Source organism: Manacus vitellinus, unplaced genomic scaffold, assembly GCF_001715985.3.
Source record: "Manacus vitellinus isolate BGI_N305 unplaced genomic scaffold, ASM171598v3 scaffold_4_pilon, whole genome shotgun sequence".
Lineage (NCBI taxonomy): Eukaryota > Metazoa > Chordata > Aves > Passeriformes > Pipridae > Manacus > Manacus vitellinus.
In genome coordinates this window covers 21,497,732-21,641,910 of record NW_021940604.1, presented here as the reverse complement: position 1 = coordinate 21,641,910, position 144,179 = coordinate 21,497,732, and the positions used below count along the sequence as shown (strand labels likewise).

Below are 144,179 nucleotides of genomic sequence, written 5' to 3'. Positions count from 1 at the left end.
GATAAGTAAAGAGGAGTCTTGTAGAAGTTGGACTGCTTGGAAGCTTTGTAACTGGCTGGTCTCCAGGCTATATGAGAGCATCTGTTCTCTCTGACTCCTGCTTACAAATTGTAGTTGGTATAATGTTGTCTTGTACCATCAGTAACCACATAGGCTGTAAAATGGGGCAGATCTTCAAGTTGTCTCCTGCAGCACCCAAGGTGCATTGGAGCCTTCCTTAGCGGCAGAGGAAGAGAAAGTACAGACCTTTCATAAATTCAGTCTTTGCCTTTCAGTCGCTGTCACAGGCCTTGTTCCTCTGAGTCCTTTGTGCTCTCCCTTCATACTGCTTGAGTGTTTGATGCAGAAGGGCAAGGCTGACAGGGGTATTATATATGGGTTAGTCCTACCCAGGAAACACAGAAAATGCCCATGAAAGTACCTCACTCTTCAGACTGTGCCTTAAAACACATTTATCACATGCTCAAGAAACATGCCCAATAACACCACCCTCCCACCCCAAACAGTTATGTCATGGTTCACTGAGATCACTGTTTGCCCTAAAATAAAGGTTTTGTTTCTTGTACTAATTTCTTGTTTTCTCTAGACATCTGTTCTCTTGTCTTTCATTTACATTGTAAATTCTTGGAAGAAACAATTTTTTTGTTTGCTGGTTTGTTTTTCTGTCTTTAGTGCCTTGCACAGTGGGGTCTTCATCAATGTGTCCAGCTCACTGGCACTTTAACAACACATCTTCTAAGCCTTGGTATTGGTAGATATACTTGCAAATATTCTTCGTCAGGTCTTGGGTTATATATGTTTTTCCAGATAGTTTTATTTGCCCTTATAATTGAATCACAATTGTTTATCCGACTGTGTCTTTAGGAAAGATATTGTAAAAAAAATCCCAGTTACACAGATTTATATCAATTCCAGGTTGAAAGAGGTCTTATGTTTTCTGTACCGTTAAAAAAGAAGCTAAAGTGTTTTTTTTTTCCCCAATGTATCTTGCATCAGCAGATTTTTCTACTTTTTGTTAGACCATTTTTTCCCCAAAATAGATGGGGATATTTGCAATACATGGTAACACATATGCCAGATATATTGGTTGTAACTATTGCCCTATGGCAGTCTGATTGACCTTTATGTCCTGGGAGAACTATTAAGTGTAAGGTCAGTAATGCCTGTTTCAAAGATTGTTAGATTATAAGTGGGAAGTTATGTGGTCCTGAACACCCATATGAAGTAAAGCAGAAAACTGACTTTTAATTGAAAATTAAACAAATTATGTTCTACCTAAGCTATTTGAAGACATTCTACCTAAGCTATTTGAAGTAAAAAGCACTGGTAGCTGAAACTATAGTGGACTCATCTGAATTGAATCTTAATGATTTAAAGACTCATTTATAACCAAGTACAGTTTTAATGAGGTCTGTAAAGCTGGAGAAGTATCAGATGTGGTGACGTTGTTCCTTCATATATGGAAATGGTTTTACTACACTGGTTTCTTTAGTATAAAGTAAAATCAAATTCCTAATGTGTATATTACAGTATAAAAGTCTGTTGTTGTTTACTCGTTATTGATGTTCAATATGATCTAGAACGAGTAATTAATTTAAAAATTATTTTTTTCAGCAAACCTACCTATTTAAAGTCAATAAAGTCTAAAATTAAGTCAAGTGAATTGAAGTCAGAATGGATATGAAGCCTCAAAGGTATTTTTAATGACTTAGTCATCAGACTGAATATTAGGTTATTTACTAGAGGAATGTTTCTGTGTATTAAAAAAAAAGTTAGAAGTAATAGCTACAAAAAAGTTAAATGCATTCTTTGAGCTGATAAAATCTAAATTAGTTGATTATGTAAATTGTTAGGCTTTTTTTACCATGTTAAGTAAATATATTTAAAAATGCATTTAAATGGTTTTAAAATAGTTACCTAGTTGGTACCCTGCTTTAGTTGAGCAACATAAAATCTCAGATGAAAATAAATACTAGTTGAAAGCTGAAATCTCTTGGTCTTCTAAAATTTTTTTTTGTTTCTTTGTTTCTTTTTTAATTTTGCAGCATGGGTGAACTCTCTTTCTATGGGGATGGTCTTCTTCTGTTCTCCAATAGTCAGCATATTCACAGACCTATTTGGTTGTCGAAAAGTTGCTGTTGTTGGAGCTGCAGCAGGGCTTACTGGACTCCTTGCAAGTTCTTTTGTAAGGTAAAAAAATTAAATTCTTAACTTTCAAAGTATTTTATCAGTTTTACAGGGTAGAGGTAATGCTGATTCTAGCAACAGAATATGAAGGAGTAAACATAAAGTGCTACTTTATATTATCTGTTAAAGTAGAAAACTTGTTTTGTTTTTTGTTTTGTCTTTCAAACTGTGACTTGTGAATGTTCAACTTCAAAAGTAATTTAAAAAATACAATAGAATGTCATAACAGCACTTACTATTTAACAGGAACCGCTATGTATAAATGTATCACCAACAAGACTATTGCTATAAGATAATAGCATTGTCCTGAATAAACTTGTTATGTGTTTGCTTAATGTATGTTGTGTTTCAGCAGGTACATAAGCATTGCTGCTGTCTTCCCTGCCTGCCCTGTCCCCTCAATTTGCTTTTAAAACAGTTTTAATGTTGATAAATACACAGTAGGGCCTCCAGGAAAGTGTTCATGTTCTAATAAAATTTGTTGTTTTCATCTGTTTTTAGTGATTCAATTGCCAAACATGGAGATAGCAAAAACCTTAGTGTAATGATATATACTTAGGCCTTATTTTCTTTCTTAAGAAAAATCTCTGGGTTTTTTATGTTACTGAAAAAAACTTTGAGTGGGGTTTTTTCTCCAGTTTACAATTTTCGTATGTTTCTATTACTTCCGTAGAATAAATCCTAAGAAATTCAAGAGTGACAGATTTGTTGGACGTGCCAAGTAGAAGATGAGGAAACAGGAAGTTTACTTATTCTAGTTATCAACAGAAATTGGTTAGTGAAGATAGGCTAAGAAGCAGCAGGAAAATAAGCCAGTTATCTCTAGTTCTCAGACTGCTGTTTTTTCCCCCCACCCTTGTCAGAATAAGTAGAGGAACAATCAAGAACTACATTTGGAAGAATTTCCTACATAGATGAAAATATATTTGTACAGATAAGCTCGTGAAAATGTCTCTTCTGTGCTTGTCCTCTGAGCCAGATAGATGTGAGCTGGCTGTGATGTGGATGGATGACTGTCCATGCTATGTGGCACTGTGCCTGATCTATTATTACATCTAGCTTGGACATATATCCCCTAATGTGAAAACATGTCCACAAATTGACAGGAAGAGAAGGCAAATATTTCTGTCTTAGGTACTGAGACTAATGTTTATATTTGTTCTTGGATTAACCTGTATTTGTAGGAAAAATACAGTTTCTTTTCTTGTTACTTGAGCTAGTTTCCAGTTTTTATTTTATTTTTTGGTTAATCGAAGTGCAAATATTTTGCTTAATTCATTTTATTAAAGCAAACAAACAAACCCCCCACTTCCTGATATGTTTTAAGAAGCTGCTTACTAAAGGTGAGGTAAAAAGTAAAAGATTCATCTTGGAAAAGTCTTTCTTCTTCCTTGCTTCCTAGTAGTATGTTAAGTGTTGTCTGATATCCAGTGGAACAAAGGCAAAGAAGAGGCATGTGAGAGGAATTTGTTTTGTAAAGGCTTTAAAAATATTTTAGCTTAATTGAATTTAGTTTTGAAGAGCCTTTTGAGAGTGAATTCTTCTAAGAGTACATGCCAGGTCGCTGTGCATACTTGGTGTTTCATTATGTTACTTAGACTAAAATGATTTATGACTATGATGTTATCAGTTAATTGAAGGAGTATAGTTCAGATATGGAAGTCTGTGTTCTAAAAGTAAAATATTGTAAAGTAGATAAATGGAAATATGATTTACTGCTTTTTCTAATTTCTTAATATAAATTTTATCTCTCAGGAAGTTGAGATGTAAGAGTGTTTATAAAGGAGGACAATATTTTAATATGTATGTTGTGCTGCAGACTCTTTGAATGAATCTTCAGATTGAAGCACAAGTTCTTTGCCCTTACTGTATTATATTCCTCCTCTCATTTTATAATGTCTGTTTTTATTCTTCCTGGTTATTTTTGGTTGATAACGGTAAAAAATAAGTCTTTCTTCCATATGTTGTTTCCGCTGGCTTATGCTGTGTATAGGCAGTTTCAGAAATTGATAGTTTAATATAGAAAGTGACAATATTATATTATACAAATATTTTTCTCTGTAATACGCTAAACCAGAGTTCCTGGTGTCAGACCTTTATTAGTCAAATACTATTTTCTAAGAATTTTTTCAAATGTATGGGAAGCTTGTGGAGTGTATTTTTCCATAGAGGGGTGCTGCAGAAGTGCTTTCCTGTGATAGAAAGCACTACATAAAGCATTCGTACTCCCCTGAAAAAATTAATATATGGTCTAACAGATTAAATTTTTTATAACGGTTTGTTAGAACCACTTTAAAAGTGGGTGTTAGCTGATAAAAAAAGAAATGATAGTTCATTGAAAACATAATATTAAAAATAATTATATAAACCATCATGTGCTGCCTCAGAAATCTTGTATAAAAATTTCTCCTCCATCATCTAAATGTAAATAAATGTTTCCTTTGACTTTATTAATACTACAAAACTAATTTAATTAGTTATACTGATACTGTTGCTTCATACCTTTAACATTTCTTGCACAAATACCTTTTAATAGCACATAATTGCCTGTGATCACTTAAAACAGCTCTGCTTCATTTCAGTTGTATAGTAGATGGTAATGGTGGAGAACCTTATGATGAAGATCCACCTTACTATGAGTTGAAATATTTCATGATTAACATTTTTCAATTTCTTTCTTAGCATATTCAATATATGGATTGCAACACTGAGTTTAAAATAATTAATCTAGAGGGAATTCGTTGTCTAAAAAATTTAATACCGAAAAAAAATTTATCATTTGCTAATAATGTGTTATATTACCAAAACTTGTCAGTATTTAAATGTTTTGTTTTTCATTAATAATGATGTTTACTACTTTGGTACTGTATTTTAATAAGAAATTGTTTGAATATTTGACTTTTCTGGGTTCATGACTGCTAGCACAGTGAAGAAATGTCTAAATTGAAACAGTATGCCGTTCTTTGGGAAACAAAAACCCAGCTATGGTTTAATTTATATTTGGCTAATTTACCCCGACAATGATTTTTAAAACTTTTTAGCCACAATATTTGTTGTAATTATAATTGAATATAATTTTTCTTTTTTACTTGTTCAGTGAATTCTGTCAAATTTTCAGCGGAATAAAATAGAATAATCATTGAATTAAGCTGACACAGCATTTCAACTATAAGTGTATGCAAACTCAACTCACTTCTGTAATTCTGTTTGTTGATTGAAAAACTGTCATGTATATAGTGGGTGAACATGAGCATCCACTATCTTACAAAACACTAATGATTTTTTTCTTTTTTTTTTTTTTTTCTTTTGTTACAGCACCATTGAACCTCTGTATTTCACCTACGGAATCTTGTTTGCCTGTGGCTGCTCCTTTGCGTACCAGCCGTCCTTGGTCATTCTTGGGCACTATTTCAAGAAGCGCCTGGGACTAGTGAATGGCATCGTCACTGCAGGCAGCAGCTTGTTCACAGTGTCACTGCCCTTCCTCTTGAGAGTTTTGCTCGATTCTGTCAACCTGTTCAACACCTTGCGGGTCCTGTGCGTCCTTATGTTTATTCTGTTCCTGGCTGGATTTACTTATAAACCCCTTGTTGCCGACACCAAAGACAAGGAGGGAGGAAAGAAGGGGAAGTTCAAATTTCCCCCTGGAAAAAAGATTTGCAATTTCTCCGTTTTCAAAGTTCTCAGTTACCGAATCTGGGCTTTTGGGATCCCAGTTGCCCTTTTTGGATATTTTGTGCCTTATGTTCACTTGGTAAGTGCACATTTCTTCCAACATATGACATACTTGAAACTACAGCTATTTGCCTTTGTGTTATGGACTAAGAAAGCAATTGCTGGTAGGAAGCAAGACTTAAACTGCAAGTTGTGTTTGGGAGAAATGAAAAATTAACTTGGTTGTTGTCTGGTTGAAAGAGGGCTTTAATCAGGACTGTTAGTTAAGCCGGTTAAAATTTATGTTCTTTGTCCTCAGTCTAAAGTTTAAAATACTTCAACCATGAAAAGAGACATTTGAAAAATATTCTGTGCTGTTCCAAAGAGAATTCTTCATTTTAGTACTCAGTTGCATACATTGCCAATGACACTTGTGTGTTTTAGAGAAAGTGTGAAAGGAGTAGAAAACAGAAAATGGGTAAAAATTGTAATTTTTGTTCCTTTATATTGAGGTATGTTAAAGAATTGATTTTTTAGGATGCATTTTATTCACCATTTTCCAGCTTTATTAAAAGCAAAATACTTGTATTTTTCTGTCTCTCAAGCTTTAGCTTTGTGGTTTACTACTATAGCAGTAATATAACTGATCCTCTTACCTGGTCCCTACTAGCTGCTAGTTGAGCTGTGTTTTAGTGCTGTCTACAGTGACTGACAGAGCTTTGGCTTCTGATGATGGAGAAGCTGTCAGTCAGCCATCGTTTCTTGTACATGTGCTAGAGTTAATTTTTTTCCCTAGCAGATTTTTTTCTGTAGTACACTGTTAAACTACGAAATTTAGGTGCAACTGGGAGATACACTGTATCTGACAGGCACTCATTACACTACTGAAATGGTGAATTATTTTTTAATGGTTTGCTGGTGGTGCTGTCTAAACTGAAGTGGTGTAAACCAAAAGGCTTAAAAGGGACAGATGGGGGGGGGGAAAGAGCCCACGACCTGCAGTGAGATGCTCTATTTAGACCATTACACACCCTTACATTCAAGAGTATTTGATTGGACTAGTAGAAGTAGTATGCACTGTGAAAACAGAAGAATCATTTTAATATTTGTTATTCACCCATGATAGAACATTAAGATTAATGATAATAAATACCTTTTAATTCTGTCAAAAAATTTTCAATGACTTAAAAGCCCAGGGGTTTTTATGCAATATAACAGATGGTGTCACATCTTTCTGGTAATACTTTGGTTAGATTACTGACTCTGCATCAGATACTTATTTTCAAAATTACCTTGTGTTGGGGGCTAGTTTGTTTTTGAGCAGCTGTAAACTGAATTTTATTAGTGGCTAGTTCTTGTTACTTAGTTTTCAGTCATTTAAATCTTACTCTTTAATACTTTGAACTGGGCTATTTCAAAGGACCGTACAATCTAAATGACTAAGCTGTTGTGACATCTTATGCTATTTCCTCATAAGCTTCATAGTGATGTTTTGAAATAAGTCTTCAGAGGAGTTGGTGGTGTAGAGAAAGCTATTGGTCAAATCCTAAATGATTGTTAACTCATGCAGAGAATTGAAGAGTAAGGCTATACAAGTAGTCAAATAGAACTTCTAAAGTACATTTATTGAACAAAAAGCTTGTAAGTTTTTACCAAGATGCTTGTACAAATGCTTGTAATTTATAGGCTGGACTAAAGGTGCTGGTTGACTTGTAGAGGACAAAGTTCTTTATCTTTTTTTATATTATAGTATACATTTTTTCTTTTTATAGGGTGCTTTCACTCCTGTTGAATGAGGATAATACTTTTAACGGAAAGAGGTGTTTATTTTTATGGAAACATGAATAAGTGAAGTGTCACTTATTGCTGGTGGGCAATGATGTATCCTGGGGGGACTAAAACCTTAGAAAGTCCATGTGGATCTGTATTTGAGACAGTGAATAAATCAGTGTTCACGAAGGAACAGTATGGATTCTGCCTTCAACAGATACTTCAACTCAAGTAGATAGCTCTGGACATTTTTTATCCTAGTTTTGTCTGCTTCTGATAACCCCCCACATTTTATGTGCTTCCAGAAGTACATAGAAGTATGCACTTACAAATAAATCAAGGGCTATAAGAAAAAATAAGGTGTTTTGCTGGTATGTCTACTAAACCACAGTGCTTACCTGATCTTTTGAACATTAAAGTTACTATTGTCTCATTGCTGCAACTTTAAAAATGCAGTAAACAATACTGGAAAAGGGATACGGTCCTTAGGTGAGTGACAGCTTTTGTTACGTTAAAATTCTTGAATTTTTCCCACTGTTTGGGTTGGCCAACAGCAGCCAGACTGCTAGAATGCTGGTTGCAAGCACCTTAAGAAATAAACACTTATACAAATGAACACTTATACAAATGAGAGCCTACAGCTCTCCTCTTAGACCTCAGAACTGGCTTCTCTACTTAACCAAGTCCCATTTTTCCCACCTGGAAGGACAGTTTCAGCCTGAATGGCTGCTCTTGACCATGTGATGGAGTGCAGGTGCCACAGGCCCTATGGATTGGGGTCCTTGTGTGTCACCCCCCAGGCCCATGGTGGCTGGAGGTCACAGATTTGGTGTGCTCGAGTCACTGCACATCAGCTGCTGAATGCCAGCTTGGCACAGCTGGGGAGCTCCTGAGGGTGCAGGCAGGGTCTCCATTTGCTTCAGGGCCAGCCCTGATTTCTGTTCATGTCTCTTGCATTTCCTGAAATATATTGGAAAGGGGAACACACACTGCGAAACTTGTAGTACGAAAGAAGTGAAAACTCATTTTGGGCTTTGGAATAATAGAATTGGCCAAGTATTTGCAATTTTAACTCTCTGCTCTGTATTTGCTTCATCAAGTAAAAACTGGAGAAATAACCTGCTTATGAAGTGGGCTCTAACTGAAACACATTGATTATATGGCAAGCTGGATAGTATTCATGTCAAGGAGCTGGCAAGAATTACCAGTCTCTGACTGGTAGATATCAGCTGCATGTGAAATAGGCATCATATTCCTTTTGGCTTTTGCAAGGGAGAACCAAAAGGGAAAGCTTTTCTTATCCCAGTTTAATTGGTGTCAAATTCCATTAATAGGTGTTCCGTTACATGTCACTTGGAAATTGGGTTGAGATAAACACTATAAATAAGTTTTGACTTAATTTTATTCTATACTTCCAACATTAATTCAGATTTTTGAAGAACAAACTGATAAGTCAGAAGATTACTAGATCAAATAGTTATTATTCCTCTCAATTTTAAAATCAGTCTAAACTGCAGTGATTGAGAGTGGGGTTTTTTTGATGACCCTCTAAAATAGGCAAATTTTTTGATGACCCTCTAAGATAGACAAAGAAAATCCTAGTTTAGTCCATTCAAGTTTAAATAGTGAGTTCACAACAGCAATCTGTCAGATCAGGTGAAAACACTTTCCAAGTGTTTTTAGTAAGGACTATCTTACAAGGAAATTATTAAGTACATTTGAAAGAAAGCGTACCTACTCTCTGTGTCACTTGTCCTGTGCTTGTTTTGATAATAAATAGAGAATTTCTGTTTTTCAGCAGTCAGTCTGATGTTGAAGGGTTTAGTGTTGTTCTTTTACCCTTAGAAAATATTTACTTAATCAGAATCATGCATCCTTAATTCTTATGAGCTTGTTAGGTCAATTCCATTAAACTTTGATACAAAGTCATGTGCCAGGTAGCTTAAAAGATATGTTGTTGCTTTTTGTACTTTATTTAGCCACGTTGAAAAGAAATACTGCTTAAAAAGAAATACTGTTGCTGCCTAGTCTTTTCTAAGCAGTGGCCAAGGTCACTACCGAGTTTCAATATGCGTTTAGGACAATATTAATTATGACACACTTTCAAAACAAGGGGCTGAGTATTGTGTTTTGTTTTTAATGCAGTGTTTCAGTCCTGTAGTAATTGTCTTGGGACAAATATAGTTTAATTTAGCAGTTACTTTTATTAAATGCCTCTTGCTAATGGTAGGCCCTGCCTTATTTATAGTGTCTTACACCTTGCAGGATGAAAAACTGAATTTAACAACTGAATAGTTGAACAAAATATTGCATATATTTCTTATGTGTTTTACTTTTTTTAAAAAAAAGCAGCTAGATTGTAGATAATGCAATAGAAATATGTATTGATAAAGTTTACCTTTCTGTGTTGAAATATTTTTTAGCAAAGGAAATGCTCTTAAAGAATTACTAGATTTATTTGAAAATTAGGCTTGCTGTTCAGATATGGCTACAGGCTTGTATACAAAGCTACTCATGAATTGATATGCAATGTGGAAGTTACCATGACGCTGACTGTACTTTTAAAACTTCAGAATAGTTCAAGAAAAAGATTTCAGTATTTTGCACCTTGCTTTGCTGCCCATTTCTTGATTTACTGAGTAAATCTGACTTCTCCTTTTGATGCTTATCCACGATCATATTCCATGATGGGTGCATCCTTGTATATGTAGAGATTTTTGGTAAGCAGTAGCTGTGTGGAGTGTATGTGTTCTGTGTCTGTTTGCTTCATGTTTAAGATATGAAAAAATGGTGTGTGTCTGGCCATTTTTTCCAACAACTTTCTTGGGAGAATCTGTCTTGGGAGGGAGATGAGTACTGGATTTAATGTCCTCTGTAGATTATACTGAAGATCCAGTGTCTCATTGCTTCACTGAAATCTGCGTTACCAGGAATAAGTTCAGCTGGAACTCCAAGGAACAGGGAAGTGAGACTGGACTGCAGACAGTGCTTGGAAAAAAAATATCACCACTGAGAAACAGAGCATCACCTTGGACTCTGCTCTAAGATTCTCATAAACTGTATTGGGAAAGAAAATGCACCTCAGAATGAAAAGTAAAGATGCTTCCAAGCATTTTTATTCATGGGAGAGGCATGAAGCTATTTGGAATCTCTGTAGAGTACATGTTAGTCATAAGAACTTCTTGATGTATATAAACAAACTCACTTTCTTGGCTGCATCGCAAAATCAGACAACTTGGATAAATATTAATCTGTCCCCTGGGTGGCTTAGCCTGTCTCCAGATCTTCTGTGTTTTTTACTTTGGAGTTGCTGAGTCTAGTGCTGTGCCCACATAGTCTGTCCTTGGACAAAAAGATAGTGCTGTGTACTGGTCTATGTTACTTATCTTTTGCTGGAAAATCCATTTTTTTCCCCACGTTCTTTAGATAAAAGTAGTCTTTTTCACTTCAGAAATATAAAAATTAACAGGAGGACTTGCTGATATGGATTACAGATGACACAGACTTCTGTTGCCAGATTTCATTCCCCCTCGATTCTGGTCTGTAGTGTAAGTTCTGTGCCTCTGTGTGATTTAACTGTTCTACAACTACTTTATCACCTTGGACTACCTTCTTAAATTGAACCAGGATGACTTGACCTTCAGCTCTGTTCTTCACGAGCCAGCTATTTTGACTTTTCCCAAATCTTCGTTCGCGAAGTCTAGCCATGAATTTTGACTTTTATCTGCCCATTTCTCACTCTGTATCAGTGATGTGTCTTGTTTTTGTTAATAAGAGATCAGATTCTACTGTGAAAATTCAGTGTTTGAACCTTTGCCCCTAAGAATATGTGCCAGTAAAAACTGTTGACTTGTGCAATCCACTTGGAGAAATGAACAGCTGAGTTCTTGAAAGATCCTCTGTAACCACAGTTTTCCTAGGAATTTAACTGAAATTCTTGCTATATAATTTGAAAATTGTATTCACTTCCATATACTCTGGAAATTTATGAGAGGCCTTACTTATTCAGGACAAAACATTCTCTCTATTCTGCCAATACACAAAAATTGACATTTTCCACTTGTGAATTGCACCCTCCCCAAGCAAAAGTATTGGGTCACTTGGAGGAATTACACAGGAAAGTATGAAGGGGGTATAGAAACCACCTAAGATTCTTGAACCACGTTTGAGCTCTGCTGTATCAGGATAAGCTGTGATAGTCAGGATGAATCTCACTGCAATAGTTCTGCCTGACAAGACCCTAGTCATCATCAATAACACTGCTTGCAAATATATTTGTAACTCTTCAAGCCTTCCCTACTGACATTGTGTTCCCTAAATATTGTCAGATGTGATATCTCTAAATTAGACTCTTCATTTGAGAAACCAGTGTTTCAGTTGCTGTCCTTGTAGGAGGGGTGTCATCTCTACAAAGACAGTGGCTCTGTGTCCTTTGCAGTGGGAGAATTGCTCAAGGAGCCATAGGAGAATGGAGTTCTATACCTTGCAATAAGTGAAACTGGTCAGGTTGTGCATTCTATGTGTACAGTCCTAGTCCTGCACCTCTCTTCTCCCTTTAATTCCTATGCCCCTGGATTCCACAGTGGAGACAAATAGAAGCACAGAGATAAATGCTGTCCTTTATGTCTGTGTGCAGAGCATGGTGAAAAGTCTGTATGGACTCTGTTAACCAAAAATCTCTAAACTTCACCGTGGATATGCAGATTTTATAAGTTAAAGTGCATACACATAACAGCTCTTAAAGAAATTCAGTTCTTGTAAGGTAAGTACTGTCTGTGTTTTGTGAACCACCTGTATTATGTCATAAATTTGCTACTTTTAGAATGTTATGTAAAGTAATGCTTAATATCTAATTGGTGTGTCTCAATATTTTTTCCTGAAACTGAAAAATTCAGTTTCCATCACTACATTCACTTGCTTTTATGGGCTGCTGTTCAAGAATTCTCATTTCTTCACATCTACATCAGTCATTTGTCTGAGGTCTACTACATCTTTTATTTCCCAGAATCTGCTGTTAGTCTGTTTTGTAGTGGTAGGACAGTATCTCTTAAATTATGTCCAGTACTAACAGATAACTGTGTGTCAAACAGATATTTCTCTGTACTGTAGGTATAGCTGTCAATTTTAGCACTATTACCTTTCTCATCCACTTTATCATATTTCTGTCTCCAATGGAAGACTAACAAGGCTCTGGTTTTGTAAAGGTCCAATGTAATTATTAAGCAGATACCTCTGAGACCCAAAGTCTTCAGTGGCTCCCCATGCTTTACTTGCTTTTCTAATCTTTGCATTTATCTCCCTTCAGATCTCAACATCTGCTGCAGTTTGACTGCCCAGGTTAGTGAAATTTTCCCCCTTTATCCACTTCTGTAATTATCCTGTGCACCCATTTCTTTTTCAGTATTCCTCAATGTTGACCTGGCAGTATTTATTCTTGGTTAGATTGCCCACTTTGGACAGTGGGGGTGGGGGTGGGAGAAAGAATTAAATTAATTCCTATTTTATCCTTGTGATTGTTATGACAGTGTATTTAAGCTATGCTTTTCAAATAAGTACTGGAGATGAATAAAAAGTATAGTTTCAGAAAGAATAGAAATGGAAAAGAATAAAACTGATATTTTCTGATTTTTTGAGAAGTAAACGTAAATGAAAGTTTAAAAAAATAGATTGCAGGTATACTCATGTAGAAATTAAAAGGATAAGAGGAAAGGAGTCTTCCTCAGGTCTGCAATGCTGGCGGATTGAAAGGTCTGAGTTACATTGTGATTTCCTTTGTATCAATCTCTAACCCGCATTAGTTATCGTACTACGACATCATACAAACCATTCTAATAGCAGATAGAGCATATGACTCAGAGTAAATTGTGTGGGGTTTTTTTTAAATGCTATTTTAATGGTAAACTCAGCATCTTAGTTTTGAGTGTTTGAAGCATTTTGACCTGAACTAAACTCTTCAAACTCCACAAGTGCCCAGAAGCCTGAGATCACAGCTGATGTTTTTTCCCTGCTACCCTCCTACAAAGTAACAAAAGCTAATTGCCAAATACCTTCAGTCATATACAGACCAGCTTTTCTGTCCAGTTTCTGCTCCAAGAAGAGCTCCATAGAAACCCTCTTTGCTTTTTAAATCCTATTCAGATCTGTGAATTTTTTACTACGTGTTTTGATTCTTCCTTTGAGGAAATCTCAGAACCTAGCTCCTTCTATTTGATTGCCAGTAATTGTCAGGCTGTGAGCTATTTTTCACATTCTTTTCTGATGGTTGAGTTAAAATTTGTCATTACTTCTGAGCAGAATATTTCGTAGGAAAAGAGAGAGGTGGTTTTGGATTAGTCCAGGTGGGAAAAAAACCCAGAGCATAAATATCTGTATCCTGATGATTGAGTTAAAATTAGTCATTACTTCTGAGCACAGTGTTTCCTAGGGAAAGGGAGAGGTGGTTTTGGATTGCTTCAGGCAGAAGAAAAAAGGGAAAAGAAATGTTTGTATCCTGAGTAAGGACTGTATCTCTGTATGAGGAGGAGAGGCTATCATAATCTTTTTGTTGTGTTTTAAATGAAAATTTGACTACTTGATTCAATTTCTCAGATCTTGGTCTGGTAGATACTTGCCAGTGTATTTGGGACTTGCAAGTGGAATTGAAACCCTTGTGAGAGCTTTCTTCTGTTTCCCAGTAGAATGAATAAGGTATTTCACTCAGGTCTGTGAAAGCTGAGGTGATTATGACGATGTACACAAGTAGATTTCTAATACTGAAGTGTCACGGATGCCCTGGTGGCCGAATAGAGGTTTGAGAATCAGTTTTGATCTTACTCACCTAACTTCTGTGTTTAAGGAGTCTAGTCCTGAGAGACATAATAAAAGCAGCACAAATTCTGTTGTAGAGTCAACCTCTCTTAGGACATGACAGTAGCGTTGTAGCATGTAGGCAGATAATGAATCCTTAGTTTACTAACCAGTTGGCTCTAAGTTGCTTACTGTGTTGTTCTTCAAGATAGGCAAGAAGTAAAATCTTTATATTTGTAATTTTTAAAGGGGCTACTCTAAGAAGCTGCCTTTTGACAATCTTGTCTGGTAATCTTATTGTTAATTCTACTGGTGAGCTGAAAAATTTACTTGAGGTAGCAGCCCTCTTTTGTAAAATGAAAACCTGTCCTTTTGTAAAAGCTGTTTGTTCCTGGCTAATTACTTTCACTGATGCAAATAAATACTTATTTTCATTCTGATCTTAGTCTAGCTTTCATTGTTTCTCTTTGCCATTGTCACCTTCCTGTCTGAGTAGTTACAGAAGAACTCTACTGGTAAATTTTTTAGTCTGGCAGATTCCAGAGATCTTGAATCAGTCTCATAGCTGTCTTTCAGAACATCTTTTAAGCTGAGGGATACTCTTCTCACTTGACTTGAGGATGTTTAGTTTGACTGACTAGTCCTTATGGTCCAAGAAGCTGCTCCACAGAGCAATTTGGAGCATTGGGATCAGGCTTCCAAATTACCTCTCAAAGAATTTTTTTTTTGTATCAGTTTGGAAAGCTAGCTGTCTAAGAAAAACATCTTAAGTTAAGAAGTGAGAAGACATCCTTTTTGTGAAATGTAAATGCTGTAGCTAACACAATATTGTAATAAAGGTCTTGCTTCTCGTATTGTAGTGGTGTGTTAGCAGTTCTCTTTTCCTACTTACTATATCATTTAGTTGGTCAATACACAGTCCCATTGTCTTCCCATATATTCACTTGTAAATTTACCTTCAGTGTTGCTGAACTGAACTGTCAGAAGCTAAATGTATACTTTCTGTAAAATCTATGTAATATTTCCAGTGATGTCTAATATAGGCAAAAATAAGGAAAGAAATTGGGTACTTAACTGAAGTAACTGTAACTACTAATAGATCTTGGTTTAAGAAAATCACTTTTGTTTTTCTTTCTGCACAAATAGTATATGCTGCTATATTCATCTTCTCAAGGTTTATTATTGTTATTTTTAAGCTGGCGTGTTGAAGTCTGACCATATTTGTTTGAAAGTCAAGGCCAAAGCATTATCATCCTTAAAGTGAATAGTACAATAGGAATTTTTTTTTTTTTAGAGTTGAGGAAGACTAAACTGGATGTGAAGCAGCAGACTTGTATTAAAATGTTACTGAAGTATGCTAAATAAAATTAATCCATACTATAAGCTTTTAATTTAATATTATAAAGGGGATGGAGTTGCTATGTTAGGTTTTAGTTGCTTTACTTTTATTAGCTACTTTGAGAATCTTAAATGTTTAAATGTTTAAAACAATTAGCCAAAAAGTGTGGTTTTGTTTTTTTTTTAACAAGTCCAGTACATACAATATTAATCATCAGTGGTTAATGAAATATATTCTTGTTTTTTTGGGTGTTTGTGTAGGATATCTTGATCCATAGTTTTGATATTCCATAATTTCATAATTGTAGAATGTCATATAATGTGCTTACTTTAAATTACATAAATTGTAAACTGATAACACTGTATCACATTAGTAAATACCACAATGATTTGAAAATAATTACTTAGCTCTTTAGAAGTGTAACGTAAGTAATGATGTCAGGAAATTGCTTCCTCCAGTCATAAGGTTACTTTTAATCAAAGATACAGCAGTGTTTTACCAAGCTAGAGCTAAACAAAGATTTTTTTAAGTTTTAACACTCAATAAATATGCATTTGTGACTATTCTAAGACATCCATCAAATCACTCCAGGAATCATAGAAAATAAGACTGGAGGTATGCCAGTACTTCATCCAATTAACTCAATTTTTTTTGAGTACAGACTTTGGTGTAGGACCTTTTTAATATTTCTTTTTAAAAATCTTTTTTCACAGGTCGTAGTTGTCAAATTTCTGCTTATTGCCAGGTCTTTTGTATTCTGTACACATGGTCCATGTCTTTAATAATGAGTAATGGACAAAACAGGACATAAAAACTCAGCTGAGCCCTTACTGGTACTGAGCAGTATGTGAAGGTCACATCATGTAATGAATTAATGTCTTTTATTACTTTTGTAATATGACATTATTGGAACATGCTGAAGTTTTAATCTGCTAAACCTTTAGTTTCCTTTCTAAAGAGCTGTTGCCAGAGCATTTTTTTGCCTCAGTGTTTTTTCAATATAGTTTAATTTCCATAAAAACATTATGAATTAATAACTAATTTCACATTATTGACTGAGATGCCAGTTTGCCAAGATCATTTTGAATTCCAGTCTTTTTCTTTACAGTGCCTGCCATATTCATAATTTGATGTAATTTGCAGATTTAAAAGTATATTATCTATTTCACTGTCCATATAATTAACAGAAACATTAAATAGCAATACATTGGGGAAGGTTTTGGTTGTGCCTTCTTTGGCATATTCAGTTTTGCAGTGAATCGCTATTTTGAAATAGCCTTTCCAAACATTTGAACATTCATCTTTGCAATTGTTTCATTTAAGACATGTATTCCAAACTGGCTCATAAGAATTATGTTTGAGAGAATTCCTAAATGCTGGCCAAAGTCAAGATTTGTTACATCTGCCCTTACCCCTGTAGGCAAAGTTTGCTACCTACCACGTAATAGAGAGAAATTAGGGTTGTGTGTTTTTTTTCCCCACAAATCTGTGTTGGTCCTTAGATTGTGATGTTGCCTGCTAGATGTTTACAAATAGTTCTGGTTTTGTTTCTTTTTCTGCTGTTATTCTGGAAATTCAAGTTAATGTGATTGACCTGTAACTCTCTAGGACTTGCTGATAGTAGCTAATTTTGGCCATAGTGGCTAGTTGAGTTTTGAGAGTAGAATAAGCCCTGAAGCACTGTTTTAGGCCACAAGAAACAGATAGAACTGAGACTCTAAATTATGGATTGTAATCACAAATGATAATTTTAAAAAATGCTTTAAAAGAGTAAGTTATCCAACAGTTTAACTCTCATCCCTTGTGTATGTTACAGTTCAGTTCTTGCAGATCCCTGGCTTTATTCCTTGTTCTTGTTCTCAGTCACTGTGAGCTTCCTCAGATATGTGTGTGCCTTATCTGTCTTGCTGCTGACACCCAAGCCACACCAATCCACCAGTGTGCTTGTGTCCATTTCTTTATACTGTCTCTTGTGGCTCCACCCTTACAAGAAAGGGAGCACCTAGAATTGATAGAAGCTCATGTTCAAAAGGAACAAAACAAGTGAGAGGGTCTGCAAAAGTTTACAAAGTTTTATTAGTAAATTACACACTTGGCATGAAAATTGGTATGTTAGTCTCTGATCTCCTAGATAAACACATGGCAGTGAGTTTTGGATAAAGTGAAAGAGAAGAGAGAAAGATGTATTAAAGAGTGTGAGAAAGGAAAGAAGGAAGAAAGAAACAAACCCCCAGTCAGTCCTGGATCCAGTGTCAATCAATCCAGGTGATAGGGATGTCCAGGGTTTTGGGGGCACTGCATGGACTTGATAGGGGTACGTCTCTCTGCCGTGGAGATTTCTCATTTTCTATGCAAATTAGTTGCTTATCATGTGCAGCCTGTTCTTTTAGACCTTTCTGGAAATGGGTCAGAGGGATTCTGATGTCCTTAGTCTTGCTTTTTCCCTACAGTCCATGCCTGCTTCTCAGCCTCATTCTAGTGTGCTGCACCGTTATGCTTATCTCTTAGAGCTGGAACAAGGACATTTGTCCTGGAAAAGTGCTGCCCTCCCTCCATATGGCCCCCTTCTCCAGCCACATCCTGTTCTTTCTCACAGTGTGTTATTACCAACAATCCTTGATTGGTTCCAGAGCTATGTGGCTATCGGTGTTTGAGACATACACATTAGCCCCCTTATCATCTAGGCCTCTACACCCTTTCAGCTCTTTCAGGCAACTTAATTTGGAGCAGTTAGGAATAGTATCTCCAATATATGAATGGTACCAGCAGTACCCCATAAGCATTTGCTTTTTTCCTTACACTTGTCTTGAATGAAAGTGTCAGACGTAAGGACTTGAATCAGTAACTGAGCGCATTAAACCCACTATTTTCTTCAGAGTTTTCTGGGTTATATGTTGCTGTTGAGCATCTCTTTCAGTGAGAAAGACTGTATTATATTTAGCCTACTAAGGCTGTGCTTCATTGGGAATCCTCAAAATGGAGTATACATGGGAAGAAAACAGTTGACAGAGAAAGAGTTGTTTCTTGCTAGCTCATAACCGCTTCTTCAGATTCAAGTTCTTTGTGTTTGGAAAAAAAAGAGCTACAGCTCTGCTCAGATTGCTGTCTTTGATTTACTGCATGAATATAGCTGAATTGTATGTGCAGTGAAGGGAAGGTCTTGGCAAAATCTGGTCTTAGTTGGATGGAGAGAGGTTAACCAAGACTATAAATCTGAAAGCATTCCAGCCATATGTAGTGGCTAATATTTCTTCTAGTCTCATTCTAACAGTAATGAGAATTTGGGCAATAAGATCTGTGCATGTTACCCTGATGACAGAGAGCACAGGTAGAATGCTGGTGCCAGGGGTGCATTCAGTTATGTTCTTCACTGTTTATGTGTTGATTTGGAAAACTGGATTGTATGAAGATAAATTCTAGCTTTAAAAACAAAGAAGCTGTGCTAGTCTGGGATGTAATTTTGCCTGAGCCAACTAGGTCTTTTCTACGTGTGGAAAAATCAGACCTGCCATTCAGCAATGAAGAGCCAGCCACATTACTGAGAAGCAGCAGAAGCCATAGGAAAATGCTTCGGAAATGCTTTGTATGCCTGGGTCCCCATTTGACTGCGGTATCTATACTGCCTGAAGTATCTGTACTGCCTAAAGAGTCATACAATTACAACTTGTATAATTCTGCAATGACAGGAACGTTAATACATGAAATGCTGCCTGAGAAGGTTCACAAGCAATTGCTCATCATGGGATTTTTGAGTAGTTCTAGCAGCTAAATCTGCAGAAATCTGAATCTTGTTTGAGCTACTTCATCATAAAGATATTTAACCTATAGTTAATAAGTGTCTCTAAGTCCTTAATGAGTTAGCACTTACAGTAGTGAATTAATCCTGAATCACTGTACTTCCAGACATTTAGTTAATACTGCTGTTGATTAAAGCTTACCTAGTGACTGCATCTCTGAAGGCTGAATATGCTGTTAAGAATCTGAGGATGAGACCAGGTTGCTCAGGGCTTTGTGCACTTGGACCTGAAAAACCTCCAAGGAAGGAGACTGAACAATCTCTATGGGCAGCCTGTGCCACTGCCCTCCTGGGGAAAAAGTTTCTCCTTACATCTAGTTAGAAGCTTTCTTTAAGGTTATGATGTACTTAAAAACAGTGAAAGCTGAAAAAAAAAGTGCTAATTCAGATATTTGAAGTTTGAGATGAGTAGTGGGTTTTTTCCTGATTAAGGAGTTGATTGAATCCAGTATTTTTCCCCATTGATCTAAGAGGACAGCATTTCACCCTGCGTGCTGCTTTGAGAAACCCAGTTACTGAGTTGCAGGTGCAGGGTTAAAAGTTATCTAGATGTGGAGCTTTATCTTACCTCTTGAAAATCTCTAGGGAGCGGATCAATCAGGCCTGCTGATTAAACAAGCTAGAGGCTGCAAACACATGGAAGTGGAACAGGTGACAAGAATAGCATAAAACACCTTGGCTTCTCTTGCCAGCTGGGCCAGCCTGCAGGTGTTGACAGGCACGTGAAGGTAGAGGTGGGAAAACTGTCAGCTTTTCTTCTTCTTACCTTTGACGGAAAGGGAATAAAAAGAACAGCTTATCTTTTATGTTTAAATATCATTCCAGATGAAAAATTTCATCAGATTCTGTTCCCAAGTGTGTCTCAAAAAGCAAAGAGAAAAATAATCTTAAAAAATAGAAAGAGCATGCATCTGTCTTCAATTTAACTTAGAGGGGAATTTTTAAAAACCAAACCAAACCCACTAACCCTTATTTTTTTTCCCTTTCTTACAAAATCAGTTATATGGGACAAATTAATATTGGATTTAATAGGCTTTCTGTGCCCAATAGATTTTATACTTAAGAAAATTACTATCACTAGCAAATCCTGTTTATGTTGGAAAAAAAAGGCACTGCTTGTGTATTAACATTCTTGCCAGAAAAGAATCTAGACTATTTTGCTTTAGAAGTGTTTACTAAAATGGCAATTTTAAATTTTATAGATAGGAAATTAAGGGTTCACTTGTTTGAAGTTTTATCACATACTCAGATTTAATAATAACTTGGTGTGCAGCTTTTACTATCTGCGTCTGTCAGCCTCTGGTTACCTTGTCTCTCAAATGTTTTTACTACATCTTTACTTAAAATCTGTTTCTTCTCTTTGCTCTTTCACACTTCTGAGTCTTTACTTTCTTGTTCAGAACTACTTATGAGCACAGAGTTTGCAGGGCTGTGCACATGACTTCTACATCTTCTAATGCCCCCTTTGGCATATTTGGTATTGGCAAATGTGTTTCAAAAGGCAATAGTGCAAAAAAATCTTCCCTGTGGGTAATTTCTGGTCTTTGGGGTTGATTTAAAAACCACAAACACACAAACAAACGTAATCCACTGTGGAACCAGGGAGACTGTAAAAAAATCCATCAAGCCATGGTAATGTTTTGTTTTTTTTTTTAACAACTTTAAAGTTGTAATGACTGATACAGGGGTCAGGACCACCGATCAGTTGCCTTAGTTCTTTAGGTTGAAGTGGCTGATAATTCATTCTTCCAGGTTGCCTTGTTTGTTGCTGCTGTAGCTGTACCCTCTTGAGGAAGTGCTTGCTGTAGGATTTGGTGTTGCAAGTGGTTCCTGCTCCTCTGCCTCCTTGCCCCTGAACATCGTAGTGGTTGTTGTGGATGTCAGGATGAGGCATTCTGGAGGGCCTCTTCTACTTGCCTTGTCTGGTTTCTTACTTGCATTGTCTGGTCTCCAGCTCTCTGCTTCTTGCTCCTGCCCTGAGCTGTGTTGCAAGTTTGGTAGCCTGTGTCTCTGTCTTACTGCACAGAGCGGTATTGCAGTGATTCCAATTAATCGCTCAGTACCTTCACACCTCTGAGTCTGCCCTGGCCAGGGAAGCAGCCAGTTTCAGTCAGCCCTTGTGGATTCTATGTTACATTATAAATATGACTAGTAAATTAAGAGTGGCTGGGGAGAACTGTTCTAAGATCTCTCTCTCTCTTTTTTTTATTTTTTTTTTTTTTTGGTATTAGACAGAGCCTACCTGTTCTAAAATCTGTAAAAGCAGAGTAATGTAGATGACCATTTGTAGCTGAATTTGTAAATCTGAGATTCACAGATTAACTTCTATTTAACTCAAGTTTTCCAAGGTCTATCTTTTAATTCTAAAGCAAATTTATTTTCTCAACCTTCTTTTTAAACAGATGAATCATGTAAAAGACAGATTTGGTGACAGTGTGCCAGAAGAAGTGCTTCTGCTGTGTCTGGGCATTACTTCAGGAGTTGGCAGGTTGATCTTTGGCAGAGTTGCTGATTATATTCCTGGTGCAAAAAAAATTTATTTACAGGTATGTTTTTATTATTTCTGTATTCCTTCAGAACTGTGTATTCTGAAGGCTTTGGTTTCAGGTACTGCTAATAAGTAAGCAGAACTAACTGATTGGAAATTCAAATTTGAAAACTTTCAAAATTCTGGGAAATTCAGTGTATGGTGTTTGATACTAGGAGTCTTTGGTGCAAAGTTTATGAATCTGACTTTTATTTTTAATGCTAAGAAAATGTCTATTTGCTGCTTGCTGTTTTCAGCTGGGAATGGAAGAAATTACTAATCATTAGCATATGAGTGAGAAGCTCTGGGGATTCTCCAGATTCTGCTTTCTCTGTTTTATCCCATGATTTCATAATGGTTGCAGAAAGGTTAATTTTTTTCCACGTGTTCCTCTATTAAGGATTTTGGATCTCTTTTCTTGATCTTTGATAGGTGCTGATTTAGTGTTAAGTATGTTCTGAGTATAGCACGCAGTGGTATGGCCGTGGGAACATAAGAGGTGCTTAATTGAGGAGATTTTGCAGAAGGAGTCACAGCTTCCAGAAATGCTGAAGCTTGGGGATGAAGGAGGATATACACTTCTTTCCCTCCACACTTATAAACGATATTTTTTTAAGGCAGAATGTGGGATTTTGGAAAAGCTTTAGTCCACTTGCCTGTTGGCAACTGCGAGGTGTTCTCCATTTGGTCTTTTAAAATGAATAACAAGGGAGGCATCTAGTGGATGTTGTCTGCACTGCATTATGGAAAACAAAAATTCTTAGGAAATAATTACCTTCCTGGAGTATTTATTATCATAGAAAAACTTAGATTTCCTGATGTGTTTGGGACATTGATTTCCTATGCTGACATATGGATGGTGCACAGGCAAAACTATTACCTTTTTTATTTTCTTTTTAATTCTGCTTTATTTTGCTGAAAGACAGTTTTATTCCTTTAGTCTAAAACAAATAAATAATCTAAGGTTATATTAGAAAATCTTTGTAAGTATCCATGACTACAGCAGTACACTTTTTTTGTGGTTTCACTTCTATTGAATATAAGCATCCTGAAGTAATCATTCACAATACTGATATTTTTACTTAAATTACAATAGGGAGGAGTCTAATTACAGTGTTTCAGCTATATTAAACTTTTGATATTTCTGTGAATTTCATTTGTGGAAAGAGCTGGGAACAACTTCTCAAAAAATTTTGGTGCATGAGAAATGACCTTACAGAGTCACTGCAGGATAGTTGATTAAAAATGCATTTTCAAAGCTTGCAAAATGGGTAGTGGAATTTCTTTGCCTGTCATGAGTTATGTGTTTGTTTTATCTTGGTATGTAACCTCTGATGGTGGTAATCCGTGTATGTATTTTAAAGCAAATACAGGCAGATAATTTAATTCACTACAAATGCAAGGAAGCTTGTCTGTCCCTAATGTGTGTGAATTTGGTGCAATGTGTTTTTATATCTCTTCCTTGGTCATGTTTAGGTGGCCTCATTCTTCTTTATTGGCTTGATGTCTATGATGATTCCACTGTGCCATGTCTTTGGAGCTCTCATAGCCGTGTGTCTCTTCATGGGCCTATTTGATGGATGCTTCATTTGCATTATGGCTCCTATTGCCTTTGAGCTTGTTGGGGCTCAGGATGTCTCCCAGGCTATAGGATTTCTACTAGGACTCATGTCAGTCCCTATGACAGTTGGACCACCCATTGCAGGTGAGTATAATGTTCTGTAGCTGTAAATATGTTTCTATGTTTGCATGACTTTTTGGCCATGTTTTCCATTCCTACATCATATGCAGTGCACTGACATTGTAGGTTTTCTTGGTACGTTCTTGAGAAGATGTGGTGAATTTAACTGCTGTGCATTAGTAGTTTACTGCACTCTTCAAAGTTTGATCGATCTTTTTCATTAACTATGCAGATGTAAAACATTTCTCAAAAGAAAGGTAAGTTTCCTGTTGGATTTAGGACCTGACATTTTCCATGCTATTGAAGTGACAGCCTATAGGTTGCCTGTATTAGAGTAGGACTCCAGATTAGAATCCGAAAATTACCTGGATTCCAAAATTAGCTTTATTCATTCTTTGATGAGAGACTGTTTGATGAAATAAAGGTTTTGAAGCTGAATACTAGAAGTTCTTTGGGAGGTATAAATAGCTAAAGCTGTGTTCCTTACCACTGATGATTTTCAGTGCTGATTTACTCTGAGATCTGGTGAGTGCTACTGAAAGGTACTTGATAAGTTGTAACTGAACTATGCAGCATTATAAAGGACAACATTTTAAAGCTAGAACACCATAGTCTAGGTACTTCCTAATCTGGATATACTGTCACAGCTATTAATACTTAAATAGAATTTGACTAATGGGAGGAATTTGGAGAGAGCAATTAGAGTGAATTATTGGCAAACACGCTTTTTAATAAGAGGCTACTAGGAATGCAATATATGCAGTATATCGAGAATAAGAGGAAGAGGCACATTTAATAGAGGCAACTGTAACTAAAAGAGGGAGAATTTCTCCAAGTCATGGCAAGATATAAGTGCTGGAGAAGCTCAAATGAGCAACTTTCAAATAGGAAAAATTGTACTTGTTTTTGATGGGTGATAGTTAAGCAGTCGAGGGGTGATATACTGAGCTCTTCATTACTACTTTCAAATCAACTCTGGAATACCTTTCTACCTATATGTACATGTATATTTGGTCATCAGGTTGTCAGTGGTTATAATCTGTGCCAGCTCTCAGGTTTCTGAATCCAAGACCTGTTTGTAGATTCCTGAGGCCCCATTATTTACGAGTGGTTATTTCCTGTCTTTCCAGGCTTGCTGCGTGATAAGCTGGGCACCTATGATGTAGCATTTTACCTGGCTGGAGTCCCTCCCCTCATTGGTGGAGCTATTTTATGTTGCATCCCCTGGGTCCATGAACAGCAGAAGTTAAAAGAAAGAGCAAAACCTGTTGATGGAGAAACTACTGAGAAAATGCTGGAAAATGAAAGCACTTTGGTGTCAAACACAACAGAAAAGCCAGTCAGAGAACTGGAATCTGGCATTTGATGTTTTCTTTTCCCTATACCATCCTGACCTCTACTGAAGTTTGATTTCTACTTTTTGGCTGAAGATATTATACTACACTGAAGAAGTCTTGAACTATTGCTCAAATTGCAAAACTGTTATAAGAATCTTTTATACCATTGAACTTTCTTGATGAGTCGTTGAATTTGATCTCAAGCCACATTTTCAAGGTATTTGAAGTTTTGTAGCTTTAGTGTGTATGTGTGTAGTGATTCTGAGTGTGAAGAGAATATTTTTCTAATCCATCAGAACCAATTTCTGGAAATGTGAGAGCTGGTTTTGGTTCACTGACCCAGGATTCTTCAATCACGTCTATGGCCCATCCAATGCAGGCACACCCATGGGTGTTTATACTGGATAATGTAGTAGCTCTTATGACTGATTTGTTTTTTGAAGTTTCTCATGCTGTTTACAGTCTTTTATAATTCTATATCATGAACATGAATATGCATATTTTTGATTCCCTAAACTCTTGATGAAATGATTTTTCATTAGAAAACTAAATTATTAAACATCTTTTTTATTTTCTCTAAATACCCCAGCCTGTTTAGTTTACCAAAACACTCACTTGTGTTTGCATTCACCTTTCACAGTAGCCCAAACAAAGAATGTTCAGGATGAAATTCTTGGGCTCAAGCTTTGAATATGTACAAACTAAGCTCTGAGCGCGAACATGTTCAGAAGTAAAGCTGCTGAATTATAGACTTTTTTTATTTACTGAAGGCAATACTATTAAGATGCATGTGTATAATTTTTTTCAGTGAAACCTCAGAGTAGTTGATAGTTTTGAAACTAATGACTAATTCTTTGGAGCAGTATTGTGAATTAGACTGAATTTCAGATTATTCTGTTGTACTTGTTGGTTTTTTTTTTTAATTCTTAAAAACAAGACAGCTTTAAAAGATACATTCTAAGTGCAATACCAAGTTGTTTTTAATGTGGAAGTATACATGAACTATTAAAACGAAGTTCATCAATTAAGGATTTTTGCACTAAGTGAACATGCAGATTGATTACAGGTCTATATAGGTGTGTTCAATTACCTGTAGAATATAGCTCCATATTTTATTCAGATATAAAGAAATGTCTTTGCATGTCCTATTTCTTGCTTAACATCCTAAACATATGGCTCCATTGCTTATGTATTCTTAAGTATTATACACTGTTTGTCAAGCAGGTATTTCTGAAAACCTCTTTTTCTGAAAAATATTTAAAAGCATAACACTTTGAGATGAAAACGCTGCTTTTCAGTTTATCATAAAACACTTCTAAGTGCAGTGCTTGTTTGTGGATATGGATCAGCAATCACTGAAATAATTAATAATTCTTTTTTTCAGGTCCATTCAATACCAATAATTTTTCTTTCCTTGTTTAGAACTGTCATAGTGAAGAGTAAATTAAATATGATCTGGACAAAGTGTATATTTAAGTGCATTTTCTTAATTAGTAACAGTATCTGTTCTTTACACAAACCGTGGAGGCATACTGGTTTTTTGAATTATAGCCTTTTTTGTCTTTGCTATTTTCATTATTTTTCCTTCTCCAGTGTTGTTGTAGTAAATTGCTCAGAAAACCCACATGGGTTTGTGATACAAAACAGCAATACTATTGCATTGAATGTTTACGTCTAGCAATTCTTTAAATATAATATACAGAGCATCCTAATACAGAGCAACCTCAGACCCTTTTTCTATTGCAGACTTTCAATCCCTACTTTACATGAGTGAGCTCTGAATAATTGAATCTTAAAATATTAGAGGTGTATAGGGAAGGACTTGGAGGTGGGGAAAAAAAACCCTAAACCAATCTGGAAAACAGAGGTCCCTTCAGGTTCATAGATGCATAGTACTGTTAATTAAAATTACCATGAAATGCTGCCTTCATTACAAAAGTGATGTTAACAGTTGATGTTGCTCTTGTCTGGAGTGTTTTTCTGTAGAACATGTTATTCAGTATTATTTTCCAGTTGGGCAACACAAAAAGTGTTGTTGAGTAAATGTGGTAAAAGCCTCTTATTTCCTAATGCTTTGTTATGAAAAATTAATGTTCATCACAGATCTTGCATTTGATGTGTTTTAGTGTTGAGTTTTAAACCAAAAACAAGGCTGCTCTTTATCACTGGTGCAATTTGAAATGATTGTGACCAGATATCTTGATATAATTGTGACATGGTCCTGACTTGCTGCTCTGTATCTCTATAAATTATCTAGCAGAGTATATAAAGTAATTGTTGTTAGGTTTTAGAAATGACACAGAAATGGTATAACAATAATATGGATTAATTATTGGCATGCCCTTTAAAAATAAAAATCCAAACACTCACATTTGAGTAACGAAAAGCATTATATTGCTCACAAATACGAAAAACAGCATTTATTAAAAAAAAACCCAAACCAAAAAACCCCAACAAACAAATGACTCCAGGAGGAGGTACAATGAGTGAATAACTGTTTAGGAGTCATTACTATGCCAAAACCAGCTAGTGAGTGGGGTATTAAATGAGAGGGAAGCAGAGTTAAGGATAAGGAAGCTATGCTGGTGTGGCGAGGTGATGTTGGAATAATGAACCTATTTCTAATGCCAGTGCTTGTTTTGCAAAAATGCTAAAATTGGAAAGGCTTCTCAGAGAAGATAAAGTAAATTAATGCAGAAGAATTCTGTTAGCATCTTTTCTGTTAGCTTGTATCTATGGGGGAAATGTCCAATAGAAAATACTCTTTTTTTGGACAAAAGCATAAGGAGTTTATGTTCTAAAGCTAGATAAGACATAGCTAAAAGTGGAAAAAAAAATTCAGATTTTTAGTGGTGAGGCCAACCAATCATTGAGAAACTTACTGAGAAATATACTGAATTCTGTATGCCCTGAGGTTTTAAAAATGAGGTTAGCTGTCTCCCTTTAAAAAACCCAAACAAATCCCAACCCAAACCAACACAGAAAACCCCCAAACAAATAGCTATTTATTACATTAATGAAAATGATTAAATATTGTTGAAATGGTTGCAGTTCTGAAAACTAGGAGAGAAAAGGACTGAATACTCAATTTTATTCTAACTGAATAAATGTAAATAAATTTTTGTAGCAATTTATTTTCAGGTGTGAAAACCTGTTCATGGGAAGCCTGCTGAACTTACATTTTGATGACCCAATTCATTCCAGACTTAATTTTGTTGGCTGGTAGATTCTAAAATTAAAATATTAGCTTAATTCAAGAAGACTCTTAAATTATTCTGATGTATCCCTCTCTTGAGAACGGTTCGTAAGAGTACTTTCCATAGACATTGCTCTCTCATCCTATAAACAGAGTAATCATTTTTTTTCCATTGAATGTTCTCAAGGTAAGCTTCAGAGGAAATTTGGTCAAGAGAAGTTCACTTAAAATGGTGATGTGAAATTTCCAGTCCTACTTAATGCTATAATTAATACACCAGAAATTAGTCTTGAAACCAAGACTAATTTTGAGCAAGGTTTTATTGTATTCATGTCTGGCTAACACATCTTTTCAGTACGTATGAGATCCTTGTAAATCTTAATATAGCTGTTCAGCAAAGAGTCAAATAATGAAAACCCTTCAGGTTATTATTACATCTATGCTATACAACAATATGAAATGATTAATTAATAAAGAAAGTATTGTTGGATTTGCTTTGGCTACAGTAGAAGACCCATACAAGTCTCAAACCAAGACTTCAAATTATAACATAATTAGAATTGCTTTCATCCAGATCTTCTTCTGTTCAGCATTAACATTTTAATTATTTTTCTAAATTTATTTTCAGTGACCATTTATTGCCCCTGAAAATTGTTCCCTCACCTCAAAGATGCATTAGGCGTTCTGTGGCCATTCCTCAGGGTATATTTGGTATCAGAGGTAGACAACGGACATTTTTCTCCTTTGGTCCTTCATGTCCAGTGTCTGGGCATATACATTCCCCCCTGCCCTTCAGAGACACTGGATTGTCAAACTGATGCACACCATATTGGATATGGATAGTACTTTTCAGCCTTCCTTGCATTAAATCTTGGAGTAGCCATAGCCTGGCAGACCAGCCAAGTTTTGGTGAAGTGAGAGGGGTGAGATTGGATCACCTCCCAGGAGCACTGAAGGCAGCTCTTGCACATGCCAGGTGAATGCTTTGATCACAGGCTTGTGATGTAAAAAAAATGGACACTGCCATTGTAAAGAAAAAATGCCCTGCTCGATTCTTTGCATCAGGTAGTACATGCCAAAGGGATGGGAGATGCTTCCTTGCAGCCCCAAAGGGAGTATGTCAGGATGGGAATCAGTGCTACTATTCTTACTATCATTTGTGTAGTTTAGCTTAAGCAGCCGGGCTCTCCCTGTGCTGGCATGGAGCAGCTCCCTGCCTCGGGAGCTCACATGGAGTGGCTCAGCTGTGCCCTCTGAGCAGGGAGCAGAGGTGGTGCCTTGTCTGGGGCCTGGATTGCCCTTCGGAGAGCTGGAAGTGTTACAGAAGCTGGCATCTGAAAGCTTGTGTCAGAAATGACCCTCTGCTATTAAGAGTGTCTGTGTATGTATATATCAATACAATGTATTTTGACCAGGGCATACACAAACTCTCTGCATTTAACTAGAGGAGGTGTAGCACTGGAATGTGAGAGATGGCTGAGGAAAAAGTAATTATTTTCATTGTGTGTCTCACTGTTGACAAGCACAGCACCATTACAGTTCCAGCCGGCCAGTGAGTTTCCAGCCATGTAAACTTTGGCATATGTTCGGTATGCCCTTTACAATATATATATATTTTATCAACAATCGTAATGTTTTGGAACTGCATATGCTAAGATTAGAGTGATTTTATACCAAAATGTTTGCTAATATTGATAACACTGACATGTTTAAGTATCTTTATAGACATCTTATTTTGTATGTTGTTTTTGATATTAAAGGATATATGTTTTGCTAGCCTTAACTACATTCTTTCAAGTTCTTTGTTAAGAGGGTAAGAAATGAATGTCTAATGTTTTTCATGGTGCTAAAATAACTGTGATCAGCCTCAAATTATTCAGAATAAAGATGGTAGTTCTTAAGTGCCCCCTTTGTTACTGCATGCATCATTTTTAGTCTTATTCTCCTGTAAAACTTGTAATTTTTAAAAGTAATTTTATGTTATATTATGATAATTATTGAACTTAGTGTGCAGACTTCTGTCTAAAAGATTTTACATCTTTTATTACCACTGTGGTCTGAGTGAAATGTCCCCATTTGATCCTAAGTTAATATATGGTGCTACCCATATAATTCTAATTGTACTGACAATCCATTTTAAGATTAGTTATTTATAAACCTTTACTTCTTTCTGAAAAAAATTATCTTCTCTTTCCATTCTGGGGTTTAATATCAAACTTACAGAAAGAGATACATTCACAAAAGGCAAAAGTAAAATTGAGGGGGGGAGAGAAATGGGTAGAATAAGCTTGAATGGTGTTTTAAAAGAATTCCAGTTTTTAATATTTTTTTTCTCATTTTTGCTTCATGAACTGCCAGTGTAGTTCAGTAGGGCCTTTGATCATTTACTGGCCTGCTACCAATTTCATTTTGATTTACCTTGGCGGCATGAAGCATGGAGTGTTTCCTCATTGACAACTTAGGTAAATCTCAGGAGTTCATTCACCTTTTCTTTGTAGTAGGGTCAAATATTTAATTTTCTTTAATAAACGTATCTGATGATGTGGAGGAAATATCGCCTTTTCACCTGGGGTTATTCTCTAAGCTGCTTGTAGTTCAATTTTAAATTTGAAAAAGGTGCCCAAAACCTTTATAAGAACCTGGGTGCTGTTTCCATTTGTACACTGTTGAGGTACAAAGCTTCTTTGTAAGTGTTTAAAACAACAGTGAGGACAAGCCTAGGGAATACATTTCAAATACTGCTGTATCTTTTCTGGGAAGCTGTTTTTATAAAAAGGCAAAATACTAAAACTTAAAAATGCAGTTTGACTTGTATATGACTTTCAGAAAATAAATGCTGATGTTTTATACTTGAAATTGTTTTATCTGGAATTGTCTCCGCTGCTGGACCTATGAACAGAAGCTCAGCAGTGTTCTGCAGATAGCTCAAAGTTCAGACTGCGCTCTTGCAAAAGTATTGACACGGCTGTGAACTATCCAGGTTTAAATGTTATCTCTCGTTGTTACTTGTAGCAGCTAAATTTTTTTAATGCATAAATTCCCCCAGGCTACCCGGAACAGGAGTGTACTTGCAACATGCTGGCCAGTGCCAGGAGAAACAGGAATTGGTTGCTACATTCCCCATGCACTGTTATATTCCAGTATATATTTGTTATGAACAACTTGCAAAACAAAACAAGCCAGTTTGGAATTATCTTTGAGTTGTTTGTGAGGCTTAAATATACCAAGTAGGCTGAAGATTAGAGCCTTTCTTACAAAAAATAGCACCTCTGTTCCAGATAATGAGAATGAAACAAAACATGTTGCACAGCCTGTGAGCTGCTCCAGGTGAGTGGTGGGAATTTATAGTTTTATAATACTTTTATGATACCACTAGAAATGTTTTAATACTTGTTCTGAGGAGACCCAGCAGCTCTTTGCGTCTTGAGAAGGTTTATCAACATAACGTGACAGTCACTGTAGGAGATAAAGACCTTTTATGATCAGTTGTCTGAAAGGTGGAGTTCTGTGATAACACAGATTAAATAAATAAATAAATAAGTGCTGGTTTATAGGGGCTTATTTAACTAATGAGCTCCTCCCGAGCGTGATAGCGGTGTGGTATAAGACAGCAGCGGAGTGTAAGGTGCAAAGTGGAGTGTGAACTGCCCTGAGAATGCCGGTCCTGGAGGCAGAGCAGCGTTCCGAGGAGAAGGCAGCGGCGATGGCAGAGGCGCCTCCATCCCCCTCCCCTGCCGAGTCCGGCGCTCCGGCAGCTCCTCCCGACGCCGTGCGCGGGGTGGAGCCGCGGCCGCGCTCCCCGGGCCCGGAGCGGCCCTCGGAGCCGGCGCAGGGAGCCATGGCCCGTGGGGAGCGGGAGATGTACGTCCGGTTCTCGGGCCCGGGGGAGCCGGCGGAGGAAGAGGAGGCGGCAGGGCCGGCGGCCGGCGGGCGCTGTGGCTGCGGCGGGGATGGAGCCGCCCTGCGCTGGTGCATCACCGGGGCGCTGTGCGCGGCGTTCCTGGGCTTGGTGAGTGAGTCCGTCCACGGGAATGGGAGAGCGGGGGCAGTGGCGGCCCCTTCCCGGCCCGGCCGGGGGAAGGGTCGGGCGAGGTGACCCCGCATCTGCCCTGCAGGGGATGAGCATCGCGGTGCTGGTCCCACCTTCCCCAACCTGGCCGCCAACGTCGGCAAGAACGTCAGCGACATCTACTACATCTTCGTGGGCCGGTCCCTAGGATACCTGGGCGGGTCGGTGATCGGCGGGGTGCTCTTCGACTGCATGAACGCCAGTCTCCTGCTTGGTGAGTGCTGCCCCGTCGGCCCCAAGGCCACCAGGAAAATCGGCCCGTCCCAAACTGTTCAGGGCAACTTGGCCTTCTCCTCAGCGTGCGCAGCCCGAGGGGGAGAGGTGTCGCCCTTACGTAGCGGTGCCGAGTCGTGGGAAGGGGCGCCCGTGTCACATGGTGCTGCAGCTCCCCGTAAATCCCCGTGGCACTTGGTGCTGCTCCCCGTAAATCCCGGCAGTTACGCTGCTGCTCGCTGTCGCCATATTCCACCCTGCTGGATTCCTGACACTACGTGTGCTCGGGCATTACAGCGTCACTGCCAACAGGCTGGGCCCGCTGGGCACATCTGCAGTGGTAGCTGGAATTGAACTGACAAGATCTGTCTGGACTGAAAAGTATGGTTGGATTTTTCTTAGTTTGTATTAAGTAATGTGCCTAGCGTAGATCCTCTTGGAACATACAGTGCCACTCCACGAAACACACAAGCAAAACAGGAAGCTGTGTTTTGGCTGTCATGCACACAGCAGAAACCCCCAGCAGTCATGCTGAGGCACGTTTCTGTGGGGAGAGTTTTCTAAAACCCTTCCCTTACTTAACACTCATCAGACATGATCATCTTCATGTGGACAGAAGTCTGGACATTTTGCCTGGAGTGCCTTAGCCAAATTAGAACTTATTTAAAATGGAAAACATTAAATGCCGTCTGTGATGGTGGAAACATTTAAACTGTAGGAACTGCAGCTGATGATCTTAACAGTTTTCTGGACATGTGGAAACTTGCCTTGGACTGGCCTTGTTCTGGCAGACCAGGGCTGCTCAGCCGTCAGGGTGCCAAGAGCCACACTCAGCACCTAGAAATGAGGGGCTCCTTTTAGAGTTGTGTTAGTGTCACATTCCAGTAGAGATTCTCAGAGCACACCTAAAACAGTGGAAGCTCTGCCTTTTTTTCTTTCAGGTCCAGTAGTGTCAGTGTGTGCCTTGATGCTGTAAGTTAGGGATTAAATCATACACCAGGGCTCACTCTTTTCTTCTTTATTCAGAGAAATTCAAAGAGAGTTGTGCTTTTCTTGAGGGCCGTATTGTAATCACAGGGTCGGTTAGAGAATATGAGAAGATCCCTTTTTCCATTGCTAAATGTTTGAACAAAGTCTCTTCGTATCCCCATGTGCCTGTCTCCTATAAGGAGCAGTCATATCATATAATGTCATTCTCCCCTCTCGTCTTCATTTTCATGGATCAGTTCTTATTTGCTCTTGTTCTAAGATGCCTATATTCAGTCTTCTCCCTGTCCTTTTCCTGTCTTCTCCAGAACACCTGCAAAGTGAGTTTCCTTTAGCCTCCTCCTTGTGCATCTGACAAGGTCAAAGTTGTCTGTGTCTCGCATTTAAGACTTTATCTTCCATAATGGAATCAGTACACCTGTGGAAGTGCATGTTAACTTGAAATAGTTTAGTATTTACTTCTTTTTCTGAGGTATCATGCAGGATAGCTTTCTGTCAACAATGCTTGGAAAATGATTGATATAATCCTTTCCAATCTGGTAGTGCTATGGCAAGACCACAGTTAGAACTACTGACCCTCCTCTCAATTTTTGTCATCTGAGGGCTGCCTGTAAGAGGTTTTGGCTTGTGTAGTTTTACCTCCTACCTTTCAACTGCTGGAACCCTGCTACTGTACTGAGAAAAAATTGAAGACATAATCTATCTTTGTCAGGGTTGCTTTTAAGTGCCAGTCTTCAGGTGTGAAGCTGAAATGGGCAAATGAGCACCTGCTAAGAAGTTAGTTTTCAGCTCTGAGTGGGGCACCTGAGAAGCTGTACTTGATACACCCCATCTCTAGCATTTTCTTCACGCAGCTCAGCATGCATGCCTTCAAAAATGTTTGGAGGCATATATTCCAAGTATCTTGATAGGACTTCAGGGTTCTGGGTATTTATTTTTTCCACTGTTGTTTTTGTTTGGAATTAACCTAAGTTCTTAATTATATCAGTCCCCATCAATCTTTTTAATATCTGCTGCATCTATGATCAGACATTGATTTGAAAAATAAGAGAGACATCTGAAATGATACAAGCCTTCTAAAAACATAATACTGTATATTCAAGATATTAATTGCAGATTATTTTATTATGCAGGTAATTATAAGCATAGAATTTAACTGCTGAATTTCCTCCCAAATGGTAATAAAAATAATTTTCATCTGCTAAAAAATATTTTTTTGGAAAGGCATGTTCGAAGTGTAGTCAGTAATGGCAAAACTAACACAGTTAGTGAATTACTGCTAAATTTATGACGAGAAATTTTGTAACCCTGTCTCTTAAAACTCCAGAAATCCCTTGGAATATATTCCTCATGTGGGAACAGAATATAAATGAAAGTCAGCATATACAGAGGTCTCTTGGTGACCAAGGTGCAATTACTTTAAAGGATTTTAAGAGTTTAGTGATTTGTGTTCTTTTAAAATGGAGCCAAATAAAATGCTGTGCAGTTCTCAGAGGGCAAACTTGATACTGGTTTTGTGGTGAAGTAACATTTCTAGATCACAAGTTTGCAGAAGACTTCTTAGTGTCCTAGCAGCAGCTGCTGTTCCCTTAGCTTTAGCAGGTTTGTCACACAGTGTTTATATCCTGATAAAATTCTTTTTTTTCCAAACGAAAAATGATCTGTTGAACCTTCTGTCTGTTACTGCTCAAACCACGGATTGGGTTGCATCACTTATTAGGGTTATCTGTAACTTTGATAACTATGAATGTATTTGTTTTTCTTGGTCTTCTGTGTAGTTTAAATGGAAACTGCAGTACGTGAAGGTTTTGTTTTATTTTTTAAACCTTTCCAGCATTATCCATGGTTGCAACAACGGTTGGTCTTTATGGGATACCCTGGTGTAAGGACTCCCTGCTGTTAACTGCCTTGATGTCAGTTATTGGAGGCTCCATGGGAATTCTGGACACAGGTAAGGTTCCTTCACCAAAATAATTGGAAACTTCAGGCATACCAAAATGATTGCTATTTTTTCTTGTGACACATCTTGAATTAAAAGAGGGGAGCTGTTTTACCTGACTGGGATTCTTGGATTAATCTAGTCCTGAGGCTTCCAGTGTTTGTGTGTCTGTGACAGGCCTTCCTTTAAGGGGCTTGGGGTGTGGGGTGACCAGTGTGCATTTCAGTGGAACATTACAGGTGTAAAGGAAGTGTCCTGTGCTCTTTAAGCAGTGTTTTCTTTAAATTACAGGAACCAGTCAGGATACGGTTCATTAACATTAGCTGGAGCTGAGTTAATCCTGAGCAAGCTCTCATGTTTGAGAGAGAGATTCTCACAGTTGTTGTATTGGAATGTTTCCCACCTAAAGCCAGCTAGGCAGAAGTTGGGAATTCACAGTAGGCATTTACTGCCATAGCTCACAGCACCATGGCACCTATCTCCCTGAATCAAGGAATATTTTCCACCCTTGGCCGGCTTAGCTTAGGTGGCTGGGAATACAAATTTGCTCTGTCCCCCAAATTGTAAGTCTGTGGCATGTGCATCCTGCAAATGACCTGGAAAGAAAACCAAAAAACAATGACACTTTTGCTAGAAAACTGTTCAAAACCAGTTTTTTAATACGCTCCTTATTGGAGGGAGATGATCTCAGAGATCTTTTCCAGCCTAAATGATTCTACGATTCTGAGATGTACCAGTGAAGTTGCAGAGCAAATGTCTACAGGTGTGGATAGAAAGGTCAGTCATACTGAAGGTACAAAAAATAAACTTCCACAAAAATAAGTTCATAAGTTCATGGGCACAGCTTAGAAAGGATGAGTTAGGGATGGCTGGCTTCAGCAGGTAGTTTTCATCAGGAGGTAAGAGACCTGACATGGCAAGAGACCTGAGCACACTTAGAGATGTCTGGGAAATGCCATCATACTTGCATGTGGAGATTAGGAAATGACTACAAATACATCAGCAGTGGAGTGTTCTGGCATTGCTGTAGAACGTGGTGGTGCAGCTGCAACAGGTGGCTGCTCACCCGGGACCTCTCCAGTGATGTCCCAGCAGCGTGCTGGGAGCCTGGGGATGCTTACTAGCCAGCAAGGTACTTCAGGATCCAGTTGACCAGCTTCAGGGAAGCCTTTATTTCTGAGAAAGAAAGAGCTGGCTCATGTATTAACCTAGCTGTCCAAACAGCTCTGGAAGCACCCCAACCAGGGCCTGGTTGTTGTGGCTCACCTGGTTGGCCACACAGAGGAATGATGGCTGCACATGTGAACCATCTGCCATAATTCTGTGGGGTTTGAGGGAGCTCTGGTAAGATTTAAAAGAGCATGATACAGGGATCCAGTAGTGAAAAGATGGTTTTCTGTGGCACAGGCCATGGTAAATAACCCAAGTGCCAAGGTGCATTTGCTGTCTCTGGTAGGATCATTATACACAGCACTTGGTTGAAAAATCCTTCAGATGGGAAAATCTTATTGGATAATGGTAAAAATACCTTCAGTGGGTGGATGTACTGCTTGGAAGTCAGATCTGAGAGGCAGGGAGACCTCTCAGCCTGATCAGGAGTAGCAGAAGAAAGTAAGAGCAAGGCAGTAAAGCGTAACTGAATTAATTTGGAAGAGTGTTCATGCTGAGTGATAAGGGCTGCTGTACTGCAGTAAAGGAATTTGATTACTGTTCTTGTTTTCCTGCATTTGTCTGAGGGACTACTTTAAAACATCTCTCTGGGATCATATTTTCTAGCATTACTGTTGATCTGAAGGTATTGTAGTTTGATCTTTGCAGTGGTATTGATGTGAACCTTTCTGCTTCTGGAAAGTCCTTTTAATGCAGTTGAGGTAGTTCCAGCCCATCAGAAGCAAGTGATTGATGTTGTTTCCTGGGATGTTGTTTAATGGGACATCTGATTCTTAGTGTTGTGCATTGTTGCTCTTAATACTTAAAGAAATGAGCAGCAGTTAAATTTGTTCTTTTAAAAAAGGCTGAAAAATGCTGTGTATTGTCAAGTAGAGTAATTAGATTGAAAAAGACCTTTAAGGTCATCAAGTCCAACTGTTAAGCCAGCACTGCTGAGTCTACCACTAAACCATATCCCTAATGCCACATCTTCCTGTCTTTTAAATACCTCCAGGGATGGTGACTCAACTACTTCCCTGGGCAGCTTGTTCCAATGCTTGACAACCCTTTCTGTGAAGAAATTTTTTCTAATATCCAACCTAAACTTCCCCTGGCACAATTGTGGCTGTCCGTTGTTGCTGGATTAAACCACTGCGTGGCTCTTAGTTTTGACTACTGTGAATACCCTCCTAAAGCTCAATTAATCACATGGATTTAAGGCAGAATTTCAGTTAACTACTGTTTTGCACATTGTATTTGCTAAATCTGGCATTGATGCACATTGAATTAGTAATATAGGTTATGGTTTGTTTTGTATTTTTTTTTTGTCTTTAAAACAGTATCTGGTCTCAGACTAAAACGACTGAATCCTCCTCTCTCCAATCTGCAGGTGGCAATGTACTGGCACTGAATACCTGGGGAGCAGAGGCTGGGCCACACATGCAGGCCTTACACTTCAGTTTCGCTGTCGGTGCATTTGTGGCTCCAATCCTGGCTAAAATGGCCTTGGGAGGTTCTGAATCTAAAGAACTTCCAGTGGTTGAAAAGACAAACCAATCTGTCCTGAAGTCTGTGCCAACAGCATCAGCTGCATCGGCTACACCAGCACTGCAAGACCATCTTGAGGAAGACTTTTTGTGGTCCTATGTTGTCATAGGGACCTATCTTCTCTTAGTTTCCCTCTTCCTTTTTGTTTTGTATTCAAAGGGCAGCTCAGCTCGAGACAAATCAAAGACTTCTCTGCAGAAGGACAAGCTTGCCAAATACCACTGTGCTCTAATTGGTCTCCTGTTCATATTCTTTCTTTTCTATGTGGGAGCAGAGGTCACTTATGGCTCTTATGTATTTACTTATGCAGTGGTCTTTGCTGAGATGAAAGAAAGTGAAGCAGCTGCTTTGAATTCTGTCTTCTGGGGTACGTTTGCTGCTTGCAGAGGACTGGCAATATTTGGTGCTGCTTTCTTGTACCCTGGCACCATGATCACACTCAGTCTTGCAGCATCTGCTGTCTCCTCTTCAGCCTTGGCCTTCTTTGCACATTACCGAGCCTCCCTGTGGGGGGGAACTGCCGTGTATGGAGCATCAATGGCTTCTGTCTTCCCCAGTGGCATTTCCTGGATAGAACAGTACACGGTCGTGGAAGGAAAATCGGCTTCTCTGTTTGTGGTTGGTGCTGCGCTGGGTGAGATGTGCATTCCTGCTGTGGTGGGGTATCTCCAAGGCAGGTTTCACCACATTCCTGTGGTTATGTACGCTGCCTTCGTGTCTTCTGTAATGACAGTTGTACTCTTCCCAGTGATGTACAAATTGGCCACCTCTCCCCGTGAGAATGACCTGAAAGAAGTGAGTGACATCGAGACCCAGAAAGCTTTGTTGTCAAACTCAAGGCTTACGGAGGATGAAGAGGATGAGGATGATGATGAGGATGTGAGAGAGTGGAACGAAGCAGACTTTGAGGTAATAGAAATGAATGACAAGCTCAAAAACTCTCTGATAGACACCTCCCAGAAGATATCAAGGGACTTTCCAGCCCAAGTCACTCTCCAGCCCCCTCTGGACAACGTATCAGGTGATTCTCCAGTGGTTGCTGGTGGCTCCCCTGGGAGACAAAATGGGAATGTTGACTGGGAGAAGAGTGATTAAAGTCAAAGCTGACTTTCTTTTTTTAAAATGGAAATTCGGCCTGCAGCGATGTGTCTCAGAGTGGGCAGGTCCTCAGTGATGTGAATGGGGTGCCATGATAAATGTGTAGGCTATGCCGAAACTGTTAAAATGTTGAGATGTTTTCTAAGTGTGAGGCATGCATCCAAGTATAATATGCTGTGATAACTGGGAAAGAAGGGGACTGCTCAGACTACTCAGTTTTTTGGGATTGGTGAACAGTGCAGGTCCAAGGTGCTTTGTCACAAAATGTTTTCACGAGAGAGGAGAGAGAACTGTTATCTGTTACGCTGAACTTTTTTACCTTGTGAAAGAGGAATATTTTTATTGCATTTGAAAGTTGTGTGTGATCAGGAAATCAGTTAAAATTTCAGGTGATGCCCACCGGCTGTAAATTGAATAACCTTTTGGCAAAATATATAGATTCCTGGTTCTATCACTAAGATGAGAAAAAACTGGAAATTATTTCTTGGGAGTGGAACCATGCCTTTGGGTCACTTCAAAGCAGTTTATGGGAAGAGGCACAAAATGGGTCATTGTTAATCTGCTCTAATGCACAACTCTGACTTATTGAACAGTGGTGACAAATCTAAATAATCTAAAATATTTGTGATTTTAATTACAGCACTACCACCGAAATCAACAAATATATGTAGAAGATGATAAAATTATCATAGAATCATAGAATGGTTTGTGTTGGAAGGGACCTTAAAGATCACTTAGTTCCAACCTTCCACTAGATCAGCTTGCTCAGAGCTCCATCTAGCCTGGCCTTGAACACTTCTCTGGGCAACCTGCTCCAGTGCCTCAACACCCTCACAACAAAGAATTTTTTTCCTAAAATCTAATCTAAACCTACTTTCTTTTAGTTTGAATCCATTGCCCCTTGTCCTGTCACTACATGCCCTTGTAAAAAGTCCCTCTCTGTCTTTCTTGTTGGCCCCCTTCAGCTAAAAGAGATTACTTAACATATGGTATTGGCATAGGGATGTGTTATTTTTAAGCCAGTTGTTTAAATTAAAGTTACAACAACTTCTCTGGTTTCCTGTGCCAAGACTTTCACGAAGTAATGTGTTAAAATGAAAATTTTAGAAGGAGAGGGAATTATCAATGAGACAAACCTTTCTGGTTGTACTGTATGACTACTTGCCCCTGGCCAGTTGGATTGGTGCCATTTGGGTTTCTGTGGGGGATGATATTAGCAGAGAAGCTGTGGCTTATATGTGTAGGTTCATTGCTGCTAAGCAGGAAGCCCTGGGCAGGAGCAGTCACACCAGTGAGCCCTTGTAAGAGGGGGAAAAAAAAAAGGAATAGTAGCCAATGGCAAAACCTGCCTCTCAACAAATTTGGAGTTTCAAGTTGATAGATACCAAGACTACTGTTAAGTGTTGTATTTTTTAAGGATGTGTGATCAGAATGTGCTCATGTTTCATTTTTTTAAACTATGCACTTTTACTAGTATTTTTCTTGCTAAGGGGTTTCATTTACTAACAGAAGAGCTCTAGGTGTAACATAGGTGCCCAGGTGGCCAAGAAGGCCAATGACATCCTGGGCTGGATCAGGAACAGTGTGGCCAGCAGGACCAGGGAAGTGATTCTTCCCCTGTACTCAGCGCTGGTGAGGCCACACCTGGAGTGCTGTGTCCAGTTCTGGGCCCCTCAGTTCAGGAAGGATATTGAGGTGCTGGAGCAGGTCCAGAGATGAGCAGTGAGGCTGGGGTAGAGAGTCGAGCACAGGCCCTTTGAGGAGAGGCTGAGGGAGCTGGGGTTGTTTAGCCTGGAGAAGAGGTGGCTCAGGGGAAACCTCATCACTCTCTACAACTGCCTGAAAGGAGGTTGCAGTGAGATGGGTGTCAGTCTCTTCTCCCAGGCAACCAGCAGTAGGACAAGAAGGCACAATCTTAAGCTGTGCCACAGGAGTTTTACATTGGATATTAGGAAGAAATTCTTTACAGAGAGGGTCATCAGACATTGGAATGGGCTGCCCAGGGAGGTGATGGATTCTCTGTCCCTGGAGGTTTTTAAGAAGAGACTGGATGTGGCACTTAGTGCTATGTGATCTAGTAACCACAGTGGTAGTGGATCCAGGGTTGGACTGGATGGTCTTTTCCAACTCAGCTGATTCTATGATTCCATGATAACACAGAACCTTAGATGTTCCCTGTATTTGAGGTCTGTTTTTGTTCCCTCTCTCATCCTCCAAATGTGCAACCTAGAATTGCATGGCTTTTTCCTTTCCTCTGAGAAGTTAGTGAGCAGCTGGAATCAATGTGCAGTGAAAATGCCTATTTTTTTTTTTTGTTTGCATCTTGCCATGTTGCAGGGTGTCTCCCTCCCTCTGCCATTGGTACTTAAATGCCATTGTGGTTTTGCCAGATTCCTTCTGTGGCAATTTTTCCAGTGCAATGCATAAACCTGCACTTAAAAATGAGGCATTGTTTCACTTGTGGCACAAGATTTCTCTCTTTGCTTACGACGATGGTAAACGCTTTTAAATATCAGGCCAAGTCCTGTCCTAGGTACAGGTGACAGGAGCAAGTCAGTGTGGCCTTGTGTGCTCAGTTGGTTTGCCCTGGTAACAAATGGCACGGTAGGCACACGTGAAATGAGTGCAGCTCCAACGTGCATTTCATCATTTTTTCTTTTCCTATTTTCCCTCCTGCACACGGCAGGAACTGCTGTGTGTGGAAAGTAGGTGGTGTTGGCTGACAGGGAGGACAGATCCCACTGGTGGATGGGGAGAAAGTGCAGGACACACAATGAAAGATATGGAAACTTTTCTGTGGCAGCTCCCCACTGCAGCAGCAATCCATGGGCTTCACCTGCAATGACATCAGTGTAACAAAGTTTCCCTATACCCGAGATCTTGTTGCCAGAAGAAAATTATTTAAAGAAATATACCAGACAACCAGGAAGATTTTAAATATCCTCAATTCGTACATTAATTTTTGACAAATTTCCATATTGGAATGTCCTGCATGTAAGTTTGTTCTCAGGGATAGTTTACATGTCTTGCATAATTGAGTACTAAAAATTACAGAAAATTAAATCAAAACTGCATTGGGAAATACCCTGTAACCTCTTTGAAGCTTACCTATTACATATTTACACACACTTATTTGTGTTTCTGACCAATGTCTTCCCAACAAATGTAGAAATATTGCGCAAAACAAAGATTTATTTTTTTAACTGCCTGTATTAATTCCTGTGTGAGTAACTTGAATTCATTCCCATTTCCCCCTTTTCCCAAAAATAGAGGATCCAAAAAATAGTGGCTGTAAGTTGAACTTGCAGAATTATCTTGAATGGTGCCATGTTAGAATCATGTCCTACTGATGCCTGGAGACCTTTGTCTGAATGACATCTAAATTTAGAGTCATCTTAGCCAGGACTTGGAGCATTCAAGGTCTTAATTCTGGTCTCAAACTTGAACTGGGATGTACTGACAGAAAGTGTTCTCCTTATCCCCTAACCAACCTGCTTTTAATTACAGGGACTGTCCTTGAATGAAAATTAAATGTTTGAAGCAATTTAAGTTTAAAACAAGTCCTAGGACATTTCCAATAATGAGTCCAGCTCACAACAATTCTAGGCACCCTTGATGTTCAAGGCTTAGCTTTCCCTGTTCTTGGATTTTGGTGTTCCTCAAGGGTTGTTTTTAGACAGTGAGTGTTAGTTTTCACATGTTTAAATATCCTTTCCAAGTAAGTTGCTTCCTGGCCTATAGTTAGCGAGAGTCTGTTTACAGTGCGGATCTATTTACAGTGCCTTTTAAGTGACAGGTCCTCCAGAAAGTTTCAGTACTTGCATGTTAGGGGTTGAAATTACTTGAAACAAACTGTATTATGTTACTATCATCCTGCTTATGCTAGAAAAGTAATCTCTCTGTTGAGGACAAGAGCTGTGATCCAAGGATTAGATATCTGAATTTGATAAGAATCCTATTTTTGTTCATAAAACCAGGAATGGGTTGAAGACGAGCACTCTGCTACAGTGTGAAAGGTAACCTCTTGCAGTTAAGTGTTATTTAATACTTTATCTCCATAGCACTGCCACGTACTGGAATGTACTGCAAGCACTCACACTCCTCGCATTTGCACTTTTATTCTGTACATGACCAATGCTTGAATGCAGGAGCAGGCAAAGTTTTATGCCTTGATGGTTTATTTTTTTATCTACTTTGCATACAAGTACATTGCAATCTGTGGATGTTCCATTATATATTTAATAGTTTTTATTCTGCTTGGTGTGGGCTTTACCTCATACTGTATAATGTGAAATTTAATAGATTGACTTGTGTCTTGACTGTAATAAATTCCTATCTGGAGAAGGCACTCAGGTTCCTTGATGTAAATAAAGTTTTGGTTTATTTTTCAAAGCTACTCTGGACTCTAAATCTCAAACTTAGTCCTGTTCTGACTAATGCAAAACTGGAAATATTTATCTTCTGGTTTGGGGAAGGCCTCTAAGAATTGCTACTGAGATTTTAGATCCTGAAGTTTAAGCTGGATTCTTAACTCGTATTTGAACAGACTTTTTCATATTACTGTGTGTGCCAGACAAGGGGAACAAAGGTGTCTGCAACTGAGGGTAAATATTAAAAAAAAAATAAAATAAATTTTTTACCATATTGTTTTATTCAATTTTAATATGGTTTCCATTATTAACTTCTAAAACAAAATGATTTCCAGTTTAGAAAACAATGCACTGACCACATAATTCCTTTTCCATTTTATACAGTTATACAAATATTCTAAATACACATTTTGTCAAGATGGTGGCAAATAAGATTTAACTGTACAGTATGTAAGGAAAGAAAATATTTTAAGCATATTTAGAAGCAATAGAAATGTCTATACAAAACAAGCAAAAATGGAATAAAATTTTATATTTAAAGTATTGCAACAGTCCCACAGGTTTGTAACAAAAATGTCTTTGCACAGTTCCTCACAATGCCCCATTAATAGCTAAAGCAAGACAGCAATTTTTAGAAAATGATGTTTCAAAATGCTACACATACTACTGCTTGCACAGTTTGATCAAATAATAATCTACTTGGAATCAAGCAAAACTTAGGAGGAGATATACCAACCAACTTTAAAATTATCTGTATAAAAGTCATTGCACATTATTTTACTCAGTTGTTTGAAAAGTAAAAAAGTGTATTTACAAAATATTTCGCAGACAAAATTATAAAGTGAATGGATAATATATAAGTAACACGTCTTGATACTGACAGTTCAAAAACACACACAAATGGTTTTATCATTTCAAGAGGTTTTCAGTGCTCGTTCCTCCAGGAAGTAAACTTGACTTCTACTTTGAAATGGATTTACAAGATGGTACACAGAGCTATTTCAACATCAGCATTATAAAACAGTATGTTAGAAACATGAAAGGAAGAAGAAATTTGTACATCTTAAAAAGTGAGCGATTCATAGATCAACAAATGGGTTGGGTTTGGTTTTTTTTAATTTAGTTATGATAAGTGTTCATTATTCTTCAGATAATAAACCCAACAGGTAAAATGGAAATCCTGGACTAGATGAGAATTGAAAAAAGCACCATGCACAATAGTCTTAGTGTGGTAAACACTGAAGAAAAAAAAATAGCACCTGGAATCCTGTAACACAGATCATTTAAAACTGGTCAAGTAGCTGGCGAAGATACGGTGCCTTTGACAGTTCTCTGCTTACTCTGGAGAGCTTGAAAAGTATTGGGCAGTTGAGGGAGATGCACTGGATCTGTCGATCAGAGCAGCCTGTACAGTTCTTGCATATCTACATTACATGTAAAAAAAGCAAACCAGATTATTTTAAGTGACACAAGCAAGGCATAAACCACTTGGGACTACTAAGTCAAGACTATCACCAGGACAGGCTGCTGCACTGAGCTTTTCCCCAACACAGAGGGATCCAGAGGAGCTCCCTTCTCTGCTGCAGCCCCTCCTGTCGCTGCCAGCTGGCTCATTTGGCCGCGGGTGGGGCGGCTGGCAGGCACCCACTCTAAATTGGGCAGAGAACAACAGCAGGACTGTATAGCCCGGGTTCAAATCCTGCTAATTAAATTCTACTCGCACGTGGTGGTACTTGAAAAAGCAAGGTAAATACGTTAAGTGGATTTAAGCAGGACAGTGTTCTATTCATGATAAACTGTATAAAAGTTTCCTAGTGAAAAAATAAACATCTCTTATTCTGCAGTTATTCTCTGCAGAGGAAAGGGACGTTAAATAAATTACTCTTGTTTCAAAATAAGCTTCAATTAGAGTTTTATCTAGTCAGAGTCAATCACTCCTAAGACAGTAATACACAGGCCACATAAGTTGCACTGCTCTCCTTGTTCAAGGAACTCCTTGTTAATGCTGCTTGAAAGTACTTTTAACATGAGATACCAGATTGACTAAAATAGCAGCAGCCACAGTTTTTCCAATGGTAGCTACCTTCAGAAAACTAAAGTCTTCTGCTTTGCTATTTTATTTTTATCCTTTGCAACATTTGCCACCTCCCGTGGTTTTTCCAAAACCTCAGAAGTTTCCTTCCAACCACACCTGTGTTTTGTAACATTAAAATGTTACACAGTTTATCTTACCATTTGCATAGCTTGAACAACAAACCAAAATTGTATCACTTTGCTTTTAAAACTAGTTCTTTTCCTTCTTTCCATGTTAAAATTATTTGGGAACCAGCACCCTCTCAAGCCAGACCTGCATCAGCACCGAATTCCTGCAGACCAGAAACTCAGACCGACAATAGCCAGAGAGGAGCAGCCCCTCTTGGCCAAGTCCCCATGTGGCACCTCAGAGGATACCAGTCCTCTGGCCTGCAACCATGACCAAAAGGAACAGGATTTAAACAACTTGTTCCAGGGTTTGTAACCTCAGATATACATCTATCCTAGTTCTTTTAAAAGAGGCTGTAGCTGGTTCAAATGCAAGAGACCAAACTAAACTGTACTTCGGACACGTTCTAAATTCAGTTTGTGAGGGGAGAAGTCTATGGTCCTTATCTACAGCACATAATTTTTAAGTAATTTTCTGCTGGCTCCAGCATGTTTATAGTCACAGAGGGCCAAAAATTTAGGCTGTGAAGGATATATATGCCTTCATATTAAAATAAGACAGGTGTTCTTACAGAGACGTCAAACACTGACTGGATCAGGATCCTAGGCCTTGCCGAGCTGTTGCAGGGACAAAAGAATGTTCTAATCAAACCCACTGATCCTTCTGTGGAGCTGGACCAATCTGCCAAGTTCTGATTTATTCCAGAACAAGAGCAATGTAGAAAATTCAGAGTACCGTAGGAAAACTGCAGAACGTGCATCTCCTTACTTACTGCCATTTATAATGCAGGTAAGAGCAAATATTACAAAATACATCAAGAAGTCCACACCTTAGTAATGCAATATTTATGAATAGTGAATTACTGTGGGTTTATAACTACCCCATGAGAACCTACTAAATCAATGCTTAGACTACAGGAATGTTTATGTCTCTGAAATTCAGACAAGTCTTCAAAATCGTTCTTGTGGTAGTGCAAAAAATAAATTTTAACCAATATATTTATTAATTATAAAATACAACAGTATGAAAATTAGGTGAGGGTATACACGTTTCCACAAGAGGAGACACTGTGCTTTGCTATCATATATTCACGGGCACAGTCAGCTACCCTCTTAATTGATTTCTAGCTCAAGAGAAAAAACAGCTTGGAAAATTCCTATGGAGAGGAAAGGTAACAAGAAAACCTCCAAGCTAAAACACATCCATGGTATACATATAAATAAATAAGTTTTCTGGCACAAACGTTTTTGTTACTAGAGCATCGTCCGTTATCTTAATGCAAAAAAGGTGAATCTTTCATACTTTCACAGCTCTCCATCACTGTCATTATAAAAAGGCACCTACAAACCATACAAGATGATCTTAAAAAAAAGAAGAAAATGAGAAAAGCATCTTCTGTTCTGAGCCCCTCTTTGCCTTCAGTTTTAGGCAAAGCTAAGGAGAGTAACAGCTGCTACGCTGCCTGCGACACCAACGGGAAGAGCAAACAAGCTGCAGTGCATTTAACACCCGAACTGTACTTCCCATTTCTGTTGTGAGCATTCAGTGACACCCTGTTTTGAAATTCCAGCCCCTGTCTTTTGCTGACAGACATATGACAATGCTTTAATCGTACCTTGACCAGCTGTTCTTGCTTACGCTCCAACTCTCGGATTTCTTGGTTGAGAATCACTGCCACATGCTGTGGCTGACTTCTGCATTTATTACAGATCCCATACTGGGTCAGTTCATCACACACAGGACAGTGTAAGGTCGTGAAATATTGGGAGATGGTGCCTTTGCGTCCTTCTAGCTCAGTGCGGGCAGTTGAGGCAGCCTTCTGAATCTGTTAAGAAAAATAATTAAGAGGTAATGAACTTTCAAAGAGCAGCTTGCCTTACTTCTAGATTACATAAGGGTTTTTTTTTAAGGAACAAGAAGGTACAAGACAGCCTGCAGGGCATGAGTTCATACACAAATTATGAACATGGATTGCATCACTCTGAAGAGTGCAGCATTGGCATGAAGTGAATAGAACCCACACCTATATTTATTTCACAGGTAACCTCACCAGAGAAGAGAAAGAATAACCAAAGAAATCCTCGGTCACATGCTAAACTCCTGATCTCAACTCAAACTCCACCTCCTGCAGTTGTTCCTTTTTTAGCTGCTGATCTGATTGACATCTAAACATGCCCTGGCTGCAGCCTCAGTGACTGCCTTCCAGATTCTGCCCGCCTTAGAGTTTCTGTGCTGGTGCAGTCCTGGTCACAGAGCTGCCATGGTGCTTTGGTCCATGGCACTAACTCATGCTCTGATTTCCTTGGACAAGGCTCCACCACTGCTCTGTCACCCAGAGAAGTTTGTTCTCTTCACTTGCTCCTGCTGCTGCATGACTTAAGCTTTGTGCTACCTTTCACTCTCCTGCTACTCTGCTCTCTGTGACTTCCTTGGTGGTACCTGGCCTTGCAGAAAGCCAGGGCTCTTTTCACCTTTTTAGAGCAGCTTATTTGAGATACTTAAGGTGACTGTCACAGTGCCATTGGAAAGGTAGAGAAAAGAACTGAAGTCACTCGAGGCTGTATTAAAAGTCTGCAGTGGGAAATATGAGGTACTACTATGTTGCTGAAGTCCACACTGAGCAGAGTAACACATACACACTGTCTTTCGCTATCCCCTTTTTGTAAGGGGTATCACGAACTAAAATCCAGCTATCTAGTGCTTCTCTTCCTGCATCCCAATGACTTTTTTAACTTTTAGGAAAGTCAGGTTTGGATATAATTATTTTAAAATTTCGGGTGATACAAATTTTTGACGTTTTCCTGCTGCTGGGGCATACCACCTTTTCTATACAGAGGAAGGATCGTCAGAATGTTTTGGAAAATAGGATTTCCAACATCTATTTGCTAAACAGATGCATATACACATACTACTAAAAATATACAGCACAGCAAAACATTCTCACAAACTATGGAAGGGGTCAGAAAACAGAATATGACTGTGTGACCAACCCTGCAGAGAACAGCTGGCTGAAAAAATTGAAGTGAAAAAACCACACAGAAGATCTAAGAATCAGGACTGCATGTTTGAGCATCAAACTCTGCTTTGTAAAATACTCTCTGCTGTTGCCTCATATAAACCTCATTCCATTACAAGTCACAATGAAGCCAAACCCTGTACAGATGCACTGCACTTGTTAACTGTTTGAAAACATTTACCCGTGGCAACTCATGGTACCAGCTGAAGACGTCTATGCCGATAAGTGAGAACACCCTGGCCAGTGGGGGCAGGATCTGTTTGGTGATATAGTACGTGGCGTTCAGCCTCAGGTTGGGATCCTGCAGGACTTCGATGGGCCGCCTCACCAGCTGTATCAGGGGCAGGCCGGGCATGCCGTACACAATGACGTAGGGCACTCGCTCCCCAACCCGCGGTTCTGAGCGACGGTCATAGGCAAGCATTCTCCTGTTTAAAAAATAGTCTTTGTAATGCATCCAGAGGCAAATTCATAGTTAATCCATTTGGTTATAAGCTTCCCCATCTGATTATATCAGTTGCTCTCCAGATGACTGGAGCTAACATCTATTATGAAGCACAGGACCAAATTGTTTCATTTTTAATTTATCTTGTGATCAGACCTGAATTTTAGAACTTGGAACATGTGCCCTAAAACCACATTCTGTTTCATGTCACTTGGATTTGCATGCAGGTTGCTTTTTAGCTACCTCTTCCTTAAAGAAATATTTTAATAAAGAGCAGCCAGGGAATTAAAAAGAGCTCAAGTAGAATTTGCTTTCTGGTCAAATTGTCCTTTGCTTTCTGAGATTGCTTGCTCAGTAGATTGATACCTGCTTCAAATTGAATTGTCCTTTGCTCAGAAAGCAAAGGACAATTCAGTTTGGACTTGGATTTTATTTTACTAAAAAAGTATAGCTTAATTGGAAGACCTTTTGTATTAAGCAAGGTGGCAAAATGTGCCAACTCACACTATCTATTTCTAATAAACATTATCAGTGGGATGAAATATTAACTTTAAGTAAGGTACTTTTTTAAAAATGAAAAATTATGCCTGGTAATGTATTTCACAGCACTGGGAGACATCATTATTACAATTTTTATCATATCTAATATCTGTGAGTGATAGGTGGAGAGTCAAGCCCCTATACAAAACCCAAAACATAAGTAACAGGAGTGAACACACTGTTACAACATCCGGACAAGACTTTACTCTCAAACATGTGTGGCTGCTTCCAGGACTACAAAATGGCTTTCTAGGACCATCTCATGCCTGATCTCTTTTCGCACACAGAAGGAAGCCAGGGACAACTGCTGCAACAGTATCTGAAGGAGAGATCTTACTGCTACCCACAATTTGACAGTATAAAGGTCAAGAGAACAAATATCAATGATCTACTCAAAATGTGTCAGTACAAAGATCAAGATAAAAAATACCTATGATCTCCTCCTCATAACTTGTCAGCACAAAGGTCAAGATAAAAAATATCGATGATTAGCACTTCTTAATCTCATTACCTGGTGATTTCTAGGGCAGGTACACAGGCTCCAGGTCTGTAAGCTGAGCTCCCTCTGTACTCTTTTGCAAAGATAAAGTCTTGCATGCTGGCTTTTCCTTCCAGTAGCTTCATGCATTGATTCTGAACATACTGCTTGATCTGACTTATGTCCCGTGTTTCAAATAGCAGCTTGATAGAACACTCAAGTATCTTTTTAAATAAATGAGAAAGGTGAGAAAATCATGTATGTTTAATGAAAAACATTTAATTCCAATTTATTCAGTAAATTATAAGGAAATATGAATACACTGCTCAGAAAAAGTACCAGTGGTGAACTAGAATGTTAATATGACAATAGGTTGCAATCACTTCCACTCAAAGACATTTGTAGACACACTACTCGACAACTTTTTCCTCAGTTTGACATATCTTTCATGACATCATCCATACTCCAGCACTAAGACTGCTTCAACAATTACAGAGGTCTTCCAGAGTATGAGAGAGGTTTTTCCCTGTCATCTAAAACATTTTGCCATGACTTTCTGACCACTTCAGCAAACAAAAGAATAAGAATTAAAAAAAAAAAGGAGGAAAAAAAAAAAGAGAAGGAAAAAAGAGCAGTAAATCCTCCTAATTGGTTACCTTTCTTACTGGCATAAAATTGTTTTAATTTGGCTAACAACAAGAGCCATTTCTTTACAGCCTCCCAATACATAGTTTAAAATATACAGGTAAGAAAGCTTATTTTAAATGAATTCTTAACAAACCTAGATTTATATAAGTGAGATATTCAGCAGACATATCAGTGTGTCTCACTCATCTGGGAGTTAATACTTACTTTCCATTAAAGTGAACTGGATCAAGAATGGTCTTTTAAAGAACTTACATGGGCCAAGGGCTTTTTATGGGGTCTTTAGGGATGAAATATAAGATTTAAAATGCAAGTCCTTGTAATGCTGTGAAAGATCTTCAATTTATCTTTCAAATGGCTCATACTAGAAAAACAGATGAAGTCTCAGACAACTCAAAAGGACTAGGAACTCTGAGAAAGAACAAATATAAAATGAAATAACAGAATACTATAATTTCACTCAGGAAGAAATCTATGAACATTTTACCTTGGAAACAGCAGGACAGGAGTCCCTTCGGACTGTCTCTATGCCTTTTGCATCAAATACTGGGTCCTTCTGGTCCAATGTTTCATACATGTAACCCACGTACCTCTTTTTAGTTTGCAGGACACATGGCAAGTACACCTGAAATGTTTAGAAAGAAGATAGCCCAATCTGGCATGTGTTGAGAATATAAGGTGGCTTTGAACATAGATGGTTTCCTAAGGAATACTTTACTTTGTTGCCATTGTTGTGTTTTGGTTTTTTTGTTAAATCATTGAAACTGATAAACTAGATCAAAGGACTGTTAAAGGATGGCAGACGAAGTTGGGATTCTGTGGAGTTCCATTCTTAAATCACTTTCTACTTCATCTAGCTGAACCTCAGATGACAATTGACAGTATAAATTGTTGCAAGTACCCTTAATTTTTGGATTGTACCTGTCACCATTTCTAATGTAACTCCATTATCTTTCTTTCTTATAAAGGTAACTTCATTTTAAACATCAGAGAAGAAAATGTTCCCAGGAAAAGTAGTGCTTAGAACTTTCTGTTTTCAAACTTTATCTAATTAGGAAGTGCCAAAAATCAGCTAGTATCTCCATCTGGGAAAGTATGCTTTCTTAATGTCTATGCTTGGAGGAATGGTTTTCTCATGAATGGATATTTAGGGTAATGGTTTGTTTTCTCCAACCTCTTATTTCATTCTTGATTGTGTCAGTATTCCTTGACCAGTTTTAAATGAATGAATGGAGAATGATTTCTTCACAGTGTTATTAGGATAACACCACATCTTCCTGGCTCTTGTGGAAGAGGGAGCAGTGAATTTAGATTGCCTCAGGCTGAAGAGGGTCCTGCATATAGGTATCCTATCTTCCTGAACAGATGCTCCGGCTTTGAGGCATTTTCCTGTTCCTATGCAAGGAAGCTACTGTATAAAGTGTACTCAGTATTTTGACCCACAGGTGAAGAAGAGCACTTAAAAGCGAAGCACTCAGATATCTTCTCAAGTGGATCCTTGCACCTAGTGAATTATTTTCTGGCCAATTAATCCTTCAGCTTAATGACACAGAAATGCCTCAAAGTGGAAAGGGTCCCTGTACATCACTCAGTGAGCAAAAGTTGCTGTGCCTTCTACAGGAATCCTGACTTTTCTTGCTAATATTTTTCTACTGTATTTTCCATGGAAAATGGCAATTTGCTTAAGAATTCTGACTGAACTCATTGAGTCAGGTATGTACTTTGAAAATATCCGGATCGCTAGAACTAATGCTAACTCACGTGAACACCCTGCTAAGGATTTTACAATTATAAACTTTCAGCAAAATTAGTAACACATTGCCTTGCTCTTCTAGAAAAGACTTGTCATCAATATTTCTTCCAGAAGCCTACTGAATGGATTTTTATGATTTTTCATTTTATAGGTATATTTATGTATCACATGGACATACCCCGAAGTGTGCTAAGGCTGACTAAAGAATAAATATCAGGCTTGTAATTAATGCACTGGCATCAGGGATGGTGAACATTTTCTCTACTAAGTCGCACAAGTTGGTTTGAATGTAGGTATGTAACAGAGAATGACAGAATATGCCGAGTTGGAGAGGACCTACGAGGATCACTGAGTCCAACTCTTAGTCCTGCACAGGACCATCCACAAGACTTACACCATGTGCCTGAGAATATCATCCAAACGCTTCTTGAACTCAGACTTGGTGCTGTGACCACTTCTCTGGGGAGCCTGTTCCAGTACCCAGCACCCTCTGGGTGAAGAACCTTTCTCTAATATCCAACCTAAACTTCCCCTGACATAACATCAGGCCATTCTCTTGGGTCCTGTCACTGGTCACCACAGAGAAGAAATCAGTGCCTGCCCCTCCTCTTCCCCTCATGAGGAAGTTGCAGACTGCAATGAGGTCTCCCCTCAGTCTCCTCTTCTCCAGGCTGAACAGACATGTGCCCTCAGCAGCTCCTCATACAGCTTCCCCTCACGGCCCTTCATCATCTTCGTTGCCCTTTTTTGAATGCTCTCTAATAGCTTAATATCTTTTTTACATTGTGGTGCCCAAAACTGCACACAGGACTCAAGATGAGGCCACACCAGCGCAGAGCAGAGCGGGACAATCCCCTCCCTTGACCAGCTGGCAATGCTTAGCCTGATGCCCCCAGGACACAGTTGACCTTTCTGACTGCCAGGACACTGCTGACTCATATTCAACTTGCCATCAACCCAGGTCCCTTTCTGTGGCACTGCTCTCCAGGATCTCATTCCCCAGTCTGTACAAACATCCAAGACTGCCCCATCCAGCACTTTCCCTTGTTGAACTTCATATGGTTGATGACTGCCCAGTCCTCTAATTTGCCGAGGTCTCTCTGAAGGGCCTCCCTGCCTTCAAGTGAGTCAACAGCTCCTCAGAGTTTTGTATCATCTGCGAACTTGTTTAGTATCCCTTCCAGTCCTGCATCCAAGTCATTCGTGAAGATGTTGAAGAGCACAGGGCCTAAGGTGGGGGCCTGTGGAACCCCACTAGTGACAGGTCACCAGTCTGATGTTACCCCATTCACTATCACCCTCTGTGCTCAACCCATGAGCCAATTGCTCATCCACCACATGATGTGTTTATCCAGCTGTAGGCTGGACATTTTGTCCAGAAGGATCCTGGGAGAGACCTTGAAAGCTTTGCTGAAATCCAAAAAGTTTATATCAACTGGCTTCCCTTCTCAACTAGGGGTGTTACCTTGTCATAAAAAGTAATCAGTAATGTCAAACCCAGGGAGGTGCTTCCCAAAACTGATGAGACAGGAATTTCAAACTGCCTGATGCTGCCAGCACAACAGGCCACCATGCATCCTGATGTGAAAGTAGGAATATTTCTTTTTGTTGTTGATACTGCAGTGCTCCTCTGACAAGGTCCCTGAGGCATTAAGGGGCTTGCAATATATACCCAGAGAAACACCACAGCACAAAACTGTTGTATATCCTTATCCTACATTAGGGTCCAGAAAGATCTTTTATCTTCTTTTTTTTTTTTTTTTTTTAATAACAGTGTTTTCATTCAACATACTCAAGTATTTTCCTTTTACCTTTTCAAACTTCAGTTTAACAGGTTTGGGGTTTGTTGCTGTTACAGCTTCAGCAATTTCTTGACCAATCTTAAAAGACTGCTCCTTCGTGGCTCCTTTCAAGAGTACAAACATGCTACAAGAAATCAGACATAGGAAATAAGTGCAAATCTGCTCAACTTGGTTCCTGAAAATTATAAGCTATAGTTTCTGGGGTAGCAAGGCAGGGATTTTGTTATCAACTGCATTCCCTTCCTTCAGCTAGAAAAGCGAAAAATCTGAGAAACTTCAGTGTTCAGTATGAAATGAGGAGTGCCAAAGGCCTGAGGAAGTTGTGACCAGCTGCTGAGGCAGGAAACACAAACGTTCCCAGGCACTGCAAAACTTGAGTTCACAGGAGAGAACTGTAAAGAACTCTGGGTACGCCACTTTTGCCGCCCATGAGCAGCAATAGGATTTTACTTCCTTTCTTCAACAATTTTTTTAAGTGAAACTACTATGAATTCAGTATCTTTGAAATTTCAAGTTTTTATCAAATCGAGCTGAAATCAGTCACTGGATTCACAAGTTGTTACAGAAGGACACCCAGACAAGCTTTGTTTCCCAATGGCTGAAAAATTATCTGAGTGTAGAACAGAGATAAATATGCCTAGAGTATGGCTATTATTTAGATGAAAGATTGACTGAGAAAGGGGAAATATTTATATGATGTATCTCAGGCAGCCTAATAATATCTTTGCATGCTCTGGTGGCTGCTTCTGAATTGTATCCACTTTTGAAGCTTAAAATAGTGCCTTCCTCAAGAGGTAATGCCTACTATGTTATAAATACTCTATTTTCTAAAATAAAAGCAACATCAGAAATGGGCACAAAACCAGTAATTTGGTAAATTAGATTTATACTAATTCACAACTGAAATAATATTATTTCCCCCCCTCTTTCTGTTCCATATAATTTTCAAATGAAAGGAAACCTTCAAAGTTCTAAGAGTCCTAACAAACTTGAGGAAACTGGATATTATTTACTTTGCATATTCTGCAGGACAGTAAGCAACATCCAAAGAGGGTCCACGTACTCTTTTCAGCATCATATGTTCCCCTTTTTGAGACAAAAGAAAAATCTATCTACAAAGAATTACTATGATTTTAAAACATTATAAGAAGCAGACCATTAATTACCTGTCTGTATCACCATACACAACGTGAGCACCCCATTTTTTTGTATCATTCACCAATTTAATGGCACGCTCCAATGTTTCTCTGGCTTTGTGGACAATGCTATCTCCAATCTGCAAAGTTAAAGACAGATTGAAAGTTTTATTCTACTGTTAAACCAAACACTAGCTCATGGTAAACACAGTCTAACTGTCTTTGATCTGTTTATGAAAATTACTACATTGAGACAATATATTTTATTTTATGGTTTAAATGCATATAAGAAATAAAAGGCTTGCTTAAATTACCCTAAAATAACAAGAATTGAAGGAATAATGACAAAAAAATATTAAGAATTAAAAGAAAGAAAAATTTGGTTTAAACTTCTTCAGACATATTGAAAGTGTAAGGAGCAAGACATGACTGCTTTGGACCACTTTCTCTAGGTTTTGGATTCTGCTGATTCCTCTGAAAACTATGAAATAGCTACAATGTTTTTATTTTATTTCCACTATTAGAACTGTAATCCAATCCACCTTTGGAGATAGTTCTATAGAAATGCCAACTTCAAATGCTTTTTATGGGAAGAAGAAAAATAAGACATTTCTTTCCAAAAGGTCACAAATAAATCCCAAGTTGCTGATTTGCAGTATTACAAATAAAACCAGCTTTTTTTAGTTTAAGTATGTTTCAAAAAATTATAATACTATGTTATCTGACTAGTGCCTTTCCTACATTTTTTATGTGTTTTTATTTGTAACCCTTACCTCAGTGCATGGCATTCTTCCAGAAAAATTAGCAGCAGTATAACCAAATGTAAAATTAGCAATATATTTAAGACCCAACTGACGAGCTTCAAGCATTCGAGTCACAGCCTTGTCATGCTTATAAGCCTTCATTGACTGTTTGACCATTATCCTAGTCTTCAAGATTTCTTCCAGCATCCTTGGCAGCACACCCTTTCTTACTGAAGGCTGCCATAAAGGGAACAAAGAAAAAAAATATGTTTAAAAGCCTAACCTAAACAGGTAGGAGTAAAATCAAAACCCAGAACTGTTAGTTAACCTCTGTCAGGAAGACAAAGTAATTAGTAAGATGCCCTAGCCACCAACAGCTTGGATTTTCCCACAAATATTACAAGGAATCTAGAATATAGGCAAAGCTCTTAAGGGCAGAGTAAACAACTTTTTGTTATTTGTTTTCATCAGCCCTGCTAATGCAACGTTCAGATAATCTTATTAAATAAAATGGGACTTCAATACTGTTAATTCTCAAAATATTAAATGTTGAAGGAATATTGTCTTTTAAAAATTCTGCAAATATTCTTTACTTAAAGTTTTTGTTTTCCATTAAATACATGTATGCTGGTGATTGGTTAACCATTTGTAAGAACTCCAGGCCATATCCATTACAAATCAGCCAGCAGAATACAAAATGAGAACAACAGTCAGGGAGTTTCATCTCCCAGTCCATGACTCTTTTTCTAGGAAAGCATTCTGCAGGCAGGAGACGAATGAAGAGTTACACACAGATAATTACTGCTTGATCCCCAAACTACACAAGTAAAATACAATTTAATTATAGATGAAATAAGTCTTCAGTAAAAAGAAAAACATAAAATGACATTTTACTTCCTGAACTGCCAGAAGTTCAACGCTTTGACAAATATCAAAAAACATTGTGAAATGGGAGACTGAACCTCCCCTTTCTGTCTGCTCTTAATGTAGCAAAATATAAACTACAATATCAATTTGACCTTAAGATAGGCAGCCAACACGGAGTGAAAATGCCTGTCAAAGAGTACTAGTATAATTACCTTGACAAAAGCTACTCCACTGGGCGACACTGTGATATCATGCCTAATCTGGTAAAGTAAGTCAGGAGGTACTCTGAGAGATGTACAGCCAAATTTGAATGCATCATATCTAATAAAGAGAGAATTTATATAAGAAGACAAGTCATTAATTTACAGCCCAATCAAGCACAGCATCAGCTCACATTGAAATGCTGATAATGCCAGCAAGGATAGAATAAACTCAGGTATAAACAAACATAACATAATTTCATATTTCTTAGCCAAAGGCAAAAGGCTCTAGGAATAAAGTACTAATAAACGGCTAAATTCCAATGCATGCCTAATTTATCAAGTCTCTTCTGTGTTAATGAATTATTTCCAAATTCTGAGTTGGTGGAGGCACGTATTCATACAGTAATGCCCTATGGAAACCATACATGTTTACCGAGTACCACATTCCACAAATTTTCTTCCTACAAACTCAGAATTTCAAATCAGAAACTTAAAAGCCTGATGGTGATGCCTAGCAATTACTGCATGCATCTTCCCATTCTTCAAAATACTGTTTTATAGAGGTAATTATAAAGAGCAATGAGATTTTCTTCCAATTAACAGAATAACTGTTAAGCTCAATAAAAGATGCTACACATCTATTCATGAGAATAACTCATTGTATCTTTTAATTTTAAATAGTTAAGATCAGAGTGAACTACAACTGTTAAAAGAACTGCCATAATTTATTAAGGAGTAGTACTAGTCCAGTTTTGAAGATGGGTTGTGCATTTACATTACCTTATTTTGAAGCAATATTAAAAAACAGCATCACCACAATAATGAAAGAGGTGTATGTACACACGCACACATACACATCGTTGTTTGTTGCTTTTTTTAACACAACACAGTCTAATTCTATATTTAATTAAAAATACATATTGATGTGTATATGTATATATGTGCTTACGCACACACCCACATGGTAGATTTTTATCATCCCTACTGTGTAACAGAAAATGATGCTATTCATACCTGCCCATTTTTTCCAAGAACAACCAAGGGTTCTCAGTAGCTTAGAGAAGACATTAAAGTCTCTATGGAATAAAAGTTTGAGAAAAGAAGAACAACTTACTTTCCTAAGTTTTCAACGTGTCCCAGGCAGGTTGAAAAACAGTAGTTGTACGCTATCACAATGGAAGGATATAATGACTGGAAATCTAAGACAAGAACTGCATTGCTGTAGAAGCGGGATTCTGGCTCCATTATTAAGGGAACACATTGTGGGGCTTTCATTTGAGCTCGCTGTTGGACACTGGGTGTCACAGCAATGTAATTCATTGGCTTCGCAATACGCAGCATCACAGACTCCACACGATACTGCAAAACAGTTTGGATATTATATCAGTTTGGATATATATATTATTTGGATATATAATCATTATAATTTCAAAAATGCAGAACAAACACGTGTGCATTAAAACAGTGCAAATGCACACTTATATTTTCTAAATTTAAAGTACAGAAAAGTAGTTCCCTCAGTACCCTTGGATGGGATCCCATGTGGCACCATACAAGTGTGTGTCTAAGTGGTGTGGCACATCACCTGGCCACTTTCACCTGGAATCTGGGGGCTTCATTCTGCTCCCTGTCTTCCAGCTCAGGGGTCTGGATACCCAGAGACCAACTGGTGTTGCTGTTAAAGACTGAGGCAAAGAAGGCACTAAGTACCTCAGCCTTATCCTCTTCCTTTGTCACTATATTTTCCCCCTGCATTCAATAAAGGATGGAGATTCTCCTTAACATTCCTTTTGTTGTTGATGTATTTGTAAAAATATCTTTTGTTGTCTTTTATGGCAGTAACCAGATTAAGTTCTGGTTGGACTTCGGTTCTTCTATTTTCCTCCTTCATAAACTCACAACATCCTTGTAGTCCTCTCAAGTTGCCTGACCCTTCTTCTGAAGGTGATACACTCTCTTTTCTCCTGTGTTCCAGCCAAAGGTCTCTGTTCATCCATGCTGGTCCTTCTCCCTCACTAGCTAGTCTTTCAGCACACGGGAACAGGCTGCTCCTGTGTCTTTAGGATTTTCTTGTATATCCAGCTTTCCAAGACTCCTTTGCCCCTCAGGACTGCCTCCTGTGGGACTGTCTCAACCAGTCTCCTAAGTCTGCCCTCTGGAAGTCCAAGGTGGCAATTCTGCTGAACCCCCTCTCTACTTCTCCAAGAACTGCAAACTCTATCATTTTGTGATCTGTGTGCCCAAGATGGTCTCCAGCCATCACATCACTTACCTGTCCTTCTCTGTTCACAAACAACAGGTCCAACCTTCCCTAGCTGGTTCACTTACCAGTTGTATCAAAGTTCTCTTCCACACACACCAGGAACCTCCTGGATTGTTTCCTCTCTGCTGTGTTGTATTCCCAACAGACACTGGGTAAATTGAAGTCTCCCATGATAACAAAGCCTAGAGATAATGAGACTTCTCCCAGCTACTTACAGAATATTTCATCTGCCTCTTCATTCTGGTTGAGTGGTCTATAACAGACTCCCTCCAGGACATCTGTCCTGTTGACCTTCTCACTGATTCTCACCCTCAAACACTCAACCCTATAGTCAACATCATTAAGTTGTAGACAATGGAAACACTCCCTTAACATACAGGGACACCTCTCCTTCCTTGCCTCTTCCTTCTGAAGAGCTTATAGCTGTCCATTGCAGCACTACAGCTGTGTGAGTCACGCCATCATGTTTTCATGATGGCAACAATGTAATAGTTTTCCTGCTGCACAATGGCTTCCAGTTCCTCCTGTTTGTTGCTCATGCTGTGTGCATTGCTGTACATGCAGTTCAGTCAGGTTATCGATCTCTTTTCCCCTTTTTTGGGGGTGGGGTGGGGGGGGAAAGCCCTAATCTCTACATGACCGTTCTCAGGCACATCTGTGGTTTCTAACACAGTAATAATCCTTTTGTCCTTGCTGCCACATAGATCTCCATCCCCTACCTCCACTGAGACAGCAGACTGAAAGACTTTGCTAGGACACGGTTTCTCAAATACTGGCGTGATGCTCCCAGGCTTATCTCTAGTGAGCCTGGTTTTATCCCTTTCCCCCTTCAAATCAAGTTTAAAGCTCTTTCAAATGAGCTCTGCTAACTCCTGTGCAAAAATCAGCAAGTTCTTCAATCATCTCACTAATAATTAGTATGCCTATAACCCTTTCCTGTTAGATTTGTTTAGTCTACTATGGAGTGTTCAAGATGGCTTCATACAACAAAATAATAAAAAGATACTTTAGAAAGTTATTGTAAAACTTAGTGAGAGATAGAAACATGGAAAAATAACTTAAGATATCTGAAATCTGTTCTTATTACTATTCCATTTTAAAATCTCTTTCAGCTAAAGAGAAAAGGAATATCTTCATAAAAGGAAGTGATGATTCTTCTGAGTGAATAAAAAAATTATTTGAAGTGACTGGGAATTGTTGCAACTGCTGTTTCTGTGATCCAGAAAGTTTCACTGGAAACAGAACATAGGTGCACAGAAGGGAAGAGAAAAGAACAGTCAGGATAGAAAATGCAGTATGCTTCTGTTGCTCACTCCCACTCACAGACATTTGAGAAAATGACAGGCAGAACAGTGTTTGTGGGCTGCAATCATGACAGTTTAAGCATATCTATGTTGGCAGTATGCCGGTCCCACACTCCCTGTCCCTAGCTGTGCATTTCTCTTCCCTTGCTCCAAGAGCGGTTATTTTCTGATAATATGGTAAATCAGGGAGATAAACTGGCAAATACCTACTGAATGCCACCATGGCTCTGCTATGGGTGCCTGCCTGCCTGCTCCCCACTCCCTCACAAACAGAGGGCCATTACCAGCAAAACCAACAAGAACCTGCACTGGGTCAAGAGATGACATAACAATTGCAGTCAAAGGAAAAAAGCTGGCAAAAGTTTTTTAACTGGACTGAATTAAGGAAACTGCAGCTTTAGACACTCCCATATCTGCCTGTCTTATGACAATGGTGTCTGCTTAGGACATTAGTCTTTAAGTTTTCTTTTTGTCCATAGAAGTTGGCAAAAAAAAAAAATCAGTTTTGGTCAGCTGTTTTTTAGAAAGCAGAAAGATAGTAGGAGAAGAAGTATAGTAGGAAAGAAGATGACAATAGAAGAGCTGTAACACATGAGAGAGTAGCTGCCTCATTTCAGGTGCTGTTCAGGTCTCACATGAAGCCACGACAACAGTCGAGTTAGTCTAGTCACTCAGAACCTGGGCAAGGAAAGCCTTTAGTAGTACTGGAGAGTGCTGGGGTCTCAAATAAACAGTAGCTCTCACTCTGTCCTTCTCCCTTTCTCTCTGATGCTAGTACCAAAACAATAGAACCGCACACATCGTGCATGGCAAATCTCACTCACAAGTCTGCTTCACAGGAAATGTCACTTAGAATATATTCGATGCAGCTTTGTCTGCCTGGAAGAAAATAATCTCGTCTTTCTAAAACACGCCCAATTATACTTATGTTTTGGAGAGCACTCATTTTCAGACTCATCTAAGCGTGAACGATACCAACTCAAAGTGAAAGCTTAGTGCTTCTGAAGTGAGTAGAAGAAAGAGATTTACTGGCATGATTAAATTTGGGCAACTCTATTTTTAACAGCTATTTTTAAACTCTGAGACTAGTCAACTCAAAAGCAGCAATAATGGACTAAATGGTATTCTTTATGTTTCACTTTCACACTAATTTCATGTCAACAGTCTTCTGTGACCCTATGAAAATACATTTATGGACTGAAAAGATACTGAAAAACTAAAACATTTTGTAAAACCTATATTGATTTTGTGAAGTATAAGAAAAACTAAGTCTTACCTGGGAGCCTCTTGTTAATACGTGTAAGAACTGAATGCCAAAAAGTCTTGCCATTTCACTTGTTCTGTCAATCAAATCCAGTTTCTCTAACAACAGGAGATTCCCACGGACCCGGCTAACATAATGATCAACCATTTTCCATCTGTGAAAGCAAATGCCTCGTTATAAACAATCCGGAGAGTGCTGCTCCTTCTACTAAGAAAAACGTATTTTTATGATAACTTGTTACAAACCAGCAAATAAAATTACCTCTAGGACATTTTCATGTTTTTTTCAAAAATGTTGCATACATAAATATATACTTACATATTCTAAAGATATTCACAGAATGTGTTACAGCAAACTACTTTTAAGGCATCTCTCAATGACATGTTATATTCTGTTTTCCTTACTGTCCTAAAGGACTATCAAAACAGAAACTGAGTTTCTCTTCATGTGTTTACATGGTTTTTTTAACAGAGTGACCTTTTGTGGAGACATCCTTCTATATTAAGAACGCTTATCTCAGCTGAACATAAATTTAGAATTTCAGTATAAACCAAGTTTCTACCTAGTTAAAAAGTATTTAACTTTTACAGAAATTATATGTATGTCACAAACAACATGCAGATCAGTACTCAGTTTTATGAATTGTTCATATCTTGCAATACCAAATCACTCATGGAAGAGTGAAGCTCAATATGACACACGTTATATAAAGGTATTTTCAAGCAGCTCTAGTTACTGTCTTAACATGTTGCACACTGTTTTGTACTACTTTTAAGCCTAGTTTGTTTGACATGCACTGTGAAGTGAAACAGAAGCTGACAGTTCATTAAAAGCCCTTCTGATGAATAGCATAGACAAATAAAAGACATTACAGAACTTCAAAACAGTACATCTATTCAGATATGTTGAAACTATAACTGAAAATGTCTTGTTGAAATATTGAGGGTATAACTATACAACAGAACAGCCAAGTAAATAAGCTCATGTTGCTGCATATACACTGTTCTAGTGCTTGAACTAAACTGATTATTTCTTCCTATGTTGACTTCAGCTTATACCTATCCGATGTTAAGAATCTGGCCTCAAAAACAACAAACAAAATGGATTAATAGATCATTACCTGTAGACATCTGCCTTATTATCAAACCAATCAGACAAAACTCGGAAAGTAAATAAAGGAAAACGATGATGAAGAACATGAAAGCCCACATTTTCAAAAGTGTAATTTGTTAGATTCACCTAGAAAAACACAGTGGACGCATTAAAGATGAACAATAGCTTTCATAATCAAAGAAATCTCTACTTTTCAAAAACTGTAACAATTAAAGTTTTGTGGGGTTTTTTTTTGGTATTTTGTTAAAAAGGTAAGCATTTATACTTAGAAGTCCCTAACAAGTCAGGAAAGAGTATCCCTCATCAACTGAAAAGAATATGCAGAATTAAGCAGTTCATAAAGATAAGGTCTGAATTTAGTCAGAACGAGATTTGTAAAGACTGAACCATTTGAGTATTAAATGTAAGGTCATAAATGGAAAAAAAAAACAAAAAAAAAAGGAAAAAAAAGAAAAGAGTAAATCTAACAGCTTAAAATAAGTTCAAGTATTTAATTTTGTAAAAGAACCATATTAGACAAATTCAAATTTTTAAAACAGGTAAGTTGTTCTCCAAACCAACAAAGAAGGGAAAAGGAATATATCATTATAAAACATTACTGATTCAAGACTTTTTTATTTTTATTTTTTATTTTATTTATTTTATTTTATTTTTTATTTTAACAATATGCAAAATCCATTCTCAAAAAGCAGCAAACTACTCTATTTGAAAAGGTGTAGAAAGAAAAAGATCAAAGAGTTACACAAATTAAATGAAACTTTCAACAAAGTCTACAATAATTAAAAAATGCTAGTAAGTGAAAACATTAACCTTTTAAAAACTTTACCTCATTTCTCATCATTCTCCAAATATTCAACATAATTCGCCCAACAATATTTATTTCACTCATTGTATCCGATCCATATTCATCCAGCTCGGTTGCAAATCTGTTCTCTTTCTTTTCATCTAAAGACATTAAAAGAGAATTTTATACGAATTATAAGACAGTCAAGACCAGATCAAGCTATCCCTCTTCCAACCTGAACTCTCTAGAAAAATAAGAATTCATAAAGACTGTTACTGATTGCACAAGATTATTTATTTACCAGTCATCTACACGATCTCTAAATAAAAGTCCCCCAGGTTTTTCTGCTCTTGCACATTCCTCCGAATGAAACTTCGGTTTCATTGAAATGGTGTCCAAGGCAATATATTCTCTACAGTGAATACATCAGTTAAGCAATGCTGAATGTTACTCGAGAGTTAGTTGCACACACATTAGTGCACAACATAAAAAATTATAATTGAAAAAAAGTGACTTCTGCCCGAAAGAGTTTATAACTCAAGGTTTTACTTGCAAAGATCTTGCACAGTTGGAACCAGGTCATGGGAGAGAAAAGTCAGTGCTTTTCATAGAGTAAAAGCAAACCCACCACAGTGGGAGCAGGTAGACATGAGTTCTGGGTAGCACAGAGAGAGAAGATAAAAAGAAGGAACAAAATCAGCACTCTGCATCTTTCTGTGAGACAGTGGTGACCAAAGTACAGAAATACATTGTCTTTTGCCATCCTTGAGTTTTGTCATGCTTTGGAATACTAGAACACAAGAAAAGACAGTCTTTTTGGTATACATTTCTTGAAACCATCTTTTTTTTTCAGTCAGCGTAAGTCTACAGTTTTGGTATTCTTTGCAGAGCTCACATAGATGTTTTTTTAAATGTACCACGCAGATTTAAATTCAATAGAAAAATACACTGATTTAATCCTCCTGTCTTATTTCTTCTCAATAATTTAATGGAAGAGAATGCACTTTGAAGCAATTTCCTCACATTTCTAAATTCATACCCATTTTTCAACTGTTGGTTTTTTTGTATTCTGCCATCACTCATTTATCAGGTATGCCTGTACAGTATTCTGTTAATAAAAAGCAGAACGTTTTGGACAGTGTGCAGAAGTGTGGATACATAACGCTTTAAAATAATGATATGAACTGAGCAATCAGTTCCTCAGACAGCCAAGAAACACATTTGCTCTTGAAGACAGAAGTAAAAATTGCATGAAATTCTGCAGAACTGCTGTGAAACATAATACAGACTTAATTTCACATGTTGACCTTTCAAATGTGTATCCTATCAATTAAATATGGCTAACAAAACCTATTTGTCATTTGCTGACCTTATCAATTCTGTTTTGAGTAAAAATTTAGCAGACCTTTCATTCGCTTCACCAAAATGTATACTATCTTTTTAACCTCCTTGTTTCAGATTTTTAAGGAACAAAAATAGCAATTTCTTTTTTCATGTTTGCATGGAAAAAATGGCCTACAAGCAGCAACATTTTGTCTTCTGCTTTTCTTCATTTCCACCTGCCGGATCTCCCGTGAACGCGAGGAACTTATGATTTCCCCCCCTCAATTTTTTTTTTGTTTTATTGGAAGAAGAAACTATTGGTTAGTTCTAGTTTCAGCAGTCTCCTAGTTCTCTTTTGACTTGTTTAGGAGATGCCCTGTATTTCTCAAGTTTGCTTCATGTCTTGCAGGTAAAGACAGGTAACAAAGTATACTGTGGTCACAAGGAAGACCCACTACCCTGATGAACCAGACTCTGCATGTGATGAGCACTGCCAAATTACAAAAACCTGTACTACTCTACAACTGGTGTGGGGAACATATCACCAGAAATACCTAAGCCTCTTTGAGAACTACACTGTTGAGAAGCAGAACTGGACATTCTTCCTATCTTTCAAGTGTATGAGATGAAATGAAGTCTCCTCTTATCCTCTGTTATCCACTCCCTAACTTTGAGCTGTGATGCAAAGAAGGAAACAGGAGGCCACAGTGCACACATAAAAAAATGCCACTATGCACAGGCACAGTACTCACTTCTGTTGTGATGTGTCTTAATGACTTATGAATAGTTCACTTGTAAATGGCAGAGGCAGCACCAGACTCAGCCAATAAAGCAAAACCAGAGAGAAGTCCAGCTTTCTTTTTGTTAAGTTGAAATCACAGGAAAGGGAAGGAAAAGTACCTTCCATCTTTATTTCAATAGGAGGAAAGAGGAGCATACTGCTTGAAGGAACTTCCTGTTCTGAAAATACAGCATGTGAAGAAGGGAGGGAAATATGAAGCATAGGGGTTGAAAAAGCAAGAGGAACGGGGTCAAAACTGTGGACAAGGAGGCCACAAAGCAACAGAGAACACAACAACTTGAACGTATATGATCTTGCATGCAAGCCCACACTTATGGCATGACATTTTTGGGAAGAGCTCATCAGTGTGAACATATTCTTATCTTCTGCAACTGTGTCAAAAAAAATAATTACTTACCTTACAATAACATCAGTTCTAAGAAACACTTTAAATGTTATGTATTCCACTTCTGAATGTGCATCTACCAAGATGCACAAGAACATCTGCACTATGAATACCAGTGCTGGGGACATCAGGCCTATGTCCTGCATGCCCCCTTGAATTTCATGTTCAAAAATGTTAAGGGCTACAATCCTAGTTTCCTTCACTAGAACTGAACCCACGTTGTGTGGGACTTGATATTTGTAGAGAAGGAAGCCCGACTGTGAAATACGTAATGACATCACCTTTAAGAACCATACAGTCCCCTTTCTCTGAGGACTGATTAATGTGTATCTCAATACCAGTAACTTGAGTAAGAGCTTATGTCAGGAAGATGGGTATTATTAAGAGCTTTGCTGATCTAACTGTTGATTCTGCATCAACTACAGTGCAGACAGAGTTGCCCTGCAAGACAAGAGCTTTGACTCAGCCTTTGAGAACAACAGTAGAGACACACTAGTTACCTGTCCCAAACTGAAGAGATTGTTCAGCCATACTTCTACAGTAGAGCAGTAAACCTTTCTGATCCTTGGAGGTTAAAGAACCTTTGACTACAACACTTACTGCTCCTCTTACCAAAGACATTGCAAATCTTGAGGTGTAACAGGTCAAAAATTTTTCAGAACATTCTTTAGTGCTTCTGAAGACTGAGTGCAGAGGCATTCTTATTGCAGTCAGTGTATGATCTCAATTTGAACCATCAGGGAAATTGCATAACAAGATTCATGCAATCAGTTATTATTTCTAAAGAACAAATTTGAGAGCTTTGTGCTAAAAAATAAAACTTGTGAGCCAATTCATATTTAAACTATCATGCGCTCCTGTTTTCACATATTAAGTATTTAAAAATTCACCAAAGTCCAATTCCCAACAACTTTCAACTGAAGATACAAATTTTATCTTATGTTTTCTTGTCCCTGGGAGGACTCTATAACTCAGGTCTTTTCTAAACATGTCACAGGTATCAAAAGCATCAAAACAGTGTACAAATATTCAAACCTGAAGGAAGGAGTATGTGAACATAGTGCTTCTAAAACATCGTGTTCTTCTGGACAGGCACACAGGAAGGACTCCAACATAAGAGATGCTATTCCTATGCTGGGTATGCCCAAAGATTCAACTAGCCCATATCATGTTCTATCATGTACTCAAAAGCAGATGCTTCAAGATGGGGGAAGCAATTATTGATACTCCCTCTAGGTCTCTCCCAGCTTCTAACCATTTGCAGCTTCCTGGGCGAGACATTATTTTCACATATATCATAGATCCCAATGGATTTTTCTTCCAATAATTTATCTCTTCTTAAAGCAATATACACCTTAAGCATTTGTATTATCTTGTGACAAGGAACTCAACAGTTCAATAACATAGGGATGAAAAATTAACTTCTATTTTGTAGCTGCCATTTATTAGCTTCACTTATTTCTGGTTCTTGCATTGGAAAAGACCATGAAAAACCAATCCATATTTCCCTTTATCCCTCAAGATTTCATAGGCTTTTACCTTTCCTATACAGTTTTGTCTCTTCTGGAATCCCAACTTATTAAATTACTAGACACATTTGGATTATCCTTCTCATCTTTACCAGTTCTCCTTTATCCACTTAGGGAGGGGGGAAGGTTATGAGGAAGCTAGAACCACAGTACTTGACGTACAAGCACACTACAGATTTTTACATTTTTCACATTTACATTCATTGCTTCATATTCTCCTTGCTCCATAATTCCTAAAACATGCTTTTGCAACCACTACAAAGCAACAGGCTCAAATTTTTAATAGAACAATCACAGTAAAGTACTTATTTCATGGCTATTTAGTTTCTGTGCAGATCTTTGGCAAGAGTCCTGAAAAAAGCATTTTTTTCAATGGGTTTGATTTTTAAAATCTCCCTCATCTATATCCTCTTCATGACTGCAAAGAGTAACAACAAATTTTTGAGACAGTTTGTAATTTTACAGTCATCTTGGTTCTCCTCAGGTGCAAGAGCACATTTATTTAGCTCTTCACTAACTGCATTCTTCAAAATGATAGCTTCTTTTGATTGGCTAAATATAGACACTAGGCTTACCATTCTCATGGATAATTTTCTCTCCAGGTTTTCAAGAAAAAAAATCCAAACAGACTTTTCCCCAATGTTGGAGGAAAGCATCAGCACTTGGGCCCAATAAAATTTGCCCACAGTAAAAGAGTGGGTATTGAAAGTGAGGATTTTATTACAGTGCTGCTGGCCAGGGCAAGTGCTGTGCAGGAGCATTTTTATATCCTCATATTCCAGCCAGAGAAACCACAGATGATGATTATGATAGGTATCTGAATGACTGAAGTCAACGAGAAGCAAGGGAAGGTCTGGTGCAGAAGCACCTCCAAGAATTGAAAAGTTAACACACAATTATAGAAAATGAGTCCAGGTTTACGAATAGAGGACACACCCAGAAGTGGAATACACAAGGAATTTGACAATTCAGAAAACACCAGAATCTCACTGGTATTTCAATTTTTGGTGTGTGTGATTATACTATAATAACACATAAGCAAGAACAAAAAAGAGGTCCATCTGAAGAAACACTCTACATTTATTTTTTTTAATTTCATAGATTTCAACTTGCTTCTATTGGAACTGAACTGAAACCCTCTACAATAACTTACCTGGCACACGAGAAATCATCTGGCATAAATCAACATTTAGTGCAGCAGCCCTCTGTAAGAGATAACCCCAGGAATGCATCTGGACTTCATAGCCTAACAAAATGTCTGGGTCATATCTAGAGAGGTGGGGGGAAAAGAAAAATGAGCCTCATATTATTTAAGAAAGTATTTTCCATGAACAGAGTATAAACAGGATTTCATTCAAATCGTGTTGAGTTTAAAAAAGATTCAGTCACAATGGGTTTCTATAACAGCAGCATCTGGACTAGGAGACTATTTAAAACACAACCTTTTAGGATTTTCAATAACATTCAACTGCAAAGATATTTAGAAGGAATATTTTCACTGGAATTTTTTTAGCATATTTCTATTATTTCAGTCTTTACAAATAAAGAACAAAATTGAGGTCTTGTTAGGTTTTATTGATGGAATCAGGATGTATCGAGCATAAACTGAAACCTAGCTACTGGCACAAGACAGATGTGCAATGAAACAGTCATGTCTATGGAACAGAGTTTGCCACTAGGTTAACTTGAATGTTTTGCAAATAACAATGTGTCATGCATGCTGCAGTGTAGTTTATAGTAATCATGGGGCACTTCTGGTCCTAAATGATAACCCTTTATTAGGAGTTACAATTTGCAGTTGAGTGAGAGCTGTCTAAAATGAAACACAAAGCAAAGCAACCATATCTACCAGTTCTCTTTAAATATCTCTTCCTTTACGAAACCCTCTTTCTAGAAGATATGTAGAAAAAACTCATTTTATGCTGTATCTCATTCTAGCTGGCTGGCTTAAGTACAATAAAGTCAGAATTGTCTCCTGAAACAGTAATTGCCTGCCTTCCAATAAGGCTCAGAGAAGAGCTGACCAGACAGAAGGACAAACAACATGCCTTCAAAGACAAAGCACAGGTAGGAATTAGCTCAGAGCCAATATCACCTACCTTTTGAGTAGGTACTATTAAAATCAGAAGTTGAGATCTGGTTACTTGCCAAAGAGACTAAGAATGATTTTCTTGGACTGGGCAGAGAGAGACTGGCCAAAGTAACATCTGTCATTCTTATAGCAAAAAAAAGGAAAAGAAGCTTCAGTGGGAAGCTTCTTGGTTGGACTAGATCTTTAGGGTATTTTCCAACCTTGATGATTCTATGATTCTTTCAATGCAGCTCAGTCGAGGGGTTTTGAGTTCCAGCAGGCAGCATTTAATACAAATGAATGACAAAAGGGCAACGGTCAAGGGGTGGAGGACTGGACAATAGGCTGAGCACAGTCTATGCCCACCCCACAACAGAATGCAGGCTTGTAGACCTTAGTTTATGGGAGAAGTAGACAGGGGCCTTGGTTTAACAGGATCTCTGTACTTTTTGCATCCTTAGCACATTAAAACATGCTGACATTTCCTGACTGTTGAATATAAGAGAACACCCTTTCCCCAAATACTGAGTTAGCTGTATCACAGCCATTACAAATGAAGCTTCAGAATTCATCAGGAAGTGTCTTCCTCGCTTGTGAGTCCCAGCCAAAGGCAGATGACTACTCACTTTGAAGTTACTAATTATTTTGAGAATAGCTCCAGAAAAGAGTTTCTCCACACTTCTGCCATAGACAATAACTTCCAGTAAAATATATTTCAAGCTTCTTACTCAGCATGACTATTACAATTTGGGCTTTAGCAAAAATTCCCTTTATCACCTGCTTCTACTTGTGAGGGAATCATTTTTTTGATACAATTTTTGCATAAAGCAGAGGATTCTAAAGTAAGTTTTTGATTTCTAGCATTATAGAGAAAGTAAAAGAACTAGCACTTTGCATTTGCTGCAATCACACCACACCTACAGGACGGACAAGGGATCAGACCCAGCCAACATGGGTTAGGAAGGGCAGGTCCTGTCTGACCAACCTGATCTCCCTTTATAATCAGGTGACCCGCCTGGTGGATGAGGGGAAGGCTGTGGATGTGGTGTGGATGTGGTCTATCTGGACTTCAAGCAAAGCCTTTGACACCATCTCCCATAGCATTCTCCTGAAAAAGCTGGCAGCCCACGGCTTGGACAGGGGCACTCTGTGCTGGGTTAAGAACTGGCTGGAGGGCCGGGCCCAGAGAGTGGTGGTGAACAGTGCTGCGTCCAGTTGGCGGCCGGTCACTCGTAGTGTGATCAGTGTTGGGCCCAGTTCTGTTTAATATCTTTACTGATGATTTGGATGAGGGGATCGAGTGTACCATTAGCAAATCTGCAGATGACACCAAGTTGGGGGGGAGTGTTGATCTGCTGGAAGGCAGGAGGGCTCTGCAGAGGGAGCCGGACAAGCTGGAGAGATGGTCTGATTCCAACGGGATGAGGTTCAACAAGGCCAAGTGCCGGGTCCTGCACTTTGGCCACAACAACCCCATGCAGCGTTACAGGCTGGGACAGAGTGGCTGAGAGAGCAGCCAGGCAGAAAGGGACCTGGAGTTTGATTTGACAGGAAGCTGAACATGAGCCAGCAGTGTGCCCAGGTGGCCAAGAGGGCTAATGGCATCCTAGGTTGGATCAGGAACAGTGTGGCCAACAGGTCCAGGGAAGTGATTCTTCCCCTGTATTCAGCGCTGGTGAGGCCACACCTGGAGTACTGTGTCCAGTTCTGGGCCCCTCAGTTCAGGAAGGATATTGAGGTGCTGGAGCAGGTCCAGAGAAGAGCAGTGAGGCTGAGGAAGGGACTCGAGCACAAGTCCTATGAGGAGAGGCTGAGGGAGCTGGGGTTGTTTAGCCTGGGGAAGAGGAGGCTCAGGACAGACCTCATCACTCTCTACAACTGCCTGAAAGGAGGTTATAGCCAGGTGGAGGTTGGTCTCTTCTCCCAGGCAACCCACAGTAAGACAAGAGGGCACGGTCTTAAGCTCTGCCAGGGGAGGTTTAGGTTGGATATGAGGAAGAAATTTTTACAGAGAGAGTAATAAGACATTGGAATGTAGGAACCATGGCAGTGTTCGATTAAGGGTTGGACTTGATGATCTTGGAGGTTTTTTCCAATCCAGTTGATTCTATGATATTGCGCTATCTGCTGTTCATGTCAAAAGAAGGATTCTTTGGTTTTGGAGAGAGGAAATTATCGTCAGTATTGGATGCAGTAAATTTAGTCATTTTGGAAGCTTACTCTACCAATGGTACAAACCCAAAGCTACTTGGAACAATTTATGGACAAATGACTGAAGCTAGCCTGCAGTTCATTCCAGCAGCAAAATCAGCATCAAAAAGAGTTATGACCACTTGCTGCTCTGCACAACATACAATGATTGCCAAATGACATTCCAAAATTATGAATAGCTCCATCTAAGTTTGAAATAAAAAGAAATTATGTGATGGTTTATACAGGCATAAAAGAAAAGTTACAAAAATCAACATATTTTCAAATTAATTCTGATAATTAAACTATCCTGGTCCTAGCATATTGAAAAACACTACTGATTATTTAAAATCAGGGAGGTACTCATTTATATTCATATTTGAAAACTGGTTTCTAAATTCTAAAAGGAAAACACTTGCAGATTTACACAGTGCAAAGCATTATGCAGATAGGTTCCATGACAGATGCAAACGTGAATGAGAAACTCGTGAAGAACTGCTTGTGTGGTACATAAAACAGTATTCATTATGCCAGAGATTTGCTTGCTCTTTTAAGTCTGTTCTGAACTGATAGAAGCATTCAGTTTGGAAGCAGCAAGTTGCCATAACTGTATTAGCACCTACCACCTGTGATGAAGAACAGTTACTTTGAGTTTTAACTTGCCCAAGCACTGCATTACCTTTCTCACTTCCTACTTAACAAAATTTTAGTGGGCTATTATATTACTACTGTAAATACCCCTGTATTAAAACTGAATACATTCCATCAATTCTGGACCTAATCTTCCTATTCTCTTTTAACCTAATGAACAAAATGATCTCTGTAATCCATCTGCATATAATCTCAAGAACGGTTTCTCTAGTATCCTTCAAATGGGAAGATGTTTTATAAGACAAGACATAAAAGCACTTTAGTTTATGCTGTTTTCAGATACATGCATTTTCTCACATAAATAAATTGTATCTAACTTAAATATCACATATTTCAGATACATGCATTTTCTCACATAAATAAATTGTATCTAACTTAAATATCACATATTTTAGCACAATTTTGCGGAAATTCACATGTAAATTGGAAAGCTTATCACTCAAACGATTTTTAAAAAAACCAATGTGCTAGTTTTGGACTCAGTCTTGCTTGTACAGGCCATTAGGCTATCACTTTACAGCACATGACTTACTCTGCTTTTCCATCCCAACCAGACATACATTGCACATGTATTCATTCAGGGAAGGGTCTCATTTCAATTAATTTTGTCACCTCAAGTTTTCTAAGATGGTTTCTTTATTGTCATTGAACAAAAAAGGCTTCTTTGGGTAATCTGTTTTTTATATTTTAGCCACCTCTTGTAGAATGAGATCCTGCTCTTTCCATTCAACTTCCATGGTGATGAGGGTAGCTAGTTAAGACACCAACAATGAAGTACAGATGTCTAAGTTTCAGTTAGATGAAAAGTCATACAAAGCTATCTACATGGAAAATCAAGGTTGAATAGCCAGTAAATGGTGAAATCAAACCTTAATGTAAATTCCCTGTAAACACAGTCCCTTAATGTCAGTTTGCCCATATATAAAACTTGGATCCAAATGGTATCCTTCTAAAATCATAAAAAAAAAATAAATATACTACCAGCAACTGAGTTGCTCAAATACTGCAGTAAGTCACACATACATGTATTTTATGTGTATCTGTATGCATTCACAAGTGTATTGCTGAATTATCTCCAAAGGAAAAAACGAAGATAGATTAAATTGAAGAGCTCCTTTCTGCTGAACAATACTTGGAACACCAAACTCTTGCATGACAGCATGTGTAAGATCTACCTTACGCAACAGGTTTAACAGACCTATCAGATTTCTTGCACCTAACAAGAGACACTGTTGTTTCTCGCTTCTAATTTCCTTGTTGATCAATTCTGCCTCAACTTATGCTGCAGAAATGCCCTCTCCTGTAGCCCAGTCTCATGTAGCAGCTGTACCAATGAACCAGTGTGTTATCTGTCAAGACCTCCTGTGGTATTCTTTTTCCTATTACAGAAGAAACATCTGGAGCTAAAAGATGACATTATTCCAAATGGGAAAATGAACAGGTAAACCCAAGTTTAGCTGATGTGAGCTAAGCTGAAGTCTCTCTGTCTCTCAACCCTTTTCATGTGGTGCCACAAAGACGACAGGTTGTGAGCTAAGAGGACAAGTTTTGTATGTTTCATTCTGCCTTCTCACAATTTTTACAGTATACTATGCAGTTGGTCTTCATCATCAGTGTAAGCTGTTTTATTAAAAGAAATTGTAATGAGACCAGCTGTTACAAATGCAAGAAACTAGTAAATTGTAATACTGATATTTGAAAGCTACTGGCTAGGACTAACACAACAAGAATAAGAGGTGTGTCTGCCAACATAGTGCTCTTTTGTTAAAAGGATGGGCACTGATACTGCTTTGCATGCTGTTGCCAGTCTCTGTGCAAAGATGAAAAGCAGCATTTATGCCGGTAGGATTTAAACACAACAGCATTAACATTCAACCCATACATGCTGCAGAGAGAAGAAATGCGATTATTTTCCTTTCCAGCTAAGTAGTATATGCTGTTATGACATCTCTTTCTCATTTGACAATTTCATGAATGAATACTAAAGCTCCCAGTTATACCTTCCCTTCTATTATGTATCTGGTTTTCCTCACTGCTATTTTTCTTCCAGCTAAGATTAAGGGAAAAAGGGGGGGAAAAAATTAGGTCACACCTAGGATACAGACAAAAGCAGTAACTGTGTACAGCAACAGAATACTTGGTGACTCAAATACATAACTGAAATATCTGAAACATTTTTCCATTTGCCTTAGACAATAAAAATCCGCAAAGTTGATACAGGACATTAAAGATTTCTACAGGAAAATGCCACAGAAGATGATACTGGCCTGGAAAAAGAAGGTTAGTTTAACACATCCCTATTTTAAAAAGAAAATGTTGCTAGAGCATTTATAGAAGAAGAAATATAATGCACTGTATTCAAACAAGAAATTCATTAGCATTATACCTTACAAGAAAAACATTATACAAAATATTTAAGTGTTAAACATTAACAGTTAATTATTATGCAAATGTTATCCCCAAAACCTTTTAAGTAAAGTCTCATATTATACTCTCATTTTGTAATTTTATCAAAAACTACTTAACTACTTCCATGGAGACAAAGAGCTGTGGGTGTCTGGTAAGTCTCACGCAGCAGTGAATCTACTGCTCTTTTTTTCAAGCCCATCCTGTTTCCACATTCTCTGTGTGTCACAGAGACAGGGACTGTGCATTCCTACATGAATTCCCCAAAATTTTGCTCCTCTCATGCCTGTAGGAGTAGCCCTTTTGTACTATCTAGTAGTATCTGCACTTATAGAAGAAAAGTACAGTATGCCTTAAAAGTGTAGGAGAGGCCCAGACATTTAATTTCTCTTTCATGGGAATCCACTGCTCCATCAGGCTTGGACATCTCTAATTTTCCCACGTTTTACATCTCCAAGACAAACATTCTTGTAGCATTCCCTTCCACCTCCTCCTCTTCAGTCAGCTTTCCTGTGTTTTGTACTGGCTAGTTTATGGAGTTATGTACTCCTTTTCCTGCCTTCAGGCTCAGAGAGATGGTTCTCTTACTTTCTCAAGCAGACAGATTCTTCCAATTTTTCTCACAATTCAGTGCAGCTTACACCGTAAGATAAAGAGAGGGTTTATTCAAGGAAGCTGTTCAGGCAGCATGACAGAATTCTTCAGGACAGCAATACAGATACAGGCTCCATTTCAAGAAAAAAAATGTACAACTTGGATCTCTGTGGTTGCAGATCATCCCCAGTGGCTGCACAGGATGGGAAGGAGGTTGTTTCTCAGCTGCTTTTTGCCAGTTTTGAGTTGAAATCCCTTTTTTTTTTTTTTTTAAATTGTTTACAGCTAGAGGATAGCTTACCAAAGAAGGGAAATTTGGACCCCTAGTAGGTGTAGCTTCCTCTCAAGTTCTAAGATGGTTGTCAGGGTACCAAGGACCAATTTATCGATGGTTTTCTTTGTTGCAAATCCATGCTGTTTATTCTTCCCTGCTTCCTCCAAACTCACCTCCATGGCTCTTCCTGTCTGTTCCCTGTCTCTCCATCCTCAACCTCAGTGTTTCACTACCTTTTAGAATTAAAGTTGTCTCTACATAGACTTTGGTACTCACACTTGTAAGTACTCCCATTTCACAGATGAATCACTCTCAGTAATAATCTCCTAGAAATAAAGGTCCTTATTTCCCTCAGTATTTGGACAAATCTAGTTTTCAGTATAGATGAAATCACAGATCACAATTCAACAGAAACAACCAGGTCTTCTTCCGGTCTACATCTATGCTCAAGATGATAATTCTGTTTGCCAACAGCTCTGAGTTAATCAGAGACAACATCTACTAATTCCACAGAAGAATATTTACCCTGGTATTTACTTTATGGATGTCTAGGTAGAAACACATTAATCTTACTGTGGTCATTCAGAGCTAGCACATGCTGAACAACTTCACAGTGAAGGTGTTAACTGAATCCAACTTCAGCTCATCAATTCCAGTGAACTTTCAGGAGCAATACTCAATGTCAGTTGACAGAGAGTTGACTTTAGCTCTGCTACAAAAAAATTAGATTTGGGAAACACTCTTCAGTGACAGAGGCCTAGTCAAAACAAGAGATCGATGAGCTAAGAGTGTTGCAGGAAGTTACAAATTGTCCAGGAATCACTTTGCCCTCATCTGTGTGCTGGAAATAGTGGTCAAGAATTCTCTGTTGTGCTCTTCCAGAGTTTACATCTATTGACAAGAAGTGACAGAATCAACCTTCTTTTATTTTCAATAACCAGGACAGAAAAAACCCAAAAGGCCTATGTAGAGGAGTAGAAGGCTGGAACTTGAAACAAATGAGCATGTTCCACAACTTCACATATATGAAATAAGAGAAAGAATTAGGCCAACTACTAAGAGAATGACTAGAAATGGGAACAAGAATTCTTAAACTGGACTGCATAAGACAACTCTTCCTTCCTTCCTACTCTCTGTTCAGTGCTCCAAAAAGTTGATTAAGTCTGTTCATGATATTGACAATCAAGATTGAATAGATATTCTGTCATTCATTATAACAGGAACCTGGAATTTCAATCTTCCATCCTTCCCTCCAACAGCCAAAGACACCAAGAACATGAACCAAAAGCAAGCTGCAGTCATGCTGGACATGCTATTTGGTCACAAGAAATTATTATTATCTAGCCTAAAGCATGTATCAGCATATAAGATACTGATACGATCCTCAGCTGAAAAATTGAGGTGATTTTGAGTTTTACTCTATGAAGTTGAAGTGGTAATGTTTCTTAAACATGGCCCGATAGTTTTTTTCTTCTAACCTATCAGACCTACTATTAAGTGCACTATCAGAACAATCAAAGTACCTAGCTTGTGGTGGAAAAAACAACACTAAGAAGAGCAACAGAAGATTTTTTTATAAAATAATTACTGATTTTCATTAAAGCTGTTTCCTTGTTCATTTCTCATTGAGGAAGACTTTTACAGTCCACTACTTTTTAATCATGTAGTTTTATCATACTTTTACCTTCAGTTATTCTGGGCCTAGACACTCATTTTGTGCTTAAGAAATACAAAACATATACTCCAACAAAATTTCTTATTCTTTTTTGCCCAGGTTACAGAAAATAAAGGGATGGAAAAGAGCAGCAAACTATAGATGCAGTAGAAGTTTCAAAATCATCTTTGTTGAGAGTTCATCAGAAGTCTGATACCTGAGGTGTTATTTTATAGAGGAGGGAGGATAGTAGACTAAGATGATGACAGCAGGCTGCCTCTCCATAAATAGATCAAACCCTTCATCTTCCAGGAATACAAGTTAACTAACTCAATCTTTGATGATAAAGTTGTGGCCGCAAAAAGGCATGCTAGCACATGCTAGAGAAGATCTCTCAAGTGGAGATTTCTCAGTCAGCAACCTGTTGATTGCTACATTCCATCTTGAAGTACACCAAAACTGCATGCTTTTTTTCATTCTGTAGTGCCTTCAACATGTACAGATATAGATGACTTCTGTTCTTCAGTGATAAATATGTATTTTAACTGCTGAGTTCTCCCAAATTCCATACAATTGGTGGAGAATTCTTAATTTATTGATAGTTTCTCATTCTCAGTAATTTTCCTAAGTTTGATGGAGCACTAGATTTCCCAGAAAGAGAAAAATAAAATTATGTTCCTTACCTGAATTTTGTCTTCTCTGAACAGGGATCTGCTGCTCTGTCAGGACCCACCCTGTGTTGGTTGCATTCAGCAACTCTTTTTGTATTCTGGCTTCATGAGGTTGGTCAAAGTCTTTCTCATCAGAGGTTTTCTGGTTGGAGAGAGAAAGAATTGCAAATGTACTCTGCCTAGTTTTTTTTTCTTGTGTCTCTATTCCAGCAGGGTGACTCATAGTTTAAATCTGTTTATTTTTCTTGGCAATTTTACAGGTTTGCACCTCTGTCAGTAGGGTCTGGAGAGACGTCTGTGTTTCCACCTATTCACCACCCAAGAGGGTTTCCAAAGAGGCTTCCCAGCCTTGGTGGAGATGGTGAAAACCAGCAGTTTTCCAAGTCTGATGGAGCAGGGGATTTCCATTCAGAGAAGACAAAGCTAATGAAGGAAACTGGTTTTTCAGCTAACCGTTATTTTAAACTGTCCACAGCAGTTTCAGTACCATGTAGGGTTCTTTCTGTCTTGCCTCAGAGTTTCTAGAAAACTCTTCTTGTCTGAGGGATTTTCTATAGCTCTCAGCACTGTCAATAACTACTATTCTAAGAGTTTCAGAGAGAGATGTGTAATGAATTCTGGGGTTAACAGGAAAAGTTATATGTTAAAGAAGATTACTTATATGGCTGATTAGTTTCAAGACTGTAACTCAGCTGCTTAAGAGGATCTCAATGTTCTTGCTGTCAGAGAAAAAGAAAAGCAAAAAGTGTTTTTATTTGAAAGACCACCACGCTTGTCCACTCTAGAAATAAGCCTTTGAGGGAAACAACAACAAAAAAATCAGTATTTGAAAGACTGGCAAGGGTTGAAGGAACTAAATCTGCTGTTCCAAGCCTGAAAAATAAAAGCAGAACGTACAGATATGCTACCTTTTTACAATATTCACTACTTCCTGGAAAAGAGTTCTTTCATCAGTAGCGTAACTGACTTCTAGTCCTGTAACTCCAGATCTTGTGAGCAAGGGGGCTTGGTCTCTGCTCCCTAGAAAATAAAAGTAAAAAAACCCATTACAATTTAGAAGGAACTCCATTACTTCAGTCAACAATATTGCTTTAGAATAAAACATACAACTAAAAAGAAATATGGAACATAACTTATTTTTATCCTTAACACTAATAATTAACACAATTAATTTTGTTCCTCTTGAGTGGAAAAAATTATTCTTTTCACTTTGTAAATTTTAGTGGTAATCCTGCACAAATTCTCAGATATATATAAATATGATTCAAGAGAAATTTCACCATTTTACATGTACAAGAGTCCACCTACTAGAAAATTATTTTTAATAAGAAATATTGAAGGACTATATGAACAGCTTACATAGTGTTTTCATGAAAAATATATATTTTAATTGCTAGCTTAGAGCAGTGTTTTGCAAAAAGCCTTACAGAATGAAAATGTTAAATAACTTAGTATTTTTTTTCAGCACATTGCTGATTTACTAATAGAAATGGAAAAACATGAGCAATTGCTCACTTAGTGACATTAGGAGTGTCTACACTGATAATGTCTGAATAATATCTAAATTTGTATGCATACAGGAACTCGTCATTTGCCTTCCATATTAAAAAAACCCCTCTATAAATGAATAATATGCAGCGCATACTCTGTGTTTTCAGTTTCTCTATACGACAGATAGTAAGATCTCTATTAAGGCAATGTTGTGGATTTTAAAAACTGGAGTTTTTACAAGGTATTCTACTTTGACACATTCTGAGGATTGAGAATTTAAAAAAAGTGCTTTCAGAAATAAATGTTAAAATGAGTACTGTAACACAGAAAGGGGAAAAAAAAAGGTGTATTTCAATGTCAATCACTCCACAGATATCTCAAAAAGTTCTAACCAAGAAAGTATTGACAGTACATATCCACTAAAACAACGAATGTCACAATAACATTTAAACACATCATTTTATTTTGCTAAAAAAACCAGATCAGAACCTTTGTTTTTTCAAAATATCACTGGACCTCTTTACAGAGAGTTTTTTCTTCATAAATTATCAGTGGCACACACCTAGTGAGCCATAGTGGCTATACTGTGGAAAAATCTCACTTAGTAAGGTAATGGAGATAAATTTTTTAAAGATAGTAACAAGCATATAATACCAGAATAAAATTCATTGAGAATAATAAGAACTTAACATGATATAATATCTACAATACTTTGAAAAATAAACTGGTAAAAGAAGAAGCTGTTGCCTTAATGCTAAATTTATTTTTGCTAGGTTTTTGTCCATGCTTAAAATTTTAGACAGTATTTTGTGGTTTAATACACATCACAATGCCAAAGAAACTCTGAAAGAAAGAGGACTACTCTGGGGATGGTTTTTGTTTGGTTTTTTTGTTTGGTTGGTTGGTTTTTTTACTAGCCTAAACCAGTGGTACTCAACCTTTAACAGCTGGAGAGCCACTTCTGTATAAAATGGAATTGCAGAGCACCATATAAATCAAGTATCAATAGTGTGATTTTTTTTTCCATCATGACACTTCAATGTGTGATGATGCTGCCTTAACATCACCACACATTGATACATCACGATATGACACATCAGCATCCTCTCTCCTAGCAGCATTCTGTCTTCAATCCCTTCTGGCTGCTTAGGAAGGAGTGGGGTGGAGGGGTGGAAGGGGCAAAAGGGCAAGTTTTTCCCCATTTTGCCCCACAGCTGCTGGGTGGGAGGTGATCTCTACTCTTACCTGTGGGGGGATCCCAGCAGCTCCTTTTCTTTCCCCCTATGGGAGGGGGAACTTCAGCGACTCCCACACTGCTGGTCCATTTGCTCAGTGCTCCCCGCGCTGCCTGATAGAGTGGAGCGCCGATCAGATGCCTACATTGCGAGAGCCGCCTGTAGGGCCATGAAGAGCCACATCCGGCTCTAGAGCCACAGGTTGAGTATCACTGGTCTAAACAAAGCCAAAAAGGTACAATAGAATAAGGGCCCCTGTTTAGATCCTAAAAGGATCAGATAAAACCACAAAAATAACCCTTAAGTAAAATATAAAACATACTGTCTTGCTTTTAACATTTTCTACTTGTAGCTTCCAGCAACTTGAGTAGGAAAGTAAAGGCAGGTTTTCCTCTTTACACTTTCAGAACACTGCAGGAGCTTGTCCACAAGTACGCAAACATCGGTATTTTGCACACGTGTATGTTATTTGTGGTTTACAGCTCATGCAATAGTTCTTTTGAAGATATAAGCAGGAAAACTCTATATTTAATATGGCCATTCAACAAGACAAAATTAAATGAGATACACAGTAATATAGGTACTCAATTACATTTTGCTTGCTACTGTTTGATTAGTATGAAATAGCATTTTTGTAAAATACAGTAAGAAAAAAAGAAATAAGAACCTTGGCTTGAGAGAGTCCTGTCTCTATCGATCACTATAGCACCAGTGATTTCTTTTTTATCAGTATTTGGCAGTGCTGTGTCTGATGAAATGCAATAGAATAAAGCACAGATCGGATCAAACTCTGGGTCTGGTTCCAAATCTCGTCTCGTTCGAGCATGTAACTCCATACTGATGAGGGTAAGGTGTTGGACCTACCAACAAATAAACACAGTAAGTTAGTTTGTTTTGGAGGTTTCTTTAAAAAAAAATTAAGAGGAGATTATTAGTGCAAATTAAGACAGTGCAGGCATTTATATGGTCATATTATATTGTAACTAAGAGGTCACACCTGAAAATTAACAGAAGTGATTAAACATGCATCTCTGGATCTCACTTTTTGCAAAAAGCACCATCTTAGAAAAAAAAAGATTAATCACTTAATACATTTTTATACTCAGTTATGAAAATTCAGTATGTGTTTCTGAGTACTGTACTCTTCTACCAAAAGCAGAAAATAGGAAAAAAACCAGATCATGTTCACCGTCAACAACTGTAAATTCCTGTAGAGTTTTCAAACAGCTTTGTATATCGAGTTGAATTACATTTCTGAACTGATCAAGAACAAGGAATCACTCTTGGTCTTGTTTTCCTTTCCCTCCCTCACCCAAGACGTGCAAGCAAGCATGAAGACCAAGTCATTTACAGGAAGGCATGAAGAATACCTTCCTCTTCACTTGCATTAGCTTTTTGCAGAATGGTTTACATTAAGAAAATGTTAATCCCTATATACTGTCTCAACAATAAATGTTTTGACTCAACAATAAATGTTTAATATCGTTTCAACTCTATATCACTGCTCTGTTGTCTTGCATAATATAGTTGATAATGTGGATTAATGGACAGGTTGGAGGGATTAGGAGGGAAGAGTTACAAATACTTCTGTGCATGTAACCTGCCCTGGAGGCAGTCTGATTTCCTCTAGATTTGCATCCTAAATCACTACAGCCATCGCTGAAGTGAAATTTTACTATCCAAACCCTGTCTCCACTTCCTGCGAGATTATCGGTTTCTTGTGGCTTCCCCTGTGTTATCTACTCAGCACATAAAACTGCTATTTCCCCATCTCATCTGCAAATTGGTCAACAGCTAATTCCAAGTCATGGATGTGGTGACTGTCTAGGAGCACGTATATAGATACTGGTTGGCCAGTTATCAGCCAAACACAGTGGTACTGTATTTACATTGCTTCCCTTTCTCCAGTACCAATTTTGATTCCTCTTCCCAGACCGAACAGTCATCTGCATTAAATATATAGAGACCTTCTTTGAGACAGGCACCATTTCATTAAATGTAGTAGAAACTGGTCAACAAGTTCAGAAGGTAACAAGTAGAGATACCAGGAGGGTCTGACTGAATGATGTCAGGTGCATCACTTCTTAAGGAAACAATCCATGAAAATTACAGTCAATTATTTTTTCAAGTAATGTTTTATACAAAACTTTTTATTTCTTCCTTCTGATCTTTCCTTTGTTTTTATTTTTAAAGGAAGATTTACCATCATATCAACCGGAATGCTGTGAAATTTAGTTCAATACTATTAAAGGCACTTGGAGATCAAGTTGAAACTAGTAGATCAACTATTTAAAAGCTGCAGACATCACACACTAATAAATGTTAAGTCAGGAAGGGACCAAGGAGGAAAAGATTTTTAATTTTTGCCATTATAAAAATGGCCCGATAAATGACAATTTTTTATAATGACATGTAACAGTAAATTACCTCATGTAAAGATTTTGCTTCCTGCAGGTTTTCCACACTGACTTTAAAACCATAAGTGTTATTTAAAGATGGTCCTTCAATCTGGGAAGTCTCTTTCTTTGGAACGCCAAGGGCAGCAAATTGATTCTTATTGGGCAGGAGAAGAAAAAAGCACAGGATAATTTTGAAAAATCACAGGTTGCTAAATTCATATGCAATATTAAATAATATGCAATATTAAAATATATATTTATCAATGCAAATGCAAATGCTACACCATAAATTACTAAAAAGAGAAAATCTTTTACTATCTCCTCATGTAATTTTCCAACATGGAAACAGGAGTTGTATCTTTCTGCCTTTTAGCAATAATTTTAGTGAAACCTCACAGTAAAGCAAGAGGCAGTTTGAAATACTTAGAAAAACCCCTAAACAACCAAAAACCCCTGAAACTCTACAACCCCCCCCCGCAACTCAATCCCACACTAGCTTTCTTGGAAGTCTGAGGACATGGAATCCAGAAATTCTGTCTTCTCTCTTGAGCAACAATTTGTCAGAAACTTCTGTTTTAGTCATCACTTTTTAAGGCACTGAATTAAGGGTACATTAAGTACGCACTTGATATGGGTGAAGACCAGCATACAGGGATGAAAAACTACTGGATCACTCCAGTAGTACACCTAGCCCACTGTTCTGTTTCTTACATGGGGAGCAGAAAAACTGTTTAGGAAAAACTTGTGAGTGATCATTTTATGCAATCCAATCCCTTTCTACTGTCAGGATAACATTATAACTGCCCTCGTTGTTTCCAGAAAATGTTTAGAACATTGTCTGAAAACTAATATACATACAGACACGTAAATGTATGCTGGTCTGTGTGTGTATACATACAAAAATGGAAATCACTACAGAACTTTAAAAGGATGTTATAAATCAAAGAGCAAAACAACATCCTTACATGGTGTCTCTAGTGTTTCATTAGTCTCTCACTACCCTAAAATATAAAACTCTTAATCTCCAATTTACACCTGCTCCACCCAAATTAAACTCATGATTTCTTCCTAACTTTGTGTGTGCTCTGATTCTACAACTGTACCCAACCATTTTAAATGTATTTTCAAGATCTTAACAGAAGAAGACAAAAACAACACAGAAAAAAGAATGGAAATGTGTATGTGCAGCATAATAAAAATACATCTGTACTTAAAATCTTAATTTACCTTCATTTGTGTGGTTAGAAGTACTCTTCGAAGACCATCAGTATTATTTCCCCTCTTGTGGCTCAGTTTCTGAGCTTTTGGTTCTGTAAACATGAGTGCAACACTACTTAGCCTCAATAGTTTTTTTATCTAGGCATTGAACAACACGGTAGAAACATCCAGAGGCATTTGGTTAACATTATAGACAAATATTATATTTATAAGCAAATACAACTTTATCCTTTGTCAAATTTAAAGCACAACTATTACTATTTGGTATTTATGAATATTTAGGGACAAAAAGTACAAGGCCAGTAAGTTACAAAGCCTCACATGTTTACCACCTTGAAAACTGCAATATTATTCACACTCTACACTGAGATGATGTTTCAAAAAATACAAGCAATACAGTCAATAATATTACAAAATCCCCCGAATAAGCAATATTTTAAATTAAGCTTTTAATCATCATGTCAGAGTTCAGATGCTAGAGACTATTAGGAAGCAAATGAGTGTTCTACTTCCAGACTTTTAAAATAATTCAGTAGTTACTTTAACAATACTGCACAGGCCTTTTCCTTTCCAAAACTAGTTTTAAATATATATTTTGAGGAGATATAAGTACTTTCTCAGTATGTTAAAAGAAATAGATACAGATTTTTTTTGAGTGTATCATTACAATCACTTAAGGGATTTACCTGCAGATAAAGGAGTAAAACCAAGAACTTCAGGTATTCCATCTTGGTTTTTTCTCTGCACAATGGGTGTACTATGTAAGCAAATGGAATTTCCAGGATCTTCATTAACTGGAAAAGGGGATGTGTCAAAGGATGTCCTAATGTCCTCTTGGGTGGATGGAGAGTTTTGTGCACTTCCAACAGGTACTGCACCACTTCCTTCCATAGAAGACAAAATAATATCCTGATTTTTCCACTCTGTGTCTTCTAAATTGGACTGCTTGGGATCTGGAGACGCTACCTGCTGCCAAGGAGGAAGCACTGGAGAATCTGGTGAACTGTAATTGACGTAATAATCTTCCTCCTCCTCTTCCTTATCGTGTTCTAGTGCTGAAGTAGTAAGTGTCTTGCTTTCACATGAAGTTTTATTAGAGTCTATGTCATTTTCAGTATTTACAGAAGTTCCTATAGTGCTTATAGACTTATCACAGGTTTCCTTGGTTTGTGTTTTTGTATTTTCTGCCACAGAGGCAGGAGAATTCTTTGTAGGCACAATAGGTCTCTCATCTTCTGGGCTAGATAAATTTAAATCTTTAGCTACTTTTATTACTTCTACAGATTTCTCTGCAGACAATACTGCAGAGCTGAAATTCTCAGCTGCCTTTGCCAGCTCAGCAGGATGATTCTTAGGCAATTTCTTGAAATGTTCATATTCTTCTTTGGCATGAAGCCATATCTGAACTTGCTGTTGGCTTGGAGCACACTTGCATGGCATTATGACTATTTTTTTGTCTTCACTAGTGTTATGGCTATTATTTTCTCTTTTATTAACAGTAGACTGACCATAATGAGGAGGAGATCCTGGTCTAGTACTTTCTGTCATTGCTGAAAATGCAGTCTTCCAGAGTCGTAGACCTTCTAATGAGAAGTCCCCCTCAAACTCAAGGAGGTCATTTGGAAGTCTAGTTTCCACTGTGAGAAGCCGCCCTCCAATCTCCCTGTGAAGAAAACTAGTTTGAATTACCGTTTTGCTCTGAACTGCACTGCAGGCAGTCCTCAAGATGAGAGAAAAGCAGTTTTTTCACTATGCAATTCCTGTGAGCAGTATCTTTATTTTACAAACCAAGAAGGCACATTCCCACTTACTATAACAATATCACGCAATAAAAAACCCCAACATATCGTGAATGAAAATGAGTATTTGGACTGGAAGTACAGTAATTTTCAACTTCAAATGTATGCATATCAGATGAGATCTTTCATGCATCTGTGTCACATAACAGCATAGAACTGCTTACAGGAATAAATTAAATTTTTTATAATCACAACCACATGTAGACAGAAATGCATTTAACACAGTACCTCGGCTTTTCTGGAGCATCTGAAGGATTGCTGCAAAATGGTTCCTGATAAACTGTTTCTGCGAGATCATGATCCAGCAAAGTGGCCATAATTTCTTCACGACTGGGTGGGGACATGAGAGGCTTAAGAATGTGAGCAGTACGAGGTGTAAAACTTCCATTCTTTGATTGTGAGGGAGAACTGGTTGATCTTGGTGAACTATCTGGAGTTGGAGTTAATGTCTCACTGTTTCTTGAAACATGTAATTCTAAATCCTCAGAAGCTGCATCTATAAGTTCACAATCAGGAGAAGACAATATGGATGTAAATGAGGTACTAACTGAATCAAGTGGTTGACAGGGCTCAAAAGTGGTTTCTTTTCTAATGTGGTTTGGAATCCAGTCTGAGCTGGTTGGCTGAGAAAGATTAAGAAATCTCTCTTTACTTACTGTATTTCTATTCAATTTGAATTTTTCATTTAAACAGACCTCAGTCTCTGGCGTACAAGAGGTATCAATAAAACTAGATCTAGAAGTTGAAGAATGAATGTTTTTCCTCCATTGACTATGGCAGTGGTTCTCATTATTATCTAGTGAGGTTTTCTCAAAAAGCTCAGGGCTCAGGGAACCAGACCGTATCCATTTACTTGTGCTTGAAGAATGTTGCTTCTCTTCCTCAGATTTTTGGTCATTATGACACAGAAAGTCATTTTCTGCTGTTTGCCCAGAACCAAGATCTTGAACTGCATCACTCAAGAATTTCTGGGGCAAATTTTGATCTGCTGGGACAAACTGGCTTGCAGAATAAAAACTGCAAAATCCACTTTGCCCTATAGTATTAATATCAAAGTTGTAATTGTGGTCTGGAGATAAGCTGTCTTCAAGTGAGTAGCAGCTTTCAAAACCAGGGTCTGAAAAAAAAATGGGGCTGTCATCAGATATAGAGTGATCAACGCCACTAGTGATCTGCTGGCTTAAAGACTCCATTTTTGAAAGTTTTGCTGTTTTTTCTTTAGGTTTTGTACTCCTGGGAGCACGAGATTTTCTTGATGATGCTACTGACCGTGACCTTTTGATGGCTTTATTCTGTTCAAGAGGGCAGGGTACACCCCTGCTCAGTTGTGGTTTATCTGGCAATGGCTCCTGTGTAACACTTGCATTCTGAGCCTTCTGCTGTCTCTTTTGGAGCAACTCTTTCAAAACAGCTAGGCCTGACTGTCCTTCACCAAATGCTGATGGGGCCACTATATTCCTGTTTTTATACTGGGAGATGGGTTTTGGCTGTATGGTTGTTTCTGACAGAGATCTCTGTTTTACTGTTTCAGGTTTAAAATGTGCCATGTCCAAAATAAATCCTCTCTGGCTTTGATCGCAATTTAACTGTTTCACTGGACTCTTCAAAGATGTTACAAAACAGTTCTTAGGCAACTGAAGTGGTCCTGGGTTTTCCTCAGATGGCTTAAGAATAGAAGGACATGGATCAGAGTGCTTAGATGCCTCTGGTAAACAAAAAATCTGCTGTTGATTATTCTCTTTACAATGTAAATAGTTAGAGGCATGTAACTGATCCATCTTTGCTGTGTCCAAAGAGTCACGAGTTTCATTTAATTTCCCAGCTGGTGGTAAATATCTGATTTGCAAATTTTTTATCTCTTCTGCTTTTGCAGAAGTATTCTCTTTAGAGATGTGTGCATTCTGGATTATGTGAGTTGAGTGATTAGATGGATCAAATATGTTTTGAATGAGAGCAGAATCCTTCATTCTAAATATAGCACTCTGTGTCCTGGGCCTTTGAGAGTTCATCTGTGGTACTTCCCTTCCAGATGCCACAGGAATAGATGCAAAAGATAAATGAGGGTCTTCCCGTGGAGCAGGCAAACACTGTGCATCTACAGGCTTATCGATTTCCATCAGTGAATGAAAACAGCCTGAAGAATTACCTTGTGCATCAGTTGCTGAAGCGAACTGTGCAGACGGTAGATACCCCACTGAATAGCCAGAAAGAGGAGTGTCTTTCCGGTTCTGAAGCGGCTGAGAGCTGACAGAGTTGTACGAAATCTCAGGCAGATCTTGATGTTTCAGCACAAATTTTACTTCTGCAGTAGAGCGACTATTTCCTTTTTCATCTTTAAATACAACACGCTTTCTTGAGGACACTTTTTCAGCCGTTTTTTGCCTTTGTTTTGTTCTAGGTTTCTTCTTTCCATCATCTGGTGTCTTATCGGCCTGATTAATCTTTTTCTTTTTCTTTGTAGATACAGTGGTGCTAGCAAATTTCTTTTTACATTTCTTAACCTGAGTTTTCGCTCGAGTATTTTTTCCTACACTAGTATTAACAGCCTTACTGTTGTATATATTGGGCCCCCTACTAAATAAAGCTTCTCTGTCCAGGTTGGTCAAAATTTCTTCTGCTTTTGGATCAGTGGGAGACCAGCAGCGAGGTGGAGATGTGTTTACTGGGCTTGTGCTTCTCTCAGAAAGAAAACCTAACTTAGACATAACATCACTATAGTTATAGTCACAGTCTTCAGCTTCAGCACTGTAGGAGGGCGAAGGAGGAGAAAGAACTGTGTGAGTCCTTTTTCTGAAAGCTAAAGTTCTTTTAATGTTTGTACTACCTGTTTTTTGTGGTTTTCCAGCTTTTTTCTTGGTTGACTTATGTTTTGCTTTCCTTTTGTGACTTTTCTTTGGTGTTAGTGGATAAATAGGATATTTGGTTGCAGGAGAGTCAGGAACTTTTGGCCAAAAGTCCTTTAAAGGTGCAAGCTTTTTATATAAGTTCATCTTTTCCTCTGTGAGTACTACTCTTTCCTCACTAGAATCTACTTTCCCCAGTTTAACAAGCATATTTTTTCTCCCTCTAAATCTATTGATGATAATATACTTAATAATAACAGGTGGCAATTTTTTAGAAAGTTTTCTACGCTTTCGAGACTTCTGAGACCCATCTGAACTTTCAACACTTTCTATCGGTTGAGGTAGATTGATTTTTGCGTTGTGTGCGACAAAGCTCAATTCACTGTCTTCAGTCTCATAGTTTACCTTCCGTTTCGTTCGGAGTGTGTATTTATTCCCACATAGTCCAAATGACTGCTCAGTTTCAAGAGATCCATCTGCAAACTGACAGTCAGTATAATTAGCAGTACTCGTAGGCATTTTGTTTTCAAAAGCCTCAAGAGGAACTTGAACTAAGTCACTTGGTAAAGCACTGTCCTTATCAGGAATGTTACTACAAGCATTACCTTGTGTATAGCAACTTTCCTTCACTGATGCAACATCATTTATACTTGCAGGTTCCTGATGACTTATAAAACTATGCTTCTTCTTATTCAGTTTCAACCTGGACTGTTTGTTGCCTTGCTGTAATTTATATGTCACGGGAGCTAACTTCTGTGGTCGACTGAGACAATTAGAAAGAACAACACTAGGAAAGAACATATAATGTGCTGCTTGTTGACTGAGGCTTGGCTTTTCTGCCTTGTGCTCCTGAAATTCTTCATACCTAATTTTAAGCTTATTAAGGCCACCTTCATCAGTGTTATTTTCAAGTGAATGTACCACAGTTCGACTGCCTCCTGAACAAGACACCAATTCACAATTTTCTGTAACTGTTGCTGGAAAAAAATTATTTATACTTGCACTGTTGGATTTTTCATTTACTTCAGAAGACTTTTTACCTTTGGAGTGGCTCAAATCAGAAAAGTTATATAAGTTTTTATTCAACATGCTGTCACCAATGTGGCGGCCCACATGCATAAAAGACACATCCTTTTCAGCCTTTCTGATGCTAATGTACTTCCTACTAGGTATTGGTCTGTTCACTGATGAAATATCATCTTCATAGTCAAAAATATTATTTCCACACGAAGGAACTGGGAGAGTATCTTTCTTGTTACTCTCTTTGTGAGAGTTTTCTGCATGGGTACTATTGCTGAATGGAGTTGGGTACTTTGCTGAGTAAGCGCTTTCTTTTGTAAGAGAATGGACCGAAAGTTCAGGTCTTGTTTCTGTGTTTGGCTTTGTGAGGTCTTCTACGAAATCTTCATTATTCAAAACATGGTTAGAAAGGGCACTTGTGTGTTTACACTGAAAAGTAATCTTAGCAGAAGATGGGGGTTCTAGCGTAGCAGCATCTTTGTGAAAGATTGAGGTCTTTACAGACATTTTGCTTGTTGCAATAACAGAGGAGTGAGTTCGAGAACTTTCATTATTCAAAGGATTGTCTGAAATGGAAGATAAGCAATTTTATTCTAGGTAATCTGTAAAAAAAGGCATTAACCATTCTACTAATATTTTCCTGAAAGCCCTCCCATCTAAACAATAAACAAAACTCTTGCAAATCACATTACATTTACAATCACAGCAGCTATAAACCCTGAGTATGAATTCCTTTATCAAAATCCTATCATCTGTACATTTGTGTCACAACCATTTTGTCAGTTAACCCTAAGTCGTAGACATGCATACAATTGTCAAAGATTTCATGTTGACTTTCCGAGAGAAGGCTTTTAAAATCACTTTCAGATAACTAAGTACAAACAGGCTGATTTCCAGAAAAGGTTTTACCCTGCTTTGTCCCTGAGAAGTATGTATACTCATTGGCTCTGAAAACAAAGAATTTATTTAGATGACTTTCCCCATACAGAAAAGTCATTGCACAGAAGGCTAAAGTAGTATCTCACAACATGGCAAGGGCTTTGTGTTAACTGTTCCGTGCACTAAACACAGGTAGTTTGCTGTCTTTTTATAAAGCAGAGCAATACACCACCCATTCAGGTGTTTATGCAAGAATATTGCAGCAGTTAGTTTGATCCTGAATTCACTTCTATGTATTATATTCGCACATAAATTTGAGACCAGCGGGTGAAGAACTGAAGGAGGTTATTCCACTGCAAAGAGGGAGCTACTGCAGACCTCCTGGCTCACAAAAATTTGCTCATCTGTCCACATCTTTAGCTATAATCTTGAAGGGGGATAGGAGATATGAAACATACTGTATGACCCGGAAGCATGCGTTGTATACTCATGTACTACACAGGGTGTCCTTCGGGCCTTTACTGTAAGTCTCAACCAATTTGGGGATTATTTTAGACTCATGCTGCCTTCAGCTTAGCAATTTATTTGTTGCTGGATGAGAAAAATAAAAGGAAGTTCCAATCTGATTCTAATAACATTTTGTAATGCATACACAAAGTCCATAAGCTGTGAAACACAACCCAGAGATGTTGCCTATGATTCTTTGACGGTAGGAGTCAACAGAAAGAATGATGATGACTAACTGAAAACCAAGAAAATGGGAGTTTGGCAGTGTCAACAAACACTTGGAAGATACTTGGCTATTTAGACATAAAAATTGCAAAAATACTTGTCAGTCAGTCAGATGTTATAGATACAAATTCATGTGTGGATAAGCATTTTCTAATTTAGAGGATCCAGACTGAGATCTGTTTTGAATTTGTTGTATCTCCTAGAAATTGATGTAGAAGTTCACAGTAATAAACTTTCTAAGCTGACCACTTTCTGCATGTGACATTTCACTTGCTTAAATATTCTAAAATTGAAATAATTATTTAAGATACAGTTTCATTAGCCAGTAGCATCTCTGGTTTACAATAAATGAGAAAGTACTGCGAGTAAGGAAATTACAACTGTATATTTTACAAAAACAAGTCATATTAGTAGTGCATCAAATCATGTATTAAACCGTACCATTATAGCTAGAAAAGCAAAGGAAAAAGCAAACTATGTCTTAAACACTGAATACAAAAGAACAGCTGTGGTTGTCTATATAATAAGATTATACAGCTCACTTTCTCAACAGAACACTGTAATGTGAAAAACTGTAGATTTTCTAATGAAACAAATATTATTTATATATTTGCCTAACCTCAAAGTGTGTATTCGATTGACTAAGGCTATTTGATCAAAGACACGTTGTAAAGACAGCAAGAGGTATCTCTACAGATTAATTTATTTTTTATAGATTTTGAAAGGCAGTTTCTTCTGCATCAGCTTTGCCACTGCACAGTTTTTACTCATGCAATTCCAAGATATGAACATGCAATCTGCTCAATGAAACATAGGCCCAAATGAAGGCTCACTATATTTTAGCATGTGTGGTCAATACTTGCAAAGCAAAGAATCACCTAAATTTACACACTAATATGTTTGCTATTTATAATGAAACTCTAGGAGGATAAATGATCCTAAAGAATCATTACTTTTAATACCATATCTGCATAACAGATAGTAATAGAAAAATACTCCTTGCAATAAAGTTTTTTTCTATAAAACTAATTAAACAATGTTCCTTTTTTGATCACTGATACAATAAGAAAACAAGAGTCTGGTAATTCATAGAGGACATTGAGATTAAATTATTGGTGTTTTTTAAGGAAGATGTTAAGGGCCTGTTTCTGCAATCCGTTGAGAACATTTCCTTCCAACTGAAATAAGGACTGAAAACGGTCAGCACTTTTGAGAATTAGCAAATTGATGTGAAAATGAACAATGACTCAACTTCCAAAGCTGATTTTCTGTTTACTTACCACCATTTTCATCTGCAGTGCCATCTAACTGAGGTATAGAGAGATTAGTTAGGAGCATACTGTTACCACTCCACTCCATTTCTTCTTCGGAAGATGAATCCTCTTCTGCTGAACTTCGATGCACGTTTTTGCCAGCTGACCTAAAGGAGAATGAAGGAACTAATTGATGCACAATACTTTTCTTAGGAAAATCAGTAGCCACAGGGACCTGGAAATCATGGGGTGTGCTGCTATATGGTTTTGTATGTTTTGGGGAAGCAAAGGGAAATAAAAATTGTTACATTTCTCACTGAGAATTAAAAAAATTATCCAGTGTTACTACTTTAAGAGGCAACAGTGGCAGCCAACCATTTAAAACAGCAGGATTCACTAGCTTAAGAAGACATAGAGAAGGCATTTAGATGCTTAATTTTATTTCAATTTTACTGAGATTTAATTTCACTGTTTGAAAATGCTTGAAACTTGAAGACTAAACCAACTATGCAAAATCATTTCAGTTCAGCTGTTAGCAAACAGATGTTTACTTTTCTGGTTTTTTGTTTGTTTTTGGTTTTCTTTGTTAAAAAATCTTTGCTGTTTAAAACAATTAGCCTCTCTTGGCAGGTTTAACTAAATCACAAACTATGTTTGTTTCCATCCCTCATTGAACATTAACTGTTGCTAATACTAAGGTTGCTTTTACTAAGTTAACTGTTCTATACTGTCATATTTACATTCATAAATTTGCGGGGAAAAAAAGAAGTACATCTACAAAGAAAAGCTTCTATGATTTTTTTTAATGTTTTTAAGGTGGCATGGTTTTATTGGGGGATGGGGGAAGGAAGAAAAAATATAATAGAAAACCACAAAAAACAAATCCTCCAGTATATTACAACTCTAAAAGTGCTTAAGAATTTGATTTCTTCTTCTTTAAAATAAATTTGATATGGACATAATTCTTAATAGAAACTAGCTATTCTGTGGATACAAGAGAGGAACCCAGATACATTGTAAGGAACTGAGATTTGTTTTTTTTTTTTAATTTGTGTGTTGCTTGGTTTTAAGTTTGTGTAGTACCTTATAGGATATAAGTATAAATGTCTTCAAGTTACAGGAACGAAAATTCACAACAACCTAAATAGAGTCTACTTTTGTAAAAATCTTCTATGAGTGGAGTTAGACCAGAGCAAGAACTATATGTATCATAACACCCAGACATCTGAATGTGCTCAGCACTGAGCTAATTTAGATCAAGTCACATTTATTAGTTCAGAAACAATAGGTTCAAATATAGCTACTTAATTTCCACTCAGATCTGAACACATGACTTGGAAGAGTCAAGTAACAAGCACAGTGAGGTACCTAAGTGAGCTTAGTTCTCCCTCTTCTTTGTTCCCAAAATGTGGAAAAGTGCAGTACAGAGACATTCAGCTCTATATGCAAATTAACATCAAACTGGGGAGAGAGATCAATACTCTGGAGAGCAGGTATGTTCTGCTATTCCAAAGGGATCTCAACAGGCTGGAGAAAAAGCAGACAGGAACCTCACACGCTTCCAAAAAGACATATCCAAATGTCCCTAAAATGGGATGAAATATGCATGGCTACAGGCAGGGAGAGATGGGCTAGGAAGTGGCTTAGCAGAAAAAGATGAAAAAGCCCTGGTGGACAACTAGTTGAACATGAGAGTGTGCAGTATGCCTTTATAGCAAAGAAGGCCCATTGCATCTTGGGCTGTGACTGCCAGACTGTAGCTGATTTCAGTAGTTGTGGGGCTGCATCTGGAGTATTGTGCTCAGTTTTGAGCATCCCACTACAAGACAGGCACTGACAAGCTGGAGCAAATCCAGATGAGGAGTAGCCAATGACTGGGGACTGGAACACATGACATATGAGGAGTGACTAAGCAAATGGGATTTATTCAGCATTAAGAAAAAACTATGAGGAAATCTTGTTGCACTTGTCAAGTACCTGACGAGTGCGTATATAGAAAATGCAACCAGATTCAGAATGCACAGTGGTATGACAAGGGCAATGGGTACAGGGCTGCTGCAAGGAATGTTACATGTAAGGAAAACATTCTTCATTACGAGTGTGTCTAAACACTAGAACACATTGCCCATATAGACTATTCCATCTGTCTCTGGAGGTACTCAAACCTTGACCAGACAAGGCCCTGAGCAACTGATCTATCCAAAGCTGCTTTGACCAGGGCACTGGACTACATAGTTACATTTAGATGTTTCTTCCAACCTGAATTATGCTCTAATCCCAGGTAAATCTTTGTCAACTTAAGTCAACCCAGTCAGACTGGAGATGACTTCTGCAGATAACAACTTGGATTTCTCTGCATACAAGCCCATCAGTTTGGATTCCAGGAAAATTTGTGTAACATACATACACCACACATGAACCAGTCCAGTTCAACACAAATCAAATCCAAGTACTTTAATTAATTCAGTAGGGTGTGGTTACTCCTCAATATATTTTATTATTTTATTAATTATCTTACAATTATCTCAATATATTTTCTGAGATAACAGAAGACTGGTGAATGCTCAATAACAGAAGTGATAGTATGGATATGGTAGGATGCATTAGGAAGCAGTACAGATAGAATGAGCCTGAGTGCAGACAGAATAAAACTGAGCAAAGTTAGATCCATCATCAGACTCAAACTGGCTCTTTACGAACGAGCAGAATCATGCTGGGGGCAAAGACAGTCATGCTTGTGTCTGAAGTCAGTCCAGATTCTGCAGACATCTCAGTGAAACAGAACTTGTAATTCCCTCTGAACACAAGCTGACTCCCTGTGGAAGCACCTGGTATGTACATTCTCCCTAGAGTTTTCTGTTTGGAATTAAGATGTAGGGATATATGAGCAAGTTATTGGTGAGACAGATCATCAAGTCTGTTGAGCTTTTAACTAGGATTCTTTACTGCGTAAAAGCACTTAATTGCTTCAGGATCCTACCTGACTGCCAAAGTTGTACAGTCATGCCCATACGGAGCTGTGCCTGAGCTAATGAATTCTGCAAGATACAGGTTGGTTTTACACAGAAACTACCACTAAAATGAAGATTAATGTTAAATATTTTGAGGTGGAAATTTCAACTTTGACTACTATGAGGGGAAAAAACCCAAAGAAATCAAAGGTCAGACAGGAAAATTAGCTATAGAGATCAATTATGTCTCGAACTTATGAGACTAATGATCTAACTTCTGATTCTGTTACAACTTTTGTGTGTCTTCAGGAAATCAAAGAAATATTTCTATATGTCTCTGATTCTCCAAAACATAGAATAATTATAATTTATGATCTAAAAAACTGCCAAATATCAAGTTGGTATGTCTGTGAAATCTCTCATATTTCAAATGGAATTATAAATATCAGAAGGTCTGCTGAAAGCAGGGGTGAAGAGAAACTGGATATAGCTGCTTTCAGTGCCTCTCAGTGTGGACTGTACAAAAGGTCATTACAACCTGAAAAAGTGTTCCAAGAATCTTGGCCTTAAAAATATTCAAGTTGCTGACCTTTAGCAGTTGAGCAGACTGAGCAACATTCATGTTTTGATTTAAGCTTTGAGCATGGAAACAAATGGGTGTTTTTCTCAGGCATCTTGGTCAGTCTTCGCATGAATACTTCTTAAATATTCACTTCAGTTAAAGATGTATGAGATATACCTTAATATTTGTACTACATTCAAGCTGTGACCTTACCAGGAAGTTACTACCACTGAAGGTTTTTTTGTATTTGGACTTGTAGAACAAAAAGCCTACTCAATTTTTCCTCAAAGTGGAAATTAGAAGCTTATGTCTGGCCAAACCTAAACACTTAATCTTTATTTCCAGATAACATCAATGATTCACAGCATCATCTAAACAGTTGCATTCCATCCTAAGATCTGCACAGGTTTTTCCAGTGTTGTCAACAGAGACCTCTCTACAGCTCACTGGGTTCATTGCACACTTGACAACAAGGTGGGAAGGAGGAAAGATCTGGCAAACAAAAACATTAAGAAAACAAAATCACATATATACCTTCTTTTCGGCCCAGGTTCTTCCATGCTACTGTCCCACCTCTGGGACATTAACAAGCTAAGTTCCATTTCTTCTTTCTCACACTGTGGCTCATTTTCTTCATCATCACTGTTCTGAGAATTTCGACAGCTTCCAAGAGAATGATGGTGAGAGAGTGTTTTTTGATGTTCCATCCGATATCCATCAGTTTCCAATCCAGCCAACAGATCAATCATGGCCTCATCAGCACTACTGCCCACTGCAGAAAAAGCCCATATGAGTAGAATCTATATTTTGTTCTACTTGTAAATGACTAGTTATAGTCTATCAGTAAAAAACAAACCCAAGTAAAAGAAAAAACTCCCTCACCATTTAAAAATCTACTAGTTTGTTAATGTCTATGGCAAAGTAGGCTACAGAATCAAATCTTTTTTCATATCTAATTTTTTCAAATTTTATTATTTATTTTTTCTAGCTCTTTATTTAAAAATTTGACAACTTTCTTTTTTTCTGCCCTACTCTTCTGATTGTAATAGATTGACTGGAAGCACTTCTCCCTCTCTCTCCACTCTCCTATTACCTCCTCATATTCAGTAAAGCTTCACTCTCCCCTTTAATTTCAGCACAAGTGCCAGTTTCTGAAGCATCACCACCTTTTCAATCTCCCATGATTTCAATAACTTTGTTGGTTGCTTCTCTCTGTATCACTCGAAGACTTTCAACCACTGCATCTCGTGAAAAGGGATACTGATTTTGATCTACTAGTTCTTCCTCCTTCTCTCCTTTACAATAATGCTTAACTTCAGCTCTCTTTTCACTATAATCTATTCTCTTCACAGGTTTCTCTAAACACTGAAAGTTTACCTAATTTCGCTCCTCTCTTAAATTTTGTTTTTTTATTTATTTTTATTTGACCCAAGTTTACACTAATTCATGCACTCCCCATCTCATTTTTTATTTTTGTTTCTTGAAAATCCTTTCAAGTCACAAATTTTTCTCACTCTCTTCCTGCTTACCTTTCATCTGACCTCATAACCAACTTACGATCTCCAGTCTACCATGCATCTTTGTTACTTCTCTCTTTTCCTCTGGTCGAAGAACTACAATCTCTACTTTCTTTACTCAGGGAATATCATATGATTTACAATGATCTTGAGAATTACATAAAATAGATCTCAACATCAGTGAGGAAGGCATTTTTCATATTTTACGAAGGCTTCACAAGACACCATACAACCCTTTACAGTGGAAACCATCGCCTTTGCCAGAGTTCTGAATTAACCCACTTTCAATTATGCTTTATGTTCTTGGTTACTTTGCTCTTTGTGAGGTCCCTCACTAAACTCCAACCTCTATTTCACATTAATATGAACCTTGTTGGGTAATTCCCAGTGAACAGTAGAAGTCATGCGGTTCACAGTCCCTGTGACACTACAACTCTACAAAGGAATAGTGAAGACTAGTGCATGAAAGAGCATAAGAGACCTAAATATGCAGCATGTTACTCATGGTCACAGAAGACACCAGGAATTAGTAGCCCCATGATAAAAAGAAGTGGGGAGGAAAAAAGGACAAAAAAAGAGTCAGATAATCTTGAACTTTTCTTGTTTTTTCCCTAGTCAGTGGAAAAAACATACCACTTCAACACTCCTATTTGGTTGAGCAATTCAAATGCACAGTCAAAGATATACCCTATATATTATTTTAGCTACTAGTCATCCTCTCAGGTTTGCTCATGTTTGCCAGTTCCCACATAACTTCTTACAGTTCTCCCAATAAATCCAAATCCTTGCCTTTAACACTTTGATAACCAAAATCTTGCCTACTCTGCAAAATAAAACAGCATCACAAACCACTCTTCATCTAACTCCTCCTTTCTTAGCAAGAAAAGATTTCAAGGTTGTATCATTTTTTACCCATAGACATATACTCTTGCTATATTGTATCTTGTTGCCCATAAACATATTCACACCCTATAGGTATCAAAAACACTGGAGGATATGGGTTTTAGATACTCCTCCCTGCCCTGCACCATGTAGTGCATATTGACTTTATACATTATATTTACCCAAGAACATACATAGAGAGATAGCAAGAACTATGTGCTTTTTACCTTCTATAGAGTATTTGAACTATTTCTACCCGAAGTAGTTTTTCATACAAGTTCCTTCCTTGGTTATTTTATTGTTGTTTCCCCCTCACGCCATTCACATTTTTTTGGTGTCATGGTTTTTCTTCCCCTCTTTAATGCTCTGCTTCTTGTTTCTTTGCCTTCCACCATTCTTCTATATTTACAAATTTTGGGAAATGCTCTGCTGCAACTTGCCTCTCATTATCAGCCTACTATCCCCCAGTATTTCCAGAAAACTGAGCTTCTAAAGACAGATCATAAGCATGTCCCCTACCTTAACTGTAAGAAAGATGCAGTCAGTAACTGCAAGAGTACCACAGACAGACAGTCAAATCATCTTTATTCTGACAGTTTTAGCCCTATAACCCTAGGAACACAGGGAAGAGCAATACTCACAAAAGATTGCATTGAGTTGACCTGGTGAGAGGAAAGGGCTTAGTGAACCAGTAAAACACAGTAGCTTCTACAAATACAGTCCTGGTGACATTTTTTAGAAAACATAAGGTGTTTTAGTGCTGGTGGTGGTAGAATATGCATGTATATAAAGTCTCAATCTGCTTGACAAACTCCCTGAGGTAAACTACTTATTTTCTTTCATGGCTGGTTACCTAAGTGAACACAACAAAGACTGCTGAACAATAAGATAGCCTGGAAGAAAAGACATTCCAGTCATACTCACTAAAAACTGTAGTCTGACTCAGTCTTTGAGACAAAGGCTGAAAGCTCTGACTGTTCTCCACAATGTTTAAAATTGCTTCTTCATTAATAAGTGCCTCCTCTTTAGCAGTATGCATCATATCGGAGTCTTTAAAAAAAAAAAAAAGAAGAGAAAGCATAAAACACATAAGACACATCACTACATTATGAAAGCAAGCCACTTCAGAATGGATTTTACTATCCAAGTATATTTCCATTATTTGCTGTGGCAATTTTATAAAGGCTTACTCTAACAATAGTAAAAATAAAAGCAAAACTACTCTTAATTTTTTCATAACTGACAATCATAACTTCCTTCTGCTAATAGAATAAACAGTCAAACCATGACACAGATTTATGCCTAAACAATTATGATATTAAAAATACTCACCTTTGTTCATCTTTTTATCATCATGCACTTCTACCATATTAGCTGGTGCACACTGAAAGGCTTCAGGAGAAAGTACCTCAGAATGTAGTGTTAGCTCAGCAGAGAACTCCTCTGATCCATTACTGTAGTCCAATGATCCTGACAATGTTCTAGTTAATTGAAAAGCAATTTTTAAATGCATATTTAAGGTTTGCATAGAATACTATACTTTATGATAAATGGCTAAACACTTACACAGAGAAGTCATTTTGCTTGAGAATTTCTTTAAGTCTCTTCTGAAAAAATTTTTCACTCTCTGTTGCTGGCACAAATCCACGGTCTTTAAAATTTGAAAAATATTTGTTATTCAGTTTTACTTCGACCTCTTACACAGAGAGCAGCTAAAATTACTAATTTTATTAGGAAATGGTTCAAAGTTGAAGTATCTGCTAACTTTAAGTGCCAAACTGAGGGCTGATTTTCCAGGCGTATTTAAACACTTTCAAATACTTCACATACTCTGACTGATCTCATCTGTAACTGTGAGTATCAACAGCATTTACAAATCATGAAATTCCACCAAGGTGAGCATCCAAAAGAAAAATCAGTGAACAATTTTGAAAAGTCTGGTTTATGTAGTCTGAATAACCTTACACAAAAACACAGGAAAAAAAGTCAGTGAGAAAGCAGTCTGCCTTAGCCAGGAACCTGCCTCTTTCCTTCTTGCAATCCTCTGGTTTACTTGCCAAATATCATTCATATTTCAAAAGAAACATGGCCTGGGTTCTGCAGAGAATAGCCTGTTCCTTATGCAATTACTTTGCAGAGCACAGTCTTCCCTTTGTAATGAATTTTACATAAGAACACAGGGATTTGTCTATCCTATTAGAATTTTAATCTAATATCACCTTAGATATAATTCCACAGAAATTAAAAGGAATTGCTCTCGTGCATAAATTACAATGGAAAGCTTCAAGATAAGAGATTTAGTTTTGCCAGTATTTAAACATTTAAATGTTTTCCATCACAAACCATGCAATCTTAGCTGTCATTATCTTTCATTCTGTCTAGAATGTTTTGCAGCTAGCAGAATCATGATGTTTTTAGGCAAGATTATGTATCTTGCTTTAAAAATCGGAATACACATATTGGACAATCAGTAAGCTTGGAAGCAAAAAAACCAGTACATCTAAAAAGCCCTCAAACTTGATACACCAACTTAAATCCTACCCTCTTGCTTGCTTCTCATTCAAAGTTTGGATTAACAGCTGCACAATTTTACCTTGTGACTCAGGTGGCTTAATCTGAGAAGATTCACATTTCTGTCTCCGTCGCTGCTTTTCGTCTTCCCATATAGCTTGCAAACCAGGGTTCCTGCCAATCTGGGCTGAAATAGGCAAGAATATATGAAGGGAAGTCTGTCAATGTGACAAAGCATTCTTTCCCCAAATCAGATTCTGACATTATTCTTCATTTCTTTTTCAATTCTAGTCTGTTATTTTTTAATTGTAATTCTTGCCTTACTCTAGGATTCAGTGTTATGTAAAAGTTAAGGTGTAATTTGATTTGTTTTTTAGATCTCCTATTTTAATGTAAATCTTTGGTTTTTTATGGTCTTCTCATCAAGTATGTGTGTGTATGTATATATAGGTGTATGTACATACACATGCATACTTGATGTTAATATTTCCATTACTATTCTCTTTATAGGTCTGAAACCTTCTGTTATACATTAACAAAAATCTCTTTATATTGCTCTGATAATAGGCTATTTTTATAACCTGTTTTCTTCCAGAGTTAATTCAATTCTTTTTTAAAACTTTATAAATTTTTAAATCAACAATTTACTAACACTGAAATTTGGATTGTGATTTAACTAAACTGAGCTTTAAAAGAAGATGACAACATAGTTTCTATTCTAAAACCATTTTACATGGAATGTTGTTAACACTTCACCTTCAATATCCAGTTGATTTAAAATGTCGGCAGCTACTGCATCCACCTCCAATTCACAGGTACTTTGTGGCTCAACACCTTTCAACATTAAAGAGCTGTGACAACATAAATACCACAGGTTAATTTTATCAATACACTGATTTTGAAACATGGACCATCATTTTCCAACTGCACTAACATCTAAAATATTTCACGGGGAACGGAGTAAGTAACTGAATACAGAATTATCAGTTCTTATCCTCCCCTGCAAGTCCTTAAATTAATGGTCATATTCAAATCTAATTAGATAAGAAATCTGTATCTTCAACTTAGAGGGTCTAGCTTTTTTCTTTTGTGAGAAGAAGAGAAAGACCTGGTAAACAATGCTAAGTACAATTACAATAATGTTCTCCTCCTCAAATACAAGATGGAATGTTCTATAGAACTCAGCTAATAGGACCACATCCATAGGCATGATCTTGCACCCAGAAAACACAGTGGCAAGAATTTTTCTCTCTCATTCATAGTTAAGAGCAATGCAAAACGCTTTAACATTTACAGATAAGGGAAGTGAAGCAAAAAATATTTTATTTTTCAGATTTTTTCTTTATGCTGGTGAATATAAACAGAGCATTAACAACCCAAACACATGCTGAACTAAGGATAACTGGCTCGGTGAAGACTTAAAATACTAGAAACAGATTCAAGGTTGTTGTGCAAGGATCTTGTAACAGCTTCCTGCTGTGCCTTTTCAGAATTGCAGAGGTCAGTGACCTTCCACCTGTTGCTGTCAGTGAACCACTTTTAAGAGGTTCATGGAGGAAGCTAAGAAAGAGAAACCTTTTCCCAGGTTTATGTGAAAGTCTATTTACCCTTTAAAAATTTTTAGGGAAACACTGAAAATCCCCTCAAAGCTCTTCAGGACCATTTGTCTGTGTTAATTAACTGGTGATTTAGAGCACCTAGTTGTACTCCTACATTCCCTGACACACACAAAGCCTCAAAAATCTCAGCAAGATTATAAGATAAGATATAATTCCTTAACATTTTCAATGCTCTCTAAGTTTTGAATAGAATTTACTATAACCCAGGAAGGTAGTAGATGATGTAATTAAAAGCTGGAGATTCCGGACACTTCTTTGAAAATTAAGTATTTAACTATCTAGAAATATAAAATCCAAAAGAAATGTAAAATTAAATTCCCTCACTTATGTTGCAGTTATGTTATGTTATGTTGCAAGCTGAGTGATCTGGTTGATGCATCCAAGTGATGGGATGCCATCAGTAGAGACCTGGACAAGCTTGAGAAGTGGGTCTGTGTGAACCTTGTGAGGTTAAAGAAGACCAAGTTCAGGGTCCTGCACCAGCACTGGGGCAACCCACAGGCTGAAGGACTTGGGGGCACTGGTGGAGGGAAAGCTGCTCATGAGCTGGCAATGTTTGCTCACAGTCGAGAAGGCCAACTGCATCCTGGGCTGCATCTAAAGCTGCGTGGCCAGCAGGTCAAGGAAGGTGATTCTGCATCCATCTCTGGGGCTCCCAACATAAGATGGACACGGACCTGCTGGAGCGAGTCTAGAGGAGGGACACAAAGATCATTAGGAGACTGGAGCACATCTCCTACAAAGACAGATCGAGAGAGCTGGGGATGTCCAGCCTAGAGAAGGTTCCAGGAAGACCTTCCAGCACCTTCCAGCACCTAAAGGGGGCCTACAAGAAAGATGGCAACAAACTTTCTAGTAGGGTCTGTAGTGATAGGACAAGGGGTAATGGTTTTAAACTGAAAGAGGGTGGGTTTAGACTAGATGTAAGGATGATTTTTTAAATTTTTTTTTTAAACAATGAGGGTTGGTGAAACATTGGAACAGGTTGCCAAGAGAGGCTGTGGATGTCTCGCCTCTGAAAACATTCAATGCCAGCCTGGACAGGGCTTTAAGCAACCTAATCTAGTTGAAGGTGTTCCTGTTCATTGCAAGGGGGCTGGACTAGATGACCTTTAAACGTCTCTTCCAATTAAAATTATTTTATGATTCTATGCACACTTTTAAGGACAATACATTGTCATCACTTCCCTCTCTTCCCAGTTAAACCATCACTTGAGAAAGAATTCCATAAATATGCTCAAAATGCATACTTTTCATGTCATTCACTTTGAGTGTTCATCAAAGCATTTAAACAGAGCTGGCCTCTTGCCTGCACAATGGGTAACAGGAACTGCAGGCAAGCTGAGACCTGTATTTTGATCCCACAACAAGAAAGAACTGCAACATCATTGGGAAACAAGAGTGAGGGAGGAGGCTGCAAAAATTGTTGGCTCCCTTCACAAAAACCAAAGCATTTCTGGGAACAAGCAAAAGAGGACCACAATATATAATGGCCACTGATATCTGAAATCTGGTAAAGATCAGCATTTTACTTGTCTGGAGGATACAACAGCAAAGCTCTGAGCTTTCCACTTTTGTTAATTTCCTCTTTTAAAAGAATACAATAAAAACAAACAAACAATGAGGGGAGGGGCAGGGAGGGAGAAAGAAAGAACGAAAGTTCTTGAAAAGTTTAAGAAAAAATGTATTTTAGGGTTAGTGACCTATTTCTGAAGAGTTTGTTTCATGACCAAAACCATTAAATGAAACATTTGCCTTTCCTCTGACAAAGACAGCTTTCTATTCTTTTCCCTTCAACTAGTTAGGACGCTTTTTCCAAAAAAATCTCATGTCTTGGTTTCTTACATCCCCATCAAGAGTATGGCCAGTGAGTTTTTTTGAGAACTGATCAAGACCAAAGACAAAATTGGCCAAGAGCCTTCCAAATAATCAGATTTTTTATCTATGAGAGATTCTAATATGGATTTATCATATAAAAATAACACTAAATTCAACATTGCTGAATTCAGAACAAACTGGTAGTTGTCAATGTAAATTAAGTATTTTTCCATAATAATATTAATTTGAAGCATGTTCTTTGTCTGCAACTCATTCAAACAATTGGAGCAACTAGAAGTAGAAGAGTTCATTTTGCCCAAGCTCTAAATCAAACAGATTTAAGGAATCTCTTTGCCAAAACAACAGTATTCCAATTCACATGGCTTATTATTCAAATTACAAACACTGAGCTAACAAGAGTCCTTTCTGAAACAAATTTAAGATTTATCATCATAGTTGTCATTAACATTTTCAAGATGAAGGCAGGGCTGGCAGTCAAAACTGCATGCTCCAAGGACTGATGTGGAAGCTAATGAAGACACCTGACACGCAGAGTAAGTTCATAACACTTGAAAAACATCTTCCCAATACAACCAGTTCATTAGCCTGGCATTTAACATCCTTGTCAAGGTGAGCTGCTAGACACTTGCACTAGTTGAAGTCAGGGCAGTAGCACTACAAGCTTCTGCCACATTCAGGTAAGCCACTAAGGCCAAGAAGCCATTTTTTCCCACTTAAGGAAAAGCCTCAAAGGGCTCATGAAAGCAGAGCAGATTTAACTGGCCCTTCTAACATTTTAATTTACGCTGATTAAAACAAAAATGTCAGGAGGTGAGGGAGGAGCACAAACTGTCCTGAAGTACAGTTATTTAACATTATTACATCCTGCTTGGGAACTGTTTAATCTGAGTATTGTCAATAGTTTGGTGAGAAGAAGTCAGAACATGTCTAGTCTCCCAGCTGTAATCAGTTGAAAATATGAACTAGCAGTTGTAAACCCTTGGAAGATATTCAGAATGGCCTGTTTGACACAGATTGCCCTACACAACAGACTAATCACCTGCTTCATATCACAGGCATCAGTTTTGCAAAGAAAAATCGTGGTTTATGTAATGTCAAAACCATGATTTGAGAATATCTGTCTTAGAACAAGATTAGAAAAGAAGACTTAGTCCCAGACAATGTGTCTAGGTTTCATTTTGTAAAAGAGAATGTAGAGAGAATTGTTCACAAGATACAGCTTGAATGCAGACACTTGAAAGGCAGGGTTAAGTGAGGTGGCATAGGAACAGAAGCAACCCAGCTGCAAAAGAACAAAACTTTACTCTCCAAAAAGCAAGATAAATCAGGGTTGCGCAACACTGAGTTGCCACGCTAGGCTACTTGGGATACTCATACCAGTCCATTTGAAATTGCCCTTCATACCTATACACCATGCTGAAAACCTGCAATACAAATCCATCTTATCTTTGTATGAAACTCTCCAAACACATTATTTTGAGAAGAGACAGAGAAAATGGTCATTATTTTTGAAGAAAATAATAGTTTGTTTGCACTATCCACTGAGATGGTAAGTATAGTTTAGGATGAAACCTGTGCTCAAAGGAAGTACCATGGTTTGGTTTCTCAGATGCTGAGGCAATGAATTAAAGCTACAGTCAACTACCTACACCACTACATACAGCTAGATAGATCAAAGCCCTCAAAAACCTTGAAGAATGAACATCAGTGTCAGTATCCTAATTACCAATATTAATGACAGCCTAAGGAAACAAGTTCTGTGATGACCACATCTGAGGTATTTATAATGTTAAACTGAGCATAGCAGACAAAAATTAACTTCACGGAGAATCTGAAAAGTGTCACTCAACTGCACTGATAAGGACTCTAAAATCTGACATAATAATTTTCCATATTCTGTTCATGGAAGAAAACATGTCTCTGTTTTCGGGATGTTCCAGTGACTTTAATAACATGAACATTATATTAAAAATCAAATAGCTAAATAAAAACATGCACAACCAGACAAGTGAGAAAAGCAACTATGACATCTACAAACCTAGTAAAAATCTGCTAGATTGTGCAAAAGTGTTATGCGTCAGATGTCTCCACTTCCATATAAACTAGTGTCTAATTGCAAATCTAGGATTTTTAAAAAGTGCTTCTCAAAAGCAGTCTACCAGTCATTCTGCTTTTAACACATCATGTCCAAGTGGTAGATTTGACTGGCAGATTACTCCAAGTCTGACGTTTACCAAAAAAGTTTTCTCAATGGAACTCTTATAAGGGTTTCATCATTTATTATTACCTACTTGAGAGATAACATAAATGTGTCTCATGCGAAGAACTCCTGATGTCAAAAACTTTAGGATAGCACTGCCAGATTCAGGTGTCTACTGCCCATTTTAAGGCAGGCTTTGCAGGTTCCAGGGTAATAACACTGGCAAGTATTGTATCTAAAAGCCTTAGAACAGCAGGCATTCCTGGGCACTAGGGGCTTTGGACATTTGTCTACTTCATAACAGAATCGCTCTAGAATTACATTAAAAGACATGTCCCTGGCTCAATACAGTATGCTAATCATAGCAGCAAGTTAGTAATTCAGAGATTTGCCAGGAGCATGACAGGACATAGCTAGGTTAAATACTGTTTTGGAGATGTGGCAGAGTAGCAAGGTGCTTTCTAGTACTGAAGAGGGAGTTCAGTTACCAAGAAACTTTGTCAGAGTTCTCAAAAGTTCTTTGAAATAAGGAACCACCACTGGCACTTACTCATGCAAAATGTCACCCATGTTACACACATGACTTCTAAATACTATTTTGCATATTAACTTCCAGGTACCCAGAATCATAGTTCAGCCAACTGATATACTGTGTTCCAAAGTCAAGAAGTGTCAAATCACTGGCACTGCTTCGTTAAACAAGAGAACTTGTTAACTGCTACGTACAGCAAGGACTTGGCAGATACATGTTGGACTATCTCTAAAATGTATTCTCAATGTACACAAAACAAAGGATAATGAGGTCAAACAGACATCCCAGTCACAAAGAATACAAGACTGGCCTAGAAGTTTTGTGGTCTCAAACAACATTTGAATGTCTTTTCCCTCTTTGCTTTTTCTTGACATAACAACTAATAACTTCACTGTACAGCTGAAAGGTAGGGAAAGATTTATGTGATTTTCATATCTGATATAAACAACAAGCAAAGAACTTAGAATTTCAGTGACAGAAGAAACTCCAAATGCTGCTGAAAACATTCAAGTGGTGAAATACAGCAAGTAAATTTTTTTTGCTAAACAATTCACAAAACAGATAATTTCTCTTAAACTCAAGAGGACTGGAAAATAAAGTGTGGGGACTCTCCTGGTATTGCACATGAAACTAGAAATCAATACAGCTGTTGATATAGCTACACACAGAAGCTAAATGTGTTGGGAATACAGAACTCATTAAGGAAAGACAGAAATAAAGGAAGAAAGGCAGCTTTAGAGATATCGAGTAATGTTGTAGACTGCAAAAATAAAAACAATTGAGTCACAGTCATTTTAAGAAACAATTACAAGGGCTTCCTCAGATAGGTATCTCATATGATCTAGGTCAGATGTACCCTAGGCAAGGTTGATCATGACAATTATAGGTCCATTAAAATGACCTAGATACAAATTTTCAGAATTTGAAAGGAAATAAAGTAGGAAGGTAATCTGAAAGAGGGACTGCAGCATGGGTTTGATTACAAGAACACTGTTTTAAGTTAATGCCTCCCATAAATAATCCAGGAGAAATTATAACAGGCAATTAATTTGATGTAGATACAGAACAGAGCAAAATTAGGACTGGAAAAATTTAGGTTTTTTACTTTGCTGTGGCATGTACAGCCTACAGCATAGGAAAGACAGTCATGCTAGAACACCTTTAATAAAAAAATTAATTTTCTAGACAAAAGAATGTTTGACACAGTATCATATGGGAAAAAATCTCAGTTGGAGGAGTTGTAAATGAGTTCCTAATTCATTGAAGCATTTTAAGAGCTAAGTAAAGATGAAATTCCTATTGGTTATATGAAAAAAACCCAAGCATTGATAAAAAATTTGTAGAACTGAATATAGACCAGTTTCTGTGACTGAATCTACTTCACTTCTCATTAATATTTTTGGCAGAAAATGCAGCAGTGTGGTAATGAAATATGCTGATAAGACAAGTCAGTAGACATAAGCCAGTATCAGAAAACAAAAGCAGGATAACTTAGAATTAGAATAATATAAACAGGATGAAATATAAAAATGGGATGCAAGATCCTACAAGAACTTCCAAGGGATTCCAAACAGAAGATGTTCCATTGGAAAAAAAAAAAAGGAATAGAATCACCTTGTACTAATAAATCCTAAAATGCTTACAAGCCAAAGTGGCATGATAAATGAAACTGTAAAGCATATCAGGAACTACCAGTATCATTGCATACAGTGCTAGAGAGAATCTGTCTGGCATCTTATGTAGTATTCAGGCTTTATGTTCATGAAATAAATTCCTGCTGGCAAAAGTACAGAGAATAAATATGCTAGGGAAATGGACAGGCTTGGATTTTCCCCATTACTGCTAACATCCCACTTCTGGAACAAGCGTGAGTGCCGGAGAAGGACTGGCACAAGTAAGGTGCTGTATTCCTGGTTGCATACACAGAAGCGTGGAAGAAGGCAGAAACAAGGCCTGTAGTTATAGCTATGAGGATGCACACCTTGGCTCCTGCTATGCTGACCTCATCCCTCTCTGGTTTTGACAGCCAGGAAGTGCAACTTTGCTTTCTTTTCATCTTCCTTCCCCACATCTGTGTAAAGTAACATCAGATGATCCTGGTCTAATTTACAATCCAACCTTCCAAAGGTTAAGTAAGTTGTAAGTAAGTAAGTAAGTACTTATTTACAAGCCAAATACACGTTGAAAAGGACTGTGAATGAAGTGTGCAGCCAAAAAGGAGAAGAAAGAGTTGTCCAAGAACAACTGGATATAAAGTGACCACAAGTAAAATCACTGTTACAAAATCTTAAAGTAGAAGTAGAATCAGAAAACCAGATGTTACCTAACACAAGCTTTTGCACACTAGAAAAATGTGAAGTATGGTTTAAGGCATGCACTTCCTACTGGAGAAGCAAATGTTCCCAGAACATAACACTAGTGGGAAACAGGGAATATTGAGCCTGATAAGCATTTTGGAGCAGAATGACAGGAACCACCCTAAGACTGAGAAGACCACTAGATGACAGAAGGACCTGTCAAACATCAGGAAGTAGCTTAAAGAAGGAACTTGCTATGGATGAACTGCACAAATCAAAGTAGCTCCAGATACTGTCAGTTTCTCTCCCCTCCCCAACTCATCAAGTCCAACTGTTAATCTAGCAGTGCTAAACCATATCCCCAAGTGCCAGAACCACATGTTTTTTTTAATACTTCCACAGATGGCAATTCCACCACTTCCTAGGCAGCCTATTCCAACGCCTGACTAACCTTTCAGTGAATAAAATTTTTCCTAATATTCAATCTAAACCTTCCCTGGCACAACTAAAGGCCATTTTCTTTTGCCCTGCCACTTGTTACCTGGGAGAAAAGACTGACCCTCGCCTGACTACAACCACATTTCAGATAGTTTTCGAGAGTGATAAAGTTCTACCCTGAGCCTTCTTTTCTCCAGGCTAAACAACTCCAGCTCCCTCAGTTGCTCCTCATGAGCCTTGTGCTTCAGACCCTTCCCCAGTTTCGTTACCCTTCTCTGGACACTTTCAAGCACCTCAGTGTCTTTCCTGTAGGCAGGGCCAAGAACTGAACACAGGATTTGAGGTGCGGCCTCATCAGTGAGGTCATGTTACTTGAGTGATTACAAAACCAGAATCTGTGAACTGATGTGTAACTATTCTCTATAACTACTAAACTCCCTTGGCTCTTAATCAGAAGTCATTAGCTAGAAACTTATCTTCCAAAAATCAAAAAGCTGAATTTGCCACATATATTCCCATTGTTATGTCCTGGTTGGATTTTTCCAACCATACACCAGAAAGTGTCAGATGACCAAAACTATACCAAGAAACTAAATAATGATAATTTGTGTCATATCAGCACCTTTTTTGAACATATAAGGGTCCTTTAAATGAGACTGGAATCCTGTATTACATACAAGTTGATGTATATAACAAAATACAGCACAGATTAAAAAAAATTGGCATGCTGACCTTGGTATTTCATCTTCTTCCCATTCAATGAAAGATACATGGCTTGAATTTTCTGGCAAATGAATTCTATGATGCTTACTTACACCTGATGTATCACCTAGGAAAAAAAAGTAGAATGAGAAATTAATTCATTTAATGTGGAAATATTTTTAAACATATCATTATATAACTGTATTTATTATTTAATATTACCAGTACAGATGCTCCTAAAGAATAAATAGCACTGCATGATATCATCTTCACAAATTACTACACAATCATATAAATGATCTTTCTTTCTAACATGCAGATACATATAAAAAGAAAAACACATTCCTAACACACTGATATTACTAGGATTAAATTTGTTGTGCTCTAGTCATATCTTAACCTAAATTCAATCTTTTTCTATTTGTACAAGTTTCAAAATAAATTGTACAGATTCTGATGTAAACTTCAGAATTCCCAAGTGCTGAGTCAGAACCCAATGGAAATTAGAAGCCAAAGAAAACACTAAATTCTACTTCACACTTTTCCTCCCTCTTACTTGTGAGCTGAAAGGGAATATACAATATATTCCAGATGCAGTGGTTGTAGCAATAAGTGGAAACCTGCAATGAAGGCAGATGTCTGATCTACAAATAAAGAAAACACCATCTAAGTTTGCTCAGAGGTCTCTGTGTAAGGAAATGTGCTACGAAGTCATGCTGGAGAAGTCTACTCTGAAGATTTACTACCTCCCTTCAATCTCTGCCTGAACCTTCAGTCTTCAGAGAAAGGAAAGACAACATACACAGGATATGGCACAAGAAATCACAAAGCTCAGGAATGGAGGGAGGCGGAATGGGAGAAGACTTTGAAAATTACTTAGTCTCTTACTTCTATCCAAAAGACCAGACTGAACCTTGAATTTTCTCAGCTATGTTGATGTCACACACTAGCAGTTTTTTGGAACTAAATTTACCTTTCAGCCACAGCAAACACTTTTACATTTGTTAAAGATACACTAACTAAACAACTCAGTTCTCAGAGGTCTTCATTAAGTGAATATTTATTAGAACATGTATTTTTATTCTATAAATTTCATAATACTCTTGCCAATGTGAATTCCACTACTTGGACTAGCTGGGTAGGGATATGTCATATAGCAAAAAGCCCTGAGTACTACAATTACTACGGAAGCAGCTGGCAAATACCATGCCAAAACACCTTAGAAGCTACAAACAGAAGCAAGCAGGTTTAATTAAATACATTCCAGACAAGCTTACTGCACCCAGACTAGTTCCTGCAAACCCTGCCTCCGCATCAGACTCTTAAGTGCACTGACATGGTACACAGACACTAAACACATATGGGATATGTGGCACTCAAGTGTGGTGAAGAGACACACCCGTGCTTATGCAGGAACTAACTCACATTTCAGCCACACCAGCACTGTTAACATCTAATGCACTGTGATGCTTAAGCAGGTGATTCCAGGAAGGCAACACAACGTATCTGATCCCATTTGCACAGATTCAGCTCAAACCTAGCATAGCTTCGCGTCTGTGCTATCCCAAAGTGATGATTTGTCCCTAGGTAGAGCTGGTCCAGGAAGAAACACAGCCATGTTTTTACCGTGTGGCACATCAGCTAATTCTCCCTATTAAGATGCAAGCTTACTAGGTATAGAAACATCTCTTGTTATTTTTCATCTGCAACTTGATTATTCTGAATTGACAAAACAGGGCTAAATAGTTGTATATTTTAAAGGAAAATACATCCCACAGCAGTTGTGCAAGTTTATAGGCCAACTGACGAAATATATACTATTATTTTTCAAATTTATATGTATTTCAAATACCACACCAGAGCGGTTTTAGTGCATTATTCCTTTTCTTCCCCATGAACCCTATTTTCGTATACTTCTAAAAATCAAGTCTCAAATTCCTGTATCAGTTTGTTTCTTCAGTAGAGTTACTCATAGGGATAGAGATTTAAGGATACTCAATATTCCCCTTTTCTTGATATAAAGATCTTTAAAGACAGTAGGAGTACCACAGACATGGTATTTGTTCTCCGACAATTGCAAGAGAAGTGTAGGGAACAGAACAAAGGACTCTACGTAACCCTTGTTGATCTCACCAAAGCTTTTGATACTGTGAGCAGAAAAGGTCTGTGGCAGATTTTGGAATGTTTAGGATGTCCCCCCAAGTTCCTTAAAATGATCATCTGACTTCATGAGGATCAGCACGGCCAAGTCAGATATGGCAATGCACTTTCTGAGCCCTTTCAAATAACCAACAGTGTGAAACAAGGCTGCGTTTTTTTTCAGCATGATGCTTCAAAGGGCCACAGTAGACCTCGACGAAGAAAATGGTACCTACATCCGATACCGTACTGATGGAAGCCTTTTCAACCTATGGTGACTGAAGGCCCACACCAAGACCTTAAACCATCTTGTCCGGGAGCTGCTTTATGCTGATGACGCCGCCCTTGTCGCCCACACAGAAGCAGCTCTGCAGCGTTTAACATCCTGCTTTGCAGAGGCTGCTGAGCTCTTTGGGCTGGAAGTCAGCTTAAAGAAGACAGAAGTTCTCTATCAACCTGCACCTCAGGAAGTCTTCCATCATCCCCATATCACCATTGGTGAATCAGAGCTCAAATCAGTCCAGCAGTTTAATTACCTAGGCAGCCTCATCACTATGGATGGTAAGATTGACGGAGAGATAAACAACAGGTTAGCAAAGGCATATAGTGCTTTCGGAAATCTTCATAAAAGAGTTTGGCGAAGCAAACACTTGAAGAAAAGTACCAAGATCAGTGTTTACAAAGCCATAGTGCTGTCTACTCTCTCATATGGATCTGAATCATGGGTCATCTACCGCCACCACCTGCGACTCCTAGAATGCTTCCATCAACGCTGCCTTCGTACAATCCTAAACATCCACTGGTCAGATTATGTGACCAATACATCTGTTCTAGAACAAGCAGCAGTCACAAGTATTGAGGCCATGTTGCTGAGAACACAGCTGCGATGGGCAGGGCACGTCTCCAGGATGAAGGACCACCACCTCCCTAAGATCTTGCTTTATGGTGAACTTGTCACCGGCTGCTGCAAGAGAGGAGCCCCGAAGAAAAGATACAAGGACTCCCTGAAACAACATCTCAGCCTTGGCCATATTGATCACCATAACTGGTCTACTCTGGCCTCCAATTGGGAGGTCTGGAGACACACCATCTATAACGCTGCTGTTTCTTTTGAGAACGCACACAGGATCACTCTCGAGGAGAAAAGACAACGTAGAAAGAACCATGTCTTGTCAATACCACCTAAGGAGTCTTTCTGCTGTGCCTTTTGCAACTGAACTTGTCGCATTGGCCTTTTTAGCCACCAGCGCACTTGTAGCAAATGTGGGTAGAGTCCTTCCCAAATCTTCGTTCGCAAAGCCTAGCCATGAGTGGCATGTGGTGCATGAACGAACTTGCAGCCTTCATCACTGTCCATAAAGACAAGGACTTGAGAAAATGAACTCCTGCATCTTCTGGATACAGGTTGATGAAGGTAGAATATTCCTGCTACCAACAAATTTGCCTGCTGGCCTCTCTCAGCCTTCAAAATAGTCTACTTATCTCAGTGAGAAAAATATCACTGGAAATAGGCTCCTGAGGCTGCTTACTTATATTTACAAACAGATCTATTACTGAATTTTCTACTACTTGCCAGACCAAATTTTAGATCAGCATCTGCAAGGGAAGTAAAATAAGTGTTTGCTGCACATCTTAGGCAAAGGCTTTTACTGCTGTTTGGCCTGGCCTGTATAACTCAACTATACTTGACTGAAATGAATGCATACTCCCAAGACACAGATGCTGTGGAACAGGCAAGTAAGTGTGTCAGTTGTAAGCAGAGGCTGTGCCTTGTACACCTGTCCAACAGGTCTGAGTTTAGAAAGGGTTGCTGTACAAGGACAGTAGTGCCTCTGTAAGGCTGTACCAGGGACAAACCATTTGTTGCTCAGCTGCTGTGCCAGGAGCAGTAGACAGTGATCCTGTGCCTGTCCAGCAGACCGAGGCTGGCTACTTATGGATGTGTGATGTGGAGCCATGCAGAGCAGTACGAATGTTGCTAGGAGCACTGCAGCCATTATCTGATCAAGCCAGACAAGGCTGTCATTTTCTTCCCTTTATCCCATTGGGTTCTTCCCTACAAGAATAGTCGAAGTCCACTGGTCTCAGCCCATGCTCCTCTTTCACCCTCTTGTTCCCATTCAAGATTTAGGTCTCTCATCCTTAAATAAATGATGAAGGAGAATAAAAATAGCCTATGTCCTTAATCTATCATCTGAAAGAGAGGAAAAATAGCTGTAGAAAAAGAATGGAAACAACTATTTGATATAATCACATTGAATGTTTCCAGATGGCTGCTTTGGACACTTGGAACACAAAAGGTACCTAACTATACTTCCTCAGGATGGAAAATCCTGAAGATGCTCTTGTCTATGGCTGACCTTTTGTCTTCCTACAGTTCTGACACCAGCAAAAAGTGTGGCCTATTGGTGTGCATGAAGAGTATTTTCCTTTAAATGAGAATTAATTATAAAAGTCCATGCAGTAGTCTACTGCTGTAATAATGAAACAAAATTAAAGTCAGTACGATTATTGCTTAGCATTTTTACAGGAAGATACTTTACCATTCTTTTCAACTTCTGCATTAGCTGTAAGAACAGCTATGATCTAAACAATCCTTATTTTATTAAATTTTAAGTATGAAAGACATGGCTTTCCTGCTGTTGTCTCCTTTATAATGAAGCATTTAGATAACATTAGGGACATTCTTACCAAACTTAATTTTTGTGTCAGTGTGTACATTCAAAATGTCAAACTACTTTTTTAAAATACTTCCTTTGCTCAGATGTTAATACTTCAAATTTCACCTTAGAGCAAACAGCCTTAGCACAAACACAAGTACTTTGATTAAAAACATTGCTTGTCATCAGAGCATAGTGATTAGCCATAATTTTGCACAGACACTACTGCAGCAAAAAAATAATTTGGACTGACATAAGGATCAGAAACAAACATAAAAAAAAAAAAATTAAGCAACAGTATTAGTATGCTATCTTCCATGTCAATTCTTCAACCAAATAACAACAATTCCTAATCTTCTAACTTGAAAAGAGGTATGGTCACAGCTGCACTGCTGACTGAACATGTGTTTCTCCTTATTTCAGGAAGCAGGCTCTTCCTCAATCCCACACACAGGGACAAAAAGGAAAAATGACACACAGGGACTTTGTTTTCACACAGAAAGCAAACTTTAGGGAAACAACACTATACACATTCAGCCAAACTACAGCAAAAGTCCGACAGCTAGTGACATTTTGTTCAAAATGGTAGCTTTTAGCCTTCAAAACAATTTGGTCTTAAGAAATAAACACCTTACTTTTTCTCCTTGCCTTTCTGAATTTGACAGCAGCCAGGTTTATTAAATTCATTCCATATAAGTTGTAGTCTATGAAGAGTTGAAGGAGGTAGGGAATATGGGCTTCATGAGGCTGGTAAGATTTGTTCATTATGGCTCCACCTTGCAGAAGCTCACAAACTCTAAAATTAAAGATAAATTAGGACATAAACAAAAAATTATTCCAGAACAACAATAATGACACTTTATTTTATCAAAATATAAAAGACTTTTTAAAATTGTGCCTTAGTTGTATTTGTAACTTAAGAACTGTGTTTTCATGCTAAGAGATGCACAAAAATGATCTCTGCTAATATAGATAGAATATTTGGGTGTTAGTTACAAAGGAGCCTTGAATCCTTCAGCCTAAAAAGCATGAAACTCTCCGAAAAAAACCATCCTGCACTGTTCCTGCAACTGATCCAAAGCCACTGTAGGCCATGGAAATCTTTTCCACAAAGTAACTGTGGCAGATGTGTGCATACACACCAGTAATAACTTCAAAAGTCTTTCTAGTTCTCCTTGACAAGTATATGATGACATCCTGCTTGGTTTTAAAGCTACATACTGTACACTCAGAAACAGTATTTTAACTACTCCCTAGAAGCATGACAAATCCTCTCTTTTAAACAGCTACACATTAAAAAATAACTGCAAGTATTTGGATTAATTATGAATTGGTGTGATAAGTTTATCTCAAACTAATAGTATATATGTACAAATCAAAGAAAAGCACTAAGCATTTCTAAATGCAACAAACTGGGATTAAAAATAAAGTTTTCTACAACAAAAACCAAAGGAATAATTTAAGTGAATTGTCAGTGCTTATTTGGATAGGAGCAATTCATCACAAGAAGCTCCAAATTTAAAAACTGTCATGTCAGCTATACATATAGATTACATTAAGACAGAAATCTTAAATCATGCAAAATTCCACTAGCCTAGAAGAAAAATCAGACAATCCTATCTTATGATCATGTATTAGACCTTTTAAAAAAAGTTCCAGCGGGTACTAGGGGTTTCAGTTTATGCTTGAGAAATAATTCCTCCTTATTTGTTCCTGAATGTACTGTAACTACGGTGATAGTAAGACTGAGATCGACGCTGCTTTCATTTAACAGAACACTATTGAGAAACAGAGAAACCATCTAATAACAAAAGCTATTCAGTTTTCCAAATGTATCTTAAATTTAATAATTGTCGCTGGAATCATAAACCTTTTAAGAAATATCCAAATTTACTTCATAATATATGAAAGATGGCTACACAGCTTTCCTCAAGAGTTGCAGAAAAAGTAACCAGATGCAAATTTCTCCAAGTGTTCAAGAATTACAGTTAACACAAGACAACTAAAGGCAAGTATGTTTTGGTCTTGCTTTCCTAACATGCTACTGCTTTAAAAAGGTTACTGATGTGTTTAAAATTAGCAATGTCTAAAGTGTCTTGAAATCTTGGGACAATAATTCTGTAACTTTTACTTTGTTAAGCTATTGGTGAATCTTGTTTCAAAACTGACTTTTTAATTCAAGATATAAGGAAATCAGACACAACTTTGTATCTCCACATCTTTACCTTTTTACCATTGCAGGATTGTAAAGATAAATCTTCATAAACTGTCTCTCCTTTTCATGGTAACCATAAAAAGGCCTGGAGAGAAAGAAATAAAAGTAAGAAACTAGCTAGTTATTCAAACACATTTTACTATAAAGAGTATTAAATTCCAGGGGGCAAAAAATAGAAGATAAACCAGAGAATGAAAATTTCCACATCAGGCCAAAGGGGAACATTATGATTCTGTATAAGGATAAAAAGAATAGGGGCTATACATGCAAAAATATATAAAAAAATTAGAAGGCACCTATGGCTTAACATAGTTTTTAACTTTCCCCACATGAAAACACACTGATGGCACACCATCATAACAGTACTTTTAAGAAGATGGACTGCTTCAAAAACAGCCTTCACACTTTCTGACACATGTTGCAACAAAGTCCTTAAGGACATTAATCCTGCAGATCAGGTGTAAATGAGTAAATACCAGTTGTATAACATAAATAACCGAACAATGCAAATGGCTTAGAAGAGTGAATAGCTGCCCATTTTCAGTGATTACTAATCACCTTGTGCACTAAATGAGGCATGAATCCTGAAGAAAACAGGATTTGAGAATGCAATTAAAGAATACACAGAACAATGAATATGTCAAGACTAAACTGAGGCTGAACAGGCAACATTAATTCTGGTATAACTTGACTGAATTACTGACTTTTCAGCATCTAGAATTCTAATTTAATCTAACATGCTTGTAAAACAGCACATTAAGGAAACAGGCCATAATTCAATGTGTTGGGTGAATGCAAGAAGTCAACAGTTTGCAGTAATCACAACCAAAGTCAACAGAAATTCAGGAAAGCATAAATTTACTTGTTACCTCTACAAACAAAATAAATGTCTTCATCAAAAATATTATTTCAAAAAATTTTAGAGTGGACGTTTACCTGCTAAGTCAAATGAAATGAAGTTCAGTAGTAAGAGGGATTTCAGCCCTAAATAAAACACAAACTCAACAGAACCTCACAACTACTGCTACCTTTAATATGGTTAAACATGCATGCATGCATTTAGTATGGCCAAGAGTTAGACTGAACTGATAAAAAATTTGTTTCTGATGTTAAAACCGAGCTACATTGAAAGAACAAATTTAAAGCTGCTAAGCTGAAAAGATCATATCTTGTATATGATTCATTCTCTCTCTTATAGAGATAGTATAAACCTAATGACAGGTTATATACATTAAGCTATAATGGCCCATCCTCACATTGACATGGCAGCAAGGAGGACAAAATTTACAACACTTTCAAGGTTAGCTATGAACACCTTCACAACAGACAAGGACAGAATATTTTGCCTTTTTTTTATTCTTGGATCTCCACTATGTTTGGAAATTAATGCAACAAAAATTTTATATAAAACTTACAGAGGTTTAACAAACACTTTTAACACAAAACAAATCTTTCTGCTAATGCAGAAGGTCTCCAAGATAGGCTTCTTATCACAGAGATACTATATCTCTGAGCAGAATTTGTCTCAGGTGAGAATAGATCTGTGTCACTACATAAACATGTCTATCTACCCAGGTAAAGATGAAGATATATTTCAGTTAGGCTCTTGCACAAGCAAAATACCTGAAACACTCTCTCCTATGCTGCTTTGAGGCAATGAGCATCTGACTTTCAGTAATGGCTGTTTTGAAGCTCTAAGACAAGGGAGGTGAAAAACAGGCAGGTTCTCCTAATTTCTACCTGTTATTTTCTCATTGATTCAAGTAAAGATTGTCTTCAACAGTTTACTCTGCCCAGCTTTCACTATTGAGATGAACAGCTATACTACCATTTACATAGTTCCCACAAAAAGAACAAAATTAAGGAATTTGGGGGGTTATCTTACCTGTTACTGTAAAAATAGTGGAAAGTTCTGATTGAAAATAAAAACACCTTATTGCAGCCACTTTACTACCAATATCTAGAAGCCACTAAAACTGGCTGGGACCAGAAATATTATCTTCCGACTCTTAACAATTAGAAAAAATATATTTCAGAAGTGCAAGAAAAAAAATAAGATAGTGCTGCACAGTACTGAAAATTAGCATTTACATTGCTTTGAAGATGAAAAATTGCATGCATGTATAGACTACTTGTGTTCTTCCAAGACAGTTTCCTATTATTTGCTATGATTCGACATATTTTTTCAGCCCTTGATTATGCAAGATACATAAAAATTAACTAAGAGAATCCTTAAAATGTTAAAGGTCAATAATAGCATGTAGTTCCAGCAGCAGCAGAAGCTATACCACATAAAACACAACAGTCAGCCTGGTAGATAAAGAAATGAATGTTTAAGAGCCTCCACTTCATGGCCTGTACTGCTGGAAGAATCAGATGCATAAACATGACCTGAACTGTGGAGGCCATTTTAGATAAAAAACAAAAGGAGACCTAGAGTCAGTCTTCTGCAAGGCATGCCTGCTCTTGGGGAACCTAGAATAATCCAGAAAGGTAGAAAATTGTGGCTGGAAAGTACTAGTGCAACAGCAGAGCTAAAACCAACAGATTTGGAAAAATTAGGATACAAACTTAGGTAAAAAAGGTTGTGTCAAGCGGGGTTTTTTGGGAAAACCTGTTGACTATGTTAAAGTCAAAGCAAGTGAGAAAAGTTACTTAAAGTTGTACAGGCCTGTATGAAGACATACATGAGGGGAAAGAAAAAGGAGTGGCACTGCAGTCACCCAAGTGCAAAGTAAGTGCTTGAATGTAGTACAACTGCAAAACATTTCAAAACAAATAACCAAAAATCCTAACAGGTCATACTTACATTCCAGATACTAATGACACTTTGAAAACATGCTGAACAGTAGAAGATGGATTGCCTAAAGCCACATTAAGGGCTCTGTCAATGCTGAATGCCACTTGACGAAGATGGTATTCTGGATGCTGTCCAAAACCATCATATGGTACATAGAGGTAAGGAAAGATACCATGTAAGTGGAGACAAGTCTTCTGACCTGAAAATAAAAGGGTAAACATTTATTTTCTAACGACTACATCTTTTTCTTCTTTTAAGGAGTCACCAAATTTGAATTTTTTCATGTTGGTTTCTGGTTCCCAGATAGGATAAATTTATGAAACAAATGAGGCATATTTCAAACAAAAGGTATCAGTGTAGAGCAGTTCTCACATTTGATTAATTGACAAAACCAACACAGAACAGATGTGGTTACATGGCATACATAGGATTACACCTGTGTAATAGGAGAATTCACTACTAATTATTTTTTTTGTAGTCATAACATAACACATTCCTAAGAATAATTTTGCATACTGAGTCAGTGTTGGACAGTTAATGGTTTTTCAGCTTTGTGAAAATTTTTCAGTATCAAAGCTCTTCCCATTCTTCACTGGGATGAGCACACAACCTCTAAGAAATTAAAAAGAACATCCTGAGCACCTAGGAGGCCATTTAATATTCTAGTTACTAAGGCATAAGTTGAGATGTGGAAAAAAACCAGGTGATTTTCAACTTCTAAAATCTGTGGATCCCTGAGAGGTCTCTACTGTATACGCAGATCTCTAGACTTCTAATACCACACTTAGTTCTCAGCATTAGCTTCCACAAGCCTGCAGTAACAGCAGAATGAAAGAACACACCATGAAAACCTTTGTGCCAGACCACAGCCTGAGCTCCTCATTCAGACAAGGCAGTACAGTGACGCAGACTGGGATCTCCCAAACCTGCCACATCTTTTTTTTATTGGAGGGGTGAGGGGAGGTCTAGTCTCAACTGCAATGCATGTTCTCTGTTCTCTTAGCACAATACAACAGAGCATGCATTCACTGCTGAAACAAACATGAGATCCTGCTCACAACCTTTTCAGTCCCAAAGATCATTCATGACTTTTCACCAGCCAGTGAAAAACTTCCACAGAAAAATACTATAAGCACATGTTGCTGATTAACCCATCACCACAATGATAGGCAGCACACATCATTTTGCATTGTCTGGATGAACTCCCTGCACGAGGACAACAAAACAGGCTGCGCTTTCATCAGCCAGGAGATAAATGTTAAAAAGAGGCAGCACAACTTCACTGGTCCACAAGACCAACGAAAAGACTTCCAGAAGTCCACTCTTTCAAACTGAGATTATTGCTCAGCAGGTGGACCTTGCCTGAAGTAGTTATACTCATTCATACCCATATCAGTGCACCAGTGGCCACCCAGTAAAGACAGCTCTAGATCCATTAAAGCGCAGGTAGAACAGAGCTTCAGTCTCAGGACTGCCTGCAAACCTTTTACACCTGTGAAAAGCATGCCTCCAAATACCAATAGCAGCATAGCCTTTTTTTTTAACTAGGGATTAGATTTATTGCTCTTCAAATAATGTCTAGAAGTGAAAAAAATGCTCAAAGGATGGTACTACAAGTCCATTTTAATGGTGAATTTTATTCTTCTTGCAAGTCAACTCCATCAAGCCTCTTCATCAGTGTTGAAATACAATCTATATAAGCATTCATAATGTTGAGGTCATCATCTAGGAATTCTGTTCATGCCTTTAAAGTATCTCAGGAAAAGAAAATTCTTATTTATGCATCATGTTTTTCAAATAATAATACACTAAGAAAAAGGGGAAACTAAAGACAGAGACACTATGAACTAAAGGTTTGTTTGGGGTGGTTTTTTAATGGAAAAAAATAAAGCACAGTAAAAGCTTTATAATTCAAGAAACTTCTGCCCCCCTAAGGTGGAAAAAGTAATTTATTAGTAGCATGTGAACTGCAAGAGGACTGATTTGTGGAGTGGTACCAAACCATTTATTTTCTGTACCAAGTCATTAACAAATCTGAGTGTTTACTTCTGGTTGTACTTAAGATTGATTTTGAAATAAAGGCTTCCCCCATCCAAATATAATTAAAGTTCTACAGTTTCTCTATTCAAGTTTGGTTTGTTTGTTTGTTTTTGGAAAGGGTTTGAGGTTGGTGGGTTTTTGTATTTTTGTTGTTGAGTTGGAAGGGGAGCGGGTTGTTGGTTGTGGTGGGGTTTTTTTAATGTATCCCAGGATCAGATTCGGGGAGAAATTCAAACTCATTCATACATATAATTTGTCTGAATGCCCACCGAAGCTTTTAAAAAACAAGTGAACAAACTAACTCACCCCAAGCTAAATCTGATATTGGAGCTACAGACTACGAATTCCTGGCAAATAGAGAGGTCTATCCCCCCCCCCCCCGTGAATTTTATAAATTCAGGTGTTTTCTACCTACGGCCTGTCAGTCACAATCAGTTATGCACTTACACTTCTTTTTGCACTAATAGCTATAAACTCCTGCTCTTTTTGATACTTTAAAAAATACCTTTAATGGTTGCTCAAGTATTTTGAGCTATAGTTAATCTATGTCCCCCTAGAACACAAAATTGCAAAGCACCAGAATAAAAAGAACAGTAAGGCAGCCAAATTTACTATACCTAAATTAAGGTTCCTTTCAAGTTAAGCAGCTATTTAACAGTTCCTGCTGAACTGAAAATATAATCTTATTGTTGAATTAAAAAAAGGGACACATACAAAGAATGTTTCCTTCTCTTTCCTTCTATCCCCTTCCCCTGCACTCCCCTTTATGTGCAAAAATCCCATGAAAAACATACTATAGCTTAAAATTGAGTAAAGAGTCAAATTACCACTTAACTCCAGGGAAATCTTACAGAACATATACAATGAGCTGCTCTTCATTTTTGATTCTGCCAAGAAAGCAAACAAGTTACTGCTGATGTAAGACTACTATGAGGCCAGTAGCTGTCAAGTTACATGGGTTTACACAGCTACTTACTTTGATCCTTGATAGTATTGACTTATTTACCATGATTTTTGGTTATACTGCTATTTTTACTTACACCCACATTACTACAAGTTGTACTCTGCCAGTATTTAGAACAGTCATTTATTTCCATCATTTAAGTAAAAGCATCAAAGTGCATCAAATGTCATGGTATTGAGTTTGAGGACAGACTCCAGTAACAGCAACCATGGTTTGCACTAAACCATTACAAATTCTAGTGAATTCTTTCCAATAGAGCCACAAGGACAAAACAGATCTACCCACTGAGGATTTTAGGCTGCAAAGACCCACAAATTTACATAAATTAAAAACTTGGCTTGGGAAAAGGTTAATGAGTTTTATGCTTTAACTATGTTACTCTTAAATTCCTGCTTCTTTTCAGAGATACAGAGAAGCAAATTTGTACCACTAGAACAGCAGCAACTGCTACAGTGCCCACTGACAGTGACCAACAGATGTTATTTTTTACCTATTCATCAGGTTCTTTACATCTGTAGAATCACTGGAAATGGTGCTGGACAGCAGATTCTGCATATGACTGCTCTCCTCAGAATTTCCAGATACAACACTGGGTGACAGATGGGACAGGCTGCTAAAATGTTTTGTTCTGTGGCCTCATCATGGACCAATGGTGTCTGTTCATCAAAATCATTGTGTACACAAATGGCACACATGATGTCTCTATTGAGAAATGAACATAATGTGCACATTAAATGTGGTGGGCTAGTGGTGAATACAGGTTAGCAGCCAGGACGAGGATGCTGACCCAACAGTTTCTCTGGTCTACACTCTCTAGAAGAATGAGGTCTGCACTGCCTGATTGATCTGCAGGTCACAGATCAAGCATTCCAGTACAACTCAAGGGAACTGTTAAGTAAACGTACGGAAATCTAGAAGTAAAGCTGAAGTTTAATCATGAGTCTTTGTAAGGCACTGAATGAAGCAGTAAATGAAGGAACACAAAAAATGCTGCTGTAACGTAGAATAAAAGGGAAATACACAAAACCTTGAGATATTACAAGATACTCCACTAGGAAACTGGCTATTTTCTCTGAAAAGAAGACACTGCGAATGAAACATCAATATAGATGAATAGACATAATAATAATGAATCAATACTTCAAAAATAATATAAATGCAATATTTCATACACTATAGAAAGTGAGCCCACCCCCCAAACACATACTTAGAAAAGCAAGTGGCATAAATATTACTGAAGTATTAAAATATAGCATTTCGTGGACTTGAAATCCATGAGAGAGAGATTAAGAAAGAGTCTGGTATTTTTTCTGGAAGAGGATTGCCATATATATTACTATTAGGAGCACATACCAAGCATAATTCTTGAGTTACTCTATCATTTATAATATTACAAGAAAAATCTGTAGCAACCCTAAGACAGAAAACTTCAATATTATCAGAAGAGAACTAGAACCAGTACAATAAAGAAATGCAAAGATGCTCAACAACTACTTAGTAAGATATAGGATGTCTTCTGATGTCTTCTGACCACCAAAATGCTCAGCCACACATGATGATTTGGTACAGATAAAACTGAGGTGCAATCTACACAGAATCACAGAATGGTTGAGACTGGAACGGACCTCTGAAACTCATCCTGTCCAGCCTCTTGCCCAAACTTATGAACACCTAATTTCACAGTACAGTAAGCTAGAGAACCCGAGGATTATTATTCAAGTGTCCTCAGAGAAGTGCTATTTCATAATTTGAAAACATTGACTTTGATTTTAACTTCTAAAAACTTCCTTCCACTGGGATCAAATTGGACGAATTTCTGTACAAAAGAAAAATGTGAAAATTACTAATAAGGGAACTTACTGTATTCTCCAGTTCAGGAACAAAGTCTACAAACAAGACAGACGTGGAGCACTTCAGGAGTCATCGCAGCTAGCACATGGAAATCTGTATATACATTCAAGGAGAAGATGGAAATCCATCTGTTCTAGATGGAATTCCACACAGACGTAACTACCTGCTGGCTCATATTCCATCAAGGGGAGAGCTCTTCCAGACACTGCCTCCATTTATCTCCTCCAAAAGACTTATCTCATGTCTGAACAGAGCATGTGGATCACAGAAGGCAATCAGGTTGATCAAGCATGATTTACCTTGAGTGAATCCATTCTGACTACTCTACTATTTCTAATAATAAATGAGAGCATGTCCTACAGTTGTGATACAGTTTTACTAACTTCTCATAAATGACACTCAAAGCCATTTATTTAGCTCCTATCCTGTAATTCTTAATTTAGGAACCGACTACAGAACCTTCGCAAGCTGAACTTAATAGTGGAAACATTTTGAATAGACATCATCTCCTTTAATATTTAGAAAACAAAAACTAAATCTAGATAAATATGACTTCAGAAAACAGTTAAATGGTGGTCTACATGCAGATATATTTTGCTGTTATTTCTGCTATAGAACAAGCTGATTCCATTATAAGAAACTAAGCAGAGCCATGGGGAACAACTACATGGAATGCAATCCTACATGTAAATGAACAACCAGTATTGTTGAAGCTGTCCCTAAAACTGTTATTTTAATTGCTGAACTGTGATCCATTTCTCCCAGACCATTGTAAAATACAATGGGGGTGGGGTAGGGTGTGTTAAAATGGAGAATGCAGCAGCACTTAAAAGCATGGCAAAAGCCTAAGATTTTAGGAAAATTCTGACTGGGGATTAATAAAAAGATGCATAAGATGGAAGACAAAGGGCTTTTATACATTTGCCATCCATTAGAAGTACTTTAAGTGTAGTTTTGTTAAGTGGCAGGACTAATTAAAAATGGGCAATATTAGCAGAAGAAGACACACAAACACATCAAGGGTGTCACTACAGGATGCAGAAAAGGCTAGGCAGTTATAAGGGATTTCCTTCCTTTAACAGCAACAGTAAAGCAAAATCATTAGAAAGAAACAGACGTGACGCCACCATCTTAAAAAGATAATAGATATTTTAAAGTAACTTTTGAACTACCTAGATTCAAAAATATTTGAGAAACAAACTGTGAACTGTAATGCCTACAGAGATGAGAAAACCAACAATCCTGTTGGAAAAACAATTCTAAAAATGAAAATTCATAAATGGGATAGACATTAGAACTCAATTTATTAGTAATGTCTTCACACAATAAAAGGTACCATGTTGTAGGCAATCTCACCCTTTCTCCAGGAACAAGCTTTAGAGAGCAATATGAAGTTGTAACAGGAGTACTTTATCTACCCTGCTAGGTCGATGCAACACGAACATCTTGCACACAGTTTAGACGGTGCTTTTAAGTTTAATCTATGTCGCTCACTGAGGAGGACTTGTCGAATCCCTGAGTACCACTCAGAAACGAGCTGGGGCCCCCTGGTGGTCTAGTGGTGAGGATGCGGCGCTCTCACCGCCGTGGCCTGGGTTCAATTCCCGGTCAGGGAACCCCTCTGGGCAGATGGAGCTTGTCAGCCCTCTAAGGCCATCCATCTAAGAGAAGGTCACTCTAAACAAACCTACGTCCTGAGGACCTCACTGCCACTGTCCGAGCTTCGCTCGGCCCCAGCAGTTGAACCTTAGGATTAAAGGGTGGGCTCAGTTCAGCGCACACTGTGTCTCACCTAAAAAATCCACTGCGCAGGCTCGAAGGGTAACGACCTTTCCCAAATCTTCGTTCGCGAAGACTGGCCACACACACAGTCAGAAACGAGCTACTGAAAATAGACAGAACTCGATTCCTTTATGGTGATAACGCAGCCTATGAAACTATTGTCACCATTCTTTCCCTCTGACACAAAGCAAATGAATCACATATGTGGACAGACACCAGTAACGAAATGCTTTGATGAAGATAAACCCCTTCCCCAGCAAAACCTGGGAAGGTCTTTCCGTCTTACAACTCTTGCTATGTCATTCAAAAACATAAGAGTTTAATCTTTTAATGTTGCAGAGTTCTTCAGCAGTATATTACGTTAATGTAACTTCTTCGGTGATTAAATGAAACTCTCAACCTTTTCCCAGAGTCCTGAATCAAGTCAGCTTTTTTTCCAAGGGGTGAGAAGAAAGGGAGGACTACACACACACTGTAGTCTTGGATACTAGAGAATACTGGATGTCAGAGAAACAAGAATAATGAAATAAGGTCTTGCAGCAGCAAGGTATTCTCAAAACAAAATCAAGAACAGAGCACAAAGACTTTATTTTATATATAATATTAGATATTTGTGTGAAAGTTTTCAGTTTTCCCTAGGATTGAGAAAACACATTTCAGTAACACCTGTAAATGGGACAAAATTTTTTTTCTTACGTTTGTTGGAATCCAAATGGAGGGTTTAGTTATTTTTAATTCTTTAGTCAGTAACTGTTCATGTAATACCTCTACTCTTATGAAGACAAAAAATAAAAAAAGAAAAAAAGAAAGCTCATCCACAAAGAAAATGAGGGCCTTTGACTCATTAAAATTAGACTGTTCCTTACCCTTGATGCAGAGATCCTTAGAGAGGGAAAAGAGCCGAGTTTTCTGTTTGTAATTTAAAATCAAAAATCTCTGTATAACTAGGTGCATATTGATGTAATATCTTGAACTATGGGGAGAAACAAAGATAAGAGAAAAGCAGATCTCTGGGTAGTATCTACATTTGAGCAAGAAGTCCACAAGCTTCCTTGAATTCATTATCTTCCAAAAGACAAATTCCTCTCAGGTTCTCTAGCAAAAATGTCAGGTCCCAAGGTCCAGATGCCTGAGAACCTTGGAACGAGTGTTTCTACTACTCCAAGGTTTAAAGATAATAGCTGAGGTAACACTTATGTAAACATCTGAAACACTGATTTTTACATTGGGCATTACTGTTGATGGAAAGTATCAATTGTAAGTTCCAAAACCAAGGCTATTATCTGTGTCTTACTGAGAATATTTAACAAATATTTTTTATTCTAATATGTAAAAGAAGCTCTGTTATTTCTTCCCACATAAGTAACGAGCAAACCCCAAGAAAAAAGCATAAAAATTGAAACAGGTTATTTAATACATCAACTCAGTGAAGATATTCTGATGATTTTTACAAAACTACCTCCTCCTGCCTTGAAATGAGAAGGATGGACCTTTTGGAATTCCTGTTGTGATAACAGAAAACAATCTCAGAAATACTACTGATGAACCTAACCATTTATAGGATGCAAAGGTACACTATCAGAAAGCAACAGCTATTACCTACTGTTATCCCCAAGCAAAAATAACTGAAATATAACTCATGAAATTTATTGTTACACAGTACAACTAGAAGCAGGAAAATCCAAAGATGCAGAAGATAATTTAAAAGTACAAGTCTCCAGAAATAACAGAGACCAAAGAAGCTAAGCACCTCAAAGAGCAAGGATGAGCTATATACAAACCCTTCTTCATTAGATGATGACTTGTGAGTTGCAAGAAATAGCAACAACATTTTCTTCTTTTCTTAAGACATGCAAGGCAAGGTTAGGTATTCACTTATTAAGCACCCAGCGCTAAAATGAACCACATACAAAATGTTATTCTTGCTTCCGCTATTGACAGATTGCTCATGTAAGCAGCTGGACAGTATCAGCAGCTATTTCTAAAATGAGTGTCAAAAATCACTATGAAGCCAGCTAAAATGAACTAAAAGACATAAAGGAGGCAAATGCAGCTGGCCTGAGCTACAGATTCTAGCAATCATACTGGGTTTCTGGCATTCACAGGCTGGTAACACAGGCAAGCTGCTATTCCAGTAAGAAAAGCAACCACATGAAAGCAACAGAGGCAAAGTATGTTTGACCACACTGACCAGAGCACAGTTGAATAGAAAAGAATGTATTTACTAGTCCCAGGTAAATTATTGAGGTGTACTTTACCACATCCTGTAAAAGATGAAAAAACAAGTCAGTAGTAAAGAGGGGGAGCAGAGTAGTCAGACAGCATTTGGTTTCCATTTCTCTCAACTTCATTTCATTAAAGATTGATACTGCTACACAAGTTCTGTTACCTATCTTTTTGGTCTTTCTTGATGCAAGTAACACAAGCCACATGTAAACGGAAAATGGTGAATAGATATTCAAAGAAGAAAAGGTTCTGGTGGTTGGTAACCGAACTTGAACTTTCATCTCTGTATGAGGCTCATCTGCCTGTTTAAATACTGTGATGTGTGTGAATTGTTCCAGCCACAATTTGTCTCTTTTCCTGTGTCAGACAAAACCAACTGAAACATTTTTGTTCAACAGGTGTTTTCCTGTCAGCTACATAGGTAGTTAGAGAAAAAGCACCATAAATTATTGCCAAAAGTTTAGTTACTCTAAACTGCAGGCAAAAAAATCCCTGACCTTGTGGTAAAGTTAACAGTGTTTTCATCAGTATTATCTTTCACAGACACTTTTCAGAAACATTCGCTATTTATAAATTCCCGAACAACGCCAAGCTTGTGCAATCCCCCCAAAATTACACACTCTAGAGTGCGCACACTCTCGTGAGTCAGATTAGTTTACGTTAACAAGTAAATGACACCACATTGTTGTTTTCTCTCCCTCTATTCTTCAAACAGCACTAACTAATTCTGTGAATATTTCTTGGAATTTTTCTTTGTTTTTGTATTTGCATTAAGATCTCCCACTTGTTGGTAAATGTCATTTCAGCCTACTTCTCTAGCTAATGAAAGTTAGAGGATGTGCTCCACAAATATGAGCACTGCTCTTAGGCTACCCATAAGCAAATTTGCAGCACTCGGTACTCCTTATCACACACCCCCCCTTTTATTTCATTACAGAAGTTCTTACCATCTTTTGTATGTTCTAGGCTTATAATTTTTGGACAAGTAGCAACTCACTTACAAAATACTTCCTTACTATAGACACCTTTCAAATTTCTGTATAAGTTTTTGAAATGACTACATGGTGTGTGACAGTAATAGCAGGAGAAAAGAATCTCGTGACCCAGAAAATAAACTGCGTTCTTAATATCTTACTAACTCTGTGTTCAAGGTTTATGTGGAAAGCGGTTGGCAGAGGGGGGGCTGCTATGGGAAGAGGCCAGAGGCTACTTGGTATGGGACACAGCCAGATCCCACAGACACAATGCAGAGAACAGCTGAGTTCTTCAGCCAAGCTGCAGACACTTTTGGGAAAACATATTTCAGAAAGAGAACACCAAAGTAAGAGAAAAGTGGAGGAGGAAGATGGAACAGCAGATATCCCCTGCAGCTCATGGAAGAGCCCACATGGAAGCAGATATCCCCTGCAGCCTGTGGAGAATGTCACAGTGGAGCACAAGAATATTCCTGAAGGAACTGCAGCCTGTGGAGAGCCCACATCAGAGCTGAGGAAGAGGCAGAGAGATACCACTATGTACTGGCTGCAACCTCCCTGCCACTCTCCATGTGAGCTTGCACAGCACAGGTAGGGTGTGTGGTCTGGGGAGTCTGGAGTGCAGAAATAGAGCTGAGCCTGGGGGGAGTGGGGAGGAAAGGTGTGCTGTTTTGAGTTTGTTTCTCACTACTTGAATCAATTTTAATTGGCAATAAATTAGTTAATTCTCCCCACACAGAGCCTGTTTTGCCTGCAATGGTAATTGGTAAGCAATTTCCTAGTGGTTATCTCAACCTATTGTTTTAATGTTTCTGTTTTTCCTATTTTATCCCCCTGTATTACCAGACTGGGGTGGCAGGTTGCAGAAGGAAGCAGCTGGGTGGGAATTTTGCTGTTTGCCAAGTCTAACCTGGCAGGCACTGGTCAACAGAAATGATCCTCTGGATGTCAGCCTCTAGAGCCCTACAAACTCTGCCAGAAGGTTTGAAAAAGGTAACAAAATAAAGGAAGTCTTAGTGTTAGTAGACTTCTACCTGCTACCTTGTGATCTCTAACTTCACCAGGAGACTTCGGAGGGTGTTACAGTTATAAGTCTCTGCTTTAAACCTTTATTCAGAGTAGAAGTTCCAGCCTACCTGTATTAACTTAATGAAAAACAACATACAGCCTCAATCACCAGAGTAATAAAACCTTTCAATGCAACATTAATATATTTAACCACAAGCTTTCCATAAATTAGTCCTATTACCATAGCTTACATTAAATGACATGCTATAAACACTGTCCATTTGTTGTATTAATATATAATTAAACAATGTGGGAGACAATATTACCCTTAACAACAAACCTACTTAAAAACACATTAGTGAAAGATATGCCTGTTCATGAGTTTTCCAAAACAGGTTATGCACGACGGTGTAGAATGTTCAAGACATTTCCAAGTGAGGGAGAAAGAGAAGCTACAGCAAGCAGATAGAGTGACAGAATGCTCTAATCCATTGCAGCTTTTTTAAAAAATGCTATCGATTGAGATTGCATATACCTCAAATTCTTATTCAAAGTTTTGCCTAAAGATTCTCATGACAGGATCCTTCAACCAGCTACACAAGGGAAATGATTTTCAGCTGGTAACAGCAGCCTTTGGTTTGCCATGAACCAATCCCCAGCCAAATTCAATTCTAGAGAGCCATTACAGAGGGAGCAGCTCGACACAGGGGCTACAGAAACCGTATTCTTGAAGGCTGGTGGTCTGAATCCTGATTCACCTCACAGAATTGTAAATCCTGAGCAGTTCTATACTTCATATCACACACATACAAAAAATCTTATCATCCTCTTTTCCTTCAGATAATTTTTAACTTCTTCACTCCCAATTTAGTAGTTGTTCAATAATTATACTTATATTCAGTAGTTACTCAGGATTAACTTGAAAGATATTGTGCAAGTGCAAAAACAACTGTTTTAAACAGTAGAAAAACCAGCAGCATTAGAAAAATAAAATTCAGATTACAGCATTTTTCAGTGTTTTTTTTAATTGTTTTCCTTCACACTAAAAGAGCATGGTATGTGGAAATCACACTACAGTAATGTTATTTCTCTATTTTTATTTTGCCTGTCAATATATTAGATAGCCTCTTTGCTTGTCAAAACACATGGGAGGGTAAGAGTCATATACAAGGAAAAAGGTCCTTGAAACCAAAAGTAAATGAAACTAGCCCTTTTTAGACTTTATCTACAGCATATCAAAAGAATCTGTATTTTAGTTTTTTGCTTTCTACTGCAAATATAGTCCTCAGGTCTCTGCCACACCCTCAGCTGTGGGTACTAACAAGTAGGGTTTTTTCTCCCCCACTCCAGGTAAACAAAGACCTTAGCATCCACTGAAGAAAACAGACGCTAAATACAGGCACAGCATCCGTCACTCTTCAAATGTGATCTTTTTATGCCTTCTTCCTTTATATTTTACAAAATATGTAAATGAATGCTCTTTCAGTAATACAGCTGGTGTTGCTATTTTATTTTGCACATTTTGCAATACTATTAAGTATTGTACTTCCTATTTTGGTTTCTTTTGCAACATACTACTTTACTTCCTTGTCTTTAATTAGGCATCCGTCCCCCTCTTTTCATCTTCTGTAACATCTAGCGTCTTGTGGCAGCACTTGAAGGGTTTCATGGCTATTTGCTTGCTTGAGCCTTTCTGCAAAGAACGCCCAGTCTTTGCAGCATTCTTATCTTAGGCTTGTTACAGTCATTAATTGATAACACACACAGTTTTACCTCTTCACATGGTTAAAACTACAAAATCTTTTTCTGTCTTAGTGCTACAGCAAAAAAATTTAAACACCTGAGCACTTTACAGAAAGGAGGTATCCAAAGACTGCTTGCTGTGTACAGATCATTTCATGTGGTTCTTGTATTTACTCAATAACCTTCACAGTGGCCGTAAAGACCTCGCAGACTGGATGCTTCACTTGTCAAAGCAAAGTACTTACAGCAATGTCTGCATTCTTTAAGAAATGTTTTCAAGTGTTACTCAGAAGTATCTGCCACAGATGTAGTGTCATCCAGTCCAGATACTCCTATTTTACAAGGTCATGTCACTGGCTAATAAACTTTCAATGGTTGAAATTCTGTGTACAGAACAACTAATTACTGACTACCATTCTGTGCTGAAAACAAAAGCTCTCCCTCAAAAACAACCTAGTTTCACATATTAAGCTAATATCTCAAATGCTCTGAAGGACTAAATATCCATCTCTGCATTGCTCTGTTCAGATCTGAATTCTCTCCATCACCAGTTGTCCCTTTCCCCAAATCTATGACAACGGTGATACATAGGCAGTACCACAGAATCAATTAGGTTGGAAAAGACCTCTGAGATCAAGTCCAACCTATGACCAAACAGCACCTTGTCAACTAGACCTCAGCACTAAGTGCCACATCCAGTTTTTCCTTAAACACCTCCAGGGACGGTGACTCTACCACCTCCCTGGGCAGCCCATTCCAATGTTTTCAATAACCCCTTCTGTGAAGAAATTCCTCCTAGTGTCCAATCCCCTGATGCTGCTATGTCCTTTGTGACTGATACACTACAAGCTTTTCTTTAAAAATAAAAACAAAACTTGAGCAATGGAGATTCCTTCTGTGGTTTTGTCTAACAGCATGAATAAAGTGTGCAGCAAGAGCAAAACAACTGCATTAAAATACATAGATTCTCTCTCTCTGGGTTCTCAGTAGCCCTACTGCTGGTATCCAGCAAGGGCAGAAAGAAAAAAAAAAAACAAAACCAAACCCAACAACAACAACAAAACACCAACCCAAAAGACAAAACCTTGCATGAAGAGGGGGAAACAGAGAGATGAAGAAATGCAGAGTGGGGGTTGTGAGGGTGGAGGCAGAACATGGCCAACCTAGTCACTGACATCTTAGCAAGTGCCAGAACAGTGTGCAACTAGTTAAGCTTTTGGCTCCTCACATATATTATTAAAGTGTATTTGTGCAACTGGTAGTGACTCTCTCACAAAACATCTTCACCTGATACAGAGGAAAGACCTGGAATCTGCAATAAGTCAGAACTACATGCTGAATTACTTACTTGCATAACGCATATCTCATTTGTCACAGTAGTTTGAAATTTATGCCAATGAAGGAGGCACCAATGCATACAGAAACGTTCATCATCGAGGCAGATGAATATCATTCTAGTAAACAGATAGCATTCCCACCTTTCTCTTGGAATTTTTATTGTGATGCTGAGTAAGTCATATGTTAAAAAGGCAGAGGGAGCCTTTATTACACTGAAACACCTAAAATGGTTTAGAAAATGGCACAATAATCCTATGCTTAATTAAAGCATTAAGCACTGTAAAGTTATAAAAACTTAAACCATAATACTTTCAGGTTAAAACCCCACGAAAGTTTAAAAAATTAAAATCTAATATTTTCGCTTTGTAATCTCAGCTCTTCATGTACAAGATACTATCATTACCATAGCTCTGACTTGCAGATAACATCAAATATTATAAATACATTATAAATACATTAACATTACAAGAAAAAAACCCCTCTCCATGTGAATGTTTTATTTGGATTAAGTTTTTGACTGTGGATAATAAAAAAGATTGCCCTCACTTGCCCAATAATTGGTTAAAAAGTCACTAAGCACCACATGCTAATTGTTATGGAAAATGAGAAAAAATAGCATTTTATCACATGATGGAAAATCATCCTAATGCTTTCACACAAGGGAAAAGATTTCTGCCATATCTTCACTCTTTTTAGTGACTGCAACCCTGGTGTTCTTTTAATAAAGAATTTATATGCAACACTGATAAACAGGGACTGCAGAACTCCTACAGCGGATGAGGAAAAGAGATGGGAAGGGAACTAGTTAAAATTTGGCAACTCTGAAGGTTGAATATGTCCCTGCTCATTGCAAGGGGGTTGGATTACATTATCTATAAAGGTCCTTTCCAAGCCAAATCATTTCATGGTTCTCTGAAGGCGAAAAAAACAATTGACCTGTAGATGCCACTTGACAGTCTATGTTGATCTAGATCAAGATCTAAAGTCATCTGCTCCTTTACACAGAACATAGAACATAGACATAGAAGAACATGGACACAGAAGGACCAAAAGTCTGTATCAAAATCTTTGTTAGTATTTCCAAGGCTCTATAAGGCTGTATTTCTCCTCTGTTGCTTAGGTTTAGCTTGTATTTCAGGTTAAGCCTAAAATGATTTACTACACTTAGATAAACAATATAAAGAAGCAAGCCAGTTAACAATAAGAAACTGAATAATGGAAAACTGAGATAGGTAAAACATAAATGTGTTCATGATGAAAGCAGCAACTTCAAGGTTGCTGATAAGTCACAAAATTCCTACAGGAAACTGCAATATATTACCAGAACATACAGAACTAAGCAACAAGAAATGGTATCATAACACATCTGCTTTGCCAGCATAAGAATAACATCAGCTCTTACATATCAGTATGAGAACAACTATCTACCAAACCTAAACTGATTGACATTTGACCTCAGCACAATTGACATCTATCACACTACTTAATGTTCTCAATCAAGATCAGGCCAGGCCAAAAAGAGCAAAGCTGGTAAACAAAAGATATTTGGTTCAGCTACTGCTGTATGCTGTCCTTTATGGTGAATACATATACTTTCTCATACAATTCAAGCTCTAAAAGAACAAGTGCACGAGTCACCTTGTGGCTGGAATGAATAATGTACTAGATTCCTTATGAACTTCTATCTAAAATCAGTTTTATGACAGTATTGCATGTTCAGCATTTGCACACATCAACTTCAGTAAGTGTATCCAAAGATGAAATTATGAGTGCAGTTGGTTACAAATGCTTCATCTAAATTGCTAAAGATTTACTTCTCATACAACACAGCAGAATCTACATTATAAAGGTATATGGATGTATGTGAGTTAGAAGTAAAGTATTTGCTTACTGATTTTTTTTTCCAAATTTAAATGTCAAATTTATTTAAATATTACCTATGAATTACTGCTGAAATACAAGCATGTTTTAACTTACTACACTCTAAAGTAAATTTTAAAAAATATATTTACTAAAGCATCATTTAAACCTAGCATATAGCAAACTGTCCATTTAGATCTTAAGAGTTTTCAGATTACAGTGAATTGAATGGAAAACACTTCAAAGTTTGGATACTACTTCCATTTCTCCACTCATTTTTAACCTTAACAGAACTTAGGAAGAAATGAAATAACACAGTTGTACAAATCCAAAGTATTACATCTGCTATATAGGTTCCTCAGTTTTTAATTTTTGTCTTTCTAGTTCTCTAGGAAAGTCAAGGAAAAAAATCAAAATACGGCATAAGGAAAGCAAAAAACACAACCCCAAAATCAACTTTGTGTTCCAAGTGTTTCAATACAAAAATATCTTCCACGTGTTTATACAGAGAGAAGATGTGACAGAAAGATCACTCTTTAGAAAAAGCCATTTGGCTGTACAGTAGAGACAAAATCAGACAAAAACTAAGCTGTCTAGGTCATCTGGTCTTGCTCCTGCTCTCCAAGACTCTGGACATCTGCACTAGGAACTGAGTAGGAACATTGACCTGGATAAAAAAATCACCCTGCAAAAATCAGCTTGCCAAGTTCACTGTAACTGCACAACTTACTGTGCCAGCACACACAGATACAAAGCTGCACAGGGCAGTTGTGCACAGTTCTTGCTTCACACAGTATCAGTGTCAGCTAATAGACAGCATAAGTAGCATTCAAAATGATAACTTAATTGTTATCTACTTTAAAAGCAAAGGAAAACAACCCTGTACTATCACATTCTTACAAGCGGGAAGGAACAGCTGGTACACCCACACAGCTTTTACACTGTGTCCCTTCCATGATTTTACTAAAGAAAGATAAAAAGCACTATTTCCTGCAAATACTACTTAACTAACTACTATAACATATCTGAGCAAACAACATCTCTAGATTTTTCTTCCTTTTAAAGCAAGCTGGTCAGTCAGTATTTTACAATAGTTTCGGCAAACTGGACTGACAAACCAAGCAACTTCCAAAGACTAATTAAACAGAAAAGGATTTGTTCTACAATTTCAAGACTCTCTTATCACTTTTAAACCACATAAGATTACTTGAGTTTCATGTTTTGGTAATATCCCTTATAAATACAGATCTATATAATGAAAACAAATGTTCATGAAAGTTCTCAAAGAAATCACAGCACAAGAAATTGGCTCAGTGTTGGAGATTCAAACATATCTGCATAAAGTTACTGTGTCAGAATTATGATTTTCAAAGCACTTTAAAAAGTGGAACAAAAGCAATCTAATTGTAATACACCCAATACAAGATTCAAGACACACCAACCACTATCTGTAGTTAGGCAAAAGAATGCAAATTTACTTAAACATCAGAAAAAAGTTAAGACTATTGTTAAGAAAGCTTTTAAGAAGTAGTGATGATAGAAATCAACACCGTGGCCTGCCATGTGACCAGGTTTACATTTTTGCTCCAGAGAAGTTTGAGGTTAACCAACTAATAATTAACATCTGCACTCAACTGAAAGATATATAGCTCTAGGGATGTGTATTACAAAACAGGCTATTTTCTCAAGTACCTTTATTCTGGTTAAAAAAAAAAGCTTAAAAGTCTAATTTGCAGCTCATTGCTTATAAAAAATTATGCAGACAAGCCCCCAGTGTACACTATAAACATGCATGAATGTAAGTTTAATTTTTCTAATGGAAAAACATCTAATAAAGGACTGTCTAACTTCAAATGGAGGTAATACAAAGTAATTTTTAAAACTTTCCTAGTCCCAAGTTGACTACTTCAGCAAAAGTAGAATCATTGCAAACACAAGTAGACAAAGACAATTGATATTCATACGACAAAAATAATTGATAAAATTACTCTTCATGTAGTTATCACACCATGTTCAAACAACATGATCTGTTCAGTTACCTGCCTGCACTTTTAGGGCCCATGCAGCCTGTCTATATGTGTGAGGCTCTTTATTTGCAGTTCCCTATCTCGACTCATTTCCCTATGTGTACTTCAATCCAAAACTTGTATCATATACTTTGTGCTACCATTCACTACATGAAGATATTTCTGTACTGCAGTTCCCTGAAGGGGGAGAGAACAAAAACCAAATATTTTCATGTGTTTAATTGTCAGAAGAACATGTTTACATGAATTTAACAGTGAAAGGACCCTAACGTTTGACCTATGAGGAAAGAGGTGTTGAGAAAGAACCATAAAAAATAGTAGGAACAGCACAATCACCTCTACCAAGAAGCATATACATTCCTCTGCCTTTCTTAAGCAGAGGAGTGGTCAATGGGCACCACCTTCTAAAGTCTTCCTAGGAACACATTCTCCTTAAAGAATCGAAGCCACAGCAATGTTAAACCAGAAACATCAAATGTAACTTACATTGAAAAGAAAATCACAGTGATTCTATGCTATGAAGCTTTATGAGAAATACAATGCAGAGTGCTTGACAGTTTGCCACTGAAGTGTATGAAGTCCTCTCAACTAAGCCCATAGCTGGACTGCCCAGAAAGCTGTGATGTTCTGGCAAATACTTTTTTCCTTTATTAGTTCTCCGTTTAAAAACTGGGTTTCAACCAGGACAACATTTACTCAAGCTGGAGTGTATATTTGTGAAGGACGTAAATGAATAATACTGAATTCAGTGAATATTCAATGATGGACATCAACCTTCAACAAATGAAGCCCATTGTCTAGAATAGGCTCAGTCCTTCTGTGATTGCTGAGGGTACTGGAGTAAATATGACAATGTCAGCTGCTTCCTGTACAGCAATCATCTCTCCAATTCCACTTGAAAATTCTCCAGGGATTCATTCTGACTTGTATTTTACCAAGATGTGTTGAGGAAAGTGTGACTGAGTAAGAAACCTCTAATGGGACTGGAAGGGATGAGGTTCTTTCAGAAGGGTCTAACTATTTGGAAACATTTGTTTCCAAAACAATACTGACCCATATTTTGCAATGAGCTCTCATGCTCTCGGGAAGAGGCAAGTGCAATGGTAGTGCCAGGAAGGTCTCTCAGTGCCATAAATCAAGTCTGTATCACTGAAATACTTGTATTGCCATAAATAAATCAATCTGTCTAGAAATAAAGATAACTGTTTCAAAGAATATTGTGATGATGTATTTGGCATCAGTGAACTTAGTTAAGTTGAAGTGCTTAACACTAACTGGAACAAAAACACGGTTTAGAAAGGAACAGCAGAGGCTTTCTATTTCTATTTCACACACTACAGAATCAAATCACATCTGGCCTGATGCTGTGCTCTCCTGAAGCTGCTTTTTATGTGCTAAAACCAGGTTTGAATAAAAGACTGGGCTTGCCAAACTACACTTCTGCTTACTAAATAGTGGCTTTATTAGGCTGAGACACTTGCCTGATCTTTCAGTAGATCTAACCAGATCAAACATTAACTGAAAAGGTATCTCATGTGTCCTATACATCATTCTGGAGAAGGATGCAATAAGCATCAGAAATGTTTAACAATACTGGATATATAATAAAGTCCAATGTTCTATGAACCCAAACATTTCTGGCTTTGCACCTGGACAAAATGCTACTACACAGTGCTTATCTTACCTGAAAGGGAGAAAGAAACAAGGGGCAAGTAAATTCTATCCACATCACATCTATTTTATAAGGTATGCATTCATTACAGGATTCTCTCTTAGAACCAGAAAGAACAGACAGCAGGTGAAGCCACTTGCCCTTTATGCCCTGAGCTACAAGGCGTGACAGCACTCAGTATTGGCATCTTCTCTTAGGTCACAAGCAGTCAGAAGAATCCAATCCTGCCCATGCTGAAATATTAATCAGATAAATTTTTAAGGACAAGCACGTCTCAAAAAGCTGGCTTATCAACCTAAAATTTACTCACATTGTGCATTTAACAGCTGCTTTTAGAAGATAACATAGGTCTCCCTGCTCTATGACACTACTCTCCCTCCCCCATAGTAAGAAAATGGCAGAGAGAAACCCTGATTACCCATGGACACATTTCATGGAATAGTTACACTTAGTTTCAAACTCTGATTCCACTACAGCAGTGACACCAGCTGAAGACCCTAAAACGGATTGCTCAAATGCTTTGAAAGCACAGGCGTGATGTTTTGCCTGTCATCCCTGGAAGCATGAGCACATGCACAAGTTACAGCAGGTTGAACCAGCACATAAATTTACAGCGTATCAGCTGCTCCTGCCATGGCAGTTTGCGTAGCTGTTACTACAGGGTAACACCATTAAAGCGGTGCTGCAAAGCTACTGAGCTCTCTTATGAGCTCCAAGATAGAGAGAGCACAACCCTACCCACAGGTTTTATCTAAAACTCCAATACTTGGGGGCAGCTGTTTACATATAGCGCAGGTCTGCACAGGCCAGTAAGCTCTGAAGTAACACAAGGACCCTAATGGTGAACTGGAACTTAAATCTTTCTACTTCACACACCTATAGTTAGTACTCTGCATTGCTGAGACTGAACCAGAAGCAGTGCTTCCCATCCAGGTGCAACCCTGCACTGATAAAGCACTGAATCATACTGATACAGTGGATTGATATTTAATGTACTTTTTTTTTTTAAGTTATCCTGTTTTCCAGGACATCTGGTTGTCCAGTAGCTCACATGACAAAAGCAGGCATTTTAGAAAGATCTATGTCTAGCTTTAGGAGAAGAGGTGGCTACACTTTCCTCAAACAGGCAGTTCATAAGTCTTTAAACTTCTCTCTCTCAAATTCTTTGTTGTGTATTTGTTTGAATTTGATTAGCATAAATTTCAGGTATTTGGGTTTTTTCAGTGGTTTTCTTCACTAAACTAGAACTTCTCTTGCTCCTGATACCATCTAACAAAAGTGTATCTTAATATTCTCTGTAGGAGGAAAAACCATGTTTGAGCTCTCTTCCGAGCCCCCTATATTTTTCCAACATACTTTAAAATACATTGGCACAGAGTCACACACGCTGCTTATCACATCTGTTTCACAAATTCTACCTTCAACCCTCTCAGTGTTCTGTTGTAACCAAAAATGGTATTAACCCTTTTGGCATCATACTGATATTTGTTCAGCTGCTTGTCTGCAATGACCAGAAATTCTTTTTGCAGACCCTGTTTTCTACACCATGGACTCTGCTTACATTCCTTTTTCTTACATACAACATCCCACTTTGTCTGAACACCCAAACTCTATCAAGTAATTTATGTAACTATGTCTGACTGCTGCACTACTTAACTTTGCACAATTCTCTGCCCTTCTTGAATTCTATGAATACATTATTGATATAAACTGGACAAACACAGTCCACTTGCACTAAAATAATTTATTATAAATATTATAATCAGTAGTTTATCATGTGAAACATTTATGTTCCTTAAAAGGATGAAACCCCCGAAGTTATTAAACTTTTTTAACTTTTCTCTTACTCTGCAACCACATATAATTCAAAACAAATGAAAGCATATAGTATTAGGTGATATAGTTATCAGAAAACTTCTACCTTGAATTCTGTACACTGCAGTGAATAGTAAAATAAAAAAATTGTCAAGCAGCTCTTCTGTGTCCTGTACTCTCAATAAATTAATTAGTTTTACTACAGTTAGAATGAATATTTTTGTTCAACAGGCCAGAAAGAGTCAGTATGCTTGTACTTCAGGGCATATGGCTAAAGAACAATAAATAAAACAATCATTACAGGAATAAAACCAAAAATGAATCAGTAACAATACCAAAAATATACGTGCAAAAGCATGCAAGAATGTTTATCTTAGAGCTCGAAATCAGTCAAACTGAACACAAGATACATTGTGTATTAAAAACATTGTAGCATTTCTAACTACATATATTTTATCTCTCTATATATGGTAATTACAGTATGGGGTGTGTTCATTCCAATAAGGAGCATTCCCCCTGAAATGTCTGCACTCCAAAATTTTACTTGCAGGACTAACAGAGCACTGTCTAACTCAGATTTATTTATTTACTTATTTATTTTTTATTTTCATTTCTGTTGAAGTACTCCTACTTAAAAATCCTTTGGTACTCACTGCAATCACCAAAGCTGACAAATGTAAATCTGCTGAAGGGATACTCTGCATGCTAACTGAGCTCTTAAATGCCAACAATCAAATCTAACTTAATCTGAACTATGCAAATTTTACTAAGTGTTGGCTGTTTGCCTTTATTCCAGTGATTGAAGATTTAATCACTTACTGACATAACAGTATGTCTCTCCTGAAACTCAATTCTTAGAAGTCTGTAATGCTTGAGTACAACAGCTGCAGTGCTTCATCATGAGCAAGAGTGCATCTCTGCCAGCTGTACTAACTTCACCTGGATGAAATGCTCCTTTATCAAATAGTTAACTGTCACCCTTACCCCTCCCTCCTTCCTGGGCTAAATTTGACTCACAATTTTCTCTACCTCCTTCCCCCAGCAGCACAGGGGGATGGGGAATGGGGGCTGCAGAGTAGTTTCACATATTCTCACTCCTCTCTTCTCTGACTGCAGTTATCTTCCCCCCTTCTTAAATATGTTATCCCAGAGGCATTACTACCACTGTTGATGGGCTTGGCCTTGGCCAGCAGCAGGTCCATCTTGGAGCTGGCTGGCAATCAGACATACAGGAAGGTTCTAGCAGCTTCTCAGAGAAGCCACCCCTGTAGCCAAAACCTTGCCATGCAAACCCCATACATAGTACTACTCATTAATCATATTTCTGAAAAGACTGATTAATGTAAACTAAAATACCATCAACCTAGCCCTGAGATGAAATAAGTGGTAGG

The 144,179-nt window shown here is 37.8% G+C and overlaps 3 protein-coding genes across 3 annotated transcripts; 2 read left to right on the top strand and 1 right to left on the bottom strand.

Moving 5' to 3' along the window:
- The first annotated feature begins 2,045 nt into the window (after positions 1 to 2,045).
- SLC16A10 (solute carrier family 16 member 10) lies at positions 2,046 to 30,178 on the top strand. Its single transcript, XM_018078034.2, has 5 exons — positions 2,046 to 2,190; positions 5,503 to 5,941; positions 21,935 to 22,078; positions 23,536 to 23,764; positions 24,871 to 30,178. The coding sequence occupies exons 1-5, from the start codon at positions 2,066 to 2,068 to the stop codon at positions 25,104 to 25,106; spliced, it is 1,173 nt and encodes a 390-aa protein (XP_017933523.1). The 5' UTR covers positions 2,046 to 2,065; the 3' UTR covers positions 25,107 to 30,178.
- Positions 30,179 to 32,388: 2,210 nt separating this feature from the next.
- MFSD4B (major facilitator superfamily domain containing 4B) lies at positions 32,389 to 40,054 on the top strand. Its single transcript, XM_029962697.1, is given in 4 exon segments — positions 32,389 to 32,404; positions 32,407 to 32,556; positions 35,377 to 35,493; positions 38,021 to 40,054. Coding segments are annotated over 4 exon segments (1,533 nt in total). The 5' UTR covers positions 32,389 to 32,391; the 3' UTR covers positions 39,274 to 40,054.
- Positions 40,055 to 43,907: 3,853 nt separating this feature from the next.
- On the bottom strand, positions 43,908 to 122,993 carry REV3L (REV3 like, DNA directed polymerase zeta catalytic subunit). Its single transcript, XM_018077767.2, has 32 exons — positions 122,876 to 122,993; positions 121,498 to 121,687; positions 118,699 to 118,773; positions 117,109 to 117,269; positions 111,705 to 111,801; positions 102,804 to 102,898; positions 102,130 to 102,234; positions 101,103 to 101,187; positions 100,869 to 101,017; positions 100,461 to 100,586; positions 97,672 to 97,909; positions 93,652 to 93,791; positions 87,126 to 91,326; positions 85,785 to 86,761; positions 85,108 to 85,190; positions 83,909 to 84,034; positions 82,149 to 82,341; positions 79,664 to 79,775; positions 69,398 to 69,513; positions 64,248 to 64,366; positions 63,429 to 63,547; positions 62,321 to 62,462; positions 58,592 to 58,836; positions 57,487 to 57,595; positions 56,438 to 56,644; positions 55,695 to 55,804; positions 54,538 to 54,652; positions 51,461 to 51,598; positions 50,362 to 50,552; positions 49,047 to 49,293; positions 47,465 to 47,674; positions 43,908 to 45,070 (listed from the first exon to the last, which is right to left on the bottom strand). Exons 1-32 carry the CDS (start codon positions 122,991 to 122,993, stop codon positions 44,930 to 44,932), a joined length of 9,480 nt encoding a protein of 3,159 aa, XP_017933256.2. The 3' UTR covers positions 43,908 to 44,929.
- Between the last annotated feature and the right edge of the window lie 21,186 nt (positions 122,994 to 144,179).

Excerpts from the sequence above, each read along its gene's own strand:
- REV3L (XM_018077767.2), bottom strand. The coding sequence starts at position 122,993 with ATGCTTTTCACAGGTGTAAAAGGTTTGCAGGCAGTCCTGAGACTGAAG. Across the intron at positions 82,342-83,908 it reads AAGCAAAATCTTTACATGAG|GTCCAACACCTTACCCTCAT; the intron begins GTAATTTACTGT and ends ATTTGTTGGTAG. Across the intron at positions 56,645-57,486 it reads GTGGAGTAGCTTTTGTCAAG|CCTTCAGTAAGAAAGGGTGT; the intron begins GTAATTATACTA and ends CCTTTATGGCAG.
- SLC16A10 (XM_018078034.2), top strand. The coding sequence starts at position 2,066 with ATGGGGATGGTCTTCTTCTGTTCTCCAATAGTCAGCATATTCACAGAC. Across the intron at positions 2,191-5,502 it reads CTTGCAAGTTCTTTTGTAAG|CACCATTGAACCTCTGTATT; the intron begins GTAAAAAAATTA and ends CTTTTGTTACAG. Across the intron at positions 22,079-23,535 it reads CAAAAAAAATTTATTTACAG|GTGGCCTCATTCTTCTTTAT; the intron begins GTATGTTTTTAT and ends GGTCATGTTTAG.